The 137,195-nt window shown below is 31.2% G+C and overlaps 12 protein-coding genes across 23 annotated transcripts; 6 read left to right on the top strand and 6 right to left on the bottom strand.

The window, feature by feature from the left end:
* The first annotated feature begins 6,063 nt into the window (after positions 1 to 6,063).
* Positions 6,064 to 7,849, top strand: LOC130828072 (F-box protein At1g30200-like). The gene has a single exon (XM_057693867.1). The coding sequence runs from the start codon at positions 6,168 to 6,170 to the stop codon at positions 7,587 to 7,589; it is 1,422 nt and encodes a 473-aa protein (XP_057549850.1). The 5' UTR covers positions 6,064 to 6,167; the 3' UTR covers positions 7,590 to 7,849.
* A 1,191-nt stretch (positions 7,850 to 9,040) lies between these two features.
* On the bottom strand, positions 9,041 to 14,988 carry LOC130828075 (uncharacterized). Its single transcript, XM_057693869.1, has 9 exons — positions 14,832 to 14,988; positions 13,765 to 13,854; positions 12,931 to 13,048; positions 11,180 to 11,311; positions 11,009 to 11,056; positions 10,347 to 10,393; positions 10,042 to 10,152; positions 9,469 to 9,520; positions 9,041 to 9,373 (listed from the first exon to the last, which is right to left on the bottom strand). The coding sequence occupies exons 2-9, from the start codon at positions 13,852 to 13,854 to the stop codon at positions 9,357 to 9,359; spliced, it is 615 nt and encodes a 204-aa protein (XP_057549852.1). The 5' UTR covers positions 14,832 to 14,988; the 3' UTR covers positions 9,041 to 9,356.
* Positions 14,989 to 15,585: 597 nt separating this feature from the next.
* On the top strand, positions 15,586 to 21,260 carry LOC130828074 (probable magnesium transporter NIPA7). The gene is made up of 9 exons (XM_057693868.1): positions 15,586 to 16,008; positions 16,114 to 16,170; positions 16,730 to 16,820; positions 17,554 to 17,714; positions 17,808 to 17,935; positions 18,272 to 18,409; positions 19,326 to 19,418; positions 19,917 to 20,040; positions 20,631 to 21,260. The coding sequence occupies exons 1-9, from the start codon at positions 15,882 to 15,884 to the stop codon at positions 20,765 to 20,767; spliced, it is 1,056 nt and encodes a 351-aa protein (XP_057549851.1). The 5' UTR covers positions 15,586 to 15,881; the 3' UTR covers positions 20,768 to 21,260.
* Positions 21,261 to 26,419: 5,159 nt separating this feature from the next.
* On the bottom strand, positions 26,420 to 31,029 carry LOC130797156 (uncharacterized). The gene is made up of 4 exons (XM_057659642.1): positions 30,955 to 31,029; positions 27,192 to 27,517; positions 26,843 to 27,011; positions 26,420 to 26,797 (listed from the first exon to the last, which is right to left on the bottom strand). The coding sequence occupies exons 1-4, from the start codon at positions 31,027 to 31,029 to the stop codon at positions 26,420 to 26,422; spliced, it is 948 nt and encodes a 315-aa protein (XP_057515625.1).
* LOC130796890 (uncharacterized) lies at positions 30,763 to 33,449 on the top strand. Its single transcript, XM_057659313.1, has one exon. The coding sequence runs from the start codon at positions 31,161 to 31,163 to the stop codon at positions 33,090 to 33,092; it is 1,932 nt and encodes a 643-aa protein (XP_057515296.1). The 5' UTR covers positions 30,763 to 31,160; the 3' UTR covers positions 33,093 to 33,449.
* A 927-nt stretch (positions 33,450 to 34,376) lies between these two features.
* On the bottom strand, positions 34,377 to 37,173 carry LOC130828879 (annexin D8-like). Its single transcript, XM_057694907.1, has 6 exons — positions 36,816 to 37,173; positions 36,225 to 36,370; positions 35,894 to 36,112; positions 35,535 to 35,747; positions 35,098 to 35,196; positions 34,377 to 34,905 (listed from the first exon to the last, which is right to left on the bottom strand). Exons 1-6 carry the CDS (start codon positions 36,886 to 36,888, stop codon positions 34,663 to 34,665), a joined length of 993 nt encoding a protein of 330 aa, XP_057550890.1. The 5' UTR covers positions 36,889 to 37,173; the 3' UTR covers positions 34,377 to 34,662.
* Positions 37,174 to 41,309: 4,136 nt separating this feature from the next.
* On the bottom strand, positions 41,310 to 49,865 carry LOC130828878 (PH, RCC1 and FYVE domains-containing protein 1-like). The gene is made up of 9 exons (XM_057694906.1): positions 48,881 to 49,865; positions 47,529 to 47,615; positions 47,340 to 47,429; positions 46,102 to 46,182; positions 45,825 to 46,019; positions 43,613 to 45,724; positions 42,783 to 42,929; positions 41,996 to 42,381; positions 41,310 to 41,824 (listed from the first exon to the last, which is right to left on the bottom strand). The coding sequence occupies exons 1-9, from the start codon at positions 48,938 to 48,940 to the stop codon at positions 41,680 to 41,682; spliced, it is 3,303 nt and encodes a 1,100-aa protein (XP_057550889.1). The 5' UTR covers positions 48,941 to 49,865; the 3' UTR covers positions 41,310 to 41,679.
* A 7,089-nt stretch (positions 49,866 to 56,954) lies between these two features.
* LOC130796836 (homeobox-DDT domain protein RLT1) lies at positions 56,955 to 63,302 on the bottom strand. Its single transcript, XM_057659236.1, has 8 exons — positions 62,958 to 63,302; positions 60,978 to 61,085; positions 60,234 to 60,869; positions 60,042 to 60,121; positions 58,727 to 59,149; positions 58,536 to 58,622; positions 58,358 to 58,452; positions 56,955 to 57,512 (listed from the first exon to the last, which is right to left on the bottom strand). The coding sequence occupies exons 1-8, from the start codon at positions 62,962 to 62,964 to the stop codon at positions 57,446 to 57,448; spliced, it is 1,503 nt and encodes a 500-aa protein (XP_057515219.1). The 5' UTR covers positions 62,965 to 63,302; the 3' UTR covers positions 56,955 to 57,445.
* A 2,051-nt stretch (positions 63,303 to 65,353) lies between these two features.
* Positions 65,354 to 72,288, bottom strand: LOC130796742 (signal peptide peptidase 2). The gene is made up of 12 exons (XM_057659115.1): positions 72,073 to 72,288; positions 71,843 to 71,979; positions 70,559 to 70,674; positions 70,293 to 70,444; positions 70,116 to 70,201; positions 69,143 to 69,270; positions 69,011 to 69,061; positions 67,777 to 67,863; positions 67,614 to 67,683; positions 66,449 to 66,585; positions 66,218 to 66,295; positions 65,354 to 65,663 (listed from the first exon to the last, which is right to left on the bottom strand). The coding sequence occupies exons 2-12, from the start codon at positions 71,880 to 71,882 to the stop codon at positions 65,571 to 65,573; spliced, it is 1,038 nt and encodes a 345-aa protein (XP_057515098.1). The 5' UTR covers positions 71,883 to 71,979; positions 72,073 to 72,288; the 3' UTR covers positions 65,354 to 65,570.
* Positions 72,289 to 74,225: 1,937 nt separating this feature from the next.
* On the top strand, positions 74,226 to 80,686 carry LOC130796779 (pentatricopeptide repeat-containing protein At5g01110). 12 transcript variants are annotated; one of them, XM_057659172.1, is made up of 6 exons: positions 74,226 to 76,574; positions 76,894 to 77,306; positions 77,618 to 77,668; positions 78,017 to 78,119; positions 78,839 to 78,978; positions 79,922 to 80,684. In XM_057659172.1, exon 1 carries the CDS (start codon positions 74,291 to 74,293, stop codon positions 76,475 to 76,477), a length of 2,187 nt encoding a protein of 728 aa, XP_057515155.1. In that variant the 5' UTR covers positions 74,226 to 74,290; the 3' UTR covers positions 76,478 to 76,574; positions 76,894 to 77,306; positions 77,618 to 77,668; positions 78,017 to 78,119; positions 78,839 to 78,978; positions 79,922 to 80,684. The 12 variants fall into 12 exon arrangements, 11 of the variants coding, with proteins under 11 accessions (XP_057515155.1, XP_057515156.1, XP_057515152.1 ...); XM_057659173.1 differs by having other exon boundaries at positions 77,618 to 77,691; XM_057659169.1 differs by lacking the exon at positions 77,618 to 77,668 and having other exon boundaries at positions 76,894 to 76,944; positions 79,922 to 80,686.
* Positions 80,687 to 88,267: 7,581 nt separating this feature from the next.
* Positions 88,268 to 88,921, top strand: LOC130797154 (uncharacterized). Its single transcript, XM_057659640.1, has one exon. It carries the CDS (start codon positions 88,268 to 88,270, stop codon positions 88,919 to 88,921), a length of 654 nt encoding a protein of 217 aa, XP_057515623.1.
* A 15,656-nt stretch (positions 88,922 to 104,577) lies between these two features.
* LOC130797185 (uncharacterized) lies at positions 104,578 to 105,711 on the top strand. Its single transcript, XM_057659674.1, has one exon. The coding sequence runs from the start codon at positions 104,683 to 104,685 to the stop codon at positions 105,439 to 105,441; it is 759 nt and encodes a 252-aa protein (XP_057515657.1). The 5' UTR covers positions 104,578 to 104,682; the 3' UTR covers positions 105,442 to 105,711.
* The last annotated feature ends 31,484 nt before the right edge of the window (positions 105,712 to 137,195 follow it).

Here is a 137,195-nt window from a genome sequence, read left to right as displayed (position 1 = left end):
TAAATAATAGGTAAAATTATAAGAAACTACTTATTTTATACTCCATTTGTTAAAAAACTACCTTATGTAAAAGTTTTTGCAAAAAACTACCTTATATAATACAAATCTTTGCAAAACACTACTTTTAACGGATTTTAACAATTGACCGTTAATTTTGGCCTTTGACCATCAGGTGACTCTTAAAAGGGACCTCCTTCTTCATCTCATTTTTGCTTTCCGCAAGAAATCAGAAGATTAAAGCCTTCTGAGAGAGAATGAACTCGAATCCGTAAGAAATCAAAATTATCATTGATCATACTAGCAAAATAAGATGACCATGATCTACCTAAACCAGCAGCACCAACAATAGCTTCAAGGAGTATATTACTAGCAGCAATGAAAGCAATAAAATCACCAAGTTCAATTCTAAGGAAAGAAAAAGACCCACCAGCAATAGGGACTTCTACGGCAAATTCAGTATAATAAAACCCTGATAGTAAAGCAGAAAGCCCAGAAATTGCATAAGAAAGTACAATTGCAGGGCCAGCATGGTTATGAGCTTCTTGACCCGTAATACTGAAAATATCCAACCCGACAACAGATCAAAAACTAAGCCAAATTAAATCCTACCAAGTCAAACATTTGCTTAAAGGGTTAACACTCTCTTTCCTTAATTCAACAAGCTCGAAAGAGTCAGAAGAACGACTCAATAATCGATCTTTGAGACGTGGGAAAATCTGAGAAAGGGCGGATTTGTAGTCAGAGAAAGAATTGAAGGATTTTTCAGGGAAAAAATCATGCTTTTTAAATGACCAATAACTGGTTTCGGGTTGTTGAGTTTCATCAATGGCGTTGGAGGTAGAATGAAATGAAGGAGAAGGTCCCTTTTAAGAGTCACGTGAGTGTCACGTGATGGTCAAAGGTCAAAATTAACGGTCAATTGTTAAAATCCGTTAAAAGACAGTGTTTTGCAAAGATTTGTATTATATAAGGTAGTTTTTTTTCAAAAACTTTTACATAATGTAGTTTTTTAACAAATGAGGTATAAAATAGGAATATGTTGAATTGTATTTATGTATTTTTTTTATAATGTGTCATTGTTCGTGAAGTAGTCTGAAAAGGACATATGGCTTCTAGTGAGTATTTGTCACATATAGTTAGCCTCTAGGGGTTATAAAGAAGGGGAGAGTGGATGGTATCGGCAAGTTGATGACGGATAAAGTACAATAATAAGGTATCTAATCTACAGCTTTAATTTCACGTTATGGGGAAAAAAGAATGGATAAAACACAATATGCCACTTTGAGGTGCTTGAGAGTTGAGGATAAGAATATAAGATCAATCATACTTTGTAATGCTACTTATCATTGGCCAATGCCCATTAATCCATTACCCTATCTTCTATTTTTAAGATCAGTTCGTCTTGTATTAGACTGTCTCACGGTGAGACAACTTTAAAATAAGAAGCTCATAAGCTAAATGTTTCTATTATTAGGATATTTAACCCAAATATAAGACATATCTCATGGTGAGACCGTCTCATACAAGAATTTGTGTTTTAAGATTGCCTATATGTCTTAAATAGATATTTGAGATAGTGGTTATTTATAGTGAGATAATGACATTATTGTATTAAGTAAAAATACATTTTATTTGTCGGAAAATAGTTAAAAAAAAGGAAAAAATTACCTAGAATAATCAAGCCTTTTATGATTTTCCTACAATAATCCATTCTCAACTATTGATTAACCATGAATAAGCCTAACTTTGAGGAATATTTTCCTAAAGTAAACCTGGTAATTTCAACTATAGAACTTTTTATGTGAATTTTTAAAATTTTTCTCTAATTTTACATTGATTTTTTCAGTTTATTTTTTGACGAATTAACTACTATAGCAAATCATCAGGTTATCCAAGGTTACTCTATACAATTACCCCCTAAAGTTGAGATTATTCATAGTTAATCAATAGATAAAATTATTATAAGAAAATCATAAAAAAATTAAGTTATTCTAGATAATTTTTTAAAAAATTGAAGATTTATTTCATAAAGAAGATCCTACCCGATCCAATACGCATTTGTTTATGAATGAATTATTGTTTCTATCTAAAATATCCCACGGTGAAACACTTGAAATGAGTTCTTTTAATTAAAGTACTAAACAATTACTACAAGTCACCGTAGAATATTAATATAGCTTCACAAAACAAGCTAATTACTTTATGGGTAAATAGAAAAGGAAATTGAGTTAGAAAATAAAATAAAAACAAGTAAATAATATAAATAGACGGTTAAGATGAAGAGAAAGTATACATTAGTGAATGAAATTAAAAAAAATAAGGGTTAGAAGTTAAAATCATTATCAAAAAGAAGGATGCAAAAAATGAAAATAGTGCAAAATAAAAGAAATAGAGAATATATAACAACTCATAAATACTATAAATACTATGAAACAAAATAAAATCAATTTTAAAACCAAATAAAATACAATCCATTTGGTGATATTATTTTCATGAATTATTTCTCCCACTTCCGTAAAATAATACTTGGATATCAACTAAACTTATTGTAAGATGTAGAAATAATAGTATATATTATGGTCAAATAGATGGTTCTTAACAAGTAGGTAAAGACTTGTCAAATATAACAGCTCATATACAGATACTAATACTAATATTGTATGATGCAGGCCATACGAAGGTTCATGAGTGTTAACTAAGATTAGTATTCTTATTTTAATCAACATAATTAAAAGCTTGTGATAGAGGAAATTTCAAGTAAACACATGCATAAATTTCTTTGATTTGAGTGAAGTACTTGACTTGTGGAGCATTTTTTTTTTATTATTACTGGATAGACTAAGTCACCGAAAGATTTATAAGTGCATTTCTCTCGAGTTGAATGACTCTTTGACCGCATTCTAATTTATGGGTATGAGTTGCTGCCTTCCTTCCATCTCCAAACCCTGATCATAGTTCCTATAAGCGAAATACACTAGATATGATGATGATGACGACGACGACTGAGTTACGAAAGGAGATGATTAAATGAGAATTGAACCAAATATATTATCTAAGATAAATAATGCTTGTTCAAACACTTGGCTCTGGTACAGTGTTCGGACTGGATTTATTGTTAATTACTATAATCATATAATCGGAAAAATATGAGGTGCACAATGGTAAATTGAGCTAGATTTATTGTGAATGTTAGTACACAATCGATGTGAGACAAATTCATTTTCAACATATAGCCTCCACTTAAAATTATTGTTTTTGTTAAAATGAATAATGTTTAATTATTTCAAAAACATACATACATAATTTTGTTTTTGCTAATTTTTATGGTTTTCTTTTATTTTTCTTATTCAAAAAGTTAGCTTCTTAAGCATATTTGTAAATAGGATTAAGATAAACTATCATGTCTATTGTCTATAGTTTATGCAAAAGCACCAACCCTAAGCACTCTAATTGAAGAATGCATGCATGATTCTATTTAAAGTAATTTTCTTAAATGAATATTAGATATTTTTAGAGAGAACATAAATTAAAACGTTTTCAATGTCATTATTGCATAAAAACTTTTAGAGAAAACAACAAAAAGTTTAAAAAAATTTCTCTTTTTAGAAAGTAGAATGCACTATGCCACTATCATTATTTAACACTATTATATTACCTACATAATTGTTGAAATAATACTATTTTCTACTATTTAATTCAAAAAGGTGGAATCCATTATTATTGTGCAAATGTGGGAATTATTAACATATACCGTCTATTTTTTATTATCGATATTTTAAAATTAAAACTCTAATATTATGTATTATTTTTAGATTTTAGATGAGATAAATCCCTTACAGATTAAAGGAAAAAAGTAATTAAATTTTCAAATTTCTTATTATAATTCACATACTATTTTATTCAATTAGTCTTGAAAACGTATGTGATGCTCTAACCACGTTGATTATTATTATTATTATATTAAACTTACTTAATCTACTTAATGTGAAATGAGAAGTTCCATGAAATGTATTACCTTATCTATTGTCCAAACATTAGATTCCTTATTATGGAAAGGACAAGCACAAGCCGCCTCTTGTCTTTCTTGGTTACTTTAAGTATTCGAATAATTTTTACAAGTTTTTCTAAAATAAATAATGTATAAATAGCATTTAGAATAAAATTATAACTATACCAAAATAAAATCTTAGAGGAGGTTTGAAAACTTGGTATTATGTATTAGCTTATTTGACCAACTGGTTGTATTGATCTTATTGTTAGCTGTTAAATCAACTATTTGGTAAAAGTTAATTGTTGGTTATTTAAAATATGTCAAAAACAAAATTAATTTAAAGTTAGCATAAAATTATTGACTATATGTTTTTTCAACATTTTAATTAATAAAAAGCTAAAAGCTCACTAAAAGTGTTATGAATCAAGTGTAAATAATCGATTTATATAGTTCAGCTAGACCAAATCAGAAATAATTCGATATCAAAAAGAAATTCAACTGAAAATGATCTGATTTTTAACATAACTAATTAACATCCCTATCCTTCCAACATTTCACGAGCAAAATACATGTTATGGGATAAAAAGGTTTGATGATTTTTATGTTAACCTAAAAATAAGTTAAAAAGTAATTCTTTTTGTAAATAAAACCCTTAAAAAAATGGAGAAAAAGATAGGGAAAGCCTCACTTTCTCATCACACATTACAACGGGATAAAAGGCAGAGTACCAAACCCCAACATCCACTAAGATTAGTACACTTGACTTGCTTATGTAAGGTTGTAGACTTGGATTATATGCTACTTTACAGTTATATAGTTATATATCCATATTGGACGTACATATGGGTCTATTGAATTTGGTGGTTTTGTAAAACTTTTTTTTTTTATGAGTTTATTTTGAGATAAATTTATATAATTAATTTATTTTTATAATTGATCATTCTAAAATTATATTCAATCATTTTAATATTAATTATATAGAAATCAGCTCAATAAAAATTTAATTACCATAAGAACGTCTCATATAAGAATTTGTTTTTTAAAAATATATATGTTGTCTATGTAGTTTTTGTCAATTTGTTATTGATAAAATAAAATATTTCTTTTCAGTCTTATTAAGATAACATTACTATTTTTTTGTGGGAGTTTTGTGAATAAATTTTGTAATTTTGATAAAATAGAGAAAATATTTAATAGGAAAATAGTAGTATTTGACAAAAGTAACATTCTAAATGATGGTTTTTAAAGATATTTTTACATTTCATTTAAAAAAATTAGGTTTACTTTTTATAAGAGAAAATTATAGATATTTTCCCCAGATTCCCTCAACAAATTGCACCATGTCCTCATCAAAATATTGAGCCAAGATAATTTGTATGCTACCTTATTGATTGATACTTGTTATTAAGATGTCCTCATCAAGATTTTCAATCATTAAATCGACCTATAATTTTTTAATTTTTCTTAATATTATTAAGATGTAGTTGTATTTTTATTTCATCTTAAAATAAAGTATTACATTTTGTCAAATTAACTACAAAAGGTTAATTAATTTATATAACTTATTGATTTTTAACTTAATCAAATAAATAATTAATAAAAAAAATTATATTCCAACCACTTAATAACAATTAATTTATCAAATAGTAATACTTTTCCACAGTTCGCCAAAAAATGTAACATTTACAATTCAATAGCTAACAATTACTAACTACTCACATAACTAACAATTATTCGTACAACTAATTACAGTTAACAAACTAGGTTTGGATCTTGTCGTTCCTCACCTAGCTCATTCCTTCCCTCGACCTACCCTTTACTTTAAAAGAAACATTGACCATTAATTAAGAATCAATTCTTCCCTTAATAGTTGAAGCATATGACACTTAATTTGCGCATATAAGGTGTTGAGTTGAATTCTAATTGACGCTCCTTTTCTCTCATCCTACCATGCACTCAAAGAAACTTAAGCTATTTTATGTTATCTTTTATTGAGACGACATCAAACAAAAAACTCATATATACTCTCATAAAAAAAATATTTAATCTAAATATAAAATACGTCTTTCGATAAAACAAATACAACAATGTCACAAGAAACTTTGACCATTAATTAAAAAATTTCAAAAGTAATTTACAATGTGCACACATTAATTAACCATACCTATAGATCACTATGACTTTAAAGTGGACCCTACTAAAATCCCCCTACATGAAACCGGTTGGCTTTATATTCAACGTGTCTATATTTCCGTCAAACCGCGTAGCTCTTCAACACGCCCACAAAACCACGCTCACATCATTCATAAAACCGCCATTAATTTATATTCTCACCATAATCCATTTATCCTCTTCTACATATAACCACATATATCCCCTCAAATCCTTCATAATTCACACCCAAAAAATCTCTCAAAAAACCCTAATTTTTCATCAAATTAGAAAAGATCTAATCCTTTCCATGGAAGGGTTTTCATATCAGCAATTTGGTGATGATCAAGTTGATTATTTTGATCTTCTTCCTGATCCAATTCTTGTTTTGATTCTTAACAAGCTTTTTGATGCTAAATCTTTGTGTAGTTGTCTTCTTGTATCAAAAAGATTTGCTTCTTTGGTATGTGAAATTGATTCAATTTCAATCCAAACGAATAAAAAAAGTCCCAAATCTAAGAAATTTATTGAAGATTCATCAAAATCATCAAGTGGGTCCAAGGGTTTATTCAAAAATCCATTCTTTAAGTTTATCTACAAACCAATTTCTCTAATTCAACAAGCTATTGCTAATAAAAAGATGAATTCTTTGTCAAAAAATGGTGGGGGGCTTGATGTTTTGAAATGGGTTGGAAATACTCTCAAGAATTTCCCAGATGTTCAATCAATTAATCTTGAACTTCCTTGTCATGGAGGTGAAATTGGGATTAATAAGAACATCCCACTTTTAAAATGGGAAGCTGAATTCGGGATAGAAATGGAAAAATGTGCAATTTTGGGTGCAAATTCAATTATTGATAGAAAAGAGAAAATTAGGTCAGAAAATAATGAAAATGAAACCCAGAATTTTTCAGATGAAGAACTGAAATTAAGGATTATTTGGATAATTTCTTGCTTAATTGCATCATCAGCAAGGCATAATTTAATGAAAAAAATGGTGGGTCAATGCCCGAAATTAAGAAAAGCAATAATTTCAGATGGTGGAAAACAGGGGAAACTTTGTATGAATGAAGAACAAATTGAAAATCTGAGAAATTCAATGAACATTTCAAAAAAAGAAGAAAACCCATCATTGAAATTAACATCAGAATCAAACCAAGAAAGTGATGATCATGATGAATCAAATTCAATGAATTATTCAGGGTATTTAGTGATGAAATTATGGTATGTGAAGGAATTGGAACTGCCCTGTTCTGGGAAAATTATGAAAGGAGCAACACTTGTTATGATTAAACCTGAAAAAAAAGGAAATAATGAAGAAAAAGAAAATGATGGATTGAATATGTTGAAAGCTTTTGAAGGTGAGGATGTTTTTGAAGAGGCTGCTAAAGAATTGTTGAAGAGAAAAGAGAAGAGAATGTATAGGTTGGAAATGAATTCTTCTTGATTTTTTGTTTTTTTATTTTATTTTTATTTTAATTTATCATAATTTCTGCGATTTTTGTTTTGATCTTTTTGGGAGCTAGTTTGTGTATATTAATTAGTTTTATGAGTATATTAGATTAATTTTTAGAGTTTCTTCATTTTTTATTTTTTTATATATTTGATTTGATTTGAAGTAAAAGCTAATATTTATAGTAGTAACTAATTATTGTTATAATGATAAATAAGGAAATGAAGAAGATGAAGAAGTGCAATTATTTTCAATTTAATGTTTTAATTTAAAGGATAAAATTAGGGAAATGCAATATAATGTGACTCTTCAATAATAGTTCCACTTTATTATTAATAATAGATGATAGATGATAGGGAAAGAAGAAAAGGATATAGAAGAAAAGAACAGCAAGAAGTTGAAAAGGATGCCTAAAGAACAAAGCATAAAAACAATGGCAACTTGCTCATGTATTTCTATGAATGAGGTTGCAGATTGGACTCAACTATATAAGACTATTCCTATCTCATAGTATTGGTCAGTGTTTGGGTCAGGTTTTGAGTATGGTTTGAGATAAGGTGGCCTTTTCAAGTCAAACAAAAGGACTTATTTCACAAATGAAAGTTGATTAAAGTCAATAACTGGTTTGACCGGCTGAAAATATATAAAAGTAACTATTTAAATTAATTAGAATAAAAGTAAGACAACAAGTTAAATAGAATGTCAAAAGAGCTAAGATTAGCTTTTTATTTTCAAGTTAATAGTAGTTAGAAATGTATTTGTCAAAAACCTATAAAAAGTTGTAGTCTTGTTGATAAACTAGAGTACATCTCAAAAGCAGTGTTAGCTCTTTTATAACTCTAACATTTATAACCTTAAAATAATCACTTATAATCTTTAAAAAATTAATTAGAAAAATAAACAGATTATATAAATCCTTAAATCATGGTAAGACAGTTTCATAGAAAACGTGCTGAAAAGTAGAAATGGTTAAAAGTTAAGGAGTGGAGGCACGAAATCTCTATTTTGCTGATAATATTCCTATAAGGGATCGCTTAGATTGAGTGTAAATATTTAAGGGATAAATAAAAGTCAAAGTACAAAAACAAAGTTAATTAGATAAAAGTTTAAAGGAATTTAATTGTTAGAAAGGTGAAAAAATTGGTTAGAAGGTAATGAAAATGAATAAAACAATAATTATTTCTCTCATATTGGGGGTATAAATTTACCCTAGGAGAAGGTGGAAGAATATTTTACTCCAAATGAGGAAAATTATCATCCTTTTTTATTCATCTTTTTTATTTTTACTCTCATTCTACATCTTTCATAAGTATTTCAACCACTTTATTTGCATCTCTACTTACCTTTATTTCACTAGTATGATTTTTTTTACCCCTTAAATATTTATACTCCATCCAAACGATCCCTAAGAATGCTAAAAATTGTTGCAACTAAAACTGGCATCATTTGCGACATTAGTATCACTTTGCTTGGTAAATACTATCCATAATTCCATATAACAATTCCTATAGCAAAAATTCATATGAAAATTCTAGAAAGCGTATACTGAGAAATAAATTCTTATAAAAAGTGTCAAAAACTCTATACCTTACATTTATTTACCAATCCTAATCTGAAAGTCCTGCGTAGCAATCTAAGTGAAACGGATAAGTAACCGATTTGCATCCTGAAATCGAGAAAAAAAGTTCTTGACCTCTGCAATTGTATCTGAAAGAGCTTTCGATAATCAGAGCTACACGACACGCCAACCAACTACTACTACTACATGGCATCTTCATCTGCATTACAAAGCACAATCAATAGCATCTTAAAGTTTCAGATTGGGTTCGAATCTGAAAATTACATTGCACAATCAAGCATGCAGATATCATACCATCACCCTCGCTAACGTTAAAGTCATCTTCATCATCATCAAATTGTTCGCCCTGCAAAATGTCATGTTCACAAATAATTTCACCATCACTAATATGTTCAGCCAAAAGATTAAGACGCAGACTCACAAAGCTTCCCAAACATACGGTTGCCAAAGAAAGCAGCCCGTATCTCGTAAAAGTATATGAATGCAGCATCTAAGAAAAAAACACAAGCCTACACATTGATAGACCATGAGTTGCCTAAAGTTTTCTGGCATAATGTTGTCAGCTCTCTAGGCTCTGATGTAGCATACTTTAAGCTTTGATCCATAATACACAAATTATATTATGGAAGAACTTCAACAAAAAATGACATGTATTACAACTAAAAGTCATGATTTAAGGAGTAGCTATATTATATGTACACAGCAGGAGAAGAAAAAGCTTATTGAGACGATACAGCGCAGCAAAAAATTACAAAGTATAATGAAAAGGACATGTATCATCAAAAAGATATCCAAATTGTTATATCAAAGATCAAGTAGAATTATACAAGGTATACATAGAAAGAAGGGATAGACAGAGAAGTGAACCTTAGCATAATCATCATCAGTATCAACTTCGTCTTCCTCTTCCTCCTCTACATCCTCTTCTTCCTCCTCTTCTTCGCCTTCTTTCTCCTTCTTGCCTTTTAAGGAGCCACTCTATGCATTTGAAACATTATCATATATCATATACACAAGCACAACACTTACTACAGTGGAAGGAAAATTAAACAGCAATAATACGTCAATACAAATGTTTTATACAGCACCAATCTTCAACTAGGAGCAACTATTGAATGCAATAAATATCCTAAACTATCTGCTGGTTTCCGAAAATTACTATTAGAACTTACTTCAAAATCCTTCTCAAGCTTCTCAAGATCATCTAGCTTCCGAATGTCTGCCATAGAACAATCATGGAAGAATTGTAAATATAAAGAATGAGTCGTGTTAAAAAAAACCATAGCAGGTTGATATAGTGCAAACTTAGAAGGCTAGAATCTCCAGGTTCATCCTAAGTGACAACAATATTGCATTACACCAACACAACTAAGGCTATCAACTAGGCGGGGACATCCTAACCAACAAATGAACAAAAGGGTCAGCGTGGGTTGAATTGCTGACCAAACAGATTAGTTTACAAGACATATCAACCAGTGCCTCTCAAGAGAATATGTGGGAGTTATCCTCCAAGTTCTAGTTGCAGTCACAAAAGGCTTATTCTACATAAATCTGACTATAAAAGTATTGAGCCTCGAGAGGGTGATACTTCACAACAATACACAGAACTGAAAGATGTAAAGAAAATGATGAAACTGACAAAAACTTGCATTGGTGTTTATAATTACATCAAATCCAACATAGAGCATTCTAGCATAATAAAAAAGCAACATAAACAGGCAGCTCTAAGCTATCTGAATAGCTAGGTGCAGTCAATTAACTTCGAAGTAATTAAGAATCTGAAGATCTGAAAAGTAACATCTTCAACAGTAAGCTAGCAGATCATATAAAGTACCTCGTTCTTGATTCCATCTCACCTTCCTCTTAGTCCTGGATTTTGTGCCTGAAAATTTTATCGTTTGTCAAGCTTTAGTGGATTATCAAGATATATGAGAAGAGAAGATTTAACTTTGAATTCAAAGCATGGGTATCACAAATAGAATTGAACTCACAGAATTTAACCTACCTTGTACAAGCTCTGGAGGAAAATACCCATTTTCAAGTTTTAAGACACCAGAACCTAAAAGCGACTCCCGACCAAATCTCGCTTTCTTGTTGACTTTGTCATAATATCTCTCAATGTCCACGGAGTCTTCGTCTGAGAATAGTAAAAAATATTATTGTGTGAAAACCACTCATTCTGTGCTGGTCACAGGATGGTCCTCCAAAAATAACATTGGCAAAACAAACAGAATGTATAGCGCATTGTCATGTGTGAATTCTTCGGTAAAAATTGGTCTGCTGCTTCACCTGATTATGCTTGCAAATGATAATATTGGAAGGTTATTTCTGTTAGACCTTTCATTTGGAACCTGGTGACTACTAGCAGCTTCATTGAAATTAAGTACAAAACTTTTACTTAGATGTAATTCAGAGCCAAAAGTTGTTAACACATCTATTTTAGCCTTCATTGGCAATGGATTATCTGAAGTTACAAAGTAAAATGTTGTCCAACTTGATATAAATGTGAAATATTTTCAACAAAATTGATACAATCCCATTCAGTCAATATCATTTCTAGATAGTCTCAACTTGTAATAGTTGAGTAGTCCGATCTATATACTATCGAATTTGATTTGTGATAAGGTAAGCTGTTTTTGATAGTCCCAAATGTATAAGGGTCTCATCAATTGGTACTTCCTCTATAGGTAAATTTTCAATCCCGTGCATTCCGAGGAATTTTATAATTTTTTCCTCATTCAAGCGTCAATTCAGCAAAAGGAAGGAATAAATAAAACCATCCTCAATGTTACGATAAAGTGGGAAAGGAACTGTTACCCCAAAAGCCTTTAAAAATATAATTTCGCTGCATGGATTTTGTAAGAGAAGGGAAGGCAATTATTCCTTTGTTCCAACATAATACTCCGTGCCAGTACCTTCATTCACTCACCATAGTCTTGCACTGAAAATTCAAGAGCATTGTATCTTCAAAATAACACTCCTGACAGCTGCACTCTGGTAGCCACAGAACTCCACATCACCTCCGATCTCACTCCTAGCAGCTACACCTTCCATTTAGCGGTTTGGTGGAGTGAATGGGAGAAGCCGAGGTGGAGTAGGATTAGAGATGGCAGTAAGTATCAGGCAGTTGGAGGTGGATCAATGGTATCAGTGGTGGTCAAAAGTCAATCATACAATAGAAGAGTTTGAAGAAATCTTCACATCCAAAGGGACAAGAGGGGAAGAGAGGCTAAGAGCCTACGACGTGACATAGTGTGATTAATAGACCAAGCGGAAAACTTCATCCCATAAGAAAAGAGTCGAGGGAGACCAAAAAGGTTGTGATTTGTGATGCAAAGTTCAATCATAGAATAGAAGAGTTTGAAGAAATCTTCACATCCAAAGGGACAAGAGGGGAAGAGAGGCTAAGAGCCTACGACGTGACATAGTGTGATTAATAGACCAAGCGGAAGACTTCATCCCATAAGAAAAGAGTCGAGGGAGCCCAAAAAGGTTGTGATTTGTAATGCAAAGTCCTATTAACTATATGAATTTTCAAAAATGAAAACAGAAGCTGATCCATAACTGAATTCAAAATTTCTAGATACGCCCACCAGCATTTGCTAGTTTGTACTGAAAGTACTACATTGGAGTAAGTAGTAGCTAAGTCAAACTCTCAAAATACATGCTATCATAAAGCTCAATTTCATTAAAATTGAATTTCTAAATTAACAATAGATGCAGACATAAATATCATGTTGGAAGCTCATAAACTACCTGATAAAGTTTCCTCAAGATAGTATGGTGAATTTCTAAAGAAATTCCGAAACCTATAATTACGTATTGCTAATTCCTTCTCTTCAGGAACCTTGTTTCTATCAGGCAATCTGATCTCCTGTGGTCCAAAATAACAAGATCATCGATTTAGAAATTCCAGTAATAACCACAATAGGGAGGGATAGAGATATTGAGCCTGCTAAATAAACAATATTAATAGTAGAAACAATAAAGAAAAAGATTACAATGAACACATTAACACAAAATACAGAAATGCTTTTGTTTTGTCGAGTACATTCAGAAAGGCTTCTTTTTTCTCAAGTAAACTTAATGAAATTAACAAGAATAGAGGACCCCTCCGCAATTATTGTTCAACCCGTTTTTATAACTTAAAAAAGACATTGAGGATGTATTCATAATTGTACATACACATGTAAAGAGCTATCTCAGAATGGTAAAAGCAGTCAAAAACATATTTCAAAACTGAAAAGAGCATGAAATGTTGTTTCAAATATGAACTTTGCTCCAATAAAATGAGGGAAATCGACCAAACCCAACCAGTGACCAAACCAGTGACCATTTGATACGGGCACCTACTAAGTATATTTTCTCTTCTCTTCTTTATATCACTTTTCTTTTTATTTATTTATCTTCTTATGGGTTTTAAACTTTTTTTAGAATTTCTAATTTAATTTTTCTTAGTTTTTCAGGTACTTCACACCCAACGAGTGACTGCTTTTGCACTTCAGCAAATGAAAAAGGTGTTGTGTTACACTTACTGTTGTATCCAAGATTAAAAACAAGAAACCAGATGAATTAGATGAACTTACTCACAGGAAAAAGAACAAAAGGATGTTGTGGGGCAAAGTTGAAGCCTCCTCCACCAAATCCCCCACGTCCTCGACCTCGACCTCTAAATGCCATCTATCAAAAAAAGTGGAAAATACTAATAAATATAATAGATGATCACAATCATTTCCAAAAGTGATGAAACCAAACTTAAAAGAAAAAGAACAAAACGAAAGAAAAAGAACCAACAGATGGAAAATATACTAAAATCAATGACAAATTGAGAACGATTGCATTGCAATAAGCTGTTATTTTGTCATAGAATAGATGAAAGATATAGAAAACCATAGGAAACAATAACTAGTATTTCAGAAATACCTAATAACCACCCCATATCGAGGCAAGTAAATGAAAGAAGGAAGAAGATGTACTGGCACAATATAAATTTATTGTCCATTAAGCTCAATCTACATTAGATAGTCGACATTTAAGCAATAACAGAATTAATCAACAATATATCATCCACCTAGTTCCATGATATGAGTACGGAAATGCTCTACCAACATAATAGGAAAGTATTATAACTTGAAACAAATTAAAGAACTTAATCGAACAGAATGAAAACTGTCAAGAACTATTAAACCTGAACATAGACATTTTACAAATGGCATGGTTCTTGCCAAAGTGGCACTTTGCAACTAGTACAAATCTCATTGAGACAAGTATCATCATCATTCTACATACTAAGGCCACTACCAATCAATTCAATTCAACTAATCTTATACACAGAAATACTAAGGCAAGTGAAACGAGTTGGATACAGAAATACATTACTAAAGCCACTACCAACCAATTCAATTCAAGAATGCTTTAATTTTGTTCAGAAAACACTTCCACTCCATTAATTTATGTCTCTCGAATGCTTCATTTTGTTTAGAAATTAGTTGAATATAATCTATTATTTAGGGTTTTATGGGTTCAATGGAATTGAAAAAAATAACATAGGAAAAAAAAATGCATGCATCAACGAAAATAAAAAGAAAAGAAAACCCACAAATCAATTTTCAATAGCAAAATTGATCATAATTGGATTAAATCATAAGAAAACTAACGGATTTGAATGAATTAGAGACGGCGGAAGCGGCGAAGGCTAAAGAAACTGTGCCGGCGAGAGCTTGATCGATTCGGCGGCTTCAGCGTACGCGGCGGGTTATGCTTTTTGACTTAATAGAGTTTTTTTTATTTAATAGAGTTTTGATTTTTGGCTAATTATTTTCTTTCCTTCCTTTTTATTCATTTACTTTTTTCCTATTTTATCCTTTTGTTTTTTGAAAATTAAAATTAAAGTTTTTTAAAGACATATTATTCTAAACATTTAACTTTGAAATACTATTTAAAATTCTAAATTAAAAAAGTTGTTAAAATTATTGAATGTATTTTGAGAAAATAGATAATACTCTCAAAAAACTCTATTATTGTCTTATTCAATAATACTCTCTCTTATTCAATAAGAATGTCTTATTTGCTTTTTGCACATTATTATTTATCTCATTAAATTATACCCCAACGTGCCCCAATCCAATTTTGTTTGGTTAAAAGTTACTTAGTGCAATTGGGATCAGAGTTATTCATATTTAATCAAAAGTTATGATTATTGTAGAAAAATTAATAAAAGGTTATACATTTTTGTTTTGGGTTTAGGATTGACCTTAACCTAATTAATTGGGTCAAAAGTTTCAAGTAAAACTCACTTACTTATTATGACTTAGGTTTAGATCGAATTAGCATATCATGTCAGCTTTTACCGAGTCTAGTCTAAATAGTTGATTAAAATCCGACAATAAAATCACTATTTTCGTCTGATGAAACAAACCAACATCAACAACAACAAATAGTCTAACAACTAATATTCATTGTGATAATACAAATAAATTCGCAAATCCCACGTTTTCTTTTTCATTTGTTTTTCTTTAACGACCAATAAAGAGTCAATGACCAACTAATCCAAAAAAAATATTAAAATCCAACAAGAACAAATGATGAAGTCAACTATGATGTTCCCATTTAATGATTAGATATTTAAATGAGCCTTTACAGAAAAAGTAAGACAAGGGTTCATTTGAATTAAAGAGGGGGAAAATTGAACAATTTCTTGATTAATTATGGGTTTTTCCAATGAAAATGTAATCGGGTTTGGATTGGCTCTTTCATCAAGTGCATTCATTGGTGCTAGTTTCATCATCAAAAAGAAAGGGTTATGGAAAGCTAGTGTTTCAGGGGTTAGAGCTGGTATACTTTTCAGTTTTCACCCATTATATTTTCATCAAAGTTCTTAATTTTTTTTATTGATTATTTCTGGGTTTTTAGAATTATGTTTGAATTTTTGATTTTCAGGTCTTGGAGGACATTCATATCTTTTTGAGCCTTTATGGTGGTTTGGGCTATTCATGAGTAAGTCTTCGTTAATTGTAATTGTGTTTTAAAGCTTAATTTTATTTGGGTTTTTTAGGGATTGATTATATAAGGTAGGCTGAGCGAAGGGGAGGACTAGGTGAAAATCATACCGCATATCTTACATCAGGAAAGTGGTACTTGCTCCAATCGAAATAAAACCCGATTCTTAATCTACTATCATTTAATTTGGGGATTTTGTATTGTGTAACATGTAACACAAGAATGACATTGAGTTGGTTCAATTGACCTGCATAGACGAGTGATCGAACTACTCAATGTCACGTGATTCGCTAATCTCCTCGAGAATCACGAATAAAAAACGCAAGTTATGATTGGTTTTGGGTTATTCTTAGGCAAATTTGAGCGAATTGTGAATTTAAAAAGCAAATTAGCAAACGAATTATGTTACGCTAGAGTTGCTTTACACTACTATTATGGATTCACTATTGATTTAAGGCATGTTGTATTGTATGATAGTATATCATGATTGGGATTTGAGGTTCTTCCACCAGTTTTTAATTAAAAACAAAATTTTGATGTGTTGTTTTGGGTACAGTGATTGTTGGTGAGGCTGCAAATTTTGTGGCATATGCATATGCTCCAGCTATTCTTGTTACACCAATGGGAGCCTTAAGCATAATTGTCAGGTATTCTATTTAAAATATCCTTTTTGTTATAATTCATCACCCTCCGGCCTTAGGGATTCTCGATTAAATTGGTTATAAGACTTTGTTACTCGAACACGTTCCACTTGATACATTAATCTTCATGTGAATCGCGAATTAAGAAAACCGAACTATTTTCTGTTTTGAATTAACAATTATTCATCTTGAGTGAATCGCCAAATCAAAAGGCGAATCATTCTAGTCTGTCTTATTATACTTTAAAACATATCTGACTTATACGCTTCTACTAGAGTCTGAGTAACATTGTTCTTAAATCATTTAATTAGGGTTATTGATTCAAAAGATGATCTCTAATTTAGTTGATGTCGTGCCTGCGTGCAATGTTGCATCATTCGTTGGCTAATTTGCTTTTTAAATTCGCGTTCGCTCAAAATGACCAAAAAATAGCCTAAAACCAACCATAATTCACTTTTTGATTCGCAATTTTATGTTGACTCATTTTATGTTGAGAGAGAGACTAAACAAATTTGGAATCATGGGTTGTCTAATGTACACTTACTCGGACTTTTGTTTTGAACATGAGCATGGATACCGGAATTTTGTTTGAAGATTTTCATAGAATAGTCGAGTCTGTCATATACTTTGAAACATATCCAATTTATAGGCTTCTACCAGAACCCGAGTAACATTGTTCTTAGATCATATAATTCGGGCTATTGATTTCAAAAGATGATCTCTGATTTATATGATGCAGTGCTGTTTTGGCTCATTTTATGTTGAAAGAGAGACTAAACAAATTGGGAATCATGGGTTGTGTGATGTGCATTGTTGGCTCGGTCATTATAGTGATTCATGCACCACAAGAACATGCTATCACTTCTATAAAAGAAATATGGAACTTAGCTACTCAGATGGGTAAATTTTTGAATATATCTTGGCTATGATCTCTTTATAATTCATTCGGGAAAAATATCTAACCTTAAACGATTTGTCTGCGGTTTTTTTCAGCTTTCCTTCTTTATGTTGCCACCGTGCTTGTGCTGGTTTTCATTTTGGTGCTATACTTTGCACCATTGTGTGGAAACTCGAATGTGCTGGTTTTCACTGGAATTTGCTCCTTGATGGGCTCTCTCTCGGTATTGATCTTTTTCCTGAAACCTTCATTGGAGACGAGTAGCTTAGTTTCGAAATTATATATATATAACCTTTCACGTAAAGGTATTCAAAACAGACCCGATAATTCGATATTCGCCCGACCTTACACCTGAATCCGATTTGACCCGACTTAAAAATGGATTTACAATTATGTAAAAACTAATGTTCACACAAAATCAGATTTTAAACCAACCTGAAACACCTGATTCGAAATTAACTTGATGACTCGAATGAACACCTAGTTTCACGGTTAATGATATACTCTTCTCCTCCCAATCATAGTAAACATTTAAATGAAAACTGAAGCTTATGTGCAGGTTATGAGTGTCAAAGCTCTTGGAATTTCCTTGAAATTGACATTTGCCGGAAATAATCAACTTCTTTACCCAGAAACATGGTTCTTTACATTGGTGCTCCTGATATGCATCCTCACTCAAATGAATTATCTGAATAAGGTTTGTTATTTAGAATTGATTTCTTAATTTCAAAAACTATTCTTATATATCTGTTATTATTGATATTAATTCATATTCTAAGGTAGGCGGAAACTCATTTTTGTGCTTCTAAAAGTCATTTTATACGTCCGAGTCCCATCCCTTTGAGGTGGAAATCATATGTACGTTGCAATTGAGACACTAATTGTTCGTATTACCTTCATTTGGATTCAGATAGGGGAAGGAACGAAAATGGAGGGAAGGGAATAGAAAGGAGTAACTCTTTCATATTTTACACAAACTAAATCCTTTCAAGGTTCCTTCCAGCTAGAGGTGTTCAAAACAGATTCGACGATCCGATATTTATCTGACCTTGTAACCGAACCCGACTTGACCCGACTTTAAAATCAATTTAAAATATGTAAAAAGCAATATGGACACTAGACCCGATTTTAAACAGACCCGAGATACATGACTTGTAATCGACCTAATTACCCAAATGAACACCTCTATTTCCAACGTTGTAAAGATTTGAAGGGAAAACTAGAGAAGAAAAGTGTTTTCCTTCCCTTCCTTTCCATTCCTTTCCTTCCGAAACTCTTATCCAAACATACGCTAAAGGTGCTTATGATCTTTATTATCAGCTATTATGAAAATGATTCATGTATGTGGTTCAATATGAAGTGTTAAATAGCATTCTATATGAACAAGTGTCGACGATCCAACATGAGTAAACATTTACTCTAAACAAATAGATATTATGATTGCGCTTGTACAAGCACACAACGACTTCAATAACAATTTCTTGGCTGTCATGGCTAGGTGTGGCGCACAAATTATGAATGAGTTTGATTACTGGTACTTCATTTACCTTGATTCTAGCGTAACTGTTTCGATGAATATCTAGCTTAACAACTTTATCTTTTCTTTTCTTCAGGCTCTGGACACATTTAACACTGCGATCGTGTCGCCTATATACTATGTCATGTTCACAACACTTACCATTCTTGCCAGTGTTATAATGTTCAAGGTAATTTCAACTCGTTTTGCTTCCAATTGACCTTTTTATGCCATGTCTACTGATGGAAAATGTTGATGATGCAATAAGATCATTCATGTTTCAACTTGAATGTTCCAAAATTAATAGATTGGTATTTGGTTCTATTCTTGACTTAAATAAACGGATTTTTTCTGTATTTTGAAGCATGTGTTCTCCATAGACCTTTTCCGTTGCACTTTTGCTCACCCTTTAGAACCCAGTCCTAAGATTGGTTCATGATATACCTAAGCAAATTGAGATATGTTTATTAGGTTGTTCGTTAGTTTTTTATTTTCTTAAAAACAAGTGATTGGATATCTTGAAAGTTGGTAACTCATCATCATCATATTCAGTATATCACGCTCATAGAAACTATGATTAAGGTTGAGGAGGGATGCAAGATGGCATACCATACCTTTTATCAAAGGACGTTTTAACCATTGAAACCCTCATAATTATGGATAACTAAGATTGTGAAACGTATTTCAGGATTGGAATGGTCAAGACGGAGGAGCCATTGTATCAGAAATTTGTGGCTTTATTGTTATCATCTCGGGAACAATCTTGTTGCAGATGACAAAGGAGGTTATGGAGAGACTGCCATCTTTTAAAGGTATGACATGAGTTTGAACATATGAAAGCTGCATATCCATTTTCTATACACTCACTATCCTATTGAAGCGAAAAATCCCAAGTTGCGCCCATGTATGCTAGATGTTTCAAAATATGCGACTGTGGGTAGAGTGTAGATGCAGTGTTAGATGGCCTCTCACTCCATACTAAATTCCATTACCGCAATGCCATTGAGTGGTCCCACCTAAGCGGGGTTTGCGGGGTGGGATGTACGCAAAATACCCTTGTTAGTGATCACAAAGAGATTGTTTCTGATTACCTTTAGCAAACCTCATAGGCGCATCAACAACTTTCCGTAAGTAAGAAGTACACATGATTTGATTTGTCATTTAATATAGTCCATTATGATTCAAAACCATTGAAAACATCCTCTTTGTTAGTTTTTCACTAACAAGGGTGAGGTTGCGTACACTCGATCCCCTAAACGCTACCTTAGGTAGGAGTCACTTAATGTCGTTGGGTAATGGTATGTTGTATGATTCAAAATCAAAAAACTATAAATAAATCCTTAGCTCATATTTAAAGGGACATCCTCTAACTCCGAAATAATGTACTATGATTTTGTCGCAGGTGGTGCTTACGCACCCATGTCCCCCACCCTCACAGCCGGACTTTGTGCTGGAAATGCAGAGTTTTCAAAGTCTGAATGGGACGACATAGAATATTCAGGCGAACTTTTCTTGAAGAGGCAAGACTCTTATGCGTAGATGACTCCGTATAAACCTTGATGACCGATGCTGTCTGTGAGCTCGAAACATGCATATATTCATTCCTGTGGATCTTCGGTGCTCCAAGAACCATTTTTATTGCGAGATATTCCTCAAAGTGGCCAAAATGCGAAGCTGTTACGAGCTCAAATCGCATTAGCGATTGGTAGAACACTAGTCTTGTTGTGCTGTACCGTCTTACTACTGGTGCATTCATGGCTTGAAGCGAGTCCAACAATTTGTGTATTCTGTGTTTATGTGATGAAATATAGTATATAGATGATTGTATATAGGGAAAATAATTGTTTATAATTATTTATTACATTAATTGAAACAACACTCCATTAAATGGCTCTTGCCTATGCTTCCACTTTTAACGGAATTTGGTGGTCGATATTGCTCAATTTATCCTTGTTAAAACAAAAGCTATTTCTAATAGGTCCCTGGTAACAAATATTATTTGTAAGTTTACATAATTAAAAATTACATTTGATGTAACTGGTCAATCTACTATAATCTATTATTATTCAAATTTAAAGAATCATAAATTTTTGGATCAATGGAATATGTGAATTACTACATTAATTTTAATTTTTTTATTATATTTAAAATCTAAGGATTCTTATAGCTAGTGGTAATTTGTAATTATCATAAATTGTTATATGAGACGGTCTCAGCGTAAGACATATCCTATAAATAGGATAAATAGCTCAATTAATACAATTTTAAAAAAGATTCTGATATTATAAGTCTTACTTTGATATCGTTTTACTGAAATACGATTCCTTACAAGAATAGCCATATAACTAAAAAAATGGATCATTTATTGGACTTTAGTAGTGCATTTAAGAAGCTAGCGGGCTTCATGTGAAATAAGGGCTTCAAGAGATATCATCCTATCACCTATGAGGTTATGACCTGCATAGTCATACGCAAAGAGTTCATAGTTAACTGCATTCACCTTTCCTTTATCAATCAATTTGTCCATCTATATTATATGCTAAATGTGTTATTCTCAATGACACGTTATTTATTATGTCAAAATTTTAAAGGTAAAAATAATAATATTTAACAGATTAACTTATATTTATTTTCATAAATATTAAGTAAGATGATTTTCGCTTTTTAGATTAAATATTAAAATATCCTCTATTATAGGTGTATATTATATAAGTTGATTTATTTATTTATAAATGTATAGTAACACTAGAAGTTAAGCTAATTGGACTATACGAGATTACTAGTACATTGATTGTTATGTTTTAAATTGATATGGTATTTTTTTAAGAAAAACTACGTAAAGGGATTGTGATTTTTATTATTAAAAAAAGTTTTATAAAAAATTGGCCCAGCATATATTAAGTCTGTCTTATGATAATACGGTCTTAATAAAGAATATAACTTAAAATAAACTTCTTAGTTTTGTTTAGATACTCTTTATATAAAATTATGTGTAATTCAATTCCAAAATTTTATTTAGAAGAGACAATACTTGCTCTATTTGAAACAAAATTCATTCTAATAATAATAATCCATGAGCTGTCTCTTTCTTGTGTTAAATGCTTGGTCAAGTGACTTTTAAAATTTTCAACCTTAGTAAGTCTTGACCCAACTTTTCAGATTTAACATAATTTCTTTTTGGAATTTGAAGTTAAGCTAATTCTCTGTCTGTTTTGTAGCATCAAACCAAGAAATTTGATAATAGTAGTAAAAAAATTGTTATTCATGAGAAAGTAATAGAAATATATAAATGAAATAAAAATTTAAAATATTTAAATTTTTTTTTAAAAAAAGTGTGTGTCATGATAAAAAAAATTATAGCAAATTTTATAATATAGACGAGACATATCAAAATAAAAAATGTAACAACACTCATAGGATCGAGGGAGTAGTGGGAGTACTAGTAATAGTTTTAAAATAGGATCACTACAAAAAATCAACTTTTTACTACATATGATTTAATGACCTTAGAATATTAAAGTAGTGACATTTAAATTAAAGTAGTGACATTACAATTTTATAAGTAAGAGTATGATTTTTTTTTTTATTATGATGTTATCCACTATATATACCATTACAATATTAAAGTGGTGACATTTAAATTAAATGTCCTTAAATATATCCCACTAAAAATATATTTTGTTGTAGTGGATGAATTTTTGTGGATAATACGACATTTCACTGATTTTTTTTTACAATAATACGAACTTGAATTAAGATAAATCAAACAAAATCTCACTTGACTATGTTTTAATTAATATATTAAAAATAAAATACAAATTAAGAGTATTATACAAATAGTGTCAAAAAGTAAATGAAATATTTTGAGTACAAAATAGTTAAAATTTCAAAATACATAGTATATTTACGTAATTTGCACCATTTACTTCAACAGCAAGTCTTGTATGAAACCGTCTCACTGTGAGACGAAACCATATAAGCAGTTCATTATTAATGAAACATCAAAAAATAATGAAATTTAAATTGTATAAGACAGTAATTTTTTAGTGTTTAGGTTGTTCCAGTTAAGGCCGTCTCATGATGAGACGGTTTCAATAAAGAATTAGTGTTGAAAAAAAAAAATATTTTTGATTATCATAAATTATTAATCCTAAGCCCATGTGTGATGTGTGATTTGACCATTCTAAGCTTATCCACAAATATGATCCCTCCAAATTAAAGTCACCTTTATGTTCTTGTCTATAGTTCCCTTTGTATTGGGTAGTTGTCCTATTAGCAATAGTACTATAAGAATGCAATTGAGTGTAAACATGGCTATTGCATGTGACATGTTAGTACATGATTTTGATACCACAACAACAATTTATATCGACATGCCACTTCCTTCTTGTTTATTTATCTTTATTTTAGTTTGAGATCTTCACATTCAAGTCCATATAAGGTTTCATTTTCAAATTTGGAGAGACAGTGCGAGTATATCATTATCTTACGTTATAAAAAATATGAAATTTTACTTTTATTTATTTCTTTCATTGTTCATTTCTGTCCGTGTCATTTATTGTGACAGAATATTTGTACAGGTTACTAAAAAAGTTAGGAGGTGCTTGGTATAAAATGAACTGTTAGTGATTGGATTTTTATTAAAGAAATATTACGTTGAAAAGCTAAAAGTCAATGAAAATTCTACTTATAATAGTTTTTAATTATGGTTTAAAGGTCAACATCTCTGTTAGATTTAAAGTCATTTATCAAACATTTATTTCAAAGATTGACCAATTAAAAGCCAAATTCTAAATACTATGCAAAAAAAAATCAACCACAAAACATTTACTAAACACACCGCGCAAAGTTAAATTAAATGCTACTTCTACTATTTTGTACAATACTCTCTTCATCCCCCACTTTTTATTTTAGTTCATTCCACTTTTACAAACCTTTATTATTTTAAGACATGAATCCACCACGAAAACTAATTTTATTTTTTTGGTTTTTCTTCTTCTTATTTCTCCGATTAACTGATAATAAAAAAGACAAAAAAAACTCTCTAAACCCAAATTCTTACCCTTAAAGAGTAAACTAAAGGGGACAAGATAGTATTCTCTTGGTCCATTTGAATATACTACAATCCGATACATAAAAAATTCACTTCAATTTTCGCCATATAATAAAATTAAAGGGAAAAATAAATATTATCTAATACCTATGATACATAAATAATGATTTCTTTATCCTATTAAAATTGCTACTTTATTGATAATATTACCATTATAATAACAATTTGAAAGACACGTAAAAATTAATAATAGAAGTAGAATAGAAAAGGATGACAAAGATATACATATACTATATGGTATAGCCTTATAATGAGGAAATTGTTACCACTTTAAAGTAAAAAAGTGTAGGAGGCCAGTCTCGGGTTCTACTCACGTGCACTTTTTCCTTTGGAATTTGGATGCTTTTTTGTTTCTGTTTGACCCGGTCCCAATCGGACCCTCTACTCTTACTAATACGGTATCACACGGACATATACTATAATTAGTCTATTTATTTAATTAATTACTTTAAGATTATAAATTATCGTTTTAAGGTTATAAGTAATCACTCTAGAACCATAAAAAAATAATTATTTTAACATTATAAGTGATCACTTTAACATTATAAATGATCACTTTAAGATAAAAAATATATATTGGATCAGCCCAATAGAGATGGTCTCACTTTGAGACCGTTTCATTTAAGAATTAGTATATACTTTTTTCATTTTTATTTTATATTTCTTTAAAAGTTATTCACAACCAAAAATAAATATTTTAGATGTAAATATATTATTTTATTAAATAATAAGATAATGGAGAAAAGTGGGAAACTTAAACATTGAAAAATCTATAAAATAAAATTAGTTGAAAAAATAAAACCACAAACATTAAAAATATAAAATAAAATTAGTGAAAAACATTTTAAGACATAAAGTCGGTAGGAAAATATAAGAACCACAAAATTAAAAAAGTTAAAATTAGAATGACTAAGAAGCTAATTATATTTAAAAATATTATATAAATAGAAAGATTTTACAGAAAAATAATAATTAAATAAAGCTGTGTAAAATAGAAAATAAGAAAATCAAATAAAAACAGAGCAAGTTGTATTCATAATAACCCATGTGATTACGTTTTCCAAAATACCCATATCAATCTTTTAATCTCATTCAAATTGCCTTCAATCAACATTATTGTCTTGTTGAGTAGCTATCAACAACATTGACATGGTTGATAAATGATGGTTTGTGCATATCATTTTGGTCTTCATTTTATTGTCATTTTCTCAATTCTCAATTTAGATTTCTTTTTTCATATAACTTTTAATTAGTTACTCATCATCATCATACCCAATATTCCACTGGAGAGCAGGGTCTAGGTGAGGAAGTTGTCATAATCCATACTCGTACACCCTTCACAGGGAGAACTAGAGAAAAGCGGTCGATTTTACCCCAAACAGAAAAAACCCTGCATAAGAGAATATGAATGGCAACGTTGTCTTGAGATAACACCTACTTGCAAAAAAAGATTATATCTACATAAAATAACATAAAAATAAAATACAAATAAAAGATAAAAGATAGATAAAATAAAGCCACGATGAGAGAAAAAAAGAAAAAAAAATAGAGAGGGTAAGAAGCAACTAGACACTAGGTTATGAAGGCAGCTAGCTAAACTAATAGTAGTCTAAGATATGGATCTCACGTCTTCAACTATTCCAATCCCTAGTCAGGTCCGCAGAGAGGCTCAACTCACTCAAATCGTTCTTTATTTGCTCGACCCACGTTTTCTTAGGTCTTCATTGATTTCTCTTACCCTTCACTATGATGCTTTCTATCCTTCTAACAGGAGAATCGAGAGTCTTTCTTTGCACATGTTCAAACCATCTTAACCTATTTTCACGCATTTTCTAAGATAATGGAGCAATGCCTAACTTCTTTCTAAACTCCTTGTTCTTAATTCTATCCATAATTGTGTTACCACACATCCACCTCAGCATTCACATCTTTGCTACTTCCATCTTTTGTTCACGAATCTTCTTAACGGGCCAACACTCTGTCCCATACAACAGAGATGGCCTAATGGCACATTTGTAGAATTTACTTTTCAGTCTTATCGGGAACTTTCTATTGCATGACACTCCGGTACCCACTCTTCACTTAAGCCAACCCGCTTGTATACGATGTGTAACATCCCTATCAATCTCCCCATTACTTTGGATAACCGATCCTAAGTACTTGAACTTTTTCGTACTTGTGATTACATCTTCTCCAATTTTCACATCTTGAGCATCAACTTGATCATTGCCACTAAAATTGCATCTCAAATATTCTGTATTTATACGACTTATACGTAACCCTTTACTTTCTAAAACTGCCCTCCATTCTTCCAATTTAGTATTAGCCTCTTCGCAAGTTTTTGCGACTAACACTATATCGTCAGCGAATAACATGCACCATGACACGGTTTCCCAATTAGACTTAGAGAGCTCATCTATAATGATTGCAAAGAGGAATGGGCTTAGTGCTGATCCCTAATGTAAGCCTACTCTGACTGGAAATGACTTTGTAATCCCAACAGGTGTCTGTATGTTAGTTGATGCTCTATTATACTTGTCTCGTATTGCTTCAATATGGCTTCGCGAGACTCCCTTAGCCACTAGGCTCTCCCAAATGGTATATCGTGGTATGCTATCATAATCCTTCTCCAAATCTATAAACACCATATGTAAATCCTTTTTCCTCTCCCTATATTTTTTCCATCAGTCTGCTTAACACATGTATAGCCTCGGTGGTAGATCTCCCTGGCATGAACCCAAATTGGTGTTCTCTAATCACCGCCTCTTGTCCGATTTTCTACTCTATCGCTCTTTCCCACAATTTCATTGTGTGGCCGAGGAGTTTAGTCCCTCTATAATTGCCACACACTTGTGCATCGCCTTTGTTTTTATATAACGGGATAAGTGTACTGCTCCTCCATTCCTCGGGCATCTACGTGTGCTCCAGTTAACATTGAAAAGGTTAGTTAACCATTGAATGCCTTCTTCTCCTAAGCATCTCCATACCTCAATCGGGATGTTGTCAGGACTAACTACCTTGGCTCGCCCTATTTCCTTGAGAGCGTTACTAACTTCCTTTGTGGTTATGTCCCGGTTTGACCCATATTCATGTTGGCTTTGGGCGTTTGGAGTTTGTCCTCTTCCTTCCTTTGTTCCCCTAGATTCATTTAGCAAATGAGAGAAGTATGGTACCACCTTGTTTTGATGTCATCTTGTCTCAACAAAACTTTTCCATCCTCATCCTTGTTGTACCTAACTGCCTCAATGTCTTACTTCTTTCTGGACCTGACTTTTGCAAGTTTGAAAATATGCTTCTCTCCCTCTTTTGTATCTAGCTTCTTGTAGAAGTCTTCGTAAGCCCGTCATTTTGCCTCAGCTACCTCTTTTTTTGCCACTCGTTTGGCTTCTTTATAGATTTCTCTCTTACTTATACAATCTCTTTCCTCTGTACACGTCATAAGCTCTTTAAACCTTTTGGTTTTATCCTTTATCCTTTTGTTTTAGTTTGTTACTACTTCTTAAAATAATATTTTTACTTATAATATGTTGCTATCACTAGCAATTTAATTCAAAGAGAAAAAGGAATATTACATTGACATATTTTATTTGATTCGATCAGATCTAATATATATAGACGAATATTATTTACTCCCTCAATTCCACTCATTTAATTTTTATTTGTTATTTTGGCTGGTTTCCTTTACTTTGCAACTTTTTTTTGACAATGATTCATCACTTTTGTAATTCACATCCATACGTTTTAACTTTCTTTAATTTCATTTTAACTATCTATTTTTTTTTCTTCTCATTTATAATAAAAAAAATACTCATCCATCTTTTCTCGAAAAAAAAAACATTGCATTTCTCTTTGATATTAATTAAATAGATTAGATTTAGTGTTAATAAATCATATGGCCTAGTGGCCAAAGGGTTAAAGAGAATATTATAAATGGGATTAAATTATTTTGGAAATTACACAATAAAGTTGATTTAGTAGTAGTACATACAAGTATATAATGGATGCTAAGTACATTGTTTTTGGCTTTATATGAAGAATATCTAATGATCTGGCCATGTTCAACTTCATATTTATGGATCAAACATGGTTAAATAGGCCAATGGGCATTGCCTAGCTAGTATATAGCTAATGACTAGATTTGTTCCCCAGTCAATGGTAGGATTATTAATTAGTGTTAATCATTATTATTAATATATTAATTAGCATTGTTAATTATTTTGTTCTGTATAGATCCATGCTTTTGTGCTAAGCCACCTCATGCAACCAATGGAGGAACCATTTAATACTCTTTTCGTTCTCATTTTATGTTTCCACAACGAATATTCTATTTGAGTGAAAAACTTATACATGCTTAAAAATTGAGATTTGTCTCAATTGAAGTAAATATCGTTTTTTTCAGACAAAGTTCCTGATATTGAATCTTAACAAATATATATGTATATATTCAGATGAGATATTGTTAGATTTATCTCGATGTATAAAATATTATTATATGAAATACTTTAATTTAAAAGCAATGCTTTTACATATAATGAGTTTTAAACATATACTTTGAAAAATGTGAAAAAAAAAATATAAGAATATCAAACAAAAATAAAGAAAGTATATTTTATGAAGAATATCATGTTCACAATACTTAAGACTAATATATCTTCTCCTTAAAATCTGTATAGGCACATATTAAAGATTTTATTCAAAGCTTTAAAAATAATATTTATTTTCAGTGTACTCAACATAAAGCTCTTAGTAACACCTTTTCCTCCTCTTATTGTCTTTCATACTCAAGGCATGCCCTTGTTTTTTATACCAATTAAAATGAATTATTCTCCTTGAACTTTTCTCTCGGTTTTATTGAATTCAATATGAATTTTCTTTTAAAAATATATTTTTTTTTACTATATTTCTATAATTGACAATTAAATCGTATTTTCGCTATTTATGTCATCAACGTAACTGTTTTTTTCTCTTAATGTCACAGTAACAAACTTCTTTAACTCACTTATTTTTTCTTGTTTTGTAGAATTAAATTTTAGAGGTGTTTTTTAGAGGTATTTGACAATTAATTGTTAATGATAGAATTGACTTGTCTGACTTGATATAATAGCATTGGCTTTTTATAGCAATTAAGTATGTATAAGCTAAATTGTTAATGAAAATATTTGATATAATAATTGTTTGTTGATGATTTGTTCAATTGACTTGTCTGACCAACTAATAAACATTGACTTTTATACTAGCTGTTAAGCCAATTATATAAATTATAAACTATTCTCTCCTTTTTTTTTGTCCACTTTACTTTTTCATATATTTCAACGCAAGTTTTGAGTCTCGATATTTCAGAGTACGCATTATAATAAATTGTAAAAATTACATATTAAAATTTTTTCATTAAGACGAATCTAACAAGATTTCACGTGAATTTATTTTGTCTTAAATATATACTTTAAAAATCAAATATAAATTTCTCTCTTTTTAAGTGGAAAAACTTAAAGTGGACAAACAAAAAGAAACGGAAGGAGTAACTATTAATGAAGATATTTGCTAGTATAAATAATTGCCGATTCATTATCATTATATGCAATATATCCTATTTATAAAAGTTATGATAAGAATTTGAGCTAAAAGAGCTAGTTGACAGATATTATATCTTTGTAAAAAAAAGAATGTCGCACCTAGTGATACCCTTGACTAAAGAATGATATGCAAATGAAAACAAATTAAGTAACACATAATACACTATAGCCAAACCAAATAGCAAGATAAGACAAGTAGCATCACAACATATATATAGTTGTTAGATTATTACTCCTAATTGTTTACAAAAGCAAAAGTGGATAAACAAGCCAAAATACAATAAAATTATTCAAAATATTTTTCACATTTTAACTTAAAATTAGTTTACAAATAACTCTAATATATATAATTTATTTAATTATATGAACAAAAAGTTTTACTATTTACCAATTAATAAACCAAATATGTAAAAATCAACCATCATACTCTTTAAAATACTCATTTACCGAAGATACACGATAAAAATTAAAATATCTAGTTTTTTGAGAGACCATCTTTTTGAAAGACGTATCTCATTTCAGCCCTGTAAAGATTAATACCTACTTACTGTATTTTTAATGCCTACTGATATTATCCTTAATACTTACTTACTGTATTTTTACTATCTATTTTCAATATCTAATATCTACTTATATTATTCTTAATACTTCCTTATAATATTTTAAAAAATATATAATATGTTGTGCCGACTATTCTCTCAGAAAAATTTTGTGAAACTAAAATGGATAATAGCAACTTTTTTACCCACTTTTTCACCAAAAACTCAAAGTGAAGTGAGGTGCCATCACATCAAAACCCTAATCTTGGGATATGAATGCTTTGTGTGTAAAGACAAGACAAACACCAATCTATCAACTAATCTATCAAGTTTCAAGTTTCAAGTTTCAAGTTTCAAGTTTCAAGTACTCATAACCTTCCCATTTTTTTACTCAAGTCTCCAACACTCTAACCCATAACCATTGTTCATGTACTACTTAGTACTTACTCTACTACACTACACTACCATTTACCAAAACACTACCAATACTCCACTACTCACCATTTGCAAGCAACAATAGCAACAATCCAAGTCCAACAACTCTCTCACTCTTCCCATCCCATCATCTTCTTCCATCACTCATTCACCCATACATCCACCAAATCATCTCATCTCTATCTCTATCTCCCAATAATTTCACCCCAAATAAACCCATTTTTATTTTTACAATTTAAATAAATATATAAATATATAATCACCCTTCAATAATGTCCATCATTGAAAGACCTCATAGAGCTACAAACACACAAACTTCTACAAGTGAGCTATTCATTTGCTTCACTTCCCACCTTTCTAAATCCTCTTCTTTGCGCCGTTCTTCCAAATCTATCCTTAGTCCTGCTCATACAACCACCATTGATAAATCACCAACCATGTTTCCTTCCAAGAAAACAAGGGGATCTTCTGGTTTTGCTGAAAACCCTGAACCATCTTCCCCTAAAGTTACTTGTATTGGTCAAGTTAGAGTAAAGACTAAGAAACAAGGCAAGAAAATGAAGATGAGGGCTTGTAGAAGTAAAAGATTAAGTGGTGGGGAAGCTAGTTTTCGAAGAATTGAACATACCCATGATGGGATTTCACATGGGATTCAAAATCAAGAATGTGGGTTGAATTTAAATCATAGAAATCAAAGATGGGTACATCTTCCTTTAACAATTTGTGAAGCTTTAAGAGCTTTTGGGAATGAATTTAGTTGTTTGTTTCCTTGTAAATCTTCTTGTTTTAGTAGTGGAGGAGAAAAGGGAAGGAAAGTTAAGGAGGAAAATGAAAATGAACCAAATTCTTGTGCTGTTTTTAGGTGGTTAGTGTCATTACAAGAAGTTGAAGAGGAAGAAAAAAGGAAAGATATTGAGTTAGTTGTGGGAGGTGAAGAAGTTAGATGTGAGAGTATAATGATGGAAAGAGAATGTTCTAGAAGGAGGTCTATATTTGATGATATAGAGTTTGATGATTTGTTTAATAAAAATGAAGATGAGATTGGTAATGATAATGGTGGGGATGAGGAAGAAGGTTCTAGGGTTAGTATTTGTATACCTCCTAAAAATGCTCTTTTATTGATGAGGTGTAGATCTGATCCTATGAAAATGGCTTCTCTTTCTCATAAATTGTGGGAGCCACAACTTGATAATGATGATGAAGAGGTTAAAGATGTGAACCTTGAGGTGAAATTTGAGGTAAAAGAGGATAAAGAAGAGGAATTTATTGATGGGTATGAGAAAATTGAAGAAATATTGGATCTTTGGGTAGAATTACCTAATTTTATTGAGGAAGATGATGATCAAGATCAAGAGGAGGAAATGAAGTTAGAAAACAGAGGAAAAACAGAGCATGTAAAGTGTGATTTTCTAGAAGAAACCCATGTAGAAGATGAAATGTTGGATAATGGGTTTTCAATTGAAGCAATTGTAGATGAAGGTAAGGTTGAAAATGGTGGAAATGAGCAAGATTTGACTGTTAATTTGGAAGAAAATCAACAAGAACAAGAAGAACAAGATGAGGAAAGTTTAGAACTTTCTAGAACTACAACTTCCACTGTATCAAATTCTTCAGAAGAGTCAATAGTTGTGTCAAAAGAGAGAGAAAAGGAAGAAATAATCCCAAATGAAATTGTAGAAGAAAAGATACAAGAAGGAAGAAAGTCAACGTCAATGGCGGAAAATAAGAAGTCAACATTACCAGATTGTTTACTGTTAATGATGTGTGAGCCAAAGGTATCAATGGAAGTGTCCAAAGAAACTTGGGTATGTAGCAATGATTTCATCCGACGGCATCCCAATAAAACGGGGAATAAATTAGGCGGTTCAGATGATACGAAGAAGAAAAAACCTCCACCGCTTCCGGTTCAACAGCGGTTTGAACCAGTGGTTCAGCCCCTGGTTCAGCCGGCAAGGTCATCAATTTCTTTTCCAGCTTGTGGTGGTACAGTCGCTAATTTAATTGAACAGAAGCTTTTAAATGGCGGCGGCGCGTATGAGCCGTTGGTTTTAACGAGGTGCAAGTCGGCTCCGTTGAGATCGGCTGCGGCTAAGATTGCGCCGTCGGATATGGCTTGTAGCTTGTGGGGGAGAGATAATGGGCGGAAGATGGAGCCGCATCGGCCGGCTACATTTGGTGTTGAAACAGCTAGGGTTGGGTTCTGATGAGATCAACGGTCGAGATTGAGTCTATGGTGAGTATCTGCCACATGGTATTTTTAGGATATGTTTTTTGTAAATTATTTTATTTTGAAATTTTTATTATAGTATAATTAATTTTATTTTCTAGAGCAGTAGGTTTATAATTTTTTTTTTTAGTAATAGAGTATTTTGTTTTTTTGGATCATAGTTGATTGTAGATTTGGAATATTTTGTTGTAGTAAATTTGGGATGATTATTTTAGTTTTACTGTTTTTATGCCGTTTTGAACCGTTGGACATTTTCTAGGGTCATGTTTTCATGGCATCCCAAGTTTCAACAGTATACTTCCCCCCTCATTTTTTAAGCGTTTTAATACGTTATTTTATTTATTTATATGTTAAATTATATAAATTAAAAAATTATAAAAAGTTAATATTATGAAAGTATGTGATTAGACGATTCAAAAAAGATCCCACCTGACTATATTTTTACTTACACATTAATCGCAATATATAAAATAAGCTTGAACGATGAATAGTGCACATAATCGAAATGTAGCGAGTATTTCAGAACGGAGAAAATATTTTAGAGGTCACCGCATAAAAAAAGTTATTATACTTTTTACATTACAAGATATATTGATTTATCACCCTTAATTTGTAATTATCTATTAGTTAAAATATAATTAAGTGAGATTTTATTTGATTCGTCTCAATGTAAAAATTATTATCAAGTTTTTAAAAATTTTTATAATTCATAATTAGTAATATTATGGATTAAATTTGTGTATTAAACTATGTGAAAAACCAATTAGTGTAAGTATTTTGGAAAAGATGAAGTAGTAAATATTATTGCAATTTTATATACTCTCTGTTCTTCTATGATACCAATGAAAAGGCTAGTGTTGATTAATGAAAATGTAAATAATTTTGGCAATAAAGATAGATTCATTATCGCGTAAGAGAGTTAGAATGTATGGATGAAAATAAAAAGGTAATGAATTATTGTCTAAAAAAAATTGTCCGAAATAAAAAAGCACAATCTAAAATAAAAAATAATGTTAAATGAAAAACAAACGAAAAGTAAATAAAAAGTCTATACTATAATTTGGTTCATGGAACTTATTTTTAAAAAGGGATCATTTGCCTCCCTTAACAAGTCAACAAGGGTGCATCTAGGTTTAGACTTGCCCAGGTCACAAACAGACCATTTTGATTAAAAATCCCATTATGTCACAAAATGTGTAACATATATAAAACAAAAGAATAAATTAAAAATTCTTTTGTTATTGCAAAAAGAGTAGCATTTAAATTCATATAATCATAAATTAACAATTAAGTTGGTTAGTATTTCACTATTTTGCCCATTGATCAACAAGAGATAGTACCAACAGGTAATTTATCCTTTTTGTTGATTGCAAAATAGAGATAGTACAAAGTAAAAACAGACAAACTAATTTTTTTTTATGATCCCCCAATATGTAATTTAATTTAATGCATGAAAAACTAAATAAAATAGATGAGGAACTACCTAAAGAAGAATCTACAACTAAATATAATATTCAATTTATTGCAAGCAAAAAGACTAATTTTTCTTATAACAAAGGAATGTTACCAACTGATCTAGTAACTCCAAACCCTTCACTTCCTAACAAAGTTAGAAGAAATGTTCTATAATCCCCAGAAGTATCTTCAGCAATAGCTTGATCAAGGGATTTATTGTTCCTCTGCAAGTATAATTCCTTTATCTCTTTCAAATCGATTTCAGCTCGAGTAATGATCACACGAGTAACAACATCTTCATCTGTTCCGAGTCCAACAATTGCATTGCGCAAGATCTTTCAAAAGGAGAAACGTTAACTCAAGTTAGCAGACTAGTTAACAAGATATTATGATTAATTATGTTGCTCGGACTCTTCAATTTATCTCAAGAACCCTTGTTGGATTCTCAAGACTTGCTTTCATTTGAACAACTTTTGAGTTCACAAATCTGAGTAACATAAACTAATAATAGTATCTTGAAGTCATACCTTAGCAAAGTACTTTGGAGGGTTCATAATACATTTGATGGCCACTCTTAGTGTTTGAAAGAAATCATGTTCTTGGGAGTTTGTGGAGTTTCTTAGAGCCTAACATAACAAAATTAAGGTACTAATTAGCATGAAAATACAAAATTAATATATTTAGCGAAGATCATAGGGGTTTCAAAGGCATGTGCATAATGAGACCTCGATTACATACAGTGGCAAAGCCATATGGAGGGCCCGACAGGGCCCCACGACCTACTTTCTAAGCCTTATTTCGCATCCTTTCTTTTGAATTTGGCCCTTGCATATTTTCAGTTATATATTACTAAAATTGCTTTATATTTTTCCAACCCTTAACTTTTCGTTTTCTAACTTTTCACAAGGCTTTCTAAATTTCGAGATGAACGTAATTTATGTGGAAGATTATTATGTGTACATACCCTTGAAATGGAGGTCCCATGAATGTCATTGAAATGATTGAAAGTATCCAAGAGTTGTTGCTTGCTCCTTGTGCTAATAATTCTGATTATCTCATCATGAATGGAGTCTTTATCTTGTATTTCATCATGAAGAATGTTTGCATCTGAGTGTGCAATTATCTCATCAATTTCATCACCATGGTACTTGTATGTGCTTACAATACCCACCAAAAACTGCAAGAAAGATGTCAATATAGGGAATTGAATATCTCTCAGTATTACCTATTTCTTCTGTTCCTTTGAGTTTGCTATTTTTAGATAAAAATCTCTAATATAAGGCCTAGTACATAGGCAAACTCTAATACGACGTATTATTCTACCTTTCGTATTTTTCCATTGGTGTGAGATGCAACATCTTCTTCCAAGGCACGTTTGTACACCTTATGATAAGCACGCTTAACTGAGAGGAGTTCTTCAGGTAATTTAGTACTTACAATCTCCACCACTAAACTATAATTAGGTTTTCCTTTATCCAAGGCCTCGTGAATTAGGATTGCATCGCGTTCAATAGGATCCAAAACCCATTGACATATTGCTTTCTGTAATTAGTTTTTTTTTAAAAAAACACGTAAGTATTTAGATTAATGATCAAGTAATAATATAAGGGTTTACAAATATAATTATAACTAAATATATTCTTCAAAGCCAAACCTCAAAATCTCCTGAAATCTCACACTTAAGCTGCTCAATTAGATCCTGTTGATACACTTCTTGGTAAGCTAGTTTAATTAGCTTAATTTGACATGCATTTCGGTGACCCAATAATGAAATTATAGCTTTCTCATCGGTTCCCAAGCCTAAACAAAAATTAACAATAAAAAATGTAACTTAATCAATAATTTTGATTAGAAAAACAATATTAATCCCAAAAGATTAAAGTCGGCTATATGATACACAACCTAATATAAAGTCCGTCATTTAAACATTTTAATTCAATCATAATTCATAGGAATATTTATACTCGAATGAAAGATTTTGTCCAAATCAAATTTTGTATGAAAATTATCATATGCAAATTACATTTACAATTGCAATGATAAAAATTGTTATATCCAACGCCTTAATCCCAAAAAAACTAATAAAAATGTAAGTAAATGTAACAAATTTGTAAAACTCTTGAATATTTTGCCCCTTCTTGTTCATGGATGGATATATATACAAAAAATACCTCTATTTATTGGCTATTAGAAAATTGAGAAATAAATTATAAAATTAAAACAATTGAGAAAAGAAGAAAATAACCTTTGCAAGCCTTTTTGATAACATGAGCATCATCAATTGGAGAGGGCCTCTCAGGAGCAACAAGGGTAGCCATTATTGTATTCTTTGTTTTCTGAAAATGCTTTTAATAAATAAATTTTGAATAAAAATCCCCAAAAACTCTTGTTTATTATATAGTTTGTTTAAATGTCCATTACTACATAAAACGTTTTGTATATAACTATTTTTGGACATTTAATGCAAATATTTATTACCTTTATTTAGCCAAAAACATAGCATTATTTATTACCTTGTTCAGTTATTATATAAATTAATGTGATATGCAAACCTTATTAACCTATTTGAGGTGCACTTTTATTTACAATTTATTGCTGGCATGTGAAATACAGGTAACTTTTCATAATTTATAGTATTAATTTATTGTAAACTTGTATCTCTTAATATCGTCTTGACATTGGACAAATCGAATTTAATAAAAAATGTTGTTCAAGTGGTCCATAAGGAGGTCGAATTTACGTGATCTTAACCTTTGTAAAAATGCAAGAGATCGCTTTAAATTATCCTATCATAGAAAGTACTCATAGATTAATAAGTATCTTACTATGATACATTATAATTCAAAATTAAAATATTATTTGTAAAATCTTAAACACTATTTCAAGTTTTCACAATACATATTGCAAATCACCTTCTCTAGAGAAATATCAATTAAGATAAATATGCCTCATAAGTCATAAACAATGTGTTGCAAATGTGACTTGAATCGAAATTTGACTCATTTATTTTGAAAGATTGAATAATTAGGAGAATCCCATGCTTTGTATGAAGAAAAGAGAAGAGATATGTTCATGGTTTATTTGATGTATTGATACATGGAGTTTCACCAAACTTGAGAAGAGCACCCAAGACTTATTTGAAGAGTTGTTGTCAAAACTTTGGGATGAAGAAAAAAATGCTTTGGCTTTGTCTTGGGAGTATTATGGATGAATTGGAGCATTGAGGATTGAAGTGCGTAGCATTCATGTGAAGTTGTTCCTTTTAAAGTGCTCGAATGAGGCATGAAAGAGCTGAACAAGCAGCTGGCATGACAAAAGACAAAAATTTCACCAAGCTGCTCATTTGAGCAACCCCACCTGTTGATTTCCTTGTGCTTCTTCCATGTGATCACTTACTAACCCAACTTCATTTGCTTATGAATACAAAACTCTCTTTGAGTCAAGTTCAAGCTTGAGTTTCACTACTATCTCTCTAAGTAGTCTCCTGTCTCCATGCTCATTATGTATATCTCTCTCCTTCTACTTTTCCTCACACATTATTATCTCCCTAGCTGTAATCCCTTCATGTGTTGAGACTTCCTTCCTCACATATTATTATATCCCTTTGTAATTTCTTCATGTATTGAGATTGGATTAGTAGCTCCACTATCCTTTGAACACATATTAAAACAATAGACTAGGAAAAGCATGTAGCCACATTGGCAAACCTCATCAAATTTTGGTGTTCTTGTTTGTTAAGTTTCTTGCATATTTCATCTTATCACAAGCTAATTGTCTAGTTCATTGATAAAATCTTCACACTACAATTTCAACATGATTTTGGGTCTTGCTCCTTACCGTCCGCTACTTGTAAAATTTCATTACAATGTACAAGCAACCAACAACACAAGTCAAAACCTTAATCTCAAAATTTAAGACAGCTACATTGAACAAAAGATTAACTCTAATGGTCATCCTCATGAATTCTCTTTCTCTAGAAGTAACTCACCATGCCACAAGATAGACTTATCCTATCCATTGGAAATGTATGGTTCCTCAGTCCTGTTTCTACTTCTGATAAAATTAACGCCAGTTCCTCTTAACATATTAACACCTTCCACATCTTGTGCTTCAAAATACTCTAACAAAAACAGAAGAGAAGAGTTGATTAAAATGCTCTGTCCCAGCCAAAAGGAGCAATCTAATACCTAATCTTAAGTTTATTTTAAAAATGTTTATACACTAGCAGAGTCATCTTAACATTTGTGAAGTCTTAAAAAGAGCTTCAAACAAAAGACACCATTAATATAGAAATATATAAAAATATATATAGCCGAGAGTTGAGACCTCATAAAATTGTAGACCCTAAACGACAGCTCACTTAACTCATGCCGTATAGACTCCTATCTACACTAGTGGAAAACAGAGACGCATTAGTTAAAGTTTTCGTCCAAATCCAATGAGAAAGAATGGCAGCAGCAAAACCAGCAACTTTATTTGGCATTAACACATTACATCAACAATAATTTCTGCGGTGCAATTAGTCTGAGCAATATCTACAGTACACATCAATGCTCAACTATTGAGGAAGGAAAAGAAGCTTGAACAAATGATTGTTTAGATATTTGTGCAATGAACAACTGCATTGTAATAGACGATTTTGAACTCACAGCAAGCCACTAAGCTTTTGGAGAATTTACATCATCAAGTGGAATAGCCATATATAATCCCTGAAACCTGTAAACTCGTCCTCCTGTATCTTATTTTATAATCTCAATTCTCAATATACTTCCAATTCCATACTAGAAATTTAGAATTAACAAGGACATATTTCTGCACACCTTCTCTATATGAAACATCACCTCCTCCTCCCACTAATTCACCAGCCTAATAACACAGAAAAGGATAGTCGGAGTCTTTCATTTCCTAACTAAAACAATATAAAAATTTAACAAACAACATTACAAATATATTCACCACCATAATACCCTCCATAACAAATTAATATAAGCAATATTAATAACTTTAGTCAAACTATATATTACCTTCTCTAACACACATATCCTCAACATATTAGTGCATATATCAACCAAAAAATGTCCATATAATAACCAAACATAATCCATGTTTCTATACTTCAGATAATTCTACTACGAAGCTTCAGGGGAGGGAGAGAAATTCCAAATCAGTATAGTTTAGCCTAACACTTCTAATGATTTTCTTTAGTTATCTGCTGACAGTATTAGTGGTTATGCATTTACAAAAATAATGTTAAAGCGACTAACATCCTCGGCTGTTTATTAATACATTGTTAATCGAAACCAAAAAAAAGAGAACCAATTCATTAATACATGTCAAATGAGAACTATTCATCTCAAATTATTGTAAAGTGATTTCAAATTCAAAGTAGCTTATATCTGTTGAAAAACTTAGGTCAAGAATTGAGTGTTGTACTGCATTGCTCGGCTACATCTCCATCTTGCTGCAGATAAAATCGTTCGCATCATCTGAGGAAGTACATTGGATTCTGCAGAGTATAATTAGGGGAAAACCCTAGAAATTTGGGAAGAACAATGAAATGAATAGAGAAGAGGGGGTCGTTTGGCATGGGCATGGGCATGGCCAATGAAACTTATGTAGACTGTAGACTGTAGACTGTAGACTGCAGACATGTATGATGTATGCCCTCCAGTGGACATGTTTGTTTTAGTTCATTTTTTATTTTTATTTTTATTTTTTGTTCATGAACTTGTGAAACTTTTTTTTAAGGAAAACAAACTTGTGAAACTTATCCTTCACCTCTTCGTTCTTGTTCATTTTAATTTTTTCTAAAAAAGTTAATTTTTCTCAAATAACAATACTATATATATTCTAAAATATTTGCAACTAAATGTGATATATTTTATAAATAAATTTCACTATCGTTATAATAAAACAATGAAAGTATATATATGTTGAAAATTCCACCTTTGATTATGATCTTCCATAATATATTTTTTGCGACTTTCAAGTCTCATTTAGACATTCAACATCCTACTTTAATTTTTATTTTCCTCAAACAAATTAAAAATATTTATACTGTATTTTTTTTAGTGCGCTCTATCTCTTTAAGTTTGCATTATATGCTCACAGCTCAAATATTTGAAAGCGCCCAAAAGATCAACTTCCCATCTACTCATGCTAGAATTGAGAGTTAAAATTTTGGGGGCTTTTACATATTTTAAACATATAAAGCAAACTTAAAAAGATAGAAATCAGATCAGAAAAATTCCTTGTTCCGAAGAGTAGACTTACTTGGAGGGACTACGGATTTTTCCTAGGTGTTTTCTAGCATATGTTTCTTGTTAATTTGATACTTCCTCCGTTTGAAATACTTGCATCTAATTGTGACATATTATGTGAAAAAATATTATTATCAGTAGTAAATATAATGGAACGGAGATAAGTAGTTTAGATGACATTATACATAAACTTGATAGAGATAGAGGGAGGGTAGAAGGCCTTTACATAGGAACTATGGAGCTCATTTTATACATAGAGAAAATTAAATTAGATTAAAAGAGATACTAATAGTATAATAACGATTATAAGTGATTTCTTCTATAAATACTTATAAGAAAGTATCATTATTTATATTCACAAAATAATTAAGTTATCTTGATTGTTAGTTAAACTTAACTGATCAAAATTTTCCAAGTTCTTATATGAAAATTTAGAGTAACTAACAACAAACATTTTCACCAATTGTTTAGAAGCAATGTTCAGAGAAGGTAAAAACCTGAAAATTACTTTCATTAATCAGAATTTACAAGGCAGCTGCTTTACAACAATTGACAGCAACCTATAATGAATATACATTTTTTTCACTCTCAATCCTCACACATTACAATTAGAAAAGGAGAAAAAAAAAAAGCTACAAACGACTTACATGAATCGGGGGATATGAGAGATGGGGGGGGGGACTCGAAAATGAATAGAAGAAAACAATTAAACCTCTGCATCTGGACCTTTAATATTAGTCCAAGATTCATAGCTTCATAGATCAGTACATTACCGCGTGCCGCGTGGAATAGCAGAATGCATAGCTGTAGGAGAAAAACTGAGGGACTAAATCTCCAGGCGCATTATTTTCATTTATCCGTAATCATTGAGCCAAGCTCACTATCGACACCAACGCTCGACTTATCAGTTGAACGGACATTGTAGTGCTCGTATACTCTTGCTCGGTTTTCTGACCACCATTGTTCTGCTTGCTTTTCACTAAACCTTTTCCGGCTGCAGTAAACAGGGAAAACATTAAATGTTTGGCTACAGATTAGTAATAACATAAGCATGCAAATATGGAATTATAATAAACTAGTTTGGAAAGAGAGAGTTCGCTGAAAGAAAATGATCTCGTTTTGGAGTGTAATTGAGACTACCAGAGTAGAAAAGATAAACACTCACCTAAAACGAACTCGCTTTAAATCCTTGATACCTCCTGGTAAAGAGACGAATGTAATATATACACCAGGCTCGTCCTGCTCAACCCATTCATTCTCTGGTCGTGGTTCACCTTCTCGATTTCTATTCCCGTTTCTTGTTGCCTCTGAGCTAACTACTCTACTCTGAACAGAACTACGGCTACTAGGAGTTGCTGAACCATTTGAAAGCACTAGACCATTTAAGCCACCATTTATGTCCGCCAGAAGGCTAGGTTTTTGATCAATACAATGAACAATTGAGGAGTTTGAGATGTCAGCAGAAGTAGGAGTGGAGGACAAAGATGGAAATGAAGGAGACTTGCTGTTTCGTGTAGCTCCAACAGGCAACCTTTCCGCCATCTCTTTTAGCTGTTTTGAGAAAAAGAAAGATGCACGATAAATCATCAGTAAAAAGATCAAATAGGAGTATAAAATCGGTAGAGTAGCAACTTTACTCATCAAGATACCGGTAATAAAAGATCAATCCGGTAATAAAAGATCAATCTCAATAAATTTGTGCACCACTGGCACTGACCACACTATGATAAAGACTACTAAATCTATAAGGAGAATATTTATGCTATTTTGTCTTGAGTACTAGACAGTGTAACATAAGTATTGTGCTAATTTGCCTTTTTAATTCACGGTTCACATAAAATGGCCTAACAATAGTTCAAAACCGACCATAATCTGCTTTTCCCGGTTTGCGAGGAGATTAGCAAATCATGTGACACTGGTGTTGGAAGAGGATGAAGAAATCTAAAGAATACCTGGGCAGTTAGTGACTTGATCACTTCCTTGGCTGCTTTGCATTTTGCAGTCTCTTCAGCTGCTATTGCTATTGCCTCCTTTAGTTGTTTATTTGTTCTTTCCAATTCGACTTCTTGAATTTGAGCTTTACGAGTGAGACTTTCCACCTATAGGGAAAGAATAGGATAAATAAAAAATACTTCCCACAATGACGATGTAAAGTGACCACAGTAAATACAATTCACAACTCTTCTTTACTACAAGAGCCTTTATGTTGATCAACTTGCCCAACAACAATGTTGGAGCCTTAACAACAACTTGCAAAACGTCCCAATTTTCACATCGTTCAGTTATTAACAAAACTGTAACTTTTTGAAAATACAAAGGGTTTGTGAGAGAAGCTATCACTGTCGATTTTGGCACATTGCACGAAAACAAATGTATTGTCCCCTGAACAGTAAAAGGGGAAAGTTCCAAGAGGGGTGTTTTATGGGAGCCACCTCTTACAGACAGAATAAAAAAGACAACTTTGACACTTCTTTCAAATAATAGGAATGGATGGTCCTTAGAATTTAGAACTCTTAAACCCTTCATTCCAAGAGATAGGATCGATTAGGTCCAGAGAATAATGAACATCAAAAAATTTATTTTAGCCCAGCATCAACTTTCTTAGGAAAAGCAAAGGGACCAGTCCAGCATCTTGGGCTAACTAGCAGCCTGGCATGACAACCAACTTCCTAGAAGAAGTCACTAATGGCAGTTTCGAATAAAAAAATGTTTAATGTAAAGGGATAAATCAATCGTTGCATAAGAATCAGAAGTACAAGCAGGAAAGAACCATACTCCATACCTGTGCTCTTAATCTCATAACGTCTTGGCTAAGGCTATAATTAGTCTTCTTGGCATCATCAACTGTCAATTTTGGAGACATAAGTCCTGAGAGGGTTGGGGTAGGTGTTGTTGAACGAGGTGGACTTGGTCGTCTAGAAATAGGTGAAGTTGCTCGAGAAACTATTCTGGATCCTGGAACTGAAGCAGAGAAATATTTCTTTGATGACCCAAACATTGGATTAAATGATCTTGATATATTAGCTCCCCATTGCGAACCACCCCCATTGGGTATAGGAGATACACGACTATTATCATATTCATATTTCTTATTTTTCCTAGATCGACCTTCAAAGGAGTCCATCGAAGAGTATCTTGCAAGTTGACGAGAACCTGCATCGAGCTTTTCTTCTCTCTCACTCAGCTCAATCCCCTGGTTTACAAGTCCTCTTCTACTGACAGAGGAGTGGCTTGAAGCATCAATCTCAATTGCTTTCCTAAGTTTAACAAGGCAATTATCACAAACACGATAAGGTTTGTTCGGATTGGGGGCCATAGAAGCCTTAAGAGACTTCTTACTACTGCATGAATGACAAAATACAAGCCCACAATTATAACAGTTATGGCGTTTTCTTTTGAAGTTAAATGGCAGGCGACAGCCAGAGCACATTGACTGATCGACACCAGAGACCCACTTATGCAGGCAGATAACAGCAGTGAAGTTTGTACCACAAGCAATACTTCTCACTTGTTTGTCCTTCAAAGCTTCAACCAATGTTGGGATATTTCGATCTTCTGTATCCCCATGACCTAGCCGTCCATTGGCACCCTTCCCCCAAGTGTAAACTTCTGTCCTAGAGGTCAAAACAGCAATATGATAAGCACCACAAGCTATCTCCTCTACAAAAGACTTTGAGAGCTTTCCTTCCAAGCGCATTGGAAGTTTCCCATCACTTTGAGGATTACCTAACTGTCCATAAACAGGGCTTCCCATTGTATAAACATGACCAGAAGTTGAAAGTGCAACTGTTATGCTATGGCCACAGGCAACTTGACAAAAGTTAGGATCAATGAGAGCAACACAGGTGGGTACGAGTTTTGCCTCCTTGTCACCATGTCCAAGTCGACCTTTATCTCCATCACCCCAGGTGAATAGTTTACCTGAAGAGATGTTGCTAGAACCTGAGTTCCCAACCATAACTTCCACGACAGCAGCAGTATGCCAGACACCACAAGCAGCTCGTACAGTGCGAAGACCCTTTAATGACTCCACTTCTCTGGGTATGGAAACACTTTTACGGTCTCCGTGGCCCAATACGCCAAATGTGCCATCTCCAAAAGTAAATAACTGCCCAGCAGAGGTCACAACGGCTGTATGCCACGGGCCACAAGAAATGGATGAGACGTGTATGCCCTCCAATGGACCATTCACTCTCTTTGGGACCCAGTGACTAACATCATTCCCATGGCCAAGAAGGCCGAAATTGAAAGCACCATCACCCCATGTGTACAATTCACCAGAAAGGGTCACAGCACAAGTATGATGCTCCCCGCATGCTACAAGCTCAATGTTGGTAGTGCTAAGGGCATCTATGAGCTTTGGATGGGAAACATCAGCATCCACCCCATGCCCCAGTCTACCCCCAGATTCCTCGCCCCATGAAAAAATTTCCCCTTGCTTGGTAACTAAAGCAGCATGCCGTCCACCACAAGCTATATTCTGGACATCAAGAACTACAGCAGACTCTAATGCCTTAGGCAACAATGAATCCATCTTGGCACCAAAACAACTACCTACTCTACGCACTCCACCACCAAGCACACCATCTCCCGTGCCTTCTCCCCAGATGAATACATCACCCAAAGCATCCCCATCATCAAGACCAGAACCTTGACTTGATGAGCTAACAGCACTTGACATACTGACTCTAAAGGTATCTGTAGACATTCCTTTCATGTGACTATATACACTATCTGAGCCTGATGACATGGAATGTACAGATATAGTAGCAGAATCTGAAGGGAAAAAGGCCTTTGAAGGAACAGGGAGCATCACATCTGAAAACGCCTTGTCCATAGCATTTTTAGGCGGGCTGTCATACGGGCTATGAAGGCGCAGGTGATCACTGCTATCCTGAGTCCATTAAAACAAGATTTGATCAGGCACGGAACAACAAAATGAAAGCAATGAAAAATTACTTTTTTACGTTGTTTTCTTTTTTAATTCACTCTACCTTCTGCAAGCTATCTCCGGTAGCAAAGGGAGAGTGTAAAGGAGAGCTCCTTCGTGTATAGGTCCTAGGACTATTTGCTTCAGATGGAATGCTGTCGCTCCTTGATTCTGTTCTCCACTTCCTTTGATGACTCCTCGAAATCAAAGCTTTAAGACCACTAAACCATACTTCAGCTTCATCCTTGTCCTTGCAAATCTGATGATAAAAAATGATAAGACAGGTTATTGAAGAGCATCAGTAAAAAGAGCCTACAAAAAGGACAAGAAAAATTTCTCACCAAGTCCAATGATCGATCATTATATATGAGAGAAAATGACTGATATTCCTTCTCAGGACGAGGGTATCTTTGAAATATTGGCTGTAATGGAGAAACAACAGATTAGTATATATCAGCCACCCCAAAGATCTATTGATGTAAATGAGAGAAAATGATTGCTATTCCTTCTTGAGAAAAAAGGGATGCTTGACAGCTTGAGGGAATTTTGAAAAACTGAATGTGAAGAAGATAAAATTGATCAGGTAATATACTTATACCATAATTTATAACTTCAAGGAATTTGATCGATACCAATAAAACCCTTAGAAGAATTTCTAAATGAGCATCAAACACATGGGAAAAAAACATGGTCGCGGAAACGACTGTGGTGTCCAGTGTCACGTGACTTGCTAATTGCCTTGCGAATCGCGAATCGAAAAAAGCGAATTATGGTTGGTTTTAGGCTATTTTTGAACCATTTTAAGTGAATCAGGATTCCAAAAGGCGAACTAACTAGTGAATTATGTTTCACTAGCGGTTTCACAAAAACAACAAATAGAATAATGACACAAATCGTGGCCATGCAAATTTTTGAAGCAAAAAATTACATAAAGAGTTTTGAACTTATAATTGTATTTCTGTTAGCATACAACTATTATTATGCAATAACATGCCCATAATTATAATTGCACTATATGAGGTACTTTTAGTGGATAATTAATCAACTTGTTAATTACTTTGTTTAATGATTAAGCATAATTGATGGGTATTAATGAAATTATAATATGTTATAATAATTTTTTCTACAATTTAGGAAGATGTTAGAAAAAATTTTCAATAACCTCTTCACAACAAATAACATTGTTACGGTGAAATATCGGGCATTACACATTACGTGACGATCAACGCGACATTATAAACGTGAAAATTCATGCATAGTTATATAATGGGATTAAATGTCGCGGCAATTCTCCAAGAGGTTACATAACTGCTGTTACATAGCATAACAGGCTAGTTTTTGTTTCCATGATCAAACAACAATCCATAACCCCCTCATTCCCCGAATAAAAAAACGGAGGCAAATCATTGAATATTACTCGGTGAAAACAAGATTTTCAAAAATCTGAAGAAAAAAAATCCAAGGTCTTCGTTTTAAAAAGGATGCTGACAATTCACAAGTAACCTTGACTTGCGAGCTGTGAATGCTAGATCATATAGCATTACCAAGTAAGTCCTTCAAATTAACGAAAGTAACTTACTGTTCGCTGGCCAGATATAATTCTGGAAACATGGCTAAGCTTCAAGTGCTTCTCCTCTTTCCCCGAGAACCATATCAAAACAGATTCATCCTAAAACAACCATTTTGGTCATTAGAGAAACTAATTAAAAGCAATACTGCAAACACCATAGGTATTCAGGGGAGAGCATTTCATGAGCGAAAAACTTACATTGGATAGCCGGAATGGACAGAACTTTGGCTTTCCTCTTCTTCCATACTTCAGCAAATATGCACCCTTTTTAAGGGCAGTAATAGCCTGCAGTGGATCAGAAAAAACAAATAAATGACTTTGCTAACAAGTAGAGGAACATGAGAAATTAGCTCAAAGTGATTGTTGGCATGCTCAAAGAAAACTGATCATCTGTGACATTTTGGTTTTGACTTTATCCAGTGTTTTTCCGAGCAAAAGGACGGTTATACATAATCCTGGAATGATTCCAAACTTTAACAACTTTTCTAATAAGTAATAGCTACGATGATAGCACTCACAGCTCTATGTGCAAAGAACAGATCACTAAACTAACAAGATCAGCAGTTTGATAGAAACAGTTTCAACCGAATTGTGACTATCTCTAGGTAACCATCTCAGTAACTCCCTTTACCAATGTTACCTTTCTTTTGATTCTTATAGTTCAAAACTCTTTGTATTTCCATTGCACATAAACTAACCATTTAAATTCTTCAAACCAATCACTATCAGAAGCATAAACACTAGCCACAAATGCCCAAGCAGTGGAAGAACATTGAGTTAAGAATGCAAGCTCTACATTAAGGAATTAGTAATGCCACAGAAAACCCAAGTCTTTGAACAGATAGACAAAAACATAGCTATTTAGAAGGTGCTCTCAATCACCAATTTTACCTCCTGATGAACTTATAACTGGTCTTTCTTAGTGAACCTTGGCTGATAATAATGATTGTAAGTTAAAACCTCTTATCGGAACATATTGGTCCTGATCAACAACAGCTAGTGCCGACTTAGAATTTTAGAAAATGCACGCCTGGGGTCTGTTCTCTTCAATAAGTACGTATATGCAGCTAAGTTCTATTAGTTACCATTTATTTTCACCTTTTTACTTCATTTCAATACCATTCAGTTTAGCAGCGTAGCACTAATAAGTTCCATTCAATCAAAGTGAACATGACCTTAGTCATAGATGTTACTCTGAGCGTCTATGTTAGCCATTCTCTAAGAATACAAGGTATCTAATTGACACAATTGAATGAAAATCAACACTTCCACCGTAACATAGCACAACTACTCGATCTCAAGTTCATACACTTAATCTCTCGGCAAAACAATTAAACCTCAAACAGTCAAACTCCATATTCAAGTAATACACTCCACTTCATTAACGATCCAACTAAGTCCAATCAAATTATCAATACTTCCACTAAACCAAATGCTCAAAAATATATTTTTCTTTTTTTGAAATGAAATGCTCAAACAATCTAAAGAACAATATAGTAAACCAAAAAGGCTAAAATTAGAATGTACAGTAAGAATATAACAAAATTTACCAGCTCAATATCTCTTTCAACAGGACCGTTACGAGTAAGATCTGACGCCATTCTATCCATCTTTATACAAATTCAGCAAAAAATCAAAATCACAAACCAAATCAAATTCACTTAGAGCTCAAACTTAACTCATCATCATCCATTTTCAAAGTAATGAAAATTTTCCATACATCGAAATTCACTTCCACAATCTCCACAAGTCCGAAGTCAAAAACACATTCACACCATCAAAATTTCCGAAAACCTTTGATTTCCGACCACCGGCAGTAATGTCGCGTCATCTCTTAGCCAAATCAAAAAAAGATTCTCGATGAAGTTGAAATCGAAAATTGTACTTGCACAATCTCCTCAATTCAAAAGCACGTTAAAATTTATGTTATTCTACATAAATTTACTCCATCAAAATTTCTTCAAACCTCGGATTTTCCGATTACGTTCGCTTCAATCTTCAGCTAAAATACAGTTTCTCAATGAAGTTGATTAAAATCAAAATTCTGCTTCCGCAATCTCCTCAATTCAGAAAGCACGCAAAATATTATTCTAATTTAAAAAAAACCCCGTCAAAATTCCTCAAACCTTGGATTTTCCGATTTTAGACTCATTCCACATCATTTTTCACCTGAATTGCAGTCTTCTCATGAATTGAAATCAAAAAAGTCAGATATATAGTGTAGTAGATTTTCAGTTGAATTTCTCCTCAAAGTCAAATGACGATTGACTTAAACCGGAAATAAACAGTACAAGTACTAGAAGAGATGCAGCTTTACGAGGAATTATGGTCAGAGAACAGCGAAAAGATTGAAGAAAGAGAGAGAGAATCTCGGAGAGTAATTGATCTGAAAATAGTTGCAGAGAGTTTCAGAGAGGAAAGAGAAAGTGATGGAGATAAAGAGAGAAAGTGAAAGATGAGAGATTTCTGATTTGTGAAGAGAGAGAGATTGAAGAAGACTGAGAGAGGACCAGTTGAAATTACTCTCACTAAAATAAAAGAAAAAGAAAATGTAAAATAATAAATTAATTAATTTTAAAAAAAGAAAAAATTAAAGTGGAGATATACTACTATAGTAAGTCTATACTTGTGCAGTTGTGTGTCAATTAATCCACGGTGGAAGTGAATGATGGAGATTAAACAATAACTTTTTGATTTTGCTTTTTTGTTTTTGATTCATTGTTTTGGTTTTTTATATTGATTTTTTTTATTTATTTACAATTTTTTGACTTTTTTTTTATCTTAGTGAATTTTTGGTTTATTCTTGGAGTAGAAATTTTTTTTTTAATTGTATGTATATTATCAGAAGAAAATCATCATCACCATCTTGATTAGTATATTCCGCCCATTAAATTATCAGAAAAAAATAATTAGACATTTTCATAAAAATATACTCCTTCCTATTCTACCCATTACGACCCGTTTGGTTGATGGTAATAAAGTAATGGGAATGAAATGTTGTAATGGCAATAGTAATGAAGGAATGGATATGAGAATTGGTAATGAAGATTCTTTTGTTTGGTGTACATGACTAAAGAATGGTAATGCAAGATAATATTCCATTGATTGCATTTGATTGTTAGTAATAAAAAATGGTAATGACTCTTAGTTTCATTATTGTATATTTGTATCTAAAAGCATGATTGTATCTAAATTATTCTATCTAATGATTCTTTTTTTAATAATAATATTTTTTTTTGATAATTACATACATTACCTTTTTTTTCTTCATTATTTTTTTTCTTAAGCTCGAAACAACATTACCTTATTTTATTACCACAGTAATACTTCATTACCATTACAACCTAATACCAGGTTGTTTGATGGTAATAAAAATGGCCCGTTTTGGTAATTTCATTACCTTATTTTATTACCATCCATTACCATTGAAGGCATCCAAACAACCAAATTTTTTATTACTTAATTTTATTACCATTATCGCCCTCTAATACTATGTACCAAACGGGTCGTTAGTCTCATTTATTTTTTTCACTATTCACTTATCACTCTTAATTTGTATTTCATTCTTAGTCTATAAGTTAAAACATAGTCATGTAAGATCTTGTTTAATTCGTTTCAATACAGATTATTATTATCAATTTTTTATAATTTTTAATTAAGAATAATTAGAGATATTAAATGTTAAAATCTTGCCTCGACAAGTGTGAAAAACTAAATGGGACTAATGGGTTGAATAGGAGGTGATATATAGCAATATTAATACAAAATCTCATATTGAAAATTGTAGTAAAATCAACAAAAGGAGTTTTAGCAAAATTATTCAAAATCTCACTTATTTGTTAGATAGGTAAAAGACATTCCTAATATCTCGCACAAGGTAGATTCTAAGTAGGGGGTTTTATTTTTCCTAAAAGATGCGAACAAATCATATTTAAGAAACCCCCAATTGAAACCTGTACCCAATAGAGGTCAAACCCTAAACCTTCTGCTCTACATGAAGATGCTCGATCCATTGAGCTAGAAGGGCTTTTGGTTCTCTTATTTGTTAGATAATATCAATTATTTAACTTTAAAATGATTATAAATAAATAAAATACATATTAAAACTTACACAAATTTTCTTTTATGACGATATAAGAGTTGCTCTATTGGTTTAAATTTTGAGAAATGTTGTCATTTCACACATATTTAAAAATAACAAGTAACAAACGGCGACAAATCCTATTTATAGTTTTTCTATGAGCGGGATACACTAGGTAAGATGCTGATTTGTTCTATTGGTGTAGATTTTGAGAAATATTCTCATTTCACACATATTTAAAAATAACAAGTACGGATATTGTGCTACACTTATTAGCATTCTAAGTTTAAGACAACATTATTATTCAACATATTTTTAAACAGTAATTTAATACTCCTATAATTCAACCATAAATAACATAATTTAAGTAAACCACTTTTATTTATAACAATATTTAAAATATATATAGTCGAATTTTTAAATTGTATAGATTTGATTAATTCATTGTCTTCTCACTTCTACACATAGATATCCAAAGAATTATTTAAGTAATATTTTTTCTAATGGATCATCACAAATAATTAATTTTATTCTAAGCATAAGCATTTCGTTATAAAATAAAAGTTAGGGTTTGGTCTTTCCAAGTTTGAAGGAGATATAAACAATTAAGGCATCCATGATCCAATATCATCTTAACCAACAATAACATGTGTTTACTTCTAAGAGATAACATGAACAAAAAAAAAGGAAAAATCTTTGTTTATTTACTAGGTAAATTACGCATTTAAGATAGTATTAAATATATAAAAATATTATGTATTTATTATTCACCAATTATATATTAAAAATTATATTTAATTATTATCAACTAATCATCAGTTGTCATTTCACACAGATAAATTATCCGGTGGATAGATGTATTTAAGTTGGAAAAAAATTATCCCATGCTTGATTGACAATGGTGTCAAGGATCATATCCAATCAACAAGAATAATGACCATGTGCAAAGAATACATGGACTTTAAAGGCCTTCCAAAATGCCCTCAACAAGGTCCACTAACTACACTTAGCCCCTCCTTTCCTTATTTTCTTTTTTAAAATGAAGAGAGTTGGGACATGTTAGAAATTCCCTTGAATCTTTTGGGTACATCATATGGTCCTACCTTTTTGTTGCATGAAATTGATCATTGGACTCGATGTATAAGGTTGTGCTTGCTACTAGCTTTACAAATCTAATACTATTATGTAGTGTATGATGATAGGAATACATATATTTTCTAAATGATTATTGAAGTAAAGTGAATATTAACTCTAATCACGATAAAAAAATATATATATAAGTATATTTATTGTTGAATATTGATAAATAATATTTATAAAATTATATTTTTATATAAATATATACTATTTTATAAATGCTTTTTATTATGATTTTTGATAAAAATAACTATATTATAGGCAAAGTCATATTCCAACTTCCAAGGCAATAATAAAGCATCTAAACCAATGGGACACAAAGTTTGTGGTATTACATCCTTTGTTGTAGATTTTGTGTATGTTATTTTACATGTACATGTCAACTTTTTTCTTGCATTCATTATGTATAGTAGACTTTTATTTTTTTATTAAAATTTGTGTGGATTAAAGTGTTATAGTTATTTGTTTGCAGATTATACTGACCTAAATTAATATTATTTTAGGATCGAACTTATTTATCAAAATTTTTATTAAAAATGTATTTTATTTCAAATATTCTTACTTTAATGATGTTGATATAGGCTTCACATTAAGTTCATATTCGAGTTTTAAAGATGAATTTATTTGTTTGAGAAAAATTTTCAAGTAGGATTGAGTGTCGTCAATTTTTTTTAGTTTTAAGTAAATCGTAAGATGAGCAAAAGTGAGAGCTAGAAGGAGGCAATGAAAATTGAAGTTAAGATCTTAAATGGAGAAAATATTACTTACTCCAAATGCGGTAAGATTTGATTCTCATAATGTTATCTTATGATTGTTACAAAATAGAATGAGTGAATTAAGTTAGAATATAAAAAGTCTATCTTATCAAATTGAGCAAATTTAAAACTATAATATTGCAAAGTTATTATCTATATCGATCTATAACTAAGAAAAATCAGGACACACCTTATATAACTAGATATGTCTAAAGATAAAATGATAACTATTTGATGAATACATGATTATTCATCCTGTATTTTTAATACGAAACCTGATTGTTATCATATTAGACACTCGAATTCATCTAAATATATATATATATATATATATATATATATATATATATATATATATATATATATATATATATATATATATGTATATTCCAATATACCATTTCATATTTTGGTAGAGTGGTCCAAGTTCTTCCCAACTATCAACATACTCACTTGTAGAGTTGTAGTAGTGTATCTTCTTTAATAGAAAAAGTAAAGTGGCCTTTTACCTTTCTAAACCCCATTGCTTTGCATAATGCTATCTAATAATTTAATGAAAGAAATTGGACCCAACTTTTTCATGCATCCAATCCATATCCAAAAACATACCAAACGTGGGGTGGCAAGTGTCAACTTGTTAGCAAACTCTTTGATAAAGAGCAAGGGAACACTCCTCAATTTAATCATTCACTTTTAGCTTCATTTATTTTGATACAAAAAATAAAAAATTAAATATAATGGACTAAAATAATAGGGTTCAGAAATAAAAAAGAGAATATTAAAGGTAAAATAATAAGTCGTATCCAAATATTAATTTTGATAGTTTCTCTACTGAAATCCTTGAATTAGGTTGTTCTTGTTGGACTGCAGGGTTATACAAGATATGAATGAAAAGATAATCGGAGTTAACGTGGTGTAATTCATTGGAACGAGCTAAATAGAAAGCGAAGGAAATTGAGTACGATAGAGGAGTACTTTTGTTTTACTTAATAGTTGTTAAATTTACTCGTTTGCATTAAATATAAATATCACAAAATCAATTAAAGTTTAGTAGCCAAAGCAATAAGAAAAATGAAAAACTAATATGAGCACTGAGCACAAGAATCGATTTCAACCGAATTGAAAGACCTAATCCAAATTTAATCCGATGACCTAAATTAATGCTTCTACTTGAATAGTTGCTCATAATTGTGCTAAGTATGTTGATTATACATGATATAAAACTAAAGTGAAAGTAACTTCTTGCGCAAAAGCATGGAGACAACCCTTTCTTACTTTTTTTTTTTTTTTTTGATATAACCCTTTCTTACTTCAACCATTTAGAGAAATAAAGTATAGGTATAAAATATATGGAGTACAAATACTGAAAAGATAGATTATGATATGTAGACTTAAAGGGACCATTTGTATGAGGAATTTTGAACCTTGGTTGTTTTAACTTCTCAAAGGTTTTTTTTTTAATTAAGGGTTGGCCGTCAGAATACAAGGTTAGAGAATTTTTATTTAATAAGAGTGATATTTGCTCTAACTAAGACAAAATTTAATTCTCTACTTAAAGTCAAGTAAACATTATAGTAGATAATAACTTGCCATTATTTTTTGATTCCAATAGCTTACCATAATCAAATTGGTTGTATTCAATGATGAATTGTATAAAAGTAGAAGTTTACTTGATGTGGGAGGATAGAAGTTGGAATTTTAATTTGTGAGGGAATAAACAAGAGAGATTGAAATTTAAAGTCATTATTGAAGCTTCAAAGTTGAAGAAATGAAGGTAAAGATGTGGAGAAGATGAGTTATAAAAGATTATTTGGTTAAGTCAAAGATAAATTTAGTAGGTGATCTGATCATTCAATTTAACATTCACCGAAATCTGGCTACTTAGCTTTAGCTACAATATTTATCCTTGTTATTTGCTATTGTTCTAATTTGCAAAGACAAAAAAAAATATAGGTATATAGGTCTTACTCGATCGATTTAATATTTTCGCATCTTAGTCTAAAATGGTTTATAGGACCAAGAATGATCAAGGGTTGAGTTTGACTTGGTTCCAATAAGCACTGAACTCATATTCAATATTTGTTTGTAGGCCCGAACTAAGATTCAAACTTTTAGGGTCAAAAAACTTTAAACTCAAAACTCCGAAAAATTGAAATCTATAGGCTAAAAAAAATTAATTAAATAAACTAAGATTCAAACTATTTCTAAAAGTAAGCGTGAAAATCCCAAACCTATGGTTTGGAGCTGTTCGCAGTTACTAACTGCGAACAACTATTTGACCTGTTCGCAGTTAGTAACTGTGAACAGCATGCTGCACAAAAACAGGTCAAAATAGCTGTTCGTAGTTACTAACTGCGAACAGCTATTTTGTCTTTTTTGACCTGTTCGCAGTTACTAACTGCGAACAGCTCCAAACCATAGATTTGGGATTTTCACGCTTACTTTTGGAAAATGTTTGATTCTTAGTTTATTTATTTATTTATTTTTTTTTTGCTTAACAACTTCAAAATTTCCAAAACTCCTTGGGTTTGTTGGATGGAAAATTTGAATGAAATAAGATGTTTTAACAACTTAATTCCAAAAATAAGCTTCGTGAAAACTTACTTTCCAAAATAAGCGTCCGTACATCCAAACCTAGCCTTGGAGTAAGTTGCTGTTACTAACAGCGACTTTAAAAAAAAAAAATTTTTTTTAAGTCGCTGTTAATAACAGCAACTTAATGCAGATTTTCAGTTCTCAGCTACTTCCTCATTCCAACCTACGAGATTAAAGAGTTGACCAGTTAACCTTAAAGTCGCTGTTAGTTTCAGCGACTTATGGCTTTTTTTTTTGTCTTTCGCTGTTAGTAACAGCGATTTACTCCAAGGCTAGGTTTGGATATACGAACGCTTATTTTGGGAATTAAGTTTTCACGAAGCTTATTTTTGAAATTAAGTGTTAAATAATCTTATTTTATTCAAATTTTATGTTGGATGTAGGATACTAAATAGATCCAAAAAGAATGTCTACGTCTTAAGACCCAAAACTTAGATCTAACCCATTTAATTTTTCACTAAGTCTTTATTGAGGCCATCTCATCATGAGACGACTTCAATTAGGGTCAACCCAAAATATCTTAAAAACCTAATTTCTATACAAGTGTGAATTTAGATTATTTTTAAAAAAATAAAATTTTTTTTTAACTAATGGAGTACTTGTGTGAGCCCATCTCATAGTGAGACGGTCCTGTTAATTTTTTAAACCGAGACTCAAACTCAAATCAAAACTCATTAGGTATCAAAAAATTAGACCTAGACCCTATAAATAGGATCAAATCTCACCATCCCTATATAGGACGAGCCAGGGTCTAAAATCAATCAATTCAAATAATTTAGAATAAAATAGTAAAATAGGTCTAAAATGGATAATTATAGTATGTGTCATGAGTCGATAACAGATCAAGTCTGGTCTAGGACGAGTCTGAATCACATATGAAATCGTTGGGCCTAGTCCCAAACCCTTAAGTTTGTCGGTCATACCCGAACCAAGTGGATCTCAAAAAAACAAACCTAACCCGGACATTAGAAGTGAAACTGAAGCAAGTTTAATAAAATCATAACCCATAATCATCCCTATTCATGATATGATCGAGCATGGCACAACCTACTCAACTCAATCTGAGGTGCATTCTTAGTGATTTTTTATATCCAATATTAACTAAGAGTTCAAATTCTAATCTTCTCATGTACCGCCCTAATTGTAATTGTACGAAATGGAGACATATAATAATAATGTTAAAGTCTTAATCCCAACGCTAAAACAAAACAAATTTACTGACACTACCGAAAAGAGTCCGAGCCATAGGCAAAATGGCATTTACAAGGTTGAACTAGCTGGTCAATAGCAGCAACGTGATAACTAAATGATATCAAAGCAGATAAATTTTACATATATAGACAAGGCAATGATCACGAAATCTGGCTGGAAAGAAACCAGCTGATGTTTTCTAAAAGCTGCCAATTGAAAGGGGAGCGAAGCCATGTTCATTCCATTACTATCCAATTGTAATGGACTTTCTAACGGTGCAGCGTTTTCATCATACCTGCGATCTATGCTCGAGGGCATTGAAAATTTCAATAACCGTGATTCCCGTTTCAAAATCCTCAGTCCATGGAGGAGCTCGTTTCCGCAGTTTCGTCCTCGCTAAAACTAGAAGGCAATTCATTTGATCTGCGAGGTACAATACGAAATTAATTGAAGGACACTGAGAATCGAGACGTGAGAATAACACACAGGGCAGTTCTAGGCCCATTCAAGGTGCCCGACTGCCTAAGGCTAATAGAAAACAGGAGCCTCATATATTAACAAACTCCTTATAGTTCATCAGTAAATGTAGCTCAATTGGTGATGTGCCTTCTTGTAATATTGTTGGTTAGGTGTTCAAAAGCTGCTAACGTTAAACTTTTACGAAAACTTGGTCCCTATTTTATCATTAATGATTGACGAAGGGCCTCAATTTACTAAACATCAAAAAGTAAATATGGCCCCTTTACTCTTTGTTTAAACACAATATCTATACGCTCCCTCTCTCCGAACATTATGGTCTCAATTCTCAAGTCTCAACCCCTCATAATAAAGGATTCAAGGCATAATTTCACAAGAAAAGCCTTTAGACATTAATCTATTCGCTGTATCCCCATTAGTCATTCTAAGTACGGCAACTATTATTTCATGGTGGAGAAAATATAACCTATGTTACTTGGACTCGGGTATGGGTATCGGTCTCGGATACGAGTGCGGATCTTAGTGTCCAGTACGGTATTTTTGGAATTTTAGGATACGGGGACATCGTCCTAATATTGTACACGGGTACGGGGATATCACGAGTCTACGAAACAAAACTTAACACCAAGAAACCTTGTGTAACGATGTTATACTTCCACAAGTGGTGTGATCTAGACCTAATTGGTATCCTATGGGCTCTCGCGGTCCTAAACTATTATTTATCATGACAAATCAAAAAATTAACTAAGCAAACCACTGTCATATTTTGACAAAGATGCTTATTTACTCACCGAGTTATCAGTCTAGGCCATTGTTGCGGCTCTTGAGATGATAATCTGATGGCATAATCTTCTTGCAGAAATTCTTCTCTTGCTTTCTTGCCAGCCTGATGACGAAAAAGAGAACGTGAAACCATAAGCAAAATGGGAACAGGCCAACATAAAAAATAAGTGGGTGATAAAAACTCACTTTAAGCTCATTCGTCGGGCGCATTTTGAATCTGACAGAATCATGATGGTCGCCTATTGCCCTTTTATCCACATAAAGCTCTTCGTCCTGCCATCCCCCAAAATAAGCAATCAAAAGACCATCAAACTCGCAAATTACAATAGCTTACAATAATGCAATGAGAAAGTTGTGTAAAACAAATATGATCACACCTTAAACAAGCGAGTAGGTGGTACTCTATCATCTCTAATCATAATATCCTTATGCCTAACTGGTACAACAGCAGCTTTGGAATCCGATCGTTCTCTTGTACGGGGAGCCACTGAATGCTCATTTTCGTAACTATTCCACCAAGAATCCTCTGCTTCATTGGTAATTTTTCCGCCGTAAGTATCTGAACCCATGCCCATGCGATCACGCTTACGTAGCATACTTTGGTTCAAACCACCACCATAATCTGGGGATTCTCTAGCAGAGTAGGAATCCACGTACAAAGAAGATTTCTGGGCTGGAAAACTACGACCATGATTAGGAAAAGGTGGCTTCTGTTTAGACTGGCGGTAAGAGAAACTGTCAGGGGACTTTTGCAAGGATCTATAGTCCATGGGAGCAGCATACATGTCCTGATTTTGTATCTGCAAAAAAATTACAATTCAATTTTTATTCTGCGAGTGTGCACATGGGAAAGAGAAGGGAGGGGACGGTGAGAGCCTGAGAGGAAGCATTTGCCATTCGTAATACTCATGGATCATTCGGTGTATGCTTTCAAAGGTATTGTGATGTTTGACTATACACCAAAATATTAAAGCACATAGGTGCAAAAGTTAAAAGAAAAAAGGAATATCCCTATATGATCAAATTGCATTAAGAAAGGAGCATAATCAGATGTTTGGATATTGTAGCCAAGGATACGTCATCGGTCATTCCACTTCTAAGATCTATGTTACTCGGACTCTTCATTTCGCTTCATGTATCCGTGTCCGATCCTTGATGCTCGGATATTGGTATGGCACTTTAGACACTTCATTTTAGGCGTAAAATTGAATATTTAGACGTATCTGACACTTGGACACATACGTACCAGTATCCGACATCAGTACACTAGTCCAAGTAACATAGTCTAAGGTTATCCCCTCACACGACCGGCAAGTCAATAAAAAATTAAAATTCACATCATCGAAACTCTGATCCACATCTTCATCAACCCAGGCTTTCTATAGTAGTTTCAAACTATATCCAAGCATAGAAAACTCTAGGAACTTAAACCTATCCACTTGAAGGTTTCCTTATCCTCAGAAATTAAGAGTACGAATCCGTCAACACCCACAAAAAAAGAATTCGGAAAAATAATTACAACTAAAAATAGTAAATACCGAGAAAGATGATAATCAACCATTTCAAGACTCATGGACATAATCATGATGTGCGTACGGCGATACAGGTGTGAGATGACAGAAAGGAGGAACATTAATCAACATCAAAAGAGGGGTATAAAAAGAAAAGTGAAGTTTAGGGGTTCCAACTTACTGTGCTAGGGCCCGGTCGCTTATGAATAAAACCCATGTCATGTGAGCTTGGGCCGACAGGTTCAGGTACTCCATAAGCATCTGCAAAATAGGGAGCCAAGTCTTAGTGTAGAATTGAGAAGACGAGCAAGGAGCTCACTCATTATGATAGATGCAAATATACAAAGAGAATCAAAGTAGACAGTGTACTCACCAGTATTGGCATTCTTGCTCGGCGATTCAAAAGACCCCGGAGGAAGTGGGTCAAACTCAATTCCAAGGGGCGGACCATCCTCTCGGTAATGCCTTCCAAGTTGTCTCTTGACTGCAGTTATAGCAACATTTTCTGTTTGGCCCTTGATTTTCAAGTACCCCGAGGGTCCCACACGCCTCCTGTTTTGTGCAACAAATCCATTTGGTGTCCGATAATCTGTAGCTTCAACGACTAAAGGACTCCTTTTATAAGGGTGAAGGTTATCTTGAGGAGCTGAATTACTTTCTGAAGATGTATCATCCATCTCGGTTCCATCATCAAGCGCCCTTTGCTCATAGTTAATCTCAACAGCAGGTAAACCGTTCTGAGAAAATCTCCTACTCTCGACTTCTCGTATATCAGCAAGCTTATAATCACCTTGTTTGGTGCTGCTGCACGAATCCTGTTTTAGCCCACTACCACGATCTTGTATAACACCACTTGAAAGATCCTGTCTACCAGGTGGGTTTAGCTCACCATTTATAATTCTCTTATCCTTCAATCTGCGGTGGCAGAACCAACCAGAAACCTGCTTTTCCGTCAGACCTATCTTTTCCGCAAGCTCTGCCTTCATGGATTCAGTTGGGTACTTGTGTTCTGAATGAAGAACAACAAGAAAAAGAAACACGAAATTATTCAAATCCTTGTTACACGAAGATGAAAATTAATCAAAATTTGGAAACCTATCAAAGGCAGAAATTTTACCATTATAAAAATCCTCCAAAGCCTGCAGCTGAGACGGTGTCTTGAAGCGCCTTTTCTTGTTCTTTTCTGGAAGTTCTTTGTTTTCTTCACATTGTATCTCACCAGAATCTGATACATAGATGATGAAACCATTAAGGGCTTGAAGGTAATTGTCATTTCCAAGTGAACTCAAAGTCATGTATAATAGTGCTCGAGAAATCATGAATCAAAATAAAGCTCAAACTACCACAAGTATCACAATAATCCAGATTTCCGGACAAAATTGTTGAAGACTGTATTCCTCATCACATGATTTTAATCGGAAACCAAATTAAATCTAAAAACTAAGCAACAACCATCATCCAGCAATGATTCAAATAAATCCCTAATTGTCAAAGTAGGTATAGAATACAAGAAAACAAGGAAACATACATCATAGAGTATACAATAAACAAAACAGTTAACAAATCAATTGAAGCATTAGCTGATAGCCTCGGTATTTTACCAATCTAAGCTTGTTTGCAGTGTCACATGATTCGCTAATTTCTCACGAATCGCGAATCGTAAAAGCGAATTATGGTTTATTTTGGGCTACTCATGGGCAAATTTGAGAGAATCGTGAATTCAAAAAGCGAATTGCAAGCGAATTATGTTACACTGCCTGTTCATTAAGGTATACTCCCCCTTATGCCTGTGAATTTGAATATGCTACAACAGAAACGTCATTGTTAGTAGCAAATTCATTAGGACGGGCAAACTTTGAAAATATATGAACTTCAAGACTTGTGAAATTAAACATTGCACCTGTGACTTCACGATTTACAAAAGCTATTACAATTCACAAATCACTGGAGACAGTCATACTCATGCAAAAATAGGGTTTCGGTCACGATCGCAATAATGGCGCGAAACGGATTTTGTGGTTAAAGCAGATGATTTCGCTTTCAATGCGGCCAACATTTCAGTTGCAGTACTCAAAAACCTTTACAATTGAAACATGATGCCATGACACGACCTTGTTTTTGCACTATGCTCGTAAGCCATAATAAGCCTTCACCAAGCAATTTAAGAATCACCAATTTAAGGTACAGATCATCACATTAATCGTCGAAAGATACAAACCCTTGACTTAAAAAGATTATTAGCAGTAGCATAAACCAGAAAATGCATCGCCAAAGCATCCAACTATCGATAAACTTCCATCTCACATGTCAATAACAATCCCAAACAGCATACTCTTCACATAGAATAAGCAAATAAAGATCATATCTTACAGCACACCAGATATATTTCACAAAAACAAAAGAAAAAACCCACAATGCAGGCAAGGGGAAATCTATCCCCGGTCCTACCTCCCGGGTCATTTGATTAAAACCTATTGCATTGCGTAACATAAAACACACAAGAATGATTGCCAAGTGGGTTTAGCACATATGCAGAGATAAATGTTCGACCCATCCTATATTAGGATACCAATCACCATTAATTGTAAAGGTTCAGAGCAAAGAGCAAGATGTTAGGACAAACCCTAACAGCCAAAAATGCTTTCATACCTTCCTAAATTTTGTTCTACTTCAAAGGTATGAATCCCACAATATATATAGGGTTTACACACAAAATGAGGAATTCTAATCTCAAACACATCAAGAATGGAACCAATTCAACAATTTCCAAACAAAAATTAAAGATCCTCTCAACTTAGACATAACATGATTGAAACCCATAATTACAACTAAACTAGAAGATTAGGTTTTTAAACACAACATTATCAAAAACAAATCCCACAAAAATAAAATGCTTCATAAGCAAAAGGGATCCCATAAATTCAACAAAAAAAAAAAGTTATAAAATTTACAGTAAATACATGCAAACCAAGATCAATAATGCATATTTAACACAAATCAAACCCAATAAAATGCATAAAAATAGCAAAATTTTCTTCAAATCAAACCAAAGATCAAAAGTTTATGATCTGGGTAAATTGTTTAAGAATTTAATTACCTTCCATGGTGTATAAACAATCCCAAAATCCAGTCTTGTATCCTTCCCTATAAAATTTATGATATTTTTCTTCTAAATGAGTTTATGGGTTAATTGGGTAAAGGGTCATTTCACATCTGGAATCCTAAATGAAGAGAGAGAAAAGACGAGAACTGATGAGAGAGAAAGGGACTATGGGAAGAAGGAAAAAAAGCAAAGATAAAGCATATTCTGGATTTCTCAAATTTGATTTCATTTCTGGGTTTTTGTAGTTTAATCCCAATTATGGTTCTTCTCTTCACTGTTTGTGTTCTTGTTTATCCCTTTTTACATTTTCCATTGTACTCTACTACTATAGACATTAAAGTATTAAACATACCCTACAATTAATATTCGTTTGTTTTCTATTATTTTTCTATTTATTTATTTTTAATAATTTGTGAATTACAATTCATGTTTGCTTATTACACTTTGCGAATTACAATCACTAAAAGTTTTAAAGTCTACGGCGTTCTGGCCAAATCACACAATTCCGACTACTTAACTTAAAATTTTAATTACTAATTCAAACGGTCGGAAGTATGCAATTTAACCTGAAAGTTATAATCTTTGATACTTTGGTGGTTATAACTCGCAAAAGATAAATGTTGATGAGATTGTTATTCGCAAAAGTCTATAATTCGCAAATTATTCAATGTTTTTTCATATCTCATTGTAAATTTAAAATTCAAATAATTTTAATTGTGAGTTTATAAATCATAAGATATTACTACTTAATATATAATTTTTTTATATAGATTGTTTAAAATTCGTAGTCAATATATAACTTTATAATTCATATATTTAATTTGAGAAGATGAAATTATTATATTAATGTACAAGTACCCAAATAGAAATGAAATTATGAAATATTATTACACTGATCAAGTATGATTCGATATAATTTTAACTTAATACTTTCGATTAAGTATGATTCGATACAATTTTAACTTAATACTTTTACTACGTATCATTCTAGATCATGTAACTAATGTGTATAGGTTTTACACATAGCCCTTAGTTTATATACATTATACCTCGTAAAAAATTAAATTTGATTATCATTCTTTTGTTCAATTTGCTATATCTATTAAATTAAGTTGATTTATTCATTATCCGATCTTTTTAAATTTGACAATAACATATTTTCTGTCATTTAATTCAATTTACAAATTTATCTTATCTTTTTATTTTTATCTTATTTTCTCATTTATTTTTTGCCGTTTACTTCTTTCATTTTAATCAACATTAATAAAATTATCAAGAAAAAAAATAGCAAATTGAAGATAGGGAAAGAAAGGCATGGAAAATTAGGTTGGATATAAATTAAGTGATTTATTCCTATTATCAAAAAGGGTGAAGGCGTGAAGCTTAGGGTACTGGTTTGATACACCTTAATTTTGGTTAGGAAAATCATTTGCAAAAAAAATTATTTTTAAAGAGTTACTATTGTAAGAGATCACCTTTTTGTGAGACGATTTTAAATAAGAAGCGATATGTTAATAATTGTATTAGTTGAGTTATTCAACCCATGTATCTTCATAGAGAAACCGTCTCACACAAAAATTTGTGTATTTAAAATTTATTCATATTTATAACCACTTGAATGAGAAATATTTGAGTGAATTCGTAATGGGAAAAACACTATTTTATAATTAGTTTCATTCCATTGGAAATAACACACCTTTTATAAAAATTATAAGAGTTAACCTAATAATATTTACTTTTTAATCCTTGTCCCTACTCCCAAATAAAAAAAATTGCTGGAGTAGTTTTTTTTAACATCATCATTATTTATAATTTGTTATCAAAACAATAATAAGAACATTATAATTATTTAATTATTTGTGAAGATGTCGCTATCAAGCAATAATTTTAAATGGTGTGTATCGTCCCAAACTAAACAATTAACCAAGCATTACGTGCACGGTATACTATGAGACCATAATGTGCTTCCCAAATTATTTAAAGATCACTATAATGAGTTTTATTCATTTTATTTTCTATTATTGCAAATTTATTAACATGTTGAAGGATAATTCTATAATAATTAGCTTTCAACACTTAATAAATTTATGAAATAAAAATTAATAAAATTATTAATTTTTATTTTAAGATTTTTGTAGTTAAATGCTTTAATAAGGAATACTCCAAATATCTTCATGGCCATTGCTATAACAAGTAGTCCTCTACCCAACCTAAAAAAAATTAACCAAAACTTCGATGAAGGTCACCATAAGTTTCGAACCCGGATTAGCGAGCGTAAAATTGACCCTCACCAAAACTAACCAAATCTGAAAAACACCAAACCATATGGAACTTCAAAATCGAACTCCATCCAACTCCATCCAGCTTGACGCATCCAAAAAAGACGGTACTTGATCAGAAAATTATGTAATGCACAAGTAAAAAGAGATTTGTTTCTATCATGAGGGCTGTTGATAATATGGTGTATCCACAATTATAACAATATCTTTTACAAGGGTACTGTGTGAAGGCACATAACTTAGAAATGGCCCGAAATTTCGAGAAATTTCAGCACCGGAAGAAACATATGTTCGGAGCTGCAACCTAGGTGTTTTTCAGTCAAGACTCCTATTCCTCTTTCTTACTAGATGGGGAGTTTGCCTTATCCTGGTCTTTAGCAGCAATATCCGCCGCCATCTTTGATTCGTCGAATTCCATCAACTGCACATGATACAGAAGACAAAGCAGAAGAATCAGTGAGTAGGAAGTGTGATGATGAAATGCTGCAGAATTTTATGGGCAAATTTGTTAACAATTGTTTATTCTAAGCTTCCCTTGTGTTTTTCTAGGCAAACTTAACGCACAACCATGAGAGAATCTAGAACGGGCCTTTTAACGCACAACCATGGGAGAATCTAGAACGGGCCTTTTCCGCAATGGCCTGGGTCATTTGATTTAAAACTCTAATAATATAGAATTGTATAACATGGGAGAATCTAGAACAGTGTCACATCATTCGCTAATCACCTTGTGAATCACGAATCGAATAAAGCGAATTATGGTCGGTTTTAGGCCATTTTGAGCGAATCGCGAATTTAAAAAGGCAAACTAGCTAGCGAATTATGTTTAACTGATGTAGAGCTTATCAGCTAACAAGCTACCAAAGTGAACTGTTCAAATATAGAGAGAAAAAGGGAATAAAGATTTAGTTTTACAGAACAGGAAAATAAGAAATAAATTGAATTAACAATATAGCTGTAAAAGAGCTCACGAACCGGTTTGGTGTCACCATTGCACACTACGTGCACTGCCAAGAAGCCAATGACGGCTGGTACAATGTAAAGGAGTGCAGGCTGAAAGGAAAAACAAGAAGGTTAGAACTCTAATCTAATGCTTTACCTAGTCAATTTCATTGACAAAGATAAAGTAATACTATGAACAGCTGATATGAAAACTAAGTCCACAATCAACATTACAGTTGATCGCAAAGAGTTTTAAGGATCTACCTGTGCAGCTTGAAACCAATTCATCACAACAATTGTAAGGACCAGGCCAACAGTGTATCCAAAGAAAGCACTCTTGAAGTATTGGCTATCTTTCCCTCTGGAAACATCAAATCGCAATGCCAATGCCACAAAGATGCCTAAAAAGTCACAACATAAAATTATGAAATAGATATACAAGACCTTCACTAACATTTTGCAGCATATCCTGAATCCAAAAAAGAAAGAATATTCTCGAACGCAGTCACTCGCATGTGGTTGTCCGCAAAGACTAGTCTCCCCCCCCCCCCCCAAGTTCAGGTAAGTCACTGCAGAGTGGAAGATAAAAGGGGACCACCACCCAATAAAATTCCAAGGAAGCTTTATAATAAAATACAAAATTTTATACCAATAAACACCGAGAAAATAAGATTATCAAAAAATTAGGAAAGATCGCGATAAAGGAATGAGCAAAGGAGAGACTGAAAGAGTTTATTAGTACCACCAAACTGTTTTGATGGTTATCTGCTATGAGCACAGATTATCTTAAGATAGATGTACAGCCTACGCAACCTCATTACCAAAGTCCAAAGACTAGAGAACTATTTTCTGAATATACCAGACTTCACTCCCATTGAGTCTGACTCTAACCTTGGAGCCTTGAATCAGAAATCAAACAATTAATTAACAGAAATGAGAAAACCAACAATTTCTCAAAAAGAATGAGCAATTTCACAGCATGAGTGTGCTTATTCTTCCAAATCCCCTAAGAACCTGTAGGCCAAACCTCAGATTAGCAGCTTTTCTATTCCAGAAATATCATTACCTTAGCTGAGTTTTAAACTATCTGCTCATTTTCAACATTCCAATACAGAAACTCGCAAGTGGGCAAGTTGTTTCTTCACTGTTATATGGCTTAAAGTGAATCTAACAAACTCCATCTCAAGATCAAGTTTAAAAGCGTCTTTCTATTTCAGTCCAATAAGGGTAGTTTGGCATGGAAAAACAATCAATATTGAAAACAAACTAAAAAACTCAACAATTAAAATTATAGAACATGTACGGAATTAAATTCAATAAAATACACTTGGCACAATAAGGTTTCACATCTTATAAACGAACTGAAGAAAACAACATATTTTAATCACGAATCAATAACTGATGGCCTTGCTAGAATTACTCGTCTTACCAGGGATAACAATATCTCCTAGTCCCAGCATAGAAAATGGTCTTGCTGCATCTCCTGTGGGAAATAAAAGCTGCAGAGAAAAATGAAACATAGAAATCAGAGAAAACACCTTAACATGTAAAATCAGAGTACTTCAAACTTAAAGAAATAGAAAAGAACTAACCTTTATAGGTGCATCAAAGGACTTGGCTACACTAACCATTACCGGAGTAAAGAAGACCCAAAAGATATCATACAAAAAAAGTCCACCCTATAGTTTGAAAATAATCAAGAATGCTTTAGATGAGAGTGATTGATGATATTCCACTAAACAGATGACTATGCTCACAATCACATATCAACAGAACTCTCCATTCCCGGGAAAAAACCTCGCACGTAGAATACTACTTATTCTACAAACTTGGTAGAAAAGGAAAATTAAAGAAAACCTGCAAAGAGTTCAGAGGTACTAGAAAACACTAATCAATATTCACCAAAACCATTGAAAAGCAAATTATCTTATTGTTATATACCTTCTGATATTTGGATCGTGTTTCAAAAATACGGGCACAAGAAACGTTAAAGATGAAAACATGCACTTTTGACAACCGCCAATTCTACATTTCTTGATTCTTTTTTCTTTCCCATTTTTTAACCAAAATTGAACTATAAAATGATTATAAGTTATAGATCCTCAAAATGCTTTAGGAGATAAAGGCACATAAAACTGAAAAGACAAGAACAAACAAATTCTATCATTCCCAATTCCACACTCAATGCTTCTTTTTGATTCTATCATTCCCACGTCTCACTCCATTTCTTTTCTGAAAACTAAATTCGTACATTTAGAAACCCTCTAAGTTCCAATATCCTACGACGTGATTGCTAATCAAGTAGAAATATTGCAGTTATTAAGCAGAAAAAATTGCTACAGCAGAAACGATAAAATACAGCAAAATAATAACAGGACCAAGAAAGCGGTGAAATTAACAACCACAAGTCCAAAACAAGGGGAAAAAATTGAAAGTTCAATCTGACAATTATTGATTATAATTTGTATTACATGGGCTGTAGTAAAATCCATTTTTGTTATAGAGACAAAAACTGAGGATAAACTTAAATGACTATACTTAAAACTTGCAAGCATATCAAGACTCAGGGGCTACAAAATAAAGCATAGGAATTTCAGAAAATATATTATTTCGTCTTTAATAAATACTGTATAATATTTAAGTTGTTAAACAGCTCAAGAGAATCGTGCATAAGCTCATCCCAACACATAATAGTACCATACGAACATGAAAAGAACTGCAGTCCAAAGCAATGATAGATAAATAAAGCAATCCTCTAAAAACAAAAGGTAATATGTTCGTAGTCACGAGTGATTCCCAAGTTATGAACAAAACAAGAACACTTACCAAGAGAATGGCACCAGTCTTGAAAGAACCAAGTGAAAGCATTTCAATTCCCTGTGTATTTGAGAGAAAAAAATTACTACTGAAGTACGCATACCAGCAAGGTGCGTAGTCAGAAGAGCCTAATCGTCAAACCTGGATGCAGAAGGCCAATCCCAAGATATTGTTGGCAAGCCAATGCTTCTTTGCAGCATACCAAACACAAAAGAAGAATCCAGGAATTGCAGCAACAACCTGAGACCTTGTGAATTCGAACTCCAAAGCTGTGGGGCCAAACCAAAAAATTTAATTTGTTGATACTACAACCAATCACACATGAAAATCATAAAGCAAGATAAGCTGCTAATCTACTTCATCAAGCAGAAAAATTCAGGTGCGCACACAGTGAGGCTGCCATTCGAAAAAAATAATAATAATAAAAAAAATAAATAAATAAATAACTGCAGCATGGTTGAGCAAAAACAGAAATCTATTTGTTAAGAACCCAAAGTCCCAGATGTAAGAAATTAAACTTACACGTCAAATCATTTTTATAAAAAAATGTGAACTTTTACCATATAAGTCACTAACATCTCTTAACACATTTAACTCAAATAATCCTCCAAAAATAAGTTTAATGATATTCAAAAGAAAATTGCAACATTCCCATAAAGTTTCACACCACATTATAGGCATATAAATGAGATTCAACGGGTACTGACAAAAAATACTCCTCCATTTTCATGCTGGCAATTATCATGAAATTATCAATACAAAAACCCATCGACTATATGTTGCATATCATACTAATTAAATTCCAAAAAAACTCATCTAATGAAGCAGGGAAGACTCCTCAAATAATGTTTTCTAAATAATTTTCACACCATCAACTTATATTTTACATGGCATACCCTAACAAGTGACACACTAAATTCAACAGGCAATAACATTAATAAGTATACATCAGTTTATAAAAAGGGAGGAGAAAACATTATATGCCAATACTCAAAAAGGGATACTAGATGGAAACACATGAATAAGTCAATAAAGTAACTAACTTACGTCATCCAAATCAATACCAAATAGGAATGCAAACCAATGAGATAACAATAAATGTTAAGAAACATACAACGGAAATAAGGAAAGCGCCATTCAATGACATTTTCATTCCAGTGCTTTGGCAGAAAACGCTTTATTGCAGGTAGCAGTGTTGCACTAAAAAACAAAAAAACAACATAGTTCATTTCTATAATAATCTCTGAAAATTCAATAAAGATATAATCAACTGCATAGGGAGGATGCGTACGAGAAGGCTAATATTCCAAGAAGAAAGAAATAACATGTCAGACAGGCATTGACCAAGTCCTTCGAAAAGAACTTGAACAGCAAAAACAGAGATAACAACATTGCACTGCCAACCAATGGGAATCTCATAGCATGTTCATTGGACATGGTCTCCTGTGATAGGAAAGCAAGAAAATATGTAAGCAACCAATCAAGACAAGCAGGCTTTACAGTTCCCCAAATAGATACATGATTACATTCATATGATAGGTAATCTGAGGTACTTACAGTTGGTGGTGTTGGCTTAACTGACCGATAACACCCAACATATACAGCAAGACAAGCTGTTAATACTACGTTCACATTTGGATTCACATTCACAACAAGTGGTGCCAAAGACAATCCTGCAAAAACAGAAAGAACAAGTCATTATATAATGCAAATCATAATTGATGACAAAGGAAACACCAATAACATTGACTTATTCCCAAAAATGGGGTCGGGTGCATAAAATATGAGCTTATGTCCTACAGTCGTCCACATATTCAATTCATTTTGTTTAATGCTCACACTCGTGTTACACTCTAGACACCCAACTCTAAGGTCTTCTTTGCCTCTCTCAACTTCTCTACAACTCCCCGGTCCCCATAACTACATCTCTCCGATGAGCTTGACACTTGACAATTCATCTTCTAGTCAAAGCTACACATGACCAAACCAATAGAATAACTTCTCCATCACCCAAACCTCAAATATTAAGATTATATCACTCACTACATACCTACATAAAATGCATGTATTCCCATTATATGTGTTTCATGTACTCGTAAGTCGTATATTTTCTCTATAATCTTTCCATCAGACATAAAAACACATATTCCTTTTCTTTCATTCTTAAGAAAGAACAAATAAAACACTATAATGACATGAAGAACTCAAATTTTAAAGGCATCCCCCTAACATCACACTTCAATATTACCAAGTTTTAAAGCCATCCCTTGCAATCCATACATCATGCATGTACTTCTATCATATACATTGTAGGTACTTGTATCTTCTCAGTATAAGTGTGTTATCATACACATCCAAATACAATCTTCCTTTCCTTACTTTCTTTATCAAAGTATCAAACATCGTCCTGGCATAAAGTACTCAAGTTTTTAAGGCATCCACTAAGATCAGGCTTCAAAAGAAATTACACCATTAATTTCATATACATAAGACTCGACAGTGCAATCGACTTCTTCAAAATCATTGCCTCTTCACCACACCTCATCAAATAAATACTTTAAATTGTCAAAGTCCCGCGACCCCAGTCAAGGCCATTTGTAATCCATTTACTCGCACAGCCTATTTCTGACTTAAACACCAGAACAACACCTGTAATTCTCCGATAAAAATGTCCACATAAGTCGTCCAAAAGAAACAATTCCAACCTACCACCAATCAAACAATTCAACAACGCATAACGCAATTACACCAAACTTACAACTCCACAAATCACACATTTCCGCACTCAACAAATCAATCACTAAAATTATCATATCAAGCTAAATTAATCGCTTAATTTACCTGCAAGAGCGAGATTCGCTAATTTCTCGAAGTTCTTCATTTCTCCAACAATTTTATACTCTATTCAACTACAGATTATCAGTTATTCCTCTACTACAAAAATTTGTAAATCCGTCTTACGCCGTAAAATCTTACACCTGCAATTACATTACATGAAATAAACAGAAATCTTAACCTCAAATTAACTAAATTGAACATAGAATCATTAGAATTGAGCAACAAAAACATACTTTTATTAGATCTGATTAATTTCTACGAAAGTATTTTATTTTCTCTCCCCCAAAATTATTCAACGTCGGAGATCGAGAAACTAGAGAGAGAGGGAAAATGGGGGATAAATGAAAATGTATTTATGATTTTCAGTTTTAATTCCCCAAACAGAAAAGTATAAGATCAAATCTAAATAGGAAAGTTATGAAAATTTAATTAGGGTTTTATGAATTGGGGAAAATAATTTTATTGAACCATTAACATAACGAAAAAATTAATATATACTTCAAGATAATTTGACCTGATTGTACCTGACAGACGAATGAGAACTGAGAAAGATGATTACATGGCTTATTTTAATTGGCTGTGACTTACGTGTTTGAGATTTTCCGGTGAAAGAATTTTCTGTAGCGGGTAAAATGCGTTAAAAATTAGATATTTGTGAGTTATCCCACGTCAGTAAGACACGTAAAAGTGAAGTGGTTGAACCAATTAGAGGACGACATGTCAGCAATAAAAAATATCCTGTGAAATATAATTGTGAGAGGGTTTGACTTTATGACCAATTGCAAACAATTGAGATTTGGGATTAGAGGCTTTAATTACAAGATTGAATTTTGTAAAAATAATTATGAATATTTTTTTTGAGATTAAAATATCTTAAAAGATTTGATAAATAAAATTACTTAAAATTTATCTATTAGAAATTTATATAAGTGATTAAATGAATGATTTCATACATGTCGGCAATCAAATATTCTTTCATGAATAGTACATAAATAGTAAATCTATATTGATAGTTGCTCTATAAATACCATCGATTTTGTATGTACATTTGCAAGCTTTCTTCAATGTACGCAAGAATATAAGTAATACAGTCTGCACTCGCTCTTACTACTTTTCTCCTTATATTCTCCCTAATTATTAACCATATCTAAATTAAAGATGGATTTTTTTTGTGATTAATTATATCTTAATGGATTTGACCCACAAAGTTACTTTAAAAGTATTATTTAAATTAAGATGAAATTATTTAGAAATTAATAATATCTTAAAAGGATTTTATCAAAATAATTATGACTTTTTTATCAGTCTTTGCTATGGTAGTTATCCTCAAACACAGTCCCATGCAATTACTCTTTTCGATTAAAATTTACAATATGAGTATATGACTCATGAGTTTATTATCCTTTGTATATGTACATGAATACCAAAATACTTCTCCTATTGCATAAAACATATTGTTTGTCTTCTAATGAATAAATCAATTAGTCTACTTACTTTAATCCACCCAATACATATATTCATAAATCAATAAGTACAATAAGTAGCTCTAATGCTTTATGGAACTTCAATTTGTTCAAAGCTCTTCTACATTTAGCTTTTAAAGTCTCGCAAAATTTTCCAATTTCTATTAGTGGGATTTATATTTTTAATTAATAAATTGTCAAAATACATTCTCATGAATCCTAAATATCATCATACTAAACTAAAATTTTATAATTTTTTCCCTTATTCTACTTTGTGGCAATTAAGATATTTTCATTCTTCTTTATAGTTGATTTTGTTGAACTCCACTTTGAAGAAATAGAATTATCTATGTAACATTCTCTATATTATATAGTGAAAATTCAACACGTAATAAGAAATAAAAAAATTGAATTTGAAAAGCAACTATTCTTTACATGTAAAAATCTAAATATAAAGTAGTATGATATACTCATGTTTTAGTGTAAAAGATATGAACCTCTCTTTAAAAGGCCTTAACTTTCACTTTTCAACACTTCAATCAGAAAATTAAAAGTTAACCGAGTAGAATAATAGTTGAAAACTTTTCATTTATGGATTTGATTCTCACCCTACATAGTAATTGTAAGATATAGGTTTGCGACTAGTTGCAGGAATTTTTTTTTTGAGGATTTTTTTCGGTCGAAGCACTCTTTATTCGCATACGTCTTTATGGATATGGGTTGACTGTCGTCTTTCTTCCTTCCTCAGACCCTAATCATAGTTTCTATAAACGGGATACACCCGATGTGATGACCACGATGATGATTCTCACCCAACATAACAAATTGATTTTTCAATTTTTTTACCAGTAAGGATTATCTAGTCTAACCTATAAAAAAAATTTATTTAGAGTCTAATTAGTAAATACTCTCTTTGAAGACCTTTTAGTTATTTTCAACTTTCTTCAAACACTTCTCATGCCTCGCAGCTAACACAAACCTCAAAGAAATGGCAACACGACGCCAATTTCTCATCTCTTTACCCAAACAATTCACATCACTACTTCCTACCCACTTGTACTTTCACCAATCTTTTTCATCCTCTTCTCATCCAACTATTTCATCTTCATCAACATCAACATCAACATCAAATAATCTAACAGTGGACAAAATCCTACTGAATTTGAAACTGGGTAAGTCTAATTACTTTCACAAAAGCAGCAATATATATCATTCTTTAACCCCTTTTGATATTGCTCATGTTTTATATCAATGCCGTGAAAATCTCCATTTGGGTTTAAAGTTTATTGATTTATTAATGTTTAATTTTCCCAATTTCAGACATTCAACTCTTTCATTTTGTGTTATGGTGCATTTTTTGGTTAGGGGTAGAAGGGCATCAAATGCTCAAGCTTTAATTCTTAAAATGGTTAGAAAAAGTGGGGTTTCTAGGGTAGAAATAGTGGATTCTTTAGTGGGTAGTTTTGATCAATGTGGTTCAAATTTAAGTGTTTTTGATTTGTTGATTAGGACTTATGTGCAAGCTAAGAGATTAAGGGAAGCGGCTGAGGTTTTTGAATTGTTGATTAGTAAAGGTATTTGTGTTTCAATTAATGCTTGTAATAGTGTTCTTGGTGGGTTAGTGAAAGTTGGATGGGTTGATTTAGCATGGGAAATTTATCATAGAATTGTTAAATTTGGAGTTCAAGTGAATGCTTTTACATTGAATATAATGGTTAATGGTTTGTGCAAGGAGGGCAAGATGGAAAAGGTGAAATCTTTTTTGTTAGAAATGGAAGGAAAAGGGATTTTTGCTGATAATGTGACATATAATACATTGATTAATGCTTATTGTAAGGAAGGCAATGTAGAAAAAGCCTTAGAAATGATGGAATTGATGTCAAGGAAGGGGTTGAGGGCAGGTTTGTTTACCTATAATGCTATATTAAAAGGGTTTTGTAAGATGGGAAAGTATAGTAGGGCTAGGGAAATGTTGGATGATATGTGGGAAAAGGGGTTGAGTCCTGATGCGGGTAGTTACAATGCGTTGTTGATCGAGTGTGGTAGGAAAGACAATGTTGTGGAGGGTGAAGAATTGTTTAACCAAATGGTAAGTCATGGGGTTTTGCCTGATGTAGTTAGTTATACATCATTGATAATTATGTTTTCTAGAAATGGAAATCTCGATCGAGCGATGATGTACTTTAAAGACATGAAGGTGAAGGGGTTGGTGCCAGATAGTGTTATATATACCATTCTTATTGATGGGTTCTGTAAAGCTGGAATTGTTGCGGAAGCCTATAGAATGCGCAATGAGATGATTGAACAAGGCTGTCTTATGGATGTTGTAACATACAACACCATTTTGAATGGCTTGTGCAGAGAACAAATGTTAAGTGAGGCTGATCAGCTACTTGATGAGATGCTGCAAAGGGGTATATCTCCTGATTTCTTCACTTATACAACCCTTATTCATGGTTACTGTAAGGCTCGAAACATGGACAAAGCAGTTGTATTGTTTCAGACTATGATTCAGAGGAACCGAAAACCAGATATTGTAACATATAACACTTTGATGGATGGTTTTTGCAAAGAGGGTTTTTTGGAAAAAGCTAATGATTTATGGGGTGATATGGTTCACCGAAAAATAAATCCTAATCACATTTCCTACGGTATTCTCATCAATGGAAATTGTATTGTGGGGCGAATCCACGCGGCTTTAAAGCTTTGGGATGAAATGGTTGAGAAAGGGATTATGCCAAATATTGTGACTTGTAACACCTTAGTTAAAGGTTTTTGCATTTCTGGAGATGCAGCAAAAGCAGAGGAGTTCGTGACAAAGATGACAGCAGAGGGAACTTTTCCTGATAATGTCACATACAATACTCTAATACAAGGATACATCAAGGAGGAGAAGACAGATAGAGCATTTGTTCTGCTTAAGAAAATGGAGGATCAGGGGATATTGCCTGATGTAATATCCTACACTGTGATACTGGATGGGTTTTGTAGGCAAGCTAGAATGGAAGAGGCAAATTTGATATACAAAAGGATGATAGAAAGAGGTGTGGATCCAGACAAATCGACTTATACATCATTGATTAATGGATATGTTAGTCAGGACAACCTGAAGGAGGCATTCAGGCTCCATGATGAAATGCTTCAAAGAGGATTTGTGCCAGATGACAAGTTCTGATTCTCCTCTCAGATGAGTGAATCCGTTGGGTGGATCACTGTCTCTATGGTTAGGCTATGAGAAACTCAAATGAAACGTTGATGGATACTATTATAAGGTAGTATCTCATGTTTGATCCTGTTTATTGATATAGTCCATATAATCAGCTGGTTTTTGTTGAGATTTACGATCCTGTTTAAACTGATATAGTCCATATGTTCCTTCTAGACTTCTTTCTCAATTGCCAATATTGCCCGCTTTCCTTTTGTGATGTGAATTTCAATTCATGACAATTTGCTTCTTTTTTGGTGATGCTTATGTGATTTGTGACTCTTGCCTTATAGTATTCACATTTCATACTAATTTCATGTTAACTTTTGTTTGCACTGTTTTCATCATTGAGCTGTGATATAATAGTCTATGCGCTGTGTTTATAGGTGATTCATGCGGGCCCGCAAGTTGGTGTGAAATTTGCTCTCAAGTTTAAGGTAGTTTGCGGAAGTATGAAAGTGTATGCACCCTCTTATATGAGCATCTTAGTTATATATTTGAGGTAATGAATTGTGTTGGATTAGAGAAAATTCTAGAAGAGGATCCAATTTCATCTCAACCTATCAAGAAATGTTAGAGGTTTTGTCTTAATTTTTACAGTATTGTCGTGATTCCTAAATTTTTATGATAAGTGCTTTTTGAAATTCATACAGTTATTCTAGGTGCCATTTTGGATGTTGCTGATCTGCATTTACTTGGATCCTTTTCATTGAGCTGTGATATAATAGTCTATGCGCTGTGTTTATAGGTGATTCATGCGGGCCCGCAAGTTGGTGTGAAATTTGCTCTCAAGTTTAAGGTAGTTTGCGGAAGTATGAAAGTGTATGCACCCTCTTATATGAGCATCTTAGTTATATATTTGAGGTAATGAATTGTGTTGGATTAGAGAAAATTCTAGAAGAGGATCCAATTTCATCTCAACCTATCAAGAAATGTTAGAGGTTTTGTCTTAATTTTTACAGTATTGTCGTGATTCCTAAATTTTTATGATAAGTGCTTTTTGAAATTCATACAGTTATTCTAGGTGCCATTTTGGATGTTGCTGATCTGCATTTACTTGGATCCTTTTCATTGAGCTGTGATATAATAGTCTATGCGCTGTGTTTATAGGTGATTCATGCGGGCCCGCAAGTTGGTGTGAAATTTGCTCTCAAGTTTAAGGTAGTTTGCGGAAGTATGAAAGTGTATGCACCCTCTTATATGAGCATCTTAGTTATATATTTGAGGTAATGAATTGTGTTGGATTAGAGAAAATTCTAGAAGAGGATCCAATTTCATCTCAACCTATCAAGAAATGTTAGAGGTTTTGTCTTAATTTTTACAGTATTGTCGTGATTCCTAAATTTTTATGATAAGTGCTTTTTGAAATTCATACAGTTATTCTAGGTGCCATTTTGGATGTTGCTGATCTGCATTTACTTGGATCCTTTTTCCTCTGGTTGCTACAATTTGTTTGTACTGTTTTCACCAATTAATCATGAAATATCTCTCTCTGCTTTGTCTTTATAGGTGATTCATATGGGCTAGTTGTTGTGAAGGTTGCTCTCAAGTTTGAGGTTGCGGGAGCAAATATAGAGGTTTCTGTACCCTCTAATTATTCGAGCATCTTTAGGTATGTGTTTGAATAAAATGTTAACATTACTAGTACTGTTTGCGTAGTTACATGTAACGCTGCTGTTCATTCAACTTCATCTCTTTTGCGTATAATGAGAGAAATTTTTAGAAGATGAAATTTTCTTCTTAACTAATATAGAGTAATTAGTGGTTTTTCTATGACATTTTTCATATTGCAATTTAATTGTGATTCCTAAATTTTCTGAAAAGTGCCTTTTAAAATTCATAGATTTACTCTAGTTAGCATTTGGACATCTTTCCTGGACCGATCAGCTGGTTTTCGTTGAGTTTAACGATCCTTCCCAGTATTCAAAAGCTGCACATGGGTGTTCCAAAACACGGTCATTTGCGAGTAATAACTTATAAAAATATTTCTTTGGGGTATTTAGCTAGCTTTTATAGTGAAGTGAGGGCAAGTTAGCTGGTAGTCCGGTACAACTTCGAACCATTGGGAGGCAGTTATGAAATTTGAATCCCATTTTTTCTTTTTTCCATTGCCGTGAGCGTAGCTTTGAAATGAAACCCTAGAAGAGCTTTGATTCCAATAGGTGAGCTCATATTAATGAATAATGTATATAGCTTGGTTCCTCCGCCTCCTTTTTCTCACAGGTAGGTAAGTACAGACCTAATTGCTGACCAATATCCGTAAAAACGTATTATGGTTTCTATGTTTCACCAACTTTCTCATGCTGGCTGTTATTCTTGGGAAACTTTCAGGAGTCAGATTTGTATGGCACGAGATTTTTTGCACTATCTTTCGTCTCAGATGTAAGCGTCAGTTGACAAAGAAATTTCCAAGTCCTATACGGGCATTACGAAGCAACTTGAGAAGTTCCCTCGTCTCATTTTTCAGATTGGTGAGTAATTTTATTACTTTCAAATTTTAAATATGGCAAGTAGGTTGTTTCTTTTCTCTCAAGTCTAAATTTTCGGCACATTATTGACTCATTCATTCTTAGATCATTCGCACTGATGTAATACATGCCTATTTTATCTTCTGACTTTGCATGATGCTGTAATTTTAACCCTTCCCAACATGAATTTGAATGTTGATTGCCTCTTTTCTGAACAAATGCCGTGTACTTATCTTTACAAAGAAACGTCTGACGAAACTTCGATTGGTTACAAGTTTACATCTCATGTTTGCGTATCCCAGCTGAATTTTTTTTTTCTTATACAATGTCTATCAACTCATCTTAGAGCTGTTTGATTTCTAATTTTGACCGCAGTGTATTCGGTTTTGAGGTCTAAATTGCTTTAATTTTTTTTCGTTGTACTGTTTATGTTACCTTGAGAATCCTCACCACTCTGATATAGGTATGACCCACCAATACATGATTTGCTAATGTCCTCGCGAATCAAGAATCGAAAAAAGTGAATTATGATTGGTTTTGGGCTACTTTTGAGTCATTTTGAGCAAATCGTGAATTCAAAAAGCGAATTAGCTAGCAACTTATGTTACACTAGTAATCTAGTATGGCCTATGGCACTTGGACACTTCATTTTGGTCCAAAATCATGGAGTATTTCAAGTTTAGCCAAGTTGGACATGCGTACTTGTGTCAGAGTTTCGACTTGGGTCCACGAGTTCGACTAATTAAAGTTATACTTACCGGCTATTATGAAGACTTTAGAACCAGAAACTGTGAAACGTATACACACTTTTGGTTAATTTGTTCATATGTATAGTATTTGTATAATATCTTGTGAATTCCACCTTATTTTGCCTTTTATGTTTTCGAAATTACCATTAGTTAACTACTTTAATCTTTTTTTCTGATTTTATGCCTTAATTCTGCAGACTGGATGAGTGGTGACGCTCGGATAATCAACTTAAGGTGGTGATTTTGTTCGTTTAATAAGTTAGAACTGATTAACGGAAAGGTCACGCCTAGGAGCCTTTTTTTTGAAGTGAAGACTTTAGCCTTAACGGTACACGTTAGTTGGACACTCCCTAAAACTGGCCCAACGAGTGAGCAGACTGCAGTAGTCTGGTCAGGTCATTCTACGACAGTTATCCGCCAATAATTGGTTGCATGGACTCCGATTGTTCATACTAGCTACTCTGAATTGGACAAAACATGCAGTAGCCTAAAGGTACACTCTAGCTGACTGCACAACTCGATCATGTTCAGGCTGGAAATTGTTCCTCTGATCTTGTTCTTATGGTAGGGCGAGGGAAAATTGTCTACCTTAACACCAAGAAATCGCGGGTTTTTTGTTGGTTGTGCCGATTCTACTATATACTACTAAGGAATTGTATTACATTCAAACTTATCTACCAAAGAAAACTGTGAACAGGGTATCTTAATCAAAGTGCAAGTGTCATGCATGGATGAATACCAATAGACTTTATGAATCTTTCTTTTTTCAGTTTCCTTCATAGGAGTATGTTATTCAATTCTATCACCAGCTAGTCTCTTGAGAGACCGTCTTTTTGAGAGACATATTTCAAGCTTTGCTCATTAAAGATTAATGTCTATTTACCGTATTCTTAATGCCTATTTATATTATCCTTAATGCTTACTTGTTGTATTCTTAATGCCTACTTTTAATATCTTAAATGCCTACTTATATTATTTTTAATGTTTACTTATAATATTTTAAAAAATATATAATAGACTGGTCCAATTAGAGATGGTCTATTAAAAAGACCATCTCTAACAAAAAGACCATCTCTAACAAGAATTTATGATCACATTGTTGGTATGTTCTAAAGTCAATTGAGAAAAATGGTGAAATGTTGACTTTATAATTGTATTTTTTCTGTTCATACATTTATCATGTATTTTGATGTTTGATGTTTTGTTTTTAATCCCCTTGATAATTCTAATGGGTATATGGAATTCAATGTAGTTCTACTCAAATTGGTGTTGTTTAAGTAGTGAGATGAGATGAGATGTGATGAGATGAGATAAAAATGTGTATAGTTAATAGTTCTAATATGTGGTTGAGATAAAGAAATAAATTATATATATAGATGAAAAGTAAAAGTGTGTGAGTCATGATTAAAAATAAAATTTATATTTAACCTCAATTTTAGGATAACGACTTTATTTTGAAAACTAAAATTTTTTAAAGTTTATTTGAAATTTTTTTTATGATAAACTTATTTTTCTCAATCTTTCCGGATAGTAGACTTTAATCTAATACATATTTTGTCAACTTCGTTTACATGGGATAGTCAGCGATTGGTTTGTATCAACGTCATCAAAAAAATTATCTATAAAAAAAAAATAAATTAAGTTGCCGATAATAGAAACATACACTTGGTTCTTTTGTTCAAATTACTTTTCCAAAATCAATAAATTATGTTTAGGTAATGAAATGAAAAAGTGTAAAAGATACTTAAATTATTTGAAAATAAAATATAGCCGGGACAACTATCAGTATACTGAAAGTGTTTATTTTAAGTGTCGTTTACACTTATTTTATTACCGAAACAGTTACGTGTATATTTTTGAGTGTTTTTGAATCTCTTATATATTATTCTTATCACCTATTCAATTACTAAAATTGATATGATGACCCAGTTTTCTCACTACCGACAATAAAAGGGGAAATAGGATGAATGGAATGCGTAGCTTAAGTGGTCTTTTGACCAAAACAAATTGCCACCATTTTAAATATTTTTAAGAGTGGTTGTAAAAAGTAGGTTGAAATATTGAATAGAAATACAATTATAGATTCAATTGTTAGATATGAGTTATTAGACTCGTTTCAACGAAATTATAAAAATTATATATATTAAAAATTTTATAAATCATAAATAAACTTTTATAATATTTTAAATAAATATATATTATCTTTAATGTATTTGGAAATAATTATGTTCAAATTTGTCTCCCCTTGTATAAAAAATTTGAAAAATAGCATTTAAAATAAAATGGAGGGAGCGTCGACTATGCATAAAACTACTCCACATGTAAAGTTTATAAATTGTGCAAAAAGTGGTTGTTCAGGTGGTTGGTATTACTTATCACTCGACTATCTGATCTTGGTTACTGATCATCAATATTACAGAGCACATACTGTTGGTCATAGACTGGTTGGTAAATAACGATCAAAATTGGGCGGTCGAGGTTTTCGATTGGTACTTAAGCACTTTTTTGTAGTGTGCCTCGAGCAAAAAACTAATTAAGCACATAAGAGAAAAAAAAAAAGTCAATATCAATAGCATTTTCAAGCGGATAAAATAGTATGACTTTAGGTATACAAGTGACGGATAGTATACTCAAGTATATTTTCAGTCTTAAAAGGTTATCACACTTTTTCATTTTAGCATAACTTTAGGTATACAAGTGTATTTATTAATTTTTTTAATTCTTATCCACACTTTTTCTTTTAGCTTTTTTTTTCCTCACTTTTAATTTTATACAATTTAATAATTTTTACTTTATTTCTTAATATTTATACCAATTATTAGTAATGTAATCTCTTAAAAAGTCGGAGGGTGGGAGTAATGACTGGTAACCTTTTCGACAACTACCCTTAAAGACTAGTCTACTGTGGACATATAATTTCAGAAATTTCAACTTACAACTTGAAGTTAGCTAGCTACCATCCCTTTCATAAAAAAGGGATACACTAGTATGTTATAGAAGTTGAATTAATAAGATAGACTTTTACAATGCCTATCACTTAATTTTAAAATATTGAAAAATAAATTATATTAGGATTATACCCGTGTTATACACGGTTAGGGTTCATTTTTATTTTTTATATATTGTTTGTGTACATAAAATGTAGGACTATTGACAAAATTAGTTTAGCAAAGTCCTCAAATAAAACCTTTTCCCACCTCTTGAATATGCTTGATAATTATCAATTAAGCAATAGTAATTTTATATTAAATGTAATCATAATACATAACAAAACTTAAAGTGCTAATGTTGTTACTCTTGAATAGATATTATGATTAAATATTCCTCATAAACTGCACGCTCGAATTAGATTTCGGAAAGCGTATGATGTTGTTACATGTATTTTTTGTTTGTGTAATACATACTGAAAAAGAGTATCTTTGATGACTTTTTTGTTGTGAATTTATAAGATTAGATAAGATTGCATGAGTTACTCTCAATGTGTTACTTTAACTTTATTTCTCAAACTTTTCATCTTTTCTAATAAACTCCCACTTTATAGTGCATTAAATTAGGAAATATGAAAAGAGAAGTTAATTTTTAACATTATTTAGTCTCATTATTTATGGGTTAGAAATCAAGAATAGACATTATTAATATTAGTATTCGTATTAACATTAATGTGAATTTGAGGAGCTTATATCATTACTAATTATATTATTACAATTATAATTACAACCACTTCAAATAAAACTCTTGATTAATAATTTGCATTGTTTAGTCACAAGATACTTATGAATTAGTAAATTATATGATGATTTATACTGCCAAGGATTTTCTCTTTAAAAATTTAAAAAAAAAATATTTGACATGAAATTAAATAAGCACTAATTATATTGACTCATGCGTGATTTTGTCATGACTTTTAAACTTTATTACTTTATTTATTTCATAATGTTATTACATTTAATTATTTTCAACAATTTTTAAGTATCATTGGACTCTTTATATCCTTGAATATGCTTTATATAAAATTTTAAAAAATAAATATTAAAATTTTATACATTGAAACGAATCTAATAAATTTGGATCATTATGAAATAAACACAATAAGAAAAAAATTAAATTCATCTCAAAAAAAAAAGAAAAATATAAATCTTTAGAGTAAGTGGAGACAACATTCAAAACCCAAATGTTGTTAAGTGGCTCTTGCCTAAGGTGAAGTTTGGAGGGTCATATTTACGCAACCTTATTTTTGTTAATGATGAAATCAATAAAGTGATTGTTTTCAATTGACCTTGGTAGCAGACGTCATAAGCAACTTCACATAAATAAAAGTGCACATGATTTAATAAGTCACTTAACTTCAGTATATTATAATCTAAAATCAAAAAACTATAAATTTTTTAACCCATCAAAACAACAGACATGAATATAGTATTGGAATTTGGAAATTGGTAACAAAGATATTTTTTGTTTAAAAAAGCAATGATTACATATTTATATTGAATAATATGCTATCATAAAAAATATGCTATCATAAAAGCAAAAGAAAAAAAAAACTAATCCCATGGACAAATGAGCTACTAGCCAATCATCAGGATTACAATATTATCAATAAAAATGTCAAAAATATTTTAAAATAGACAAAAATCATACAACTATTCATTATAATTGTAACAACCCGACTTATCATTGACTGAGTAAACAGGGTCATCAGGGGTTCATTTCCCAAGAAATTTAAATCACACTTCCAAAACTTGAGCAAAGGGATCACCAGCTCTTTGACGTAATTAACTCAGCTAATTTTCAAACCAAACATCTGACTAAAACACAAGGTAATCATACAATTCTCTTCGGGTCCAATATAACCAACACAACCAAGACTAATATACATAATACATCTATCAAAATCCTTATACAAAATTATAAATTCCCACGTGCTCAACTCAATATAACATCCTTGGAACTCAATTTAACTCCACTAACCCATCGTTCCCGACCGAATTCGATCTGTAAACAACTAAAAGATGGAAACAACAAGAGATCAGATTAAACTGAATGAGAAGAAACAATCCAAAACAATCAAACACAGTAATTCAAAACAAAGGTTTAAAAACAACATCAGTTTTCTAGATCTATGTGCGCACAAGGAGTCTAGTTGAAAGGAACATCCATAGCTCTAAGACTATGTCACTCTCGGTTGAGGCTAGTCAATATTTGAATGACAATTCACCTCAAAACAGGGGAATAGGAGACAATGTCTCACCACTCCGTAAATGACCTGCTCGTAAGCCCGATCCATTGACCATATCAATATCAGCATAATCATTCATAAACAAATTTATCTCAACAATATAAATTTTACAAACTTTAATAAAACATTTTCAAAAATTGTAGTCTGGCCAGACCCCTTTTTAAGGGACTGCTACTACTCACCAAAGATGCTTCAAGGAGCTAAGTCCGTTTCTCCGCGATCGCTAGAAAGGTTCCTCGATGACGTTGTCTCCCGACTGATTTTGTGAAGGAGATTTAGGTTGACTGCGATTTTCACCGGAACAAGGACACCAAAATCGACCGAAAATGGGGTTGTTGTCGCGGCTGTTGCTGTTTGTACGAGAAGTAACCACCAAGAAATAGTGGTGATTCTAGGGTGCACGATCTCAGGGACTACGAGAGGGGAAGGAGATCGACTATTAGTTGAAGAATTTCAGTGTAAATTCGCCATTTTCATACGTATGACGGCGAGAGAGAAAGAGGAAGGTGATCTTGCTAGTTTTTGGTTCATACGAAAGGGAAGGGAGAAGAAAATGGTTGCCTGATTTCCTTTGAGTTCATCGCGTGAGAGAGGGAAGGAAGAAGGATCTTGAGTGCTTGTTTTTGTTTTTATTATATATATATATATATATATATATATATATATATATATATATATATATTAATTTGAAAGAAGGGGAAAAGAGGAAAGGAATTAAATTGAGAATGTTTTATGTCATGAGTATTTAAGGTTATTCTCGCACTAATAATTTCCTTAAACTCACTCGTCTTAAATTATTAATTTTTCAAATGTTATAATAATAAAAAGGTATGGTGGTCAAACATAAAAAAAATGGAGTAGAAAATAAGAACGACTTGGCAATAGTATTTTTTTTGGAAATTGCACGTAATTCTGAGATTTTGGGTTTTCCACGTGGTAATCGAAACTTTTAAAAAATTCACGTGATAACTCCGAGATTTATCAAATTGTTCCATCGTGACCCTTTTGCATATTAAATGTTAACAAACGTTAATTTCGAAACTTAAAAGCTGTTGTACACCTATTTATGCGACTTATCATTTCAAATATCATCAGTTTCAACCTTTTTTCCCCAAAAATATAAACCCTAACTTTACCATTTTTGAATTTGGGGGAAAAATATGATTTGGATGAAAGATGGTCGAATTAGGGTTTATATTTTGAGGAAAAAGGTTGAAACTGATGACATTTAGAACGGTGAGTCGCATAAATAGGCGTACAACAGCCTTAAAGCTTCGAAATTAATGTTTGTTAACGTTTAATGCGCAAAAAGGTCACGGTGAAAAATTTTAGTAAACCTAACGTTACCGTGTGAATTTTTTAAAAGTTTTGGTTATCACATAGATAACCCAAAACCTCAGACTTATCAGATGATTTTTTTTATTATTATTATTATAAGATAAGTTGAATGTAACTTAAGACTTTTTAAAAATTGCTATCTGGTTTCTAATCGAGATGGGACAAGACGGATTCTCAAATAACTTCACTTCTTTATCAGCCACTTCCAATCTTATTCCGAGTCTGAGCCAATCTTACGTGTTTATTAAAAAGGACACGCTAATATGAAGGATAATAATTGTACTAGCTGTATTAATTATAATGCAACTAAGATCTTCATTTGTACGGGTTTGGTCTTTGACCGATTTTGTTTTTGATGATTAAAATCATGTTTTTTTTTAAAAAAAAAAAAATAAATGAAAGCGTGAGACTTCTTAATGGTTTGCATAGGCAAAAATTTCATCGTAAATTTAAAGAGGACTATCATTATGCCATACCTCATTACAAGTATTATACCTCATCCGTTCTAAAATACTCCTTAGATTATTATTTTTGACGCTGTTTATCGTTTAAGCTAATTTTATATATTGTGGCTAATGTGTAAGAAAAAGTGTAATCTTGTTTGAATTGTCTAATCGCATACTTTCATAATATTAACTTTTTATAATTTTTAGACGTGTATAATTTAATATATAAATAATCAAAATAACACATTGAATTGTGTATAAAGTTAAATGTAACAAATATAGTGGAAAGAAGAAAGTATATTAACGCCTTATTTAACAAGTCTATGCATGAGCAATGTTGTTACATTCACGAATATAAAACGAAAACTTAAAAGAGACATAAATTTGATATTCTAATGGATTCTTTGAAACCCTAATAATTATTTTATTGGATTTTTTATATAATATTTTTATATCTCTCAAAAAGTTAATGTAAAATTGGTTGTGCTCAATTATTAAAAATAATTGTCTTATTGAGTTTGCTACATATTTTTTTTAAAAAGTTGTTATAAAAAATCTTAAATGTTGAAAATTATATGTGACATATACAACTAGAATATACCAAAAACAATATTTTTACATAATGATTGATTTTTTTTTCATACAATAATGCTCAAAGAATCCAAACTCTCAACTTATTATCGTTCAAAAAAAATGTAATTCTTATAATAATATATGTGTCTACTAGATTCCTTCTATTTGAGTTGAAAACTGCCAAAATTGTTATTACTTTTCTTTATAACAATAATGAAAATAAAAACTACAATAAAAAAAAAAGTTGTTAAAAAATTAAATAGAATTATTCATTAATTATTTTGACGAGTACTTGCTATATTTATAGTTTACACCATATACTCTTCTATGTTTTATAATTGAGACATTCAAATTCAACCCTAAAGGTAACGTTTTAGTGGGAGGGTATATATGATATCTAGTATAAATATTTATGAGTTTGACTAATATATATACATGCAAATAAGTGTACATCTCACACATAAATAATAATAATAACAATAATAATAATAATAATAATAATAATAATAATATAATTGCAAGATACTTGGGAAAATATACAACCTTTTTCAAAGCCGACTTAAATGACCACTTTCGTCTTTTCAACTCAAGGCCCCTCTTAATTATTTTCCCACTAGCTAATTAAGCACATTTATTACTTAAAAAAAGAAAAAACCAAATCTAGACTTTTTCCTACCAAATACTACATATAATAACAATAATATATTATTACAAGATAATACAATCATTGACTTCTTCAAAAGTCAAACATACCCTCCTCTATATATGATCATCTTTCTTCTTCCTCAAAATTAATCCAATCTTAATCTCCTTTCCTCTTTACAAATCAAGATTAAGGAACAAAAACCAAAACCTTAATACAAAATATAGTCTAAGTTAAGAAAAACAACAGACAATCCATACCCGTAGGACCCTATCCCAAAACCCTAATGCAATTGTTATAATTAATCATGTCTTGTTTCAAAGGAATTTCATTGATGTTATCATATGCTAATCCAAGAACTAAGCTAATATCATATGAAGGAACCACAAAGATCATAAAAGGGCGTATAAAGATCAAAGCAGGAGAAATTATGTTTAAATATCCCGATTGTGTTATTTGCCATGCAGATTCTTTTTATCTCGGGCGTCCAATCCCTGTCCTGGCCATCCACGACAATCTGGTGGCTGGCCGAACTTATTTCATCCTCCCTTTGGACCGACTACCATGTGGCAGTGGACTACTCTCCGCTGCCACATTACAATCGCTATCGGCGGCTCATTCGCCTAACTGTAGCCCTAATATAAGTTTATTTAGTGGTGGTAATGAGAGCCCTTTTGATTATATTAAGGATAAAGATGGAAGAGTAATTATGATTAAGGTTGTCCCTGAGTTTATTGCTAAGATTATTAATGGTAATAATAGTGATAATAATCATCCTATTTATAATAGTTTATGTACAACCCCAGAGTTAAAGAAGGAATATGAACATCTTGTTAGGGCTAAAGATCAAACATGGTCTCCAAAACTTGAGACTATTTCTGAGGTTAAGATTAGGGCTTCTCCTACTTCTAAACTATTGAGATTAGAATGGAAAACAAACAATAAAAAGTTCATTAATTAATTTGTTGGTGATTATTAGGGTTTTCTTTTAGGGTAAAATTTTATAGTTTTTTTAAAGAATATTTGATATATAGCAGCCACTCCAATCAATTATATTTGTATCTGATAGTGACATATTCTCATACAACATGTCACTATTAATTGTAAGTATTTCGGAATCGAGATAATACATAGCATATCAAAGGACTCCAACTATCAGCTTAAGCTCCAACATATTTGTCTATTCTCAAACCCATGCGTCTAGTATTTGCAACCTTAATTCCTACCTCTCGCACATTGGGTTCTTCACCTAGCCAATCGGATTCAGATCATTACTGATGGTTGGATCAAAGCTGCTTCATGATATATTATGTACTAAATCTTATTTTATATATATATATATATATATATATATATATATATATATATATATATATATATATATATATATATATATAATGTATATAGTATTACAATTCAAATGTACATTCATTACATATATACTATTTATATTATATAGATATAATTTTACTTATTTTGTAACATAATTTTAAGCTTATTTAGAGTTTTGTGTCTTTTGATTCATTTTAGAAGCTTGTACTCTACTAAGAGTTAGAAAGGAAACTTATAAAAGAGGAAAGAAAAATCTCGAATCATGAAAATGTGTGGCAAGAATCTCTATATGTGAAAAGATTTGAAATATTAGAAACCTCATCAAGGTCTAATATGATATATTTTTTATTGGGCTTATATTATAAAACCCACAATTGAGGAGAGTTGACTGCATAAAATTGGATGAAGTTTTATCTTAAAACCAACTAGTAATAAAAGAAGTAGGCCATCAATCTTATAAGTTGGTCGACCTCTTCAATTTTTAGATGTGAGATTACATGTGAGTTATTTTCCACCATATTACTAATTGAATCTGATTTCGTGAAAAAGAAGAAAGCAGTAGAGCTTTCATTATTTTGTATAGTGTTTGTACAAATGGCTCAGGATGCCTTTTACAAGTATATATAGGTATGAGACACATGTCAGAGTTTGTTATGAGTAACAAACTAAGCTAATGTATACTGTATACTCTCTACTTTGTATTATTACATTGTACTGAAGGAATATGCAAGGTGGTATACTCTCTACTTTGTATTATTACATTGTATTGAAGGAATATCCAAGGTGGTATTCTCAATACACCATAACTCTGAATATATATTTTAACAAGTTGTTCGTTCATGAGAGTAATAATATATTTAAAATTATAATAAATAAAAACCAAATTCAAAAAACAAAATATTAAAATATATTTTAACACATAATTTGTTAATAAATTCTAAATCTTATGCTATATTGTATAAGTTATTTAGAGCAGTTTAGGAGTAGTTATCTTAGAAATCTTATATATATTATTAACATTACAGATGAATGAAAGTAACACAGAAATAATATACACCAAAACTTGGTGATAAACCAGAAATCATGGTATTAGAGCCAGGTTCGATCAACAATTTAAAAATGGTAGGTTCGAAAAGAATGACGTTCCCACCCTAATTAATTACTCCCACATGCGAACTTGACGGGGGTTCGCATGTGAGGGGGGTGTTGGGATGAGTTATCCCACATCGATAAATTGAAAATGATGTGCACGCTTTATAAGCTATTAGAGACCTTCTTCCCATGTGCTATATGGTTTTGGATGATATATATCTCCTTGGCTTATGAAGTGTGTGCACTTGTGTCCCCCTTTAATATGCTGGCATTCACAATAAGTCCAGCCTAATTTAACAGTATAATATTATTAATTCTTATATAATTTATAGTCTAAACTATTTTCAAATTTACTATTTAAAATAAATTTATATCCGTACCCCAAAAAACTTCAGGTTAACAAGATTCTTTTATTTAATTACATATTTAGACAATGGAATTAAGGCAATGAGGAGTATATTATACAAGAAAGATAATATTTATAATTCTCGCACTAGATTCAGAAAGTTAAAATATAAAAATAAAGTATTGAATATTACTCCTTTTATTTCATAATGTTGGATATTTTTAATTTTTTTCATAATGTTTGATATTTTTAATTTTTTTTCAAGTTATAATTCGAGTCTTAGTATTTATATAAATAAAACACCATATAAAATAAAAAAATTATATATTGAATATTATACTATGGGAGTAATTACAACAATACTTAACCTTTTAATTAATAATTTTTCATAAATTATTATGAGAGACGATGTAACCGAGAGATGTATAGAAATATTACAATTAAGTGGCTATAATAACAGGAATTTTTTTACCAACGTAATGCTAAATTTACAAAACTTCCAACTATACCGTGACTTTTTTTCAAAAGTCTCATAATACATTCCATATAGGGTAGAGGAAGTCTAGCAAACCAGAGCAAAAAAACCTTTTTAACGATAAAATTATTAACAATAATATTATTAACAATGTCAGCGGTTCCTAAATAATAAAAATGATTTAAAGGAAATATATGTTTTTTTTTCAAATTTCTTTTATTTTTTAAATGTATATGCGCACATATTTAACCATAACCTAGGTGCTCGTTAACAATTAAGAGTACGACTACGAGTAAAGACATCCAAATATCCAATTTGATACAAATATATACAAATTTTTCCAAAAAGCATGATATATATAGAGGGTGATAGCTTGTAGCTGATAACTGATTATAGTGACTAATTTGACCAGCTGATTTTGAACCTGTTAGCCGCTACGAGCAACTTATAAGCTGTTTCAACCAGCTAATTAACCAAACACTAGCATTAGCTAGTCTGAGCACCAAAACCTCTATTTATATCAAAATAAACTAAAATTATTCAATAAACTAATTTACCAAACACCGTCGTGGAATAACATTTATATGGGAAATTTGCGAAGAAACACATTTTAAAACCCCTTTTTTGTAAAGAAACACCTTTTATAATTTTTTTGTAAAAAAACACCTTTTAAGAGAACTTTTTTTAAAAAAAACATATTAAATCAGTTTCCGGTGACTTTTGTCAACTTTCCGGCGTTGACTATGCCATTTGTCAACTTTCCGGCGTTGACTTTTGAGCTCAAATGGCATAGTCAACGCCGGAAAGTTAACAAAAGTCACCAGAAAATGATTTAAGGTGTTTTTTTTAAAAAAAGTTGTTTTTTTATAAAAAAATTATAAAAAGTGTTTCTTTATAAAAAAGAGATTTTAAAAGGTGTTTTTTTTTGCAAATTTCCCTATTTATATGGATACAAATGGTCAAATAGCATATAGTCATATACATGTTTATATGATAAGCATGTAAGCGAAGGCACTCAAATCCAACACTAAGCTGGCCTTTTCTTAAGTTATAACCAAAATTTAAGAGTCGCCTCAGCCACCTCGTTAAGACGTTAACTAACAGCGATATAGATGAAATTTGCTGCCAATAAGCAATCTCGGCATCAGACACAATACTTGAAGGAGGGGTGAGGGTGATCATGGGTGATGAAGGAGGGTCGACCTGAGGTGCTTGAGGCTATGCGTGTTAAAAATATTTCTTTGCTTTTCGATAAACAGCGAAATGAGAGTTAAAAGTTTGTAAAATTGCTCTAGAATGTTTAAATATGTTTAAGGAAGTTTGAATTATGATCAATAATAGTGGAGTAGCGTGAATGATATAAACAAGTGATTTAATGTTTGAATAGAGACAACCATGGGCCAATGAGATGATTGACGGAGGAGGAAAGCAAAGCCAAGTGATCTATGCTTCAAACGAAAGCTAAAAGGGAAGAACTCGCTGAATGCCAGCAGCGAGATGATCGGAAATCGTTACATAGACTTGATTCACTTACCCGATTCAAATTTCTTGATGAAATCTTCTTGCAAGTTATTCTCTTCTAACTGTCAACATTTAATCTGTTTGTAAATCCTTAAATTTCTCCTAATTCTGTATTTCTGTCCTTAATTGAATCATAATATTTTGCATTGCTCATATGCCACTAGGGTTAAGAATTTTGCTGATGCTTCGGAGAATCATTAGGGTTATTTGGATTCATTCATTTTATTGAAAATTGGAAGCTAGTTTTAAGCATTGTAGCGCAATGTGAATTAATCGTTTTGACAAGTATACTAGTTTTATGGATCAGTAATGGCACATTTCAAAGAATGTTGACGATGATGTATATTGTTAATTGTATAATGAGGAGAACATTTTGTGGAAGCTCCCAATTAGGGCTTTGCTGGTGCTTTTGCAGGAGTCGCAATTGTTGATGAGCTTGATCCTAAGCAGGGTTTTAATTAGTGTAGTTTTTGAAGTGTCATGTTGTTGATGTGCAATGTACACTGATAAGATTAAATTAGGTTTATAGAATAAGTGGAAGAGATGTTTTGAGTTTTGAATCATACGTCCCTGTTTTATTTGGTGATTTTGGTTTTGTGCTTGTTATTTGTAGGATGCTTAATCTGGATGAGGAGGGGAACTCGTGGAATGGATTTTAGGGTTAGTTTGGAATTGAGCATTGTAATGTTTGAATCTTGATTGGTTGGGAGTTCATAGTTAAGACATTAGCTGTCTTAGAGGATGTGTGACAGAATTGCTAGAAGATTGATGAGGTTTGAAAGGCGTTTCATCCGATGAGAACTGTTGATAATGGTGACTCGAAACGAGTCCTTATCATGGAAAAGGTGAATCATGGAGTCACGGATCGCGAATGAACTCGCGGGGCGCGAGTACTCGAAGAAAAGTTTCTGTTTTGGAGACTAGGAAAGTCGCGGCTCGCGACATAATGTACGGCTCGCGAGTTTCAAGTGCAAAAGTTACTGTTTTGGGGAAACGTCAAGTCGCGGCTCGCGACTAAAGGGGCGGCCCGCGAGTTCGGTGCGAATTTTTGCGGTTTTACCTTTTTCGTGTGTTTGACGGTTTTTTGTTTGTTACTTGGAGCCCAAGCCTCTTTATTCAGGGATTTAGTATATATAAACCCCTCATTTAGGGTTAGGGTTTGATGTCACAAATTGGAGAGAACACAAATTGAGTCATTGTAGTTTGTGAGAGATTTCTTGATTTATCTTGTAATTCTTTGCGATCATAGTGAAATTATTTGATCTCGGTGCCGGTGGACGTAGCTATCACATTGATAGTGAACCACGTTAAATCTCTGATGTTATTCTTATTGTTTGCATTGAATTTCTTTATTGTTTCATTATTGTTTCACGATCGTTGCTTCCGCTGTCGCACGACAAGAATCTTAGTGGATTAGAGGTCACTTTTGGTTAAGAAACTCTTATGGGACACTATAAAAATAACTTAACATTAGGACAATGCCGCTAAAATGGCTAGGGTCTCATTTCATCGAAAGGTTGTTCTCAAAGTGGGTCTGTTTGGTGCAAATGGTGGTTGCCTGGAGCTATTGGCTAAAGTTATTGGTTGGTTTACCTGCGGAATGTATTGATTGATTTGCTTGGTGTTGAGTCAACTGATTAAACCAATTGTTATAGAGATGTTTGTGTAAAAATTAGTTGTTGGTTTAAAAGCCAGCTGCCAAAGAAAAAGCCGATTGCCAAGCACCCCCAATATATTCTATTGGTATTGGTTTCATTAAGAGTTTGGTTAAATGAAATTGTGGTTTAATTTATGAGATGTTACCCTCTTTAAGAACATTTTGGTAATTGTCATCATCCCGATAGTTTGTAGCCTATGTTAAATAACTGTAGGAGACAAATCACTTGGTGCTACTCAGTTGACAGTGCAAGTGCTAAACTTGAGGAACTTATGATTAGTATGAGCGACCTTTTTGGGCAAACTGCAAAATTTTATAACAAATTATGTAGTGAATAAGTTATATAGATAACACTAAGTTCAATGCAAATCCTTAAAGGAAATGTTTAAAACTCTGGATGTAGAGAATGAGAAGCTTTAAATTTCTTGAATACTATGTGAAGTATATGGCATTGTACTTTGAAAAAAGATGCCTACATAGGAGCAATGGTGTAATATCATTAATGTTGAAGTAAAATCCTGTTTCTCTCCAATCAGAAGTGTTCCCAAAAAGATAATCGCTGCTCTATTTTTCTGCCATTTGCTTAGACAAGGAGGATGTTTATGTGGTCAAATTTGATATGTATTAGGAACAAGTTCCTGGACTATCAACCAATCAACTTCATTTTGTCCTACACATCTCCACTTGCATAATTATCACCATTTTCCCTTCCCCTGCTCATTCCCTTTTCTTAGCTACCCTTTCTACTGACACTACTATCAATCTCTTGAACCTTCGATAAGGTCCTTCTGCATTTGAAATAGAGTAGTTATCTGTTATTTTACAATAGTAGCTATATATCTGTCCTATCCCTTTTGGATGTAGCTCAAAATATTATTGTTATTTATTATGCTACTGTTTATAATGTTTATCAACTTGTTGCTGTGTGATTGTCATCCTTTTTGACTCTTTACACTTAAATTGAGGTTGTGTGGATGTTTTTTCTTTTATTGTTGGGACCCTTCAAAGGACGCTTGGACACTTAGTTTGCATATTTTGATTTTTTCATTAATAGCCAAATTGGATACTTGGAGATATATGTGACTTGGACTCATCAAGTAGCATAGTTCAGTTGTGAGGAGTAGTAATCGGTGTGGTTTACATATGTGTGTGTTGAATCGCTGCTGAGGAATTTAGTAAACTCTAAGAGGTTCTGAAAACTTGTAAGCCTTTGAGGTGTTTAAATTTGATTAGTTGTGGAACTTATATGTTAATTATTGCTTGAAATAGCATTCTTTTTAAAGGTTCGGTGAGTTGATTCAGTGCGGGATATGTAAATAAATATTTATACATAAAGCTTAGCTGAATGCTTATAGTTAAATTTTTTTATGCTTAGTTATTTTATAAATAATATAATTATCAATGCATCATGAATGGTAAGATGGGAAATGCGAACTCCCTTTTGTCAAGACTGGAAGCAAAGGAGTGTCTCCTAATGATACAACTTACGACACATTAGTGTAGCTTATTGTAATGAAGGTAACATTTTAAAGCACCAGAAAGGATGAGTTTAAGGTCTAAAGAAAAGTTAATTTTACCTATTATGTACTCTTGGGATTAACGCTGGAATTTTTGTCTTGTTATGTAGAAGACTGGGATGGTAATTAAGTAGGCTAGGCAATTGTTGATGAGCGAACAATCGTTAGGTGTGGGTGAAAATTTAGTTCTAAGAGCTTGTTTCTCAAAAATCTGATCACATTGGTCTAATTTTAGGCATTCTTCTGTTTTGCTGTTCTTTCTTCTTCAGACACATTTGGCTTGGGGCTAGAACTATCTCAATTGTATTTTTAGGTTTTGACCCTCATTTGGATGTTCAAGTAAATATTGATGCAATCTGAAAAATTGGCGATCAAATTACAAGAACAAAATCTTCTGCTAGCGAGAAGAGTTTAATGAGCTGTTTTATGTTGTTGTGCCAAGTCCTAAATCTCAAGCCATTGGTGAAGACTTCGAGCACCTCACAGCTCGCGCAGTATCTTGCACACTTGAGAGTGAAGATGTGAGTGCAATAGAGTATGGAGGATTGAAGTTTGGATCACTTGATAAAGTGATCAAAGTGGATGATGACTTAGTGTGCATCAATGAAGGCAAGGGAGTGCTTGAGGATGACTCTTGGATGTGCATTGAACAAGAGAAGACACAAGGGAAGTAATGCACCAACACAGCAGCTGCCACTCGAAGAACAGAAGGCTCTGAACCCTCGCTCGGGTCGAGCGGCCAGCAGCACCAATTTTCGTCAGTTGCTGTTTTTATCGGTTTTGTTTGGGCTTTAAGCCCTTTTTTCCTAGTGTTCTAATTAGTTTTAGGGCTATATAAGGGTCTTTAGAACTTCATTAGAGATATGAGAGTGAGTCTAATAAACTAGAAGCAACTAGGGTTTACAACCAAGAGAGTTCTTTCTTGTGTTATAGTGTTTGTGTGAGACCACCATTAAAGGTGAGGTTTTTGCTTTGAGAGGTTGTTCTTAAAGCTTGCGTGGGTTGTCATTAATGTATTGTTGAGTATATTAATGAAAGTAATCCTTGTTTGAGGGGGAGGTATCCTTAGGTACCTCATAAATCTTGTGTTTTTGGTCCATTGTTGTTGTGCTCTATTTTTGGGTGTGCTTTGTGCATTGTGTTTATAGCCCATTCACAAAAGATGTAGATTATGAATAGTCTGAAGTAAAAGCAGGAGTCTTCAGCTCTATTAGGAGTGTAGGGCAAAGGAGAAAAATTGCAAAAGTTTGAAGATACTTGGTCAATCATAAGGCAAGAGCCCGTCTAGATGAACAGTGTTTTTGCCACAAAGTTCAATTTTTACCGTTTTGTTGAGCTTAAGGTGGAACAAGAATTTGGGGGAGAAGGACCTAGTGACTCAACAAGATCTTGCTTATCTACTTTAAGTTTTAACTCATGCTATTGAAATTTGATACATATGGCTGGTATTGAGTTTGTAATTTCACATTTGCCTATACAAATATTCTTATTGCATACTGGTATATCTTTTTCTTCTTGACTTCTGAAACCAGGGATGTTATTTTTGCAACTTGTGTACTGATGCAAGCTCTTCTGATATGCTTTTCAATTCCATAGCCTGTTCCACTTTTAGTAAGCGTTCACTTGTTGAGCATAGGGCAAAATCTCGGATGCAGACACTTATGAAGAAATGCTTGCAAAACCACTTGGGTAGACGTGGTCGTGGTGCGTAAACCGCTATGGTGTTGACGAAGATATTCTTTAGGACTGTAGTGGGCAGAATGATTTTATTTTGTAGTGAAATGCTTTAAAAAGTACTAGTATTAACTTCTGTTGCACTTAATTATTTTCAGAGTGCTCAAATGAACTAAATTATGAACTTCTAAAGCTAGCAGTGTTTCTCAGCATTACCTGAAATCTATACCATCCCAATATGTCTCATGCGTTTGAATATATAGTTCACTCTAATGTATTTGTCTGTATATGAGCATATGGAATTGATTACTTGGTTTGAATTGCTTTCTAGAGTCATACTCATAATTATTTTTTGTAATACTACACCTTTAATTACTAGTATATTGATCAAGCTTAATGGAAAGAATTAAATTTAGTCTCTCGGTGGTAACACTAGCCAGTTTGATATCCTTTCATACAGCCGATGCCAAATATGGATGCGGCCATGCATGCTTGGTTGCTCATACATGATACATCAGCTGATCCTGTACGTTGTTTTGTGGTAATTGGTAATTAGAATATTCAAATTTCTTTTTAAGCTTGGGCTGTTTTGATTTAGCTCAATATGTCATGCTTAGTATTCTCAATTTTGGTGATTGTTAGACTGTCTATTTTGCTGCAGGGTCAAATATTGGAAAATTTCCCCATAATTTTCATCTTATTCATTAGCATCAGCTAACAGAGAACATTTGTAAGCTTTGCCTTCTCTTTTTCTTCAATGTTTGGTGATTGTTTGACGGTCCATTTCATGATCTGTTTACAGGGTCAAGTTCTTGAAGAACGGAAGTCGTATAGAATGAATATTGCCCCACAAGTTTCATCTTAATCATAAGCGTCAGCTAACAAAGAACATTTCCAAGTTCTTTACGCATACTGCAGTGCAACTTGAGAAGTCTCCTCTCATATTATTCAAGAAGGTGAGTGGTTTTAGAGAATCATTTTTTTGCCAAGTAGGGTGTTTTTTTGTCCTTAGTCTTCATTTTCAGCACATTTTTGACTTATTCATTCTTAATTCTTCATTGATCTAATCATAGTTCCGGTTCTTTATCCTTTACAAATTACAATACAACATGCTTTATTACATCAATTTGGTTGTCCATTAATTTAAAGAAAAGTCCTTGTTTTTATCCTATTAAACAAATAATCTGATTGCGACCTTATTAGGTCACAATTCATGAGCTGATTACGCTTGGGTGAACTTTTATCTGGTTACAATGTCATCAAGATCAAGTTGGTCAATGAAACTCATCCTATAGCTCATAGCTGTTTGATTTTGCATAACTTTGACCATGTTTTTTTTAGAGAAAAAGTGAAGGTAGTTGGGAAATAGTTTAACTAATTCTGCAGCTATACTGATGCAGTCGCTGTAGAGGCTTTACGTACGGATGCACTAATATACTTTAGATATGTAAAATCATCGTCGTTGAAGTAATGAAATGTTGTCATGTAAAATCATTATTTTTGTAATATGACTTGCTGCGTTTTATCTGTCGGGATGGATGAAACTTTGATTCTTGGACTCAGTTTATCGGTTTCATTATTTACAGATCCATCATGATGACAAACCATTAAAAATGATGGTTGTTTTATACTAAGTACATAGAATTGGATCACATTCAGATTATCAGATACCTTAACAACCAAAGGGGAAATGGAAGCTATCACACATTCACACCTAAAGAGTCGTCCATTCATAATAGCTACCTAAAGGTACATGTTTTCTTTGTTTTTAGTCACATTTTTGGTATGTCCTATAATGGTTTGATTATTGTTAAACAACTCTCATAATTGGACAGCCATAAATAGAAAGTCAATGGCAAGTTGAGAATGTGTTTTTCCGATGGATTTCCATTTCATTTCTGTGAATATTGGACAATAAATTGAATATTCTTATCCTTTATTTGGTTAATTTTATTCTCTATTTTAACTCTGTAAGTGCTTGTCGTTCAAGTCGTTCTCAAGTCCAAATGAAGGAGGGTGAGCGGTAAATCTATGACAACCAACTCAGTAATACCTGCTCACATGACACGATTAATAATCGTGAATCTACAGTCAAATTTTGGGATTTAGGCTATGACATCTTGCTACGTGTGGTTAGTTTTATCCTCTATTTTAATTCTATAAGTGCTTGTTATTCATGTCAGTTTCAAGCCCAGATGGAGGATGGGCGGTAGATTTATAACAATCAACTCAGTAATACCTACTCAAATGACACAACAAACGATCATAAATCTAAAGTCAACTTTTAGGATTCAAGTCATGACATCTTGATAGATTTGGTTAATTTTAAAGTTGTAATACAAGTACAATATAAATTAATCAACTCATATTACTAAAGATAGACATAATGATTATTTTATGATGATGATGTTGGTGGAGTGGCTTTGTTGGCTTGGATTATACTCAAAGACTCCAAGTAGTTGGTATGCATACGGTATACTCACCCATGCTGCCTGTTTTATACTTGTATGAATTCAAATGTGTGCTGGGACTTTGATTTTATTATAATTTCATGTTAGAAAAATGAAGGAGTTGATGTGGATGTTGTTTTTTACCATTTAAAAATACACAATAATATACATAATACATGTGAAACAAATATGAGGTATCAATAACACCATGCATTGGAATGTTTTGGTTGTTGGATGGAATATTTTGAATATTGAAAGGAAGGGGAAATTGTAGAGGGTTTTAAGGATTTTTTAATCTTAATTTAAAAAAAAAAAAAATTAATTTAACCTATTCTCACAAGAATTCCTAACCTGATTAAAAGGTATAGTCTTGGAGAATAGAAATCCACAAATATGCAGGTTGGACTAGCATGCGGGCCGTTCAAGCATGTCTGCCAAAGGTATGACACAATACGTTATGATATAGTTTATAATACGACGTGAGGCACTATAAACATGGCATATGGGTGGTCCGATATGGCGACACAGCATTTTTCGCATCACGACACGATCTTACTCAATAGTATTAGATATGAAGTAAGATAGGTACGATATGTGGACAATCCAATACGATATGATTTATGGTGTCACCCACAAACAAGCTCCTCTAAATAGAAGTCAATTTTGGTCAAATCTGTACTCGTTTTAGTATTGCAAATTCTACCTAAGACCAAATCCTTGAAGGACAAGAGAGTAATGAAATAGACCCCATCCATTTAAGAGTAAAATGGTCCATATAGTAATGGCCTGCAATCAAGCACCGAATTTTGCAGATAATCATGATTCATCAACAATAAAGCTAGGAAGGGAGGAGGTTTGTCAATTGTGCATTTGAAGGAATTAAGTGAACAATATTAGTATTAATAACCGATATCAGTACCATTTGAAGGAAGGGAGGAACTTCTTGTAAATTTCTTCTATATGAAATGAATTACCCTTTTAATTAAAAAATTAATACTCCCTCCTATTCTTCTTAGATGTCTCATTTACTTTTGGAACATTATTCATTTATCACTTTTGAATTGTATTTTATTATTAATCTATAGATTAAAATATAGTCATGTGGGATCTCGTTTGATTCGTTTTGATGTAATGTTTATTAATATCAAATTTTTATAATTTTTAATTATACATAATTAAATATATTAAAATTTGAATAAGTGTATTGGATAGAGTGCATAAAGTAAATAAGACACTTAAGATGAATAAGAGAGAATAATAATAATAATAATAATAATAATAATAAAATAAATAAATAAATAAAATGGACCTTGTTTTTGACCAAAACATGATGTATGTTTTAGCAAGTCTCTCAACATTTTCTTGGTCCGACCATTAATAATTGCAAAATGGTGGCGCATGGATAAAGCTTCCTCACCTCACGTCTCCTTTTTTCGTCTTCTTTCTAATTTGTTAAAATAAATCATAATTTATCTCTGCAAAAAAAATAAGTAATGGGAGTGTTATGTTTTAATAGATTAGTGATTATATTATAAGGATAAAATTTTTTACGAAAATATCTAAAAGGGTTTAAAAGTTGTAAATATTGAGAAAAAAGTAAATGAGAAAATCATTTAAAATAGTTTAGACTTGTGCAATGACAAGATATTAGCGAAACAATAAGAATGATAAACAGTTGAAAATCGAGGGACTTAACATGAGGTTGAGGAAGATTAAAGAAGACGTAGGAGTAAAAGGGCCAGGGTGTGGTAGAAAATCAAAATGAAGAGAGATCAAGAACAATTCATGTAGACGATTATTTGAAATTGATATACTAGTATTATTCATGTAGATGGTCCTAATTTTTTAAGAGTAAATACCACTTTTCAGAAAATGTATTGGATTCAATCCTTACTTAACCCTCCCTACCCTCAAACTATACCTACCGTAATAAAAAAATATAAAAAAATAAAGAAATAAAAAAATGAAGAAACATAAAAATGTTAATTTACTTAGTAGATCACTAAGTGGGCTGCTAGTTGATCAGTGATGCAGTCTACTAAGGGAGGCTGAATTATTGGCAGTGGTGAAATATTTGTAACTTTAAGGTGGGGTGAATAGAATTAGATAGTGGCTTGTGGATCTTTGTGTCTAAATTTTTTTGTCTCTTTTGGGTTATCCAGTCAATAGATTATCTGAATTTTGCATCAACAATCAATATCAAACAATGACATTAATTTGTGAATAAATAATTATATATAGTTGACATTATATTACTCATTTATATAATCTTTGGGTTTTTGTTTTCTGTGGACAATAAGATGGTGGGTAATTTGTTATGGGTTTTTTTAGATTATAACTCGTATGATATAATTAAAATAATATTGAATTATATAACACGTATAACATAGAAAAGTTATTGGCTCACTCTCTATTAGAGCATAAAGTCGTATAAAATGTGGTTGCTCTTCTTGCATTTGACGTTATCAAATATTCTACTTTCAAATTAGTGAGAGGTATTTAAAAATTCGAAATCTGTTAGCTTTTAGTACAATATTAAAGAATCTAAGTTGATGATTGAAATTGTAAAGGTCATTCTATAATGGTTGAATGAGAACTAAAAGCTAAGATATACTAGAACTTTAGACAAACAACCTACTCACCAATGGAAACTAATTACCACTAGTATATTGTAGGATTGATAAGTAAAGTGGAAAACTCCTTGCATAAAAATTCATATTTTATCAGGGTTTCATGAAAGTCCTAACCAACCATAGAAAACAATACAAACAATGCATTAAGTTTTCTCTAATTACAATCTATTACAATCTTTAAGGGTAAAATAGTAATCCACCTCAACCGATAGAGTATATAATATATCTTAAAACTGAATTATAATCATTAACTTTAATTTTCAACTAAATTGGTTAATCAACATAGTATCGAAAAATACTCTATTAGTAACTGTTGATGTATAGTATACTTAAAATATTAATATGATCATACTATTCTGTAAAATTATCTCAAATTTTAAATATTAATAGTTTTGAAAATATTATGGATTAAACTGATTAAAACTATAAATAATTTGTTATATTAAATTATATACATCGTATAATTTGAATCGAGTTGTGCCTTTAAGCAATTGAAAATACATCCTTTTGAAATAAACTCTATTAACTTCTGTAGTCGAACCAATTTAATTTAAAAATTTACCTATTTTTATGATAAATTTCAATTTAAATATTTTTCATAAATGACAAATCATATACAAAACTTAATTGATTAAAGGTAAAAAAATTAATTTATGATAAAAAGGATAGATTACAAGTCAATGAAATACTATAATTAGTTCACAAACATTAAATTTAAAAAGCTCTAAAGAATGTACTAAGTCCACATGATTAGTTGTAAATTATGCATCAAACCATCTAAAGACATGCCAAAAAGCATAATTAAATCTAATTCATGGCTTTTGGTAGTTAATTACTCTTTGTCCCTTTTAATTTGTCCCACTTTTCACATTAATTTATCACTCACTTTGCACCATTTGTTTCTAATGGTTACATACTCGGTTCTTTTAATCTCATTCACCCAAAAAATATTAAATGTATTCTCATAAGGATAGAAGAAATATTAATTAATTACTCCTTCTATTTTCTAATATTTTCTCCGTTTACTTTCTTCATAATTTTCAAAGTAAATTTTTTAATAATAAATATCCAACCTCTTTGACAGCTGTTGTTAATGACTAGATACTATTTATCAATAAGCTAATTATAACCATCTCTTTCAACAAGCGCTTATTATCCATGCAACTATGCATAATCAAAGCCGGCAAAGTTGACCACCGTCCCTTTTCAAATCCCTTAATCTTCCCATTATCTCAATATTAACTAAACCTTTTATTTATTTATTTATTTATTTATTTATTTATTTTCTTATTATTAAATATATTCCGAAAATTCAACTATTAATATGATATCAAAAACAAACATGAAAATAAATAAAAAATTTGAATCTCATCCGGTCATTTTCCCCATATTTCAAGTGATTATTAAGAGGATATGTGTGCATCCACACTTCTATTTTGAAGGTTTTTCGTGAATGGACGTGATAGAATATATTATCATAACATATCTTGAATTTTAACCCATTAGCTTGTCTAACTTGATTTCTTAACACTATTTATTCACATCTCATTTATTATTAGGTCAGTTCAACACAAATATTTCATTTTTTAATCGAGAAAGCTATTTATAATTAACATCTATTTAAAATCAAAAAATTTCTCAACTTTAGTTTATATTTATAATAACTTACATTTAATTTTTTAAAATTTACTCACTCTTGCTTTGTTAAACTAAAAAAAAAAAACCTTCACTCCAATTAATATTAAATATCAAATTCAAATTCACAAAAAATATGCAATTAAAAGTAGGATGAAAGAAGTATTTAATACTAAGAACAAATCTAAACTTTTTCCCACCAAATTGTCCCCATCAATAATAAACAAACCTTTAAGACTTTTTCTTAAGTCAAACCTATCTATCATCTCTCTATATATTATCTTCTTCCATAGCCTTTCCATTATTATTTCTCTTGAAATATTTAATTTCCAATCAATCTATTTTCTTTTTCTTCCCCATAATATTGTATTTTCCCATCCACTCAAAAAAATGGGAGATATTAGAATATCATCCAAGTTCAATCCAAACATATCATGCTTCAAAGGAGTTTCATTACTACTATTATGTGCAAATCCAAGAATCAAGCTTATATCACATGAAGGAACCACCAAAATCCTAAAAGGGCGTACAAGAATTAAAGCAGGAGAAATCATGTTTAAATTTCCTGATTGTGTAGTTTGCCATGCAGATTCTTTCTTCCTAGGTCGGCCGATTCCAGTCCTGGCCATCCACGACTATCTCGTGGCTGGCCGAACTTATTTCGTCCTCCCTTTAGACCGAATTCCGCAAGGCAGCGGGACACTGTCCGCCGCCTCACTACAATCTCTCTCCTCTCCTTCTCCTATTAATAATAATATAAGTTGCCCTAGTTTTATTCTTAGTAATAATAATAGTAATAATTATTGTAAGTTATTTAGCGGGGGTAATAATGAAAGTGGAAATCAATCCCCTTTTGAGTATATAAAGGATAAAGAAGGAAGAGTACTTATGATTAAGGTTGTACCTGATTTTATTACTAAGATTATTACTCCTAATAATAATGATAATAATAGTCCTAATTATAATAGTTTATGTACAACCCCAGAATTAAAGAAGGAATATGAACAGCTTGTTAGGGCTAAAGATCAAACATGGTCTCCAAACCTTGAGACTATTTCTGAGGTTAAGATTAGATCTTCTCCTACTTCTAAGTTATTAAGGTTGAAATGGATTCAAACAAAGCAAAAACAAGTTTATTTTGATAATTAATTAATTAGTGATGAGTGATTAGTAATTAGTGATTAGTGATTAGTGTTTAATTGTAATTTGTTTTTGGTAGAATATATTTGGTGTGTGGGACTAGAGTTTGAATTATGTGTTTTTTGAAAGTTAGAATAATTTATATGGTTGATGTAATGGTGTACATATACATATATTAATTCCTCTATGTAGATAGGTTTTCATATTTATTAAGTTAGGTAAATTGTAAACACAATACAACTATATATTGGTGGGTATTTAATTAATCAACTTTTTTGGGATCATGTTTCATGCTTGGTAACCTAGCTAACCAATTTTATTAATTTTTTCATGAAAATTTATTTAAATTTTGATTTGTTCTTTTGTGTTTATATATTGTTTGAGAAACTATATACTCCTATTTTTTCACTATATGTGTGAAATACAAATTAATATTATGATTAGCATATGAGGAGAAGTGACTAAAGCTTTCCGATATAATTGGCCTACATTAAGTTTTGTTTTTGAGTTTTTTTGTTTACAGCAATCTTAGATTAATAAATAACATTATTAGTTAGAAAATAATTTTGTGATGCATGTTTTTGGCTAATGACATCATATAAATGGACGAATTAGCGATGAAATTAATCTTAAACTAGAGAGGTAAAGGCTAGCATAAAGTTACGATGGTTAAGTTGAAGTAAATGTATGTTGAATGTTCATCTAGCATGAAGGAGGATGATAACACTTCTTATGTTGTAAAGTTGGACAAATATGAACTTCTTTCAAGTAACTTGACTCTATTCTTTACAAGAATTAATCGAGATATTGATTAAGACGTAAAATATTGTATTCAATGCAAGTGGATCTAATGAATTGTTATAATTGAGGTGTGCCACTAAGTCTTGAGCTAATTCTTTTAGACTCTTATTAGACCAACACTACTATTTAGAATGTTGGATTTTAAAGAAAAAATCACCGTAGAAAAATCAAATAGTTAGAGATGTGTATAATGAAATTTATGAGTAAATATAAACTAAATAAAGGTACAATTTATAATAAAAACATAAAAAAACGATAACGAGAGAACATCGTTTATATTTGTTAGGTCATGTATAAAGAAATTGAAAGATATACCTCTTAGAAATATGGAAGGTCAAAAATGAAAGTCAATATACCCTAAAAATTAAATTCAAAATGAAAACAAAATTGAAGAATGACAATAATAATGAAAGTTAGTATGTAAAATGATAATAAATTGAAATGATCAATCACTGAGGAGAAAATATAAGAATACACATTGAAATTTATATGTGTTTGTTAAAAGGGAATGAGAATTATAAGATTTTTGATATTTGACTTGAGATGAGGCTTAAGACGAAATCTTAAAGTAAAAAAGTATCATTCCTTATTTATTATATTAGACTATTAGCAGAGACTTTAAAACTAAAGTCTCAATTTTAAATACACGTCCCTTTAAAGACATTTTTGAGCAAATTTAAGCCCCATTCCTAGTCTCCTCCTTGTAAACAAAGGAGGTCTTATCAGATTTTTTAAAAGTCTTATTTTCTTCTCTAGAAATCCTAAACACCCGGCCCACTTAATTATTTATAAATATGTTACGTTGAAATGAAAATTTTAAGACCTCACTAAGGTAATGATTAAAAAGAAACTGGCAGAAAAATCATAGCACAATAATAGAGCAAACACACAAACAAAACAAGAGACCAAACAAATGTTTCAATGGTATATTAGATACCTCTTTCTCAATATAATAATGAACTAACACTCTCAAAACTTCTCAAGCTCAAACTTTTCACCTTTAATAGAAATCACACACTATCGCAAGAAAAAAACTCATTTACTCAACCCTATTTTCTCTCTCTCTATATATATATACATATATATATATATATATATATATATATATATATATATATATATATATATATATATATATTTTAGCCTCCACATTACTCTAAATAGTGATTTTAGGCACTTTATATAGTCCTTATATTCCTAGCAAAAGACATTACGTGACCCAAATGAAATTTAACAATTTTAGAAAAACATGGTAGAGCCTGTGGACCCAAGTGCTCGTTCGAGCATCTTCTAGGTTCTGACCCATGTTGCTATTGTTGGCATGTCAAAGCAGTTTTGATTTCTTCCCTTCTACGTGCCTTCTTTAGACGTTAAATTCAAATGCCCATTGCACACATATCATCAATTTTTAGTGTAAAAGTCATAAAATGAGTAATAAGGTGATCAAAATCACCTCCAACATCAAATATATTTTAATACTTGGCAATCGATATGGTAGTTTGTACAGTTTAAACCTAAAATATAAGAGTTGATCAAGATGTTAAACTTCTAATTTCTCATATATTTTTATTTTGAATAATTAATTAAAAATTAATATGAATTTGTTATTGCTAGCTTCATTAGATGGGAAAAATTTGAAGTGGAATCAAAAGCACTATGTTTATTGTTACTTCCTCATATCCTTACTAGTAGTCTCATTTATTTTTGGTTACTATTTACTCATCACTTTTAATTTGTATTTGTATTTTTAATCTATCTACAATTTAAAAAGTATTTAAGTGAGATCTTGATTTATTTTCGCAATGCAATAATTATTAATATCAACTTTTTATAATTTTTAATTAAGTACAATTAGAGATATTAAGAGTTAAATTGCTGTTTCAGCAAGTGTGAAAAAACTAGATGAAACTACTGAATTGACTAGAAGAGAGTATTTTTTTTATTGGTTACAATTACGTCGTGGGAAAGAAAAGGCTAGAAAAGGGGTAATAAGAACTGAACTTAGATTTTTTTTGCAGCAAGTAATATATACTCTAATTAAGACAAAATTTGATTGTGAAAACAATATATTGAGTTTTACTTGTTACTGTTCTTGCTGATCGATGATTACTAGAGCATCTCGAAACAAGTTTATTTCCATAGATTATTGACTTTGATTTTTCTAACTCCAAAAAAAGGAAATTAAATGTCTTCATGCATTTAAGTATGGTTCTAGAATGGCCAAGTAAGATTATGAAAGAAAAATGCATTATTTATCTTAATTTGGCTTACTTCGTACAAGTATTCGATCATATCATGTCATATTGAACACTTGTCTTGGTCACCACCACTAATTATGATAGCATATAGATTGTTTAATATATTTAAAATCGAGTCTTGTGTCATTTATAGTAAGTGTCAAATTCTTCACGTAAGATATTAGATTTTATTTTCACGTAGTTTTTCTGTTTTTTTGACTTACCCTGTATTTAAAGAATAAAATTGGTTATTGACTGTTTCAATTGGCTAATATGACCAATGATAATTTTGGCTTTGTTGTTGATTAATAAACCAATTATTATGGAGTTATTTGTTAAAATTAATTATTAATTATTTATAAAGAAAAAAGTCAGTTTTAAATTACTTTATTCACAAGTCATTTATCAAATATATTTTTTTATTTGTTGAGAAAATCAATGAGCCAAACGTCAACTAAAAATCAAATCAAAAGACGATTGCCAAACACGTTCATTACAATTAGCATATGATATGATATTGTATTTTGGCGAGAAAAATCAACTAGTCGATAATTATTTTGAAAAAAACACATATTTAAAAATAGAGCTAGCCTTACTAAATCAAGGAATATCATAAAACATTTCTCATGATTTCAGAATTTTCAATTATCATTACTACCACTTAATACTAGCTAGCTAGCGGCTAGTTGCGTAGATGGTGAACTACTATGAGAAAAAGAGGGTAATTAGTTATTACCTCTAAAGTGACCAACACATGAACTAGAAACTTCAAAATGTTCTAGAAAAAATTCATGAAAATATCATTCAACGAAATTAGACAAGTAAATTGAGTTCCATTCATATATTTTTTAGTTGAACTAAATACACTATGAAAAACTTTTATAGCTCTCCATTAGCATTACTTTTTATATTAGTTTGTTTTGTTAATTTTACATTTTATTTTTGAAAATAATCTTATTCTTTTTTTTTTATATTGATCCATAAACTTATTTTCTCTCTATCTTAATTATTTATTTTAATTATCCACTTATTTTTTGATTTATTTTGATTTCTCTTTTCACTATATCTTTCCAAAAAACAAGTTGTATTAATTAAGAGTGATTTTCTATAAACAAGTCAGAAAAATAATGTTCGAACTTACAAAAACTGCCTTTATATTTTGAAATTGGAATCATAGTACTGAAAAAGTAATACAAAATAAGGAAAAAAATATAAATTTACCCAAGCAATTGAAATGAAAAGTGCCACACAAAACTATTACTCTAATAGCAGAGCAAATTTAGGAAATGAAATTAAAGGAGATCAAAAAATCAAAAATATAAGAAGCAAAATTATTATGGGACAAATTTTTCATTGTCTCTTGTGATTTATATAATTGGTCTCTCGTTAGTATGACTTCAATATCTAACCATGTACGACAATAAGGCTTCCATTCTCTACTGCTTTTTTTTAGCAATATATAAATTGTATAAAATAAAATAAATTATGTTTTAAATAAATGACTTTAAACTAAAATTTAATCGATAGAGTGAGCCGCAAGGGTCAAGCGTTTGCCATCCCCCTTGGCTCTCTCATTAACTATTACGGTCTGTTTGGTTAGTGGTACTAAATAGTGATAATGTGAATGATTTATAGTGTAAAATTTCATCAAAAATTTCATGTCATTCCCATGGTAATGAAACTTCTATCACAAAAATGTTTTTTGTTTACAAATTTTCATTATCACTAAATACCACATCGCCCTACGGTAATGCATTGGAATGAATTTTGTGAAGAAAATAAGATAATAGAAGTAGGACAAGCATTGCCATCAAGATAGCCAAGATATTTTTCAACCAAAATTACTCTAACTTTCATTTCTATTATAACCGTTATTACCACTTATTAAACAAAATGTTAGTGTTGGCTTCCCAACAATATATTATGGCCTACATAAAGCAAAACAATTATACTGATAATGATCACTAATAAATCATCTTATTGTTGAATGAAAAGAAAAAAACATACCCAAACGTTGGAGCTCTAAATTTGACAGGGCATAAATTTTTTGTCTCGGTGAAATGCGTTTTACATATCGATTAAATAACAAAATTAATATAAATTATAAGATTATAAGCTTATTTTTTGAATTTGTTTCAGTGCGAGGCGATTTCTCACAGTTAGTTGCTAATGGAGATTTCACAATAACTATTACCCAACAATTATGGTGTTGGGCCTAGTTCACTTTTGTACATCATGACTATTTCAGGCCTACTCTAATGGGCTTTAATCATATTATATCTTTTGTATTTGTTTATCATTGGAAATTTATTGTTACTATTTTAAATCATACTTACTCCGTTCTAAAATAGTTACTACATAAGAATTATTGGTACTATTTATCTTTCAAGTTTATTTTATATACTGCGGTTAATGTGTTAAAAAAATACAGTCAAGTAAGATCTTGTTTGAATTGTCTAATCAAATACTTTCATAATATCAAATTTTTATAATTTTTAGTTAATCGCAACTTAAGATATAAATTATCAAAGTTACGCATTGAATTGAGAAAAAAGTGAAATGTAGCAAGTATAATGGAACGAAGGAAGTAAGAGTTAAAGAGGATAGTTACTATCTAAATAATAAACAACAAATTTTGTATGAGACCGTCTCACGAGACCGTCTCACGGTGAGACAAGCCTATACAAGTAGTCTATTACAAAAAAAAACAAAAAAAAAAACAATTAAACTTAAATTGTGAAAAAACAAAAAAAAAAAAAAAAACTGAATTTCAACATGTGCATGAAGTGGTTATTTATTTTTAAACAATTTGGGCATACCTGATTAAAATTGTCTCACGGTGAGACGATCTCAATCAAGAATTAGTAAATAAAAAAAGAAAATATACAAGTTTAAAACTCTAAAACTCTTTAACCGAAAAACTCTTAACTTTTCACCGTTCAACTATTAAATATTTAATATATTTATTTAACCATTAACATCTCTAATTATATATAATTAAATATAACAATAAAAGCTAATATTAATGATATTTACATTTAAATAAGTCAAACAAGATCTCAGTAAACTATGTTCTAACATATAAATTATTTGATACTACTAAGATTTACATTCAAATGAAACAAATAAGATTTCAGTTAATATATTTTAAGTTATAGATTAAGAATAAATTATGAATTGAAATTGATTGATATGTAGTACGGAAAAGACAAATTAAACCTTAGTAGTGGAAGGGAGTGAATATCTTTCGATCGTAAAAATTACACAATATATTGCTTTTACGTGATGTTGCATAAATTTTAAAAGGATAATCCTTATAGGTCGAGTTTATGATCCACCAATGGACTTCGCTTGAAACAAGAGGGAATAATGAGGAAAATCTTGTTCTAAAAGAGGTGAATATAAAACACTAGTATTGAATGAGTCTAGTATTTTTATATATATTTGTGTGTATTTAATTTATTATACTATTTTTTCTATGTTAATTACATGTTACGTGATTTTTTATTATTAGAGTTGTTACTCAAATGACAATTCGAATTATAACCGTACATAAGGAGGTTCAATCTTAAATCCCCCATATCCAAATGGCCTTTTTTGGAGGCATTTGTAAAAGAGAGAAAAATTCTGACTCTCTTTAGCATTGACGAGCATGAATTATACAATATGGACCTAATGAGTATAGTAGGCTGAAGAAGGGCTGTGAGAGTGGTCCTTAACACACCACGCTTCATGATCGTCAAACTAAACGAACTTATAGAATGACGATCCATAGCTTCTAATCTAAACTAAATGATCGAGTCATGTACTAAATAACATATCTTGGGATTTCACCTGTTAAGGTATTAGAAACCAGCGTGAGGGGTGGTCACGGGTTTGAATCTCATTCACCCTTTATATTTAGAAGAGAAATATTTAACATCGTGTGAAAAGAGTATGTGTTGCATTTATACTGCCTAAAGAGTTTTTGTGTGAAGGACATGATAAAGTATATAACTTATTTGAGGACCCAATTATTAACTTACGTTTTTAGTTTAGTGGGCCCTTTAACACTAAAATAAGTTCATACAAAAACTAATAAATAATGATAAAAAAAAAAGAGCAAGCTAATATATTTTATAGTTTAAGTTGATGTTTAAACCACAAGATATGTTATATACTTTATATTATGACCTATGAAGCAATAACCATCAATTTAAGTTTTTTGTTAAGCTGGGCACTTAAAGTGATATCATAAGAATACTTGACATAACTTTTACTATTCGTATCTCATCTACCAAATTTCATCAATTAACTTAAAATTTTTGACTGAGTAATGTGTGAAGAAGGGAAAACGTATGACTATGAGTCAATGAATATCCTTTTTTTTATTAGAAAAAAATCATTTATTTTCTTATTTTGTTTAAAAACTATTGATGTCTCTATGGTATATTGGTATTGAATACTAACTTTGATTTGGAAATACTCTTTTCTTTTAACATATTTGTGTCATTTTTATTTTTGGACATGAATCCGCCATTTTTATTCTATATTTTTTCTCTTATTTTCAAATACTTCATAACTTTTATTCATTATACCCAACTTTTTATTGTGAACCTATTTCATAAGTAAGATTAAAGAAAAATGACATAATAGTGATGTACAAATGACGATAGTCATATGTCATTAAGGTCTTATGGAATGATGAATATAAAAATGAAAGAATTAATAAAAACATAAAAATACTCATTAATCGCCGTGTCTCATGTTTCCACAACAAGTTGAATACGTGATTCTATAATAATACTACAAATATTAAATAGGCCAACGTATGCAAATCTAGTGAAGTAATGAAGTTTATCAATCACTAAGACTACAAATATTAGCAAGTAAGAGTGATAAAAATATATATTTTAAAGAAATTTGTAACAAATGTGTAGATATAATGAAAAAATAAGTTAAATGTATGGATATAAATTAAATTAAGATTGTGTTTCATGACCAAAAATAGAAATATACCTGATTCTTTTGAATTAAGGGAGGAAATAGTGTGATGTGATCCAAATTTAGCCAAAAAAAAATGTGAATTTAAGTTGATTTTTTACTTTTTATATTATATTTAGAGATTCTGATGGTATGAAAGCACGTGTAAGAAATTTGAAATTTTAATGGTTGTAATAAAATAAATTGATATATACTTAATAAAATTTCTAAGAGTATATAAAGTAAAGGTGTTGTAAATTCTTCATGGTTATTGCACTAAAACACAATTTTAAATGCATTAAATTTCATAATACAAAACATATTAAAAAAATATTTATTAGAATATTTTGATATCAAATGATTTTCATGATCATTTTCAAATGAAAAGACATTAATGTCATTACCAAAATTATTTACCTATTTTTCATTATAAAGACTTAAGATCATGATATCCTCTATTTTATTTTCTTTATGTTATTGAAATTATAAAGTAACTACAAAATTGTTGGAAGCTTGGGAAAGTAGTATTTTATCACGGGCTTGGATTTTTCTTTGTTAGTTTATATGAGAATGATAGATAACGAAATTAATTAATATTGTGTTGACTCTATTCATGTTAATCCTAAAAAAAAATTAACAATACTCCATGACCATAGCCTCTACAAAGTTAACGTTTATTTTAGACTCTAGGATTTGAATTTTGAACCTATTTTCACATGTATGTTTATAGCTTGAGACTTACAAATAGAATTTTGACTTGTGACCATATGATTAATTTATACTAATAAATTCTTAATTAAGATCCATAATCTTAGCATTATTTATTTAATAAAGGGAGCAGAATATTATTGTGCAATCATAAGAGAGTGATCCAATACTTACAAGCTCATATAATTCCAAAAATAAAATTCTCACTTGTCTTTAGTGGATTTTCAATAATATATATACTTATTTGTGTCAATAAATTAGCATCATTTACTTTTAATATGGAGACTAAAAGGTCGGATTTAGGGAATTAAAATATTGGAGTATATAAATATAAGTGAAAATGTAAAAGGTAAAAAGGTAAAATCATGTCAAAAAAATATGACCAATTTATTAAAACAAATAAAAATGAAAATATAACACTCATTGGGATTTGTTTATGTGCTATAATTTTGGTAGAAAATTTTCATTATTCAAATTTAGTTTTATGTGCAAAATACAATGTATAGAATTACAATAAATTATCATTCATTTTCAATTATCAATTGGTAATCTTTTGAAACAATTTGAACATCTAGGTATGTTTAAGCTATAACTCAAGTTATTTAATAAAAAAATCTATTAATATCGAAATATATAGCATGAGACCTTCTTAAATTGATCGTTTTAAATTTGTAAGAAATCGCTTTAACATACAAAATTTATATAAATCACAATAATTAAAAAATTTCATTATGTGACTATCTTATTTAAAAATTTATAAAAAAATAAATGGCGTGCAAAATAGGACCGTACAGGCCTATAAATGCAAAACAAACAAAGGCCGAACCCAAGAAAAAAGTAGGGGCCCGGTCTAATATCAATAGGGCTCTTGGCCCATTAGTAGGATCTGGTAGAATTTATAGACTTTTTTCTTATTGAATCTACTGTTGATTTTCAGCTCTGTTGCCTTTTACTGCACACTAAATGACTGGTACCAATAACATTATGCATCAGTATTAATTACTCTATTCAGTTAAGAGTATTTTTTACTTTTTTGAATATTTTTGTCTTATATATTTACTGCATTAATTGGTTATCCAATTAACAAATTATGAACCTACATGGATATTTGTGACATAAAATTAGAATTATAAATTATTCAAATGTTGTTCATTAACAATTCTCACACTTAAGTATGAGGTTTATTATGTTATTGGTTTAAAACATTAAATAGTTGGTAGGAATAAAAGTAGGTCGGATCTAATATGGTTGATTGAGTTTAAATTATATTGTCGGATCTGTAAAATTAGTTGGGTTAAGATCTTGGTTATAAATAAGTGATGGGTTTGTAGTTTTTATTCTTTTTCCTCGATAATTATTGTCGAATGTGTAATTCTAGTTACGTTAACCTTGTATAACTAGATGACTCACAACTTATTTAACTCTTTATTTTAGTTTTTTTAACATAGATGACTAATATATTACAATTGAGATTTGAGCCTAACAAATATTTTAAACGTTCAATGAAATATAGATAAATATTGTTTTTATAATTTAATAAAATAATTTAATATTAAGAAAATTTCTTTGACATGATTAATATTTGTTGAAGAAAAAGCACTACTATGTGATTTCATTTCTGAGTTTGCTGGATTAAAATTTAGATATTATCAAATATTTTTATGATTATTTGAAGATAAAAAGTCAAAAATCAATAAAAATTTATTTATCAAATATAAATTGACATATCAAATAAAAATTACAAGAATTTTGACATAAGTATATTATACATGTAATTTACTATAATCGGAAAAAGTATTTAGTCATGAATAATTGTATTGTTTTGCCAAGGCTCCAACTCAACCAAAAGTACAAAATAATCTTTCAAGGCGTTGTGACTTTAGATACTCCATTTGTTAACAGAGATCGATAAAATTAGAACTTGTGATTTCTTGTCAAATTGTTTAGAATTTCCGATACTATGTTAAATAATTAATCCAATACAAAAACCTTAATTTTATTGTTAAAACTCTCAAAATATATTATATACTCTACTAGTCATAGTCATAGTTATAGACTCATAGTCATAGTCATAGTCAAGAACACAATATCCCGCACAAGTTAGATACCGAAGGAAGAAGAGTAGCAGGTAAATCATACTCGTGCACCCTCCAAGGAGTTAGTAAGGAGAAATGTGCATATTTTTGGATTATCTTCCAAAAGATATTTATACTCCCTTCGTTCCATTTAATTTGCATCAATTTTCATTTTGATTTATTCCACTTAATTTGCATTATTTTTATTTTTGGACAAATGGTGCACCATTCTCTTTTAATTTCATCTATACACATTTTAAATCTCTTTTAATTTCATCCACACAATTTATTCTATTTTTTCATTTATTACCATTATTTACCTTTTTCTTAAAAAATACCAATTTTTTTTGCATTAAATTAAACAGGACAGCAAGAATATTCAATTATAAATGTATAATTAGAGCAAGATTGTGTAAGATCAAAAGTAGCAAAAATGAGAGAAGTATAAGCGAGATAGATCGAGTAATAGAGGAAACAAAAGGTACGGCAAATATTACAGCCCAGACCGCAGAAAAACTGAGCAACAATTCTCACTCTATCATAGATTACAGTCATACTCTTACATATACAGTTGGTTGAGTGGAGATCAGATTCTCTCGCAATAAAATTTAAATATTGAAAAATTAATATTAATAATTCAATTTTTCATTTATTTATTGTGTATAATTTTATTTTTAAATTATTTTTTAATAATTTAACATTTATTTTTAGTTTGCTAGCAGTATATTTTTATTTTATAATAATTCAACCTTTATCCTTAGTTTGCTGTTAGCATAGCATATTAGTATGTTGACAGCAAACTAAAGACAAAGGTTAGATTATTATAAAATAATTTAAAGTTGGGATTATTCACGGTGAATGGATAAAAGGATAAATTATTAATTCTAATTTTTCCTTTAAATAATTAAAAATCGGACTATTTCTTCTAGTCCGTCGGAGATTACAACATGTCATTACACACAAAAAAATAAAAAGAATAATTTAAATGTGTCAATAAGTTTGTTAAAAGTTAGAAAAAAAATGTATAAATTTAAATAAAGAAAATAACATGAATATTATTGGAAATAGAAATGTTACCAAAAACGCTTATGGGTTATCGAATAGAGTATCTGCATGTTGAGCAGAAGATTTGGGATTCGACTCCTACTAGGGCACGTATTAACTGAGGGGTTTCTTGATTGTGCACATTCTCTTCACTTTCTCCTAACGAAACTGGTTTGGTTTGTTCGCATCATTTTGGGAAAAAAAAAACTCACCCGAATCTACCTTATGCGGGATACTAGAATTGTGCTTTAGTTCTTTTTCTTTAATTAAAAAAAATGTTCATATAGAGACTTTCTCCGTTCCAATTTACTTGCAACATTTGGTTTTGTATGCAGTTCAATACACTAATTTAATCCTTAATATCTCTAATTGTATATTATAATAAAAAATTATATAAATTTGATATAAATAATCTTTGCAATGAGACGAATAAAACAAGATTTCAGTTATTACGTTTTAACTTATAGATTATAAATTAATCATAAATTAAGAGTGATAAAAAAATAGTGTCAGTTTAGTAATATTACAACTAATATGGAAATTATTAAATAATTGTTGCAGGGAGAAATGGGAAGTTGGTCTGCTTGTACATAAACATGCACAGGGCTCAATGCCCACCTCGACTTTCCCATTCTTCCACTCTTCCTTAAAACATGCCTGCATATTGCATTCTTCCAGCTACCACTACTCCCCTTTAATACCTAAATTTTTAATTTTATTACTAATTTTGGAATATTAATTTGTTGATATTATTTAATTTGGAAAAATATGATTTACCTAATGGTCGATAGAACATGTGGCGGATATTCGATTCTCACGATAAATAAATGACTAATTTTTGCCGGGTTTTATTTATAAAGTTTTTTCAGGTCTGATTATTGATTTATGTTGAATCAAGTAGAATAATATGTTTTTTTTCAAATGATTTAATTTGGAAAAATATGGTTTACCTAATGGTCGATAGAACATATGGTAGATATTCGATTTTCACTATACATAAATGACTAATTTTGCCTATCTTTACGTATAGTGTGTTCTCCGATCTTACTGTTGATTATGTTATTTTTTAATTTGAATAGATTATAGAAGTATTTAAGATTGTTTGAAAATAAATAATTTGAAATATTTATTTCCATCATTTGAATAAGATTATTGCTTTTACATATATTTTTTGTCCATTTAATTTTCTATATTAAATGGTCTTGCTATGAATTTTCTTTATAAATGTAGCAAATGGAAATAAATTAAATTGATTAATATTTATAACAAAAATTTTAAATTGCATTTATTAAATGTGAGTTTTTAACAATTTATTAGATTGAGCTAATTAAATGATACACATAAAATAAGTAATTTAGTTGAAACAAACATAATAATATCGTGCTAGATGAAATTAAAATGAGCTAATTTAAGTTAGTTTCTCAATTAATAAATACTCTCTTTATTTCATATTGTTGTTTACATTTAACATATTTCATAACCCGAAGAATGAGATTTTAAACATTATTTTTCATGCATATAAAGAAATTGAAACATATCCAGCCATGTGGAATCGTATTATATGTCTCAATGCTTAGAAATTTAAAGTATTTTTTCTATATTTTTTTATTTAATATATGTATAGGTATTACAGTTCGAATTACACTAGAAAAATATTCAAAATAATTAAATGTAACTAACACTATGAAACTGAAAAACGAATTACTAAAAAAGTATTAAAGCATTTTTCCAAAATATTTTTATTCAAATCTAAAGAACAATTTAGTAACTTAATTTTATATTAACAATGTAAATATGATCTAACACCTTAGATTATATAATATTTTTATTCTTATTAGGTTTGACTAATGCCTACAAAAACTAGTGGTACTAATATTTTTTAATAATACCAATTGGAATAATCATAGTGCTATACAATTCCCTAATCCCAATTAATAACATTAATGCTACACATAATCTAATCCCAATTAATAATAATAATCAACTTGTTGCAAAACGTGTTGGTCACGTTCTATGCATTAAGGCCATAGAGGCATAGACTAGTCATGTAGGAGTATGTAATAATATATAGAAAATAGGCCTACTTTCTCTGATTTTTAAAAAACAAAAAGATTTACTTACAACTTTTATACAAGTATATTCAATATATTTGTCCAAATATATGTATTTTCATTAAATTTATTAACATATACTCCTATCAATATTATTACAAATACTAATCACAATTCTCTAATTTTAAATGTAAATCTAGTAAATTTATTGAGATGGACAAATATAAACTTGAATTTACGTTAGATTATTATGTGAAGCAATTCGTGCCTTATGGCTTATGCAAACAGATATTAGCATTTAAAAATGACTTCTTTATAATAGTTATCCTTCTATTCCACTCCATTTGGTTATCTCTTATTTTGGAATTTACCTATGAATTTTATCCATTTTTAATTTAGATACTCCTTTCATTAGAATATTTTATTTTGAAAAGAAAAATTTGATTAAGATTTTTAAGACATATATAAATGATAAAATATACCCATGCGAGATCTCGTTAGATACGTTTTAATGTATATTTTTTTATTATATATTTTTTATAATTTTTTATGATGCGTATTTAGAGATATTAAGACTCAAAATTTACTTTGAAAACTATGCAAAAAGTAAATGAAAAAAACATTTGGAAACGAAGGGAGTATAATTCTACCGCTTATACTTTTGGTATTTTTTCTTATTTTTAAATATTCACCAGTTTAATGCAATATATTCAAGTTTTTCGTCGTCGTGCCAAAAGCCAATATGGTTAATTTGGCTGAAACAAATAAGCGTATATTGTACTCCATTACTAATTAGTAATTAGTATTTCTAGCTCGAAAGTTATTGCTACAATATAAATGGACACTTATTACAAGTAAAGCTAAGAGTGCTAAGATCAGCCATGCAACCCTTTTCAATTTTAAGTCTTCTCTATTGTGATAGTAGCTGTTGAACATTTAGAGTATATAGACCAAGATTTATATATACTACATACCTAGTATAGTAGTGGGACTAAATAAATATATTATAAGTCCAAATTAAATGCCTCAAAGAATTTGATGAAACATTACGTTGTTTCATAAGCTTTGCTTAGTGAAACATTACATTGTTTCATAAGCTTTGCTTGGTGAAACATTACATTGTTTCATAAGCTTTGCTTGGTGAAAAAGCTTTGTTTGGTGAAACACTTCTGTTTCAAAAGGAGGTATTGTTTGATGCATAGCTCTATAAATAGAGGTTGCATGACAAGGGACATTCCATCCCAATTTCATATGATTTATGATTTCTCTCTTAAGAATACTCTTATTCTTGTTCTTCCTTTCATGAGATAATATTGAGAGAGTAATCAACTCTTAATATCATCAAAGTTCATAATTCATTACAACACTTGTATTTACTATTGCAATTTCCTTGTGCTAGGATTTTGTTGTGTAGATTGTATCTCATTGTGAATTTCATTTATCATCCCAAGCACCTTTGTGGGAGAAATATCACAATAGGAAAGTGTATGAACGCCTTCTACTCATATCAAGTTTCCGAGCGACTTCTCTGATTGTCGCAACCTTATCTTCATGGTGTCCATTTGGTGATTTACAAAGCAAGGAGTTTCATTGCCATCCACACAAGGGAAATACAAATCGGTTTGTTTTATTTGTATTTGCATTATATTTCCAATAATCTATTGTGATAATTTTTCAAAGATGGCAAGCGTTAAGGATCTCGTTAAAATTTTTCATCAAGTTGGACAATTATTTCGACATGAAGTTCTGATGATGGCAACTGAAATATTTATTTTTATGGGTATCTTTAGTAAGAAGAAGTATCATGGAAAACAAGTAAGTTTTTCTTGAGATTTAATAATCATAAATTATATTTGATATTTTGTGTTTAAAATTGTGAAAAAGTTTTTACATACATTTAAATCTTCTTTTGGATGATCATATACATGTGTTCAAATTTTAATTTGAAGTAAAACATGTGGGTAATAGTATTTTACAAAGATATGATCTAGAGAAGTGGGTATGTGTTATTTTGATGATAAAAATTTATGATGGAAATCATAAAGTGTTATTTTTCTTAATAATTAATTAAGAAAAGAGAATAGAATTTTATTCATGTGATCATCATGGTTAATAAGGCAATGAAATTTTGTAGTATGGAATAAAAGTACTACAATGTTAGGATTTATATATTATATATAAATTAAAATTGCCAAGTATACATTAAGTATGTGTTTTATCGGATGTTAATTGATTAAAGTATGATTATGTTCTATACTTGATGGAATTAATTCTTCATGAGGCATGTTTAAAGAAAGTGATTGATTTTGTTTTATCATGTTGATAATTGATGTATGTCGTGTAGCATCAAAACCAAAGGTATGATAATTTTGTTTAGCATACTTTCGATTAATCTTTGTTTGTTGATTTGTAATTATTTTATTTATTGTGATAATTATGAAATAAAGTATCAATTTTATTGATGTAACCACTTTTGTGGTTAGTTATGGTAGTTATTTGTAAATAACTACTTATAAGTAAATGATGAATTTATTGACTTTTGTCAAGTACCTCATGATAAGACAAAATTAAAGTGACATATATTTTATATACCCAAATTTTTTCAATAATAAAAAAAAAGGGGTAATGATTTACATTGAAATACTCAAATGAGTTATGTAATTACCCAAGTCAATCTAGTTATATCATAACTAAGATTAAGGGGTAGAATTTATATGTCATGTTGAAGATGGAGGCTTAGTCCATTTGCAGAGAAATCAAGCAACAGAGAAGAAAACCAATATTATTGAAAAAGGAAAGTAAAAGTTAATGATATGATTATACATGAGTAATTGATATATATATATCAAGGAGAGACTAAAGAAAAAGGAAAAATAAAACTAACTTTTTACAAAGGGGCTAAGTACATGTATTTATATCATCCTTTTTATTAGATTTAATAGGATTATATCTTATATTATTAACACCCCCCCTCAAACTAGGAAGGGAGGACATGCCTAGTTTGCTCATCAACTGATAATGCTGGTGTGATGGCAAAATTTTGGTCAAAACGTCAGCCAATTGATTCTTGGTTGGTAGATAAGTCAGCTGAAGAAGACCCTCTAGAACCTTGTCTCTAGTGAAGTGACAGTCTAAGTCGATGTGCTTCGTTCGTTCATGGAATACAGGGTTCTTGGCAATATGTATGGCACTTATGTTATCACAGTGCAGTAGAACAGGCTTCAAAGAAGTGAGTTGGAGTTCTTCTAATAGTCTTACAAGCCAAGTGACTTCACTTGCTGCAGATGCCGTTGCTCTGTACTCAGCTTCACTGGATGATCTTGAGACTGTCCCTTGCTTCTTGGATTTCCAGCTTATTGGAGAAGAGCCTAATAACAAGATGTAGCCTGTGATGGATCTTCTGCTATTTGGACATGAAGCCCAGTCTGAATCAGAATAAGCTTGGAGTTGTAATTGATCAGAACCCTTGATGAGTATACCTTGGCTTGCTGTACTGTGAACATAATTCAATGTATGTTGTAGAGCGGAAGCATGTGGGATGCGAGGATTCTGCATAAATTGGCTAAGATATTGGACAGTAAAGGCTAGGTCTGGCCTAGTGTTAGTTAAAAAATTTAGTTTACCAACCATGGTTCTATAATAACTGGCATCCTCATATAATTGTCCCTGATCATTTGACAATTTTAGATTTTGCGGAAGAGGAGTAACAACAGATTTAAAATTTTGATTTTTGGATTCTTTGAGGAGATCTTTGGTGAACTTTGCTTGAGAAAGAAAAATGCCTGTATCAATATAGTTAACTTCCAAGCCTAAAAAATAATGCAAAATGCCTAAGTCTTTAATACTAAAGGTATCATGGAGATGATCTTTGAGTTGAGAGATACAGTCAATATTATTGCCAGTTATAATAATATCATCAACATACACAGCAACAATTGTAATGTTTTTACTATCCTTCTTAATGAAAAGGCTATAATCATTTTTAGATTGAACAAAGTCTTGAGCTTTTAAAGAAATCAGTAATTTATGAAACCATTGCCTTGATGCTTGCTTAAGACCATATAAAGACTTTTTAAGTAAACATACCTGGTTTTGTGGATTTGGAAAACCATCTGGAACCTTCATATATATTTCCTCATGTAGATCACCATGAAGAAAAGCATTATTAATATCTAGTTGAAATATGTTCCAGTGATGATGCACAGCAAGGGCTAGAAGGCTCCTTACTGTAGCCATTTTTACAACAGGAGAGAATGTTTCTTCATAGTCAATACCATGCTTTTGATTATAACCTTTGGCTACTAACCTGGCTTTGTATCTTTCAATTGAGCCATCAGCATTAAGCTTTATTTTATAAACCCATTTACTTCCTATAGGTTTCTTATTTTTAGGTAGCTCAACTAATATCCAAGTTTTATTTTCAGATAATGCTTGTAATTCTTGCTTCATAGCATGAACCCATTTAGGGTCTTTTGAAGCTATTTTGTATGAAGTAGGTTCAGTAAAAGAGGTGAAATGAGCCATAAGACATTGCTGTGAATTAGTGAGAGCATGATAAGACATCATAGAACACCAGTTGTTAGCATCACATGAAACATTATTACAAACATAGTCTGATAGATAAGTTGGGGGTTTAGTAGGTCTGTGAGAGTGTCTTATAGGAGGTGTAGGTGTGGTGTGATCATGTGGTATATTGCTTATTGAAAGATCAAGAGTCTGAGATGGGGATGTATGTTCATAAGTGTGAGAAATGATATTCTCAGCTGCTATATTATTCTCTGGAAATATTGGTGTTTGAAAAAGATCATCCACAAGTATGTCTGCAGTTGTTGAAATAGGTAGAAAAAAGGGATAATGTTGTGTATTATGTGTGTGAACTGATTGCTGGTGAAAGGGATAGTGTTTTTCATAAAAATAAACATCTCTGGATATGATTATAGTGTGTGTAGTGATATCATATAATTTGTAGGCTTTCTGATTATTAGGATAACCAAGAAATATACAAGGATTAGCCCTTGTATCAAATTTTGTTTTATGGGGAGAAGTATTTGAGGCATAGCAAAGGCAACCAAAACATTTTAGATGATCCATATTAGGAGGAATATTAAGCAGTTTTTGATATGGAGAAATGTTACCTAGGCTTTGTAGTGGCAGTCTGTTAATAATATATGCAGCAGTGAGAACACATTCACCCCAAAATTTGATGGGAATATTAGATTGAAAATATAAAGCTCTTGCAGTTTCTAATAAGTGTTTGTGTTTTCTTTCCACAACACCATTTTGTTGTGGAGTATTGGGGCAAGATTTATAGTTAATGATACCTTTAATGTGATAAAATGCTTTCAATTTGCCTGCACATAACTCAGGAGCATTGTCAGTTCTTACACTTTGAATATTACTGTGAAATTGATTAACAACATATGAATAAAAATACTCAAAGATAAGAGGAACTTGAGATCTGTTTTTCAGGAGAAAAATCCAGGTAGTCCTGGTAAAATCATCAACAATTGTGAGGAAAGAATTACATTTGTTGTATGTGGAGTTTTTATAAGGTCCCCATACATCCATGTGTATTAATTGAAAAGCCTTATGTGTTTTAATAGAACTATTGGGAAAAGGAAATCTAGTTTGTCTTGCTGAAGGGCAAATTTTACATAGACAATTATTTGTACAGTCAGAAACATTTAGAGAAGGGAAAATGTGTTTGATAACAGGGAAAGGAGCATGACCAAGTCTAAGATGCCAAAGCTTCGTTTGTTCAGTATCTGAAGCAGCACAGCATATAGAGGTAGGAAAGTCTTTAGGACACTGTTGATTGGATTCAGGAAAGTCAACAAGATTGTAGAGACCTTGAACAAGTTTACCAAGCAAGATTGGCCTTTTCAGAGAAGGGCCCTGAACAGAACAACAATTGTGGGAAAAAATGAGGGAACAATGCATATCATTACAGAGTTTGGTAACAGAAAGAAGGTTAAAATGAAAGTCTGGAACATGAAGAACATCAGTAAGAGTGAGGTCAGGTCCTAAAACAACAGTTCCTTTGTGAGCAATTTTTATTAGTTTACCATTTGGGATGGTGATAGTATTATCAATGTTATGAGGAATAGGTATGTAAGATTTAAACAAAGAAAGATCACAACACATATGATTAGTAGCACCACTATCAATTATCCAGGTAGATTTGGTCATAGAAAGAAAGCAAGATTTACCAGATAGAAGACAATTGTGTTCATTAGTATTAGCCTCATTTGTTGAAACACTGTGAGTGTCATGTTGAGCAAGAAGAGTAAGAAGTTGGTTGTATTGATCAACTGTGAGGGTTGGTGAGGTAGTGCAGTTGTTGTTAGGATTGTCAGCTTGGACCATAGCCACAATCTTCTTGTTGTTCCAATTGTCTCTTGTAGAAGTATTTGGGAAACCATTCAATTTGTAACAACTTTCTTTTGTGTGACCTTGCTTTTTGCAGTAATTGCAGAATAAAAGGGGTTTGCGAGTATTGATGTTATTCAAACCATAAGGAGGAGGTTTATGGGGGTTATTGTGAGATGCAGAGGCAGTATGTGTTTTGGTATTATAAAACTTTTGCTTATTAATAGCAGCAAGGCCAATAACCTCATCAGTGGTAGAATTGAGATGGGAAACTAAATCAAAATGTTTCTCTTCTTGCATGATTAATCTATAAGCATAGGATATGCTAGGTAAAGGTTGTTGCATGAGTATATTACCTCTAATGGTTTTATAGGTAGGATTAAGTTTCATAAGAAAGAGGATTAACCGTTGTTCTTCTTGCATTTTCAGTAATTTGCTGTTGATTCCACAAGTACAATTGGAACAATTACAAGTAGGTAGAGGATTAGAAGCGTCAAATTCGTCCCATAACATCTTAATCTTGGTGAAATAGGTGGATAGACAATCAGAACCTTGGTCAATATCAAAGATTTGTTGGGTGAGAGAATAGATCTGAGTTCCAGAAGTAATACCAAATCGCTCTTCAAGATTGTTCCAAATTTCTTGTGCAGTGGAGAAATATAATACGCTTCTAGCGATTTGTGGATCAAGAACTTTCATCAACCAAGAAATTATGGTACTATTAATTCTTTCCCAGGATTTGAAATTAGGATCAGTAGAAGTAGGTTGTGGGATTTGACCATTGATGAATGCAAGTTTATTTTTGGAAGAAAGAGTAATTGTAACAGATCTTTTCCAATCGTTAAATCCAGTGCCATTGAAGGGAATCGGAACCAGTAGAAGTTGAGAATCACTCGGATGAAGATAATAGGGTGAAGCTGGATCTTGAATAGGATCGAGAGGTTTGATGCCGGAATTGCTTGGAATGGCAGCCATGAGCAACGAGGAAGGAAAGGGGAAAAAGAGAAACAGAGAAAAGACAGAAGAAAAAAAAATGTAGAGGGAAATTAAAAAAAAATGGTTACCAATGGGATTTTTAAGCATCTGATACCATGTTGAAGATGGAGGCTTAGTCCATTTGCAGAGAAATCAAGCAACAGAGAAGAAAACCAATATTATTGAAAAAGGAAAGTAAAAGTTAATGATATAATTATACATGAGTAATTGATATATATATATATCAAGGAGAGACTAAAGAAAAAGGAAAAATAAAACTAACTTTTTACAAAGGGGCTAAGTACATGTATTTATATCATCCTTTTTATTAGATTTAATAGGATTATATCTTATATTATTAACATGTCATGTAGATATACATGTTTATGTATATGGAGCATTTTAAATTTAAATTTAATATGGTCGGACCATTATTTATAATTATTAAGATTAAATTATTATGTATAATTCAACAATGTTGAAATTATAAGTAAGTGGTTGTTTCATCATTACTTATGAAAATAGTTATGAAATAAATGTTATTCTATTTAAGAGAATAAATTAATTTGCATAGATTTTGCAAATTATGTTTTATGGTGATTAAAATTCCATAATGTTTATAAATCAAATTATTATTACTAGTTTGTAATAATATTTTTGGTAAGTTTATTTGATCCATATAAGTAAATAGATTGTATATAATTTATTCATAAATTATATGTGACAAGTTGATTTATTTTAAAAAAACTATAAAGTGATTACTATTTATAAGTATTTACTTATAAAATTGTGTCTTTTAAGACATGTGAATTATCAAGGGGTATGATAATGTATTTTATGCCTTAAGCATAAAATATATATTATGGCAAATAAATTCCATAATGTTTAATAATTTATTTATTATTACTAGTTTGTAATAATGTAAGAAATTTTCTCAAATTATACATAATTATATGTATGAAATTCAATTTTGAATTGGATCACAAAGATTTGTCATTTCTATTTGTGATTGAATGTTTACAAATAGGGGAGGTAATTTTAAACTTCCAAGTGAAAACTAATAAAGATAATATTTTATCCATAAACATTTGTCTTAGTTTTAGACAAAAGAAAGTTCAAGGCCCGTTTAGTGGCACAGGGCTTTAGACAAAAGCTTGGTATTGATCATTTTGATACATATGCACCAGTTGCAAGAATAACCACCATTAGGTTGTTGGTAGCGTTGGCTACAATTTATCATCTAGAGGTCCATCAAATGGATGTGAAAACCGCATTCTTATACGGTGAGCTAGATGAGGAAGTTTACATGAAACAACCCGAAGGGTTTGTTTTGAAAGGACAAGAAAATAAGGTTTGTAAACTTGTTAAGTCACTATATGGACTTAAATAAGCACCAAAACAATGGCATCAAAAGTTTGATGAAACTATATTGTCCTTTGGATTCAAGTTGAATCAAGCGGATAAATGCGTTTATAGCAAATTTGATAACCATGGCAATGGAGTTATCATTTGCTTATACGTGGATGACATGCTCATCTTTGGTACTAATATAGTACATATCCAAGAGACAAAGAATTTTTGTCTAAATCCTTCCAAATGAAGGATATGAGGGAGGCCGATGTGATCTTAGGCATAAAGATCAAAAGAGATGGTGGTCGTATTAAGCTTAGGCAATCTCATTACATTGATAAAGTGCTTAATAGATTTAAATTGCAAGATTCGACACCAATCTCAAGTCCCATAGAGCAAGGTATGAAATTTACCAAGCATACCGGAAAACCAATTTCTCAATTAGAGTATGCAAAGATTATTGGATCTTTGATGTATGCTATGACATGTACAAGGCCGGACATAGCATTTGCGGTTGGTAAATTGAGTAGATTTACTAGTAACCCGGGTCCCCAACATTGGTTGGCGATAAGGAGAGTATTACGATACTTGAAAGGAACCATAAATTATGGTATAACTTATAGCGGTGAACCTCCTATTTTGGAAGGTTATTCCGATGCTAGTTGGATCACTAATGAAGAGGATAATTCTTCAACTAGTGGTTGGGTGTTTGTTTATGGGGGAGGTGCCATTTCATGGGCTTCCAAGAAACAAATGGTAATAGCAGATTCCACTATGTCTGCGGAATTCATTGCACTCGCCTCGGCGGCAAATGAAGCGGAGGGGTTAAGGAATCTCATGTTTGAGATACCTTTGTTGCCAAAGCCAATTTCACCGGTGGCAATTCATTCGGATTGCACAACGGCTTTGGGAAGAGCTTATAGTCAAGTGTATAATGGTAAGTCGAGTCACATTGCTCTTAGACACAGTCTAGTGCAAGATCTTATCATTCATGGGGTCATAACTCTTGACTATGTGAACACCAAGTTCAATTTGGCGGATTTTTTCACTAAAGCCATGAGTAAGGTTTCAATTGAACAAGCGTCAATTGAGATCGGTTTATGTCAATAAAGTTTAAAGGAAAGTCCCAATTCACACACAAGTAGCATTGTGTCTTGAATTCAATGTGGTAAAGTCCTTTTAAGTCTTTGAAAGCAACAAGGATGAATGACCCATAGTTGCTTTAGACCGTGATGACAAGGTAGTCGCTTAAGTTCTCAAGGTCAAGGGTTGAAGAGCTCTTGGTGGTATCCTATCACAGGGATATGTTTTACGTAGTGAGAACCTACCTATATAAGTTTGAAGTTTTGGCCGCTTCAAGTAGTCAAGATTGGCATATCCGACTATGATAAACTTATGAATACATATGGACACGGCCCTATATAATGTGTCAAGGTAAATGACAATGTGTTATTGGTTTTGTGCGTATTTAACCTTCAAGTGGTTGGATGGGCTAGTTGATTCAATCCGTAGGTACATCATTCTAGTTCGATCGCTTGTGAAGTGTTTTATACTAGGCGTTAATTCAATCCGTAGGGACATTAGCGTTGATGCATGAAACGAAATTATATACTTAATGTGTAAAGGAAGAAGGAGGTTTCTTATACTCTAAATGGGGGAGGATTGTTGAACATTTAGAGTATATAGACCAAGATTTGTATATACTACATACCTAGTATAGTAGTGGGACTAAATAAATATATTATAAGTCCAAATTAAATGCCTCAAAGAATTTGATGAAACATTACTTTGTTTCATAAGCTTTGCTTAGTGAAACATTACATTGTTTCATAAGCTTTGCTTGGTGAAAAAGCTTTGTTTGGTGAAACACTTCTGTTTCAAAAGGAGGTATTGTTTGATGCATAGCTCTATAAATAGAGGTTGCATGACAAGGGACATTCCATCCCAATTTCATATGATTTATGATTTCTCTCTTAAGAATACTCTTATTCTTGTTCTTCCTTTCATGAGATAATATTGAGAGAGTAATTAACTCTTAATATCATCAAAGTTCATAATTCATTACAACACTTGTATTTACTATTGCAATTTCCTTGTGCTAGGATTTTGTTGTGTAGATTGTATCTCATTGTGAATTTCATTTATCATCCCAAGCACCTTTGTGGGAGAAATATCACAATAGGAAAGTGTATGAACGCCTTCTACTCATATCAAGTTTCCGAGCGACTTCTCTGATTGTCGCAACCTTATCTTCATGGTGTCCATTTGGTGATTTACAAAGCAAGGAGTTTCATTGCCATCCACACAAGGGAAATACAAATCGGTTTGTTTTATTTGTATTTGCATTATATTTCCAATAGTAGCAACAACAAATTTTATTACCACACTTTAATTATGTTTTAGACTATTGATATTCATACGCTTATTAATTGGTATTTTTTTTTTGTATTTCCCTTTTTACATGTTATTTTTTAATTTTTTTTGATCTAATTATTTTTTATATGTATTTTATTCATTTTTATATTTATGACTATTGAGGACTTTCCGAGAATTTATTAGTCGAATTTTCACGAGTTGATGGACTTTTTGGCCGCACTCTCCTTTTAAGGTATGATTATGAGTTTGTTGCTTTCCTTTCTTTCCTAGAATATGATGATAATTTTCTACGAGCAAAATACATTGGGTAAAATAATAATGATGAGGAACAACAAAAACTTTTGTAAATTTTACCTCATCGAACAACTTTAATTTAATTGTTTTGTTTACTTTCACTTTAAGTTCTAACGTCGTGAAATTAAAATTAATAAGTGATTTGTTTGATTAGCAACAACCGAGAAGTGTTGTTGTCCTTTGATGCCCAATTGTCATTTCGACTTTACAGAAATACTCCTATAAATTTATTTGTCGTGTATGATTAGTAATGTTGAGGTTTTCAATCTGTTCCCCCACACTGATCATAAAAAGGCCATCAATTTGAACTGTTTTGGCTCAAATTTCACCATGGACGACTTGTAATTGCTAATCAACAATGCCCACATCAATCATGGTTTCGTGCTTATTTCAATCTAATTTGCATGCACACAAAAGATTCCAGAATCACGCATTGCTAATAAAAAATCTTGTACTTCTACTATATTGTGTTTACTCAATGAATAGTTACGCGTGTGAGGATGAGAATTGATGATTAGCCGGTCTTCCGAGAAACCGTCTTTTTAAGAGGTGTTTTTCAAATTCATCCCACTAAATTTTAATGTCCACTTATTGTATCCTTATTGCCTACTTACATTATTCTTAATGCCTACTTACAATATACTTAATGCCCATCGAAAAATTACTTAAAATGTCTACTTACAATATTCTTTATGCCTACCGAAAAACTTAGCCTATTAACCTATTTACCATATCCTTAATGCCTACTTATAATATATTTAATGCTCACCGAGTAAAGTACTCACAACATTCTAAATGTCTAATTGCAATATTCTTATTTCTTAATGCATACCGAGAAACTTACTCTATATTTTTCTTTTTGAGCCTGTCTAATGAGAGATACCGTCTCTCACGATAATTTGTGTGGATGAATAAGTTTGATAAAATGTTTTTAAAAAGTAATTGGTGAATAACACATACTTCGATTCTTTATTTCATCAATGCTATGTTTAGTTTGATAGTTTATTCGATATGTGTATAAACAAAATGCAAATGGTTAATTAATTAAGGGGTGTTTTTGAATGATTTATATTTTTAATCAGTCATATACATAAAAATATTTGGGAAATGTTTAAATCAAATCTAAAAAACAATTATAAATGATTTTTTTTTATTTCTTTGATCCACTTTTTTATCAAATTAATCTCTATGAAAATATGTTTTTAACTTTCAAGTAAATCTAATTATTTGAATATTCTCATATAGAGGCGGAGTTAGAACATAAAAGTTAACATTGTCGGAAAACTGTAAAATGATATTAGTTTCGCCACTGTTCTATATAATAAAAACAAAAAAAAAATAATTATTTGTATAAAAAAGACAATGAAAAAGTCAATAATCATTGTATAATATCTCTTCCAAGATTTCAAATGGACACAAATTATCCTTTTAACATGATTATGTTTGTTAAACCAAGAAAATTAAGCAAATTACCCAAACGTGCACATTCATTGTGACAATAGCATAAAGTTTGGTATGTGTTTTTATGCCTAATTTTGTATGATCATAATTTGTTTGTAGCAAATTTGTAATAATATCAAATTCAAAGTAGTAAGAAAATAAGAAGAGATTGATAGTACTTGGTTTGATTTATTATATCATCAATTGTTATTATCACAATGACATAAAAAATCTTTGTTTCTTTAACCTTTTTTGCTACACAAGTTTGTTTCACAAATTTGAGGCCAATAAACTCTATAATTAGGTAAGTGTTGGTAAAAAGTTGTACATTATAATAATGCTTCCATCCATGTGGATAATCTAATTGGTCATGTATGTCCTAATAATTGAAAGTATATCTAAAATGGATTTAATTATGGGTGCTAATTAACATTAATTCAAAATTGCTACTTATTAAGCGAATATCAAAATAAATTGGAAAATATAATATAGCCAAGCTTTATTAATAACAATCGATTAAAATGTAATTAAATCAAACAAGGTATTTATGTAAAATAAAAAAAAGTTTAAGAATTCAAGATAGTAGGCATTGAGGTAGCTACATTGGGGACCGGGTCAAGTCTGACTCTTTGGCTCAAATATGTTGCCTATTGTATTTTTATTTTGATTCCAATATAATCTATAGATATGAAAATAAAAACAGATTAAATACAATAAAATTCAGTAACATTTAAATCTTCATACAATTTATTAACTTATATTTTATATTTTTTAGCAATTAATTTAACATTTTATAATAATTTTGTTATATTTATTAACTTATATATATATAGATGTAGAATCAAATAAGAAGGATTTTAAATAAAAAAGATTTTTGTTTGATTTTATTTGGTTACTATATATACAATTATTCATAGTTACTTTGATTTTGTTCATAGTTACCTGTGTAACATAGTTACTTTTACAATTATGAGTTTTTGGCTCAATCTTGACCGTAAATTATTTTTATTTTAATGAAATCAAGTGTGTAGAGTGCTTCTTATCCTTCTCATTTTCAACTTCTTCTCAATGGATTCCTCCCCTATATATATATATATATATATATATATATATATATATATATATATATATATATATATATATATATAAAATTAATTAATTAATTAAATAATTTGTTTTAGAAAATTACTCCTTGAAGCAATAACTTCCTCAGGAGTGTCAGCGACAACCAAATTAACTTGGTCTTCATGAATCTTAGATGGAGTTGAAGGATTAACATGAGATGGAGACTCCAAATAATACTCAAGAACACTTTGTGGTAATTCTTCTTCAACATTAGGAGAAGGGGTAGAATCATGAAACCTAGATATAGCATCATCCTCCATGGCCTTTTGATATGCCTCAAGATCTTTTTTAGTCCATTTAAGAATTTCATTTGAATAAGAGTGTGACCTCCCATTAATGGAACAAGAACAAAATTCTCCACGGTCATACAAACTGTCATAAAGGTATGATGGTATGGTCGAATCACTCTTAGATTCGACGGTTTTCATGGACAAACAAAAGCTTCAAACAGTAACAATGGAAGTCGAAGAAGAAAGCAAAACAGAGGGCTTGAAAAAATCAAACTCAACCAAGATTCACAAAATGAACATCAAAATGAAGACCAAATTCCGATCTACATTTTAATGCAGTAAAAATGGAGTAAAAATGAGGAATGAACAGGGGATAAAAGCTAAGAAAGCCATGGAAGAAACTCAAAGAAGAGAGAGAAAGCAACGACTTCTTTTGGGAGAGGAAGCAGAATATTCAGTAAATTAAATGACACACGCTGCTCCCAAGGGGAGTAAAAGAATCCAAAGGGTTAAAACAGATTTATTTAGGGTCAAAGAGGGTATTTGAGGGGTACAAATGGGAAAAAACTTTCCAAAAATGGAAAGTATTCTAAAGTGGAAAAACTTATGGAACTACCCGTTTTAGTAAGGTGGAAAAACAAAAAGGAACGGAGGGAGTATCTTTTAGATGTAAAAAATTCCTAATTAATAATCGTGATTTATAAATCACTACAAAAAGATAAAAAAATAATATTAAAATAAATAAAATTTAAAAAAATAAATTAAAATAACAAAATTCTCACCCTATCACATCCTACTACATAAGAGTAATTTATTAACTTTACAAAACTTATTTTGAATGTATAATGCAAATTGAAATGTAGGTTCACGTATTAGTATTACAGCATGTAAGTTAGAAAGTTATCCCTTAATGGATGATAGTAATTGATAATGAAAAGAACATGATAATTGGAGCTACAAAGCTATATGAAACTAGGCCGGCATGTTAGGCAATCAAGCAAACGTGCAAACTCCTAATCTATCACTAATTAATCTTGTTGCTTTTCCAAATGATTAGCCACATATGAAATCATTGTTTTGGCCCCATCTTTGTAATTTTCACAACTTTCCCACTAATTATACTACACCTCACTACTATTTTCCAATGACACTCTAGTAGCTAACACTACCGCTTAATTTCAATTTTAAATAAATATAAATTTTTATAGATACATAAAACTTATAATTATAAAACTTAAGATTTATAAATATGATTTTATTTCGTATTGATACGTAAAGTTTTGATATATAATTTTTTATAAAATATATTTATAAATATTAAGATTAAAATTATACTTTAATTCTACTTAGAATAAATGTAACCAACAAAAACAAAACAATGTGAGTAATATAATTATCAATTTGTTACATTATTTTATATTTTTTTTGTGTTATTGAGATTAGAATTATACTTTTATGTTTTTATTAATTTGTTACATTATTTTATAAATATGATACAAAATGCTAAAATAATTATTTTCATGAGTCATTAACCATAAAAATAATTAATTAACAACATATATGTAAAAAAATTATTCATCACTATTAATTTGTATCACCCTAAATTGGAACTATCTTCCAATAATGTATATTTATGATTATTTTAGAAAGACAAATCAATGTCATGATGGAAATTATTCGTAAATAATTTAAATTAACTTATTTAATTCATATATTTCTACCATAAACGAACAAAAACGAAAGAAAAATAATATTTCCACGGATTGAGAATTAATTTATTATAGATATTTAAAGTTTGAAAAATAATTAGAATTTCCTTCGTTTCTCAATCCTTGTGTTATCATTCTAATCAGCAATCTATTTAGAAAGTGAATGGACAGCTTGGCTAATATTCGTAATTATAGTTGAACAGTGCTGTAAAAAAGAAAGAATATTAAACAGTAATTAATGATAATTACCACTGTTTTTCACCTTCCCCACTAAAAGGCAGTGGCAGCCACAAAAGTGGGGACTCATTGGGAGGAGATTTTCAGAAAAGCATTGGCAAAAATTGAAGATGATTTGGACTGCTAGGTTATTTTGTAATTAATCCTCTGCTCCAATAGCGAAATTCAAATGTAAAAATAATATTAAAGAAAAATAAAATATATAATTGACATTAAAAGAAAATAATAAGCTTATTCTTGAAATAGAAAAATTCTAAATACAAATTAATGCAAAATAAACAAGTGTATATACGTCAATTGGTAGAGTAACACAACCAAATAAAACAAGAGAAGGTCTTAGTAAATAATACTCCCTCCTATTCACCTTAGGAGTCCCATTTGACTTTTTACGGATTTTAAGGAGAGTCAGAAGTGGGACCCTAAGGGTAGGAAAGAGGGTGGTATTATGGGTTTTTTAATGTAAGAGAGGAAAATTAGTATGGGTAATGGAGGGTATAATTGAAAATAGGATAAAGTTACTAAGGGCATAAAAGTCAAAAACTCATACCAAAAATAGAAATGGGACAATTAAGGTGATTTGACCATGAAAGAAAATGTGACACATAAGCTGAATAGGAGGGAGTATTTATTTATGAAGTTAACAAATTATGGTGTTTGATTAAGATATTTTGATAAAATAATTATTAATAGTTTATTCATCATAATTATGGTTGATTTAAGAACATGTTTTCTTCAATTTATTTTTTTGACTTATTACTTATTCTTATTGAAATCAGATCAGATCAGACCAGATCAAATCAAATCAGACCATACCATACCATTATTATTATTATTATTATTATTATTATTATTATTATTATTATTATTATTATTATTATTATAACAATAATAATAATAATAATAATAATAATAATAATAATAATAATAATAATAACAACAATAGTAATAATAATAATAACAATAATAATAATAAAAATAAAAATAAATAAATAATAATAATAATAATAATAATAATAATAATAATAATAATAATAATAATAACAGTAATAATAATCATAAAATAAAATTAAATATAAATAGTAATTAATAATAATAATAATAATAATAATAATAATAATAATAATACCTTAACTACTATTATTTATCATTAATAAAAAAAATTACAATAACAAACAAAATGAAACCAAATCAAATCAGATCAGACTAAATCAGATCAGACCAGAATCAGATCAGACCAGATCAGAACAAATCAGACCTTACTAAAATGGATTAGACGAAACAGGCTCTTAATGTGACGTTAGGAGACATAAATTTTATGGTCGGCTATTATTTTAATCAAAATCCAAAAGCAATAGGTAAATAAAATCCTCTCAAACAATTAATTTGCATGCACGTGACTTAATCATTTTTTTCAAACTAATTAATTACTCCCTGTCTCTTCTAACATGAAATGCATATAAATAAAATAATTTTAATTGTAAGTTTTAAAAAATTGATATTTAGAAAGTATATATTGAGGCGAATCTAACAAGATTTCACATGAATATGTTTTTTTTTATAGATTATAAGTAATTATAGTAAAAAAATTTGACACTAGAATTCATAAAATCTAATTAATAAAAACAACTGAAAAAGAAGAGAATATGTTAAAATAAGAGATTGAGATCATAAAAAAAATTCATATAGCGTCTTGATCAATTTCTCTTATTTTGTCATATTTACAAATTACATGATAATGAAAAACTTTATATAGTGTGTTAAATTGGTAAGATCGTCCAAA

Source organism: Amaranthus tricolor, chromosome 12, assembly GCF_026212465.1.
Source record: "Amaranthus tricolor cultivar Red isolate AtriRed21 chromosome 12, ASM2621246v1, whole genome shotgun sequence".
Taxonomy (NCBI): domain Eukaryota; kingdom Viridiplantae; phylum Streptophyta; class Magnoliopsida; order Caryophyllales; family Amaranthaceae; genus Amaranthus; species Amaranthus tricolor.
The sequence above is the reverse complement of the archived record's forward strand: the minus strand, read 5'-3'. Positions and strand labels throughout refer to the sequence as shown.

Coding starts and splice junctions, on each gene's coding strand:
- LOC130828072 (XM_057693867.1), top strand. CDS start 6,168: ATGACTTTAAAGTGGACCCTACTAAAATCCCCCTACATGAAACCGGTT.
- LOC130828074 (XM_057693868.1), top strand. CDS start 15,882: ATGGGTTTTTCCAATGAAAATGTAATCGGGTTTGGATTGGCTCTTTCA. Junction 17,936..18,271: donor CCTTGATGGGCTCTCTCTCG/GTATTGATCTTT, acceptor GCTTATGTGCAG/GTTATGAGTGTCAAAGCTCT. Junction 20,041..20,630: donor GAGACTGCCATCTTTTAAAG/GTATGACATGAG, acceptor ATTTTGTCGCAG/GTGGTGCTTACGCACCCATG.
- LOC130828878 (XM_057694906.1), bottom strand. CDS start 48,940: ATGGATAGAATGGCGTCAGATCTTACTCGTAACGGTCCTGTTGAAAGA. Junction 46,183..47,339: donor TTATATCTGGCCAGCGAACA/GTAAGTTACTTT, acceptor TCTCCATTACAG/CCAATATTTCAAAGATACCC. Junction 42,382..42,782: donor TCAAGTCACTAACTGCCCAG/GTATTCTTTAGA, acceptor TTCTCAAAACAG/CTAAAAGAGATGGCGGAAAG.
- LOC130797154 (XM_057659640.1), top strand. CDS start 88,268: ATGTCTTGTTTCAAAGGAATTTCATTGATGTTATCATATGCTAATCCA.
- LOC130796742 (XM_057659115.1), bottom strand. CDS start 71,882: ATGAAGAACTTCGAGAAATTAGCGAATCTCGCTCTTGCAG. Junction 70,202..70,292: donor CTTGGAATATTAGCCTTCTC/GTACGCATCCTC, acceptor TTTGTTTTTTAG/TGCAACACTGCTACCTGCAA. Junction 65,664..66,217: donor GCAATGGTGACACCAAACCG/GTTCGTGAGCTC, acceptor TATCATGTGCAG/TTGATGGAATTCGACGAATC.
- LOC130797156 (XM_057659642.1), bottom strand. CDS start 31,029: ATGGAAGAAGATGATGGGATGGGAAGAGTGAGAGAGTTGTTGGACTTG. Junction 27,012..27,191: donor AAAACAAAGGCGATGCACAA/GTGTGTGGCAAT, acceptor GAAAAAATATAG/GGAGAGGAAAAAGGATTTAC. Junction 26,798..26,842: donor CAACTAACATACAGACACCT/GTTGGGATTACA, acceptor GGCTTACATTAG/GGATCAGCACTAAGCCCATT.
- LOC130797185 (XM_057659674.1), top strand. CDS start 104,683: ATGGGAGATATTAGAATATCATCCAAGTTCAATCCAAACATATCATGC.
- LOC130796779 (XM_057659174.1), top strand. CDS start 74,291: ATGGCAACACGACGCCAATTTCTCATCTCTTTACCCAAACAATTCACA.
- LOC130796836 (XM_057659236.1), bottom strand. Junction 60,870..60,977: donor TTTGGAGGATTTTTATAATG/GTAAAATTTCTG, acceptor TTCTTCATTCAG/AACACAAGTACCCAACTGAA. Junction 57,513..58,357: donor TGGCCTAGACTGATAACTCG/GTGAGTAAATAA, acceptor TGTACCTCGCAG/ATCAAATGAATTGCCTTCTA.
- LOC130828075 (XM_057693869.1), bottom strand. CDS start 13,854: ATGGCATTTAGAGGTCGAGGTCGAGGACGTGGGGGATTTGGTGGAGGA. Junction 13,049..13,764: donor ATCCTTTTGTTCTTTTTCCT/GTGAGTAAGTTC, acceptor TTTGGACCACAG/GAGATCAGATTGCCTGATAG. Junction 10,153..10,346: donor AGCTTGAGAAGGATTTTGAA/GTAAGTTCTAAT, acceptor TCAAATGCATAG/AGTGGCTCCTTAAAAGGCAA.
- LOC130828879 (XM_057694907.1), bottom strand. CDS start 36,888: ATGGCTACCCTTGTTGCTCCTGAGAGGCCCTCTCCAATTGATGATGCT. Junction 36,371..36,815: donor TATCAAAAAGGCTTGCAAAG/GTTATTTTCTTC, acceptor ATTTTTGTTTAG/GCTTGGGAACCGATGAGAAA. Junction 35,197..35,534: donor ATGGGACCTCCATTTCAAGG/GTATGTACACAT, acceptor TTGTTATGTTAG/GCTCTAAGAAACTCCACAAA.
- LOC130796890 (XM_057659313.1), top strand. CDS start 31,161: ATGTCCATCATTGAAAGACCTCATAGAGCTACAAACACACAAACTTCT.